The sequence below is a fragment of the Panicum virgatum genome, chromosome 5N (assembly GCF_016808335.1).
Source record: "Panicum virgatum strain AP13 chromosome 5N, P.virgatum_v5, whole genome shotgun sequence".
Classification (NCBI taxonomy): domain Eukaryota; kingdom Viridiplantae; phylum Streptophyta; class Magnoliopsida; order Poales; family Poaceae; genus Panicum; species Panicum virgatum.
The window spans coordinates 65,773,826-65,914,182 of NC_053149.1; the positions used below are offsets into that span (position 1 = coordinate 65,773,826).

Consider the following 140,357-nt stretch of genomic DNA (forward strand, 5'->3'; position numbering starts at 1 on the left):
ACGGGCTGGGGCTGCTGTTGCTGCCTGAGGCCAAGCAAGGCAAGGCAAAGCGCAACGAAAGCGAAGGAATGGAATGGCCGGCCGGCCGGCCGCGGCTGGCCGGGCGACGACGCAGAAAAGGCAAGGCAGCTCGTGGAAAGAAGGGACGACGTGCGGCCTTTGCGCGAGGGGCCAATCGGCCTCTGATGCGCATCATGGTGCACGTCAGGTTAACTTGACCGGCGGCGGCGTACAGGGGAATTATCCTTGGGACGACTGCATCGTCTTCACATGTCATTGCTAATGTTATGTAGGAGCATGCACGTGTCTGTGTTAGCGTTAGCTGCTACGATGATTCAGGTTGCTGGATTAGCAGCAGATGGTGAGCGAGCAGTGAGCTGGTGCGAGTCTGTGGCTGTCTTTGCTTCCAAGGGAGAATTCATGGAAGTGTGCTTCTGTTGCTGTGATGGGGACAGGATTGGCCGATTCAATTCTGTGAAGATGGTCCGCCGGATCGTTTACTTGAACTTTCTTCTATATCAATAGAAAATGGCGCAGCATGTGGCCATTCGACGTTTGTTCAAAAAGAAAAATTCAGTGATGCTCCGAGCCCTACCGCGCACCACCAGGTAATCTCCGCGGATCATCGCAGCCGCACGACATCAATCTGTAGCAGCACGGCTGCCTGCATATCTTAATTAAAAATATAGCAGGTTTTTACTGGTTCATTAGCTTTCAAAAGAAAGAGAGGCAGAACTTACAAGCTTCCCATTGTGCACTTATGCTTGTATATGATTCTGAGATAAGGAGCGGTACGGTTCATTATACGCTGTGTTTGCTTGGCTGTGGCCGATGACTGGTGCTGATTTGTTATGAGAAAACAATACTGCTGACTGATAGCTGGTGACTGGTGTTAATTTAGTATGAGAGAATAATACTGCTGGCTGGTTGGCTCACAAGCCAACGGATCCTCTGTGGAGGTATGAGGTACACAGAATTGGCAACATGATGTGACAAACGCTTTATTTGATGGAGGATATACAATGCGATGAAATCGGCTTGTCTGTGACCGGCAATGCTTTGGGGGTGGGCTGCTGTCACCACCGGCAGAAAAAGACGGAGAATCCAAACCCAGCGACATGCCAATAACAATGTCTGTGGATGCAGTGCAAGGCTATCCTATCCCCAGCCTACTGAAATTGTTTGTATGGCTGCTGTTCTGAAGGCGACCAGTCTTTAACTGCCGACGCGCCCCACTTTTAAGTTTTAATCCTTTGGTTATTACAGGTTCCACCGCCGGCAGTATGAGTAAGATTCTGATCCCCAGTGCACATTCCTATGCGATGATTTGCGCAGTAAAATCTTGCTTAGGTGCTGCTAGTATCCGCATAGGAAAGAGTAGTAGCTGAGAGATAACGTACTAACCATCCAAAAGCTGCTGTCAATGTCCTCAGTAGACTGAGTAATTTGAAGCTTCTTTCTTCTTTTCCGTTACTGCTTTAGAGTACGTCTGCATCAAGTAGCTAGCTAGTATAATATATTCAGTACGTAAAAGTGCGTATGCGATGACAGATTGACAGTATTCAAATGTACGGGCGTATATATATATATATATATATAGGGAACATATTTGGTGTAAACCAAAACTTTGTGAAAACTCGTGAAAACTATGGCAAAAAAGTCATCTAAATTCACCAAAAAAATCACACATATAGATGATATACAATCTTGTAAAATATCTTGTCCAAACTCGACTTCGTTTGTGAGATATAAAAATAATAAATTTCAAGCCAGACAAGGTTGTGTATCATCATAACATCTACATGTGTGATTTTTTTGGTGAATTTAGATGATTTTTTTATAGTGGTTTGTATGGATTTTCACAAAGACTGTAGTTTGCACTAGATACGTTCTCGTATATATATATATATATATATATATATATATATATATATATATATATATATATATATATATATATATATATATATATATATATATATATATATATATATATATGGCCCTTTTTAGCTGGGCACTGGCAGGGCACCGCTACTAGCCGTTACTTGATGATTACAACATGCAAATAATAAATCAGCTCCTCCATCAGGTGTGCAGTACGTCCTCTGACACTCGTGTGCTTATATATTTGCAAACTCCCTTCATCCCCAAATCATCTTGTCTCCTTTGCCTTGAACAGGCATCAATCTGAACTAAAAAGAGGAAGGCATTAAAAATCGCCAATGCTTGCTTCCAAAGTTAAGGCTGTGCACTTGTGAGTTGGGAGACAACTCATAAAGCGCAGCTGCACACGTTACTTGTAGCTTTGAGCATTTGGCACCAGTGGCTGACATGGAATGGCATGGAGGAGAGCATCAACGACGGCCATGTGTAGTATATATGTGTTACTCATTGCATTTGTGTTCGTACAGAGTTCATCCCCGGATGGAGATGGAACATGCCATTCTGTACGTTGGTTATATTACAATGAATGGTTTCGATAGAACCATTCAACTTGAGTGCTGGAGAGGCAAAGCCATTGGAGGCAAACGAGCTTAATTATGAAAGCATGTCTTAGTTTGGACTTCATGCTCCTCCTTTACAATGCAGCACTGCCCTCGCTGCCCCAGCTGAAGCCACATCCCAAGAAAAACAAAGGGACGCAAAGCATGAAGTGGTACGTACTCCAGAATAAAGCCTAACACGGATGAAGAAAACTAATCACCTACTAGACCGCATGATCGTCGACGAGGGAAAAAAAAGAAACAGATGGAAAAGGGATTCATGCATGCATGAGATCGATTTTGCAATGACCATGCCGTGCGCGAAAGACATGTACAGGTGCTGGGAAAAGCCTAGACCGGATGGAACCTTCAGCGAAACTGGAGCAACCATAAGAAAATTCAGAAGCGCACAGATCAAATAAACTACCCCAAGTCAGATGAAAGATTACTAGAAGATGATAGCTCGATAAGAAAATCTGAACATGTCATTGTAGTACTGCAGCAGCAGGCAGATAATTGGGGCCTGTATCTAGCGGGGTCTATGATTGTAAAGCGTAGATCGGAGCAGGTGATGATAGCTAGCGCGACCTAGAAAGGAGAAATGGGAAAGGCCTTTTTCCCCGAGCCGAAGACCACATGCATGTGGATGGGGCTCACATGTCTCCCTCCTCCTCGGCTCGTAGAAAAGGGGAAAGGGAACTGAGGGAGGACGAGAAAGAAAGGAATTGGTTCGGTTCCACGCCGGAAACTCTCTCTCTCTTTTTTGAAGCGAGCACGCGAGAAAACTCTGGTGCGCAGAACTGCAGATAAAGCGGCAGCGCGGCGCGGCTGAAGTCGAGCAGTAGGCTGGTGACGTACAGAACGAACTCGAGTTTCAAAAAGATAGAATGGGTATTAGGTGGGGATCTTCCCGGGGCCGTCTATTCAACGATTCATCCAATCGCAGAACCGAGGGCCACCACCGTCCTCCGCCTCCCTCGGCACTTCTACCACCACCAGCCTTAATCAGTCTCGCCGCCGGTGCACCGACCCACCGCCGCCGGCCTTTTCTCACCCCCCCCCCCTCCCCGGTCGGCAACTGCCTGCCGGGGTCCTGCCCGGCCCAGCCGACAGCGGTCTCGTGTCGCCTCACCCTCCACTGGCCGAATCATCATCGCCTAGATTAGGCCTTGCAAACGAGTTGGATGATTCGGCGACGTATTAGATGTTTTGCTTTGATCTTAATAGGGATTGATCCGGGAATCGGCTTTCGCTTATTTTTAGGCCTCTTTTCTGGTTAAGGTTTGGTTATCTATTACGCTCGTTAGGCCTAATTACGTGTAGGATGTTCCGATCTAGCAGTGAAGCTTTTACCGTCGTGGATTGGATTAACTAGATCTAATTGAAGTAGTTTTTGCAGTTATTTGCTTTATCTACTAATATCCAGATATGCAGATCTGATCTTGTCGTGGTGCTGCAACCACGGCCGGGTGGCGGAAGGCACCCGCCCTAGCCCAGAGGGTGTGTACTCGGGGGTTAGCTAGTCCCAGTTAGATTTCACTCAAGAACACGATGAACACAGCAAGATTTAGAGTGGTTCGGGCCGCCGGAGCGTAATACCCTACGTCCACTGTGTGTTGTATTGCCTCCCCACGAGAGTGTGAGAGTTGCGAGAGCTTGTGTCTGTCTGAAGATGTCTTGTGCACAGCGAGCGCCTCCCTTTTATATCTCAACGGGGCGCGTACACAGTTGTTGGGTCCCCGACAGGTGGGTCCAACGGTGTAGTATAAAATAACGTACTGTTCATACTTTATGGCGTCGCAGGCAAAGGAGATCTCTCTCTGGGTTCCCTTGCCTGCTCCCGGAGCCCTTCGTCCATCATGTCCTGGTGCTGTCTTGTCGGGACGGAACCTGACGTAGTTAGTGGTGTCGCCTGCCACGTAGCTTAAGCGGGCTGTGTAGCTTGCGGCGTAGGCGGCATGATGGAAGAGTGTTGTGCCGTCGTATCCATTTAATGCGGCAGGCGGGCTCTGCGCGGGCGCGGCACAGGCGGCTGCACTGTGCACCTTGGTAATACGCGGTGCACAGCGAGGCCTGACAAAAGCTGTCTCGCATACCGCGGCGGCAGAGCACGCCTTGTCCACTTGCATTAAATGCAGTGGGCGCGCGAGTCTTCCAGCGGAAGGCTCGCGCTCGAGCCCGTGCCTTCGGGCCACGTGACAGCCCCGGACCCCTATGCGGAAAAAGGGGGGGTCCGGGCGGGCGCAGGAGGTCCCGGACCCCTATGGGGGTCCGAGGTCCCGGCCGTCAGCTCGAGTCTTCCCTTGCTTAGAGGCATGTGGCGTCTCCGGACCCGTCCCCAGGAGGGGAGCGGGTCCGGGGCCGTTGGCCTAGTGAGGGAAGAGCCTGGCCCGTGGGGTCTGGCTATTCTGTCCCTTCCACGCAGTTACGGATAACTACGCAGGTCCTACCTTGCTGCAGTAAGAGTGGGTATCCCTGCTACAGAGTACCGACAGTGGCCCCCGGGCCCACCTTGGGGGAGGTACGAACCCACAGGTGGGGCCACTTTCGCAATTTGGCTCCATTCAGTTTCTGCAGGGGCCTTGACTGGTTTTGTCCACCTATCGGGTTGGTTGCTGCCTCATCACATCGCAACGGCTTACTGACCATGGGCCCCACGCACAGTGGTTCACCTAGTCGCGCGCGCGACGTTCGGCATTGTTGCGGCCGGAGTAAACGGATCATCTACCACCGGCGCAGTTCCCGAAAAGCCCGGCCACGCCAGCGCTTAATGCGCGCACGTCAGCTCAGCTTCCGCCTCGCTCCCCGCACGTGTGGGCGACGGTTCAGATCCTGTCTTTTCGCACTCTTGTTGGTTACCCGCTCACCCCGACAGGTGGGCCTGGGCCCCCATGTCATGGACTGGGCGGTTAAAACCAGGCGCGGGCGTCGCTTGGGTTCCGGCGACGGTTCCGGGGTGCGCCGGTTGAGTCGGGCTTTATAATGGGATGAACCGCATTCCGCGGTTACTTTCCCGCATTCGCCTTCTTCCTTCCAACCTTTGCGCCCCTTTGCCTTCGAGCTTTCCTCGCCCCTTTCTCCCCCGCACAGGCTGCTTCTCACTCCACCGAGAGATGGCGTCTCTTGTTCATCCCCGCCGCTACCAGACCGAGGGAGAGTTGAACACAGTGCGCCGTCTGCTGGGATGGAGTGCTCAGGAGACCGGCTGGGGGGTGCGAGCAGGCTCGGTTCCCCTTGGCAACCTCCGCGCCGGGGAGTTTGTGCTATTTATCTCGCACATCTCCACCGGCGTGGAACTGCCGATTTCTTCGTTCCTGCTGCTGCTGCTGGAAGACTTCGGCCTCCAACTTCAGCATCTGACACCGCACTCCCTCCTCCTGACGTCCATCTTCGTGCATTTATGTGAGATGTTCGTGGGAGTTCGGCCCTGCGTCATCCTCTTCCGCTACTTCTTCATTCTGGTGAGGTCCGGAAGGAGCAAGGACGAGGTGGGGGGTACTACTTCCAGGTGAGGAGTGACATGGCGACTCCTTACATTCCCGGCCTTGCTGGGGGGAAGTGGGAGGAGTGGCGCAGGGATTGGGTGATCGCCACCACCGAAGCCAACGAGCGCCTCACCCTGCCGACCGAGGGGCCCGCCTCCGACAAGGCATCCTGGAGGGCCAAGCCGTCGCTGCAGCCGGAGTTTGACTCCGTGCTGGACAAGATCAGGTCGCTGGCGGAGAGCGGCCTCACCTCGTGGCAAGTGCTCGGGGACTTCGTGAAGCGCTGGATCGCTCCCCTGAAGCAGCGGCCGCGTGCTGCGTGGAACTTCACCGGCCTCAACGACTGCAGCAGGACCCAACGCGGAGAGGGGATTGACCTGACCCAGGAGGCCTTGGAGGTTCTGGTGCGGAACGTGACGGGGGACGCCTTCATCCCGGAGAACCTGATCCTCCCGCAGAGCATAGTCCCCCTCTGCGAGGACTCCGCGAGGGTGGCGGTGCTGGCAACCCTGCCGACTCTGGACGACGGGGGACTGGCCCCACGCCAGACCGGAGGCGACGCGAACCGCGGGCTCCGGATCCCTGGTGCATCCGGGGATCAGGCTACGCTGAGCGCTGCGGGATCCGGCGCCACCACGAAGGGGAAGTAGGCCGCGGCTAGCAGCGCGGCCGCAGCCGGCTCCAGCCGTGCACAGGGCAGCTCTGGTACATCGTCGGGCGACGCAGGCCGGCGCAGGCTACTCTGGGGCGACGGGACCCTGGTCTCGGAGCCTGCCGCGAAGCGCCAGAGGTCTTCTGAGGGTCCAGGCCAGGGTAGCTCCCGGGCTGCCGGCCCCCACGGCCCTCTGGGGCTACTGGACCACCACCATCGCCGCCGAGGAATTCCTCCCGCCGGCAGCAAGAGCAGCAGCAGCAGCAGCCGCAAGAGCAGCGGCAGCAGGCACGCAGGCGGCAACAGCAGCAACAGGTGCGACCCCGGGTTGCGCCCATGCCGCAGCCACAGGGACAGCAGCAGCGGGAGCAAGCCCGGGTTACGCCTGCATCGTAGCTGCAAGGGCAGCAGCAGCAACAGCAGCAGCCGCAAGAGAAGAGGCCCGGGCTCCGGGGACGCTGGGTACCCGGTACTTCTGGGTTAGTGTCATCCTGCTCTCTTCCCTTGCGCCGGTGCTCTGTTTTGTTTTTTTTTAAGGCTTTTCTGCTTTGTTACCAGGGCTCCTCGCCCTAGCGGTTCTTCTACCCTCGCCGGCACATCGGCAGGTGCCCAGGCGGCGGCGGCCTCGGCTTCGACAGCGACGGCGACAGCGGATGCGGGACCCTCTCTGGATGCCGCGGCCCCCGGCGCTGCGGCGGCGGAGGCGCCAGTGCTGGGCGCAGCCGCACCCGACACGGTGGTGGAGATGCCAGTGCTGGGCATAGCCGCACCTGACGCATCGGCGGCGGGGGCGGCGGTACTTGGCACAGCCGGTGCCGACGCGGCGGCGGCGGAGGCGCCGGGGCAGGGCACGGCCGCGTCTGCCATGGCGGCAGCGGGGGCGCCGGAGCTGAGCTCGGCCGCGCCCGACACGGCGGCAGCGGGGGCGCCGGAGCTGAGCTCGGCCGCGCTCGACACGGCGGCAGCGGGGGCGCCGGAGCTGGGCACAGCCACACCCGACGCGGTAGCAGCGGAGGCGCCGGAGACAAGTGCCGAAGCGGAAGCCCCCACCTCCAGCTCCGGTCCGGTTGCAGAGGAGGAGTTGGAGGTGGTCTTTGGCAGGCGGCTCCTGCAGCTCCAACTCCCGGAGGAGGATGCGACTCCCCTTCCTCAGGTGCTGTTGCAGGTTCGGCGGTCGATCGAAGAGGCTACCTCCTCCGCCGAGACGGCCTTCCGGCGGGAGTGGTCTGCTCTGGAGAGCGAGCGCCAGCGCCTCTCCGACTGGCACACCCGCCTGGAAGCGCATACGAAGGCTGAAGCCTCCCGCGCTGCAGAAACTCGGTCAAAGCTCAAGACGGACCAAGAGGCCTACCGAGCCAACCTCAGGAAGGTGTTTGACCGGGAGTTCGCAGTGTCGAACCGAGAGAAATCCCTGGCGCAGCGGGAGCAGGATTTCACTCTGGAGGTTGTTGGCTTCGCTGCTCAGCGGTCCGACCTCGAGGCTCACCTCGCAGCTCAACAGTCCGAGCTGGAGACTCGCAGCGAGGACCTCGAGGTCCGGAGGCAGGAGCTTGACGTCTTCTCTGCGACTCTGCAGGGATGGCGTGAACAACTGCAGGAGAGAGCCCGCCAGCTGACTGCCGACGAGGCGGTTTTGGAGGAGGGCCGGAAATCCCTCGCCAAGCGGGAGGCCCACGCCACCGGCATAGAAAAGAAACTCGGGCGCCAGCGTGAGTCGCTCAAGAACTTGAAGGACCGGGCGGAGGAGAGGGAGGCCGAGCTCCAGGAGAGGTCCCATGGGCTCGAGGAAAGGTCCCGCGAGGTGGAGGTGGCCAAAGCGGCTCTGGACACCTGGGTGCGAGATGCGGTCTAGGAGGCGGTCCGGAAGCACCAGGAGGACCAGCGCGCGGCAGCCCAGCGGATCGCTGACTGGGCGGCCGAAGCGAGCCTCGCACTGGTGCCATTTGGAATGAGCCCAATCCAGGTGGCGGAGCCGCCAGCTTCGATAGCTAATGCCCTCCCAGTGCTGAGCTCTGCTTCGGATAGGCTCCAGCGCTTGGGGCCGGTCCTTGCTGGGCAGCTCGAAACCGAGGGCCGCGAGCTGATCCGGATGGTGGCGGAGCACATCCTGACCTGCCTCCGGAGCCACGACCCGACCATCTTGTTGGCGCCCGTGGTCGATGGCCCTATAGCGGAGACGGAGGCCGCCGCTCGAGACAGCGTGCGGGAGGTCGTTGACTTCGTCGCCGCCTACTTCAAGCGAGAGCCTGCGGACCCTTAGGCTAGGGATTGTATCTTTTTCCTTTTGCATTATGTAACAAACATTGTATTTAGCTGAAATTTTTGAAATAGAGGAAACTTCAACTTAGCTGTTTGTCAGTTATTGATTTGTGGTATGCAGCACCCCGGCGCCCTGGCCCCCTGGCGGATAGGTGCAGTTGCTTGGACCTGTCTGCCACTTGAGGCGTATAAGATACTCCGGACCTCGTTGGGCATGGGGCTGCATAGTTTGTAAGACGAGCAAGCGCCTTGTTCCCTGTGTAGCATACAGAACTACAGAGAAAAGAATCAAGCTCACTTATACAGTAGCAATGATACTGCAACTTAGCTGCTTGACGCATGCAGAATCCGTTCGTGATGTGTGGAACAAAGCGGATGCTCCGGGCCCCCTGGGAGATAGACTCAGTTGTTTTGAGTCTGTCTACCATTGAGACTGGACCTTGATCTGCATGAAGGCTTTGAAGCAGATGCTAGGACCCCCTGGTAGGTAGGCTCAATGGTTTGAGGCTGGCTACCACCAGTCAGGGCTTAACCTGTGTACCACTTCAAATTTACAGCTTAGTAACAGGCCCGTGGGACTCATCCGTGACCAGTGCCAGGCTGGTACAAGGTCCGGGGCTATAGATGCGCAGGTCCAGGTTGCTCAGCGCTTGTTACAGAGTGGTGGAGTGTGTAGGCTTAGGGTACAGGACCAGGCTAAGGCGCTACACAAGGATCCGGACCATTCCAGGAAATAGCACGATCTTCCCGGACCTGGCTTCATCATCCCAGGCCTCTCGCAGCAGTGGCAAGGTCACTTTGTTGTACTCGATCTTTTGAGATATAGGACTGGACATGCCGTGTTGGACTTAGGAAACCAACTCTTGAGCTGGAACGGGGTCCGGGCCCTTAATTACCCGACTCCAGGTACTAGAGTACTTGTTACAGGGTGGTGGAGTGTGTAGGCTTTTGGGTACGGAACCAGCTAAGCGGCTACACAGGACTTCGGACCACCCAGGAAACAAGCACCCGCTCTCCAGAGTAGGTCCCTAAGGGTCTGGACTCTTCTCCAGCAGCAAGAGGGTCTGGATCTGTACGGCAGTCCAGCAACTCAGCTCAGATCTTAGTTGTAGCAACAAGGGCAGAGGTCCCCGCGGGGGTTAGAGAGGTAAAAACTTGAGAATCGGCATGCGAATTTAAATTTTGACACAAAGACAGAACTGGGAGAAATTATTTCCTTTGCAATCTTGTTGTACATGGCTTGCGCGATGGATGCCAGAGACCGGGTTTACGAGGTCGGACCTCTACCGTTCTGGGCCGCGCGTTAGCCGACGGTGCGATGGATGCCAGAGGTCGGGTTTATGAGGGTGGCCCCCAACCGCTCTGGGCCGCATGGTAACTCTATCTTATTACAAAGGAAAGGATTATTTTTCGGCTCTGCCTAGGTGTAGAACTTACGCAGATGCTCTATGTTCCATGGGTTGGGCAGCGGCACTCCATCTTCTGTGGCGAGGCGAACGCATCCGAGCCGGCATACCTCTGTAACCCTGAAGGACCCTTCCCAGCTGGGGGAAAGTTTGTGGAGCCCTGCTCGGCTCAGGATCCGTCTGAGGACGAGGTCGCCAGCCCGGAGCTCCCTGCCATGCACGAGCCGTTGATGGTAGCGCCGGAGCGCCTAGTTGTAGCGTGCATTTCGGATTGTTGCTCGCCACCTTTGCTCATCAACGAAGTCCACGTTGTCGCGCCGCAGCTGTTCCTGCATGGATTCATCAAAGGCCTGGACCCGTGGTGAGCCCAGGTGAATTTCTGGGGGAAGGCATGCTTCAGCCCCGTAGACCAGGAAGAACGGAGTCTCCCCGGTGGCTCGGCTGGGTGTGGTCCGGTTGCCCCATAGTACGCATGGAAGCTCGTCAACCCATTTGGCACCATGCTTCTTCAAGCAGTTGTAGGTGCGGGTCTTGAGTCCCCTAAGGATCTCTGCGTTCGCTCTCTCAACTTGTCCATTGCTGCGAGGATGTGCTACGGACGCGAAGCATAGCTGGATGCCAATGTCCTCACAGTACTCTTGGAAGAGTCTGCTTTTGAATTGGGTCCCGTTATCCGCGATGATGCGGCTTGGGATGCCAAATCTGCATACAATGGACCTGAGGAAGGCGACTGCTGATTTCTTAGTGATATTCACCACAGGGGTAACTTCCAGCCACTTGGTGAACTTGTCGATGGCGACATAGAGGAACCGGTACCCGCCGACAGCCCGGGGGAATGGCCCCAGGATATCCACACCCCACACAGCGAATGGCCATGAGGGCGGAATCATCTGCAGAGCTTGAGCCGGGGTGTGTATTTGCTTTGCATGGAATTGGCATGCTTTGCAGGACCTTACCAGCTCAGCCGCATCCTGGAGTGCTGTTGGCCAGTAGAAGCCATGCCGAAAGGCCTTGTCAACAAGCGTGCGAGAGGAGGAATGACTTCCGCACTCGCCTCCATGGATCTCCGCGAGCAACTCGCGGCCCTCTCCCTGGGAAATGCACCGCATGAGGACACCGTTGGCGCCACGGCGGTAGAGATCCCCTTCTACCACCGCGTAGCGTTTAGCCAACCGGACTATGCGCTCAGCGGACACATCATCATCAGGGAGGATGTTATCTTTCAGGTAGTCCCGGATCTCGGAGATCCATGCATCGGGAGCTCCCTGAGTAGGTGGGTGTGGCTCTGCGAGGTCACCAGGATCCTCAACAGGGCACACGGCCCAGGTTGGGCACCACAGGTGGAGTGCTGCCGGGACCGCTGGCTTTGAGGAGCTAGCTTGATCCCCTTCACCCAGCTCGACAGGCTGGGCGGTAGGTCTCTGCAGCCGTCTTTCAAATACACCTTCAGGCACAGGTGCCCAGGTAGATGCTCTCGCAGAGAGATCATCTGCTGCTGAGTTGTGCTCGCGGGGAACGTGTTGTAGTTCTAAGGCGTCGAAGTCCTTCTCGAGCTTCCTCACGTGTATGAGGTATGCCGCGAGCTAGGGATTGTTGCAGTTGCAATCCCCTCGGACCTGCTTGATGATTAGCTGGGAGTCCCCCTTCACCAGGAGCTGCCGGACCCCCAATGAGAGGGCTTGCGTCAGGCCAAAGATCAACGCCTCGTATTCCGCCATGTTGTTGGTGGCCTTAAACTCAAGGTGCACCATGTACTTCAGCTGATCTCCGTTTGGGTCAATGAGGACCACTCCAGCTCCGGCCCACTTTTCGCGGGCGGACCCGTCGAAGAAGAGTGTCCAGTGGGGCTCGGTGAAGACTGGTGCCCTGATTTCCGGCCCCGGGGGTCCAGCGTTGACGACCGGACCCCCAGGATTGCTTGGGGAAGGAGTCCACTCCGCTATGAAATCAGCCAGGATCTGGCTCTTGATTGCATGGCGTGGCTGGAAGTCCAGTTGGAACTCTGCCAGCTCTGCCGCCCACTTGGCGATATTGCCTGTGGCGTTGGAGTTGTACAGGATCGCTCTTAACGGGTAAGAGGTCACTACGACAACTTGGTGTGCCTGAAAGTAGTGGCGCTGTTTCCTGGACGCAATAAGTATCGCATAGATAAGCTTATGCGTCTCAAGATACCTGGCCTTCGCCTCGTGGAGGACTTCACTGACGTAGTAAACTGGCTTTTGGACGGTCCGGACCCTGGTTACCGGGTCCGGCTCGCCCTTATCCACCACATCAGGTCCTTGGGCCCCCAGCGGCTCTGGGTTCCCACTGGCACAAGGCTCGTCCGGACCCCCTTGTGCGGGGTCCGGGGCTTCAGGCAGAGGTGAGGCTGACGGGCCCCCGTGTCCGGGGTCCGGCTCACCATCTTTGGCCGGGGACACCCTGGTGTCCCCCTGGCGAGCTTGCTCCGTCCTTTCGGCGACCAGCACCATGCTGACTGCCTCCGCAGACGCAGCAAGATACAGAAACAACGGCTCACCGGGCTCTGGAGCCACCAATACTGGCAGCGAGGTGAGCTGCTGCTTCAGCTCCTGGAAGGCCTGCTCAGCCTCTTCGGTCCAAGAAAATGGACCGGACCCCCTCAATAGTTTGAAGAAGGGGAAGGCCCTCTCAGCTAGCCTCGATATGAAGCGGCTAAGAGCAGCGAGAGATCCAGTGAGCTTCTGGACATCCTTGATGCGGCCAGGAGGCCTCATCGCTTCGATCGCCTTGATCTTGGCTGGGTTTGCCTCGATGCCTCAATGTGAGACCAGGAAACCCAGCAGCTTCCCTGCTGAGACGCCGAAGATGCACTTCTCGGGATTCAGCTTCGTGCGCGTGGCGCGGAGCCGGTCGAAGACGAGGGACAGGTCCTCCACTAGTGTTGACCCTACCTTAGTCTTGACCACAATGTCATCGACATAAACCTCAACAACATCTCTAATCAGATTACAGAAGGTTTTGTTCATAGCCCGTACAAACGTGGGTAAGGCATTCCTTAGACCATATGGCATGACAATGTAGTAATAAAGCCCATCTACTGTTACAAAGGCAGTATGCTTCCTATCCTCTCTAGACATCTGAATCTGGTGGAAACCAGAGTATGCATCTAGGAAAGACAAAAGGTCACACCCGGAGGTGGAGTCCACGATCTAATCGATACGCGGAAGAGGATAGGGGTCTCTAGGACATGCCTTGTTGAGGCTGGTGTAGTCGATGCACATCCGAAGCTTCCCGTTGGCCTTTGGGACGACGACCGGATTGGCCAACCACTCGGGGTGGTGGACCTCCTCGATGAAGCCGGCATGTAGGAGCTTGTGGACTTCTTCGCGGATGAAGTTTTGTCGCTCCACGGACTGCTTCCGAGGCTTCTGGCGCACCGGCGTGGCGTCGGGGTAGATCCTCAGATTGTGCTCGATCACTTCCCTGGGGATCCCGGGCATCTGTGACGGTTCCCAGGCGAACACGTCGACATTTGCCCGGAGGAAAGGAATGAGCGCGTCTTCCTATTTCTCCTCCAGGTTCCCCGCGATGCGGGTGGTCCTGGTGGAGTCCGCTCCAATCTGCACCGTCTTCACGTGAACATGGTCCGGATCGGACGGTTGGACCTTGGGAGCCTTTGCAGGCGCCTTGGGCTGCGAGGTGGACGGATCCTCCTCGGAACGCGCAGCCTCTGCCGCTAGAGCATGCAGCCTCTCAACTGTAATGACGGCAGCGGTGCGGTCGCCCTACACGGTGAGGACTCCGGCAGGGGAAGGCATCTTCAAGACCAAATACCCATAATGAGCAATGGCCATGAAGCGGTAGAGCGCCGGCCGGCCAATGATGGCGTTGAACGGGAGGTTTACTTCCGCAACATCGAACAGAACGCTCTCTGTGCGGAAGTTCTCCTCGGTCCCGAACGTGACCGGCAGTGTGATGCTCCCCAGAGGGAACACCGGGTGTGGGCCCACTCCAGAGAATGGGCGAGAGGGAGTCAGCTTGGACTGCGGGATCTGCAGCTGCTTGAACGCTGCATAGCTGATGACATTGAGGCCTGCCCCACCGTCAATCAGCACGTGATAGAGCCTTACGTTGGATATGACGGGAGCGGTGACTAGAGGTAGTACACCTGCTCCGGCCATATTCTCCGGGCAGTCGGATGGCCTGAAAGAGATGGTGGTGTTCATCCACCTCTGGTGCGGCGCCGCCTTCGGGACCCCCGGCTTCACCGGGAGGACCTCCCGGCGAAGGGTCTTCACATCCCGTCGGGAGACAAGCTCCCAGCTTCCGCCGTACAATACGTACAGCTTCTTGCGGCGGTCGCCATTGTCGGAATCGGAGTCGTCGTCGTGGTAGATGCCCTTCAGCTCTCGAGCGGGGGATTGGTACCCCAGCTCCTTCTCCCCAGCGGCGGCCCCGCTGTCGGAGGCCTTCTTCTTGCCGGCCCGCTGGCGAGGAGGAGGTGAGCCGTCTATGGAGGACTGCTCACGCCGCCCACTGACCCGCTTCGCGAGCTTCTGGATCTCGCGGCAGTCAGCGGCGCTGTGGCGTGCGGTGGGATGCACTGGGCATGAACCTCCGCTCCCACCTTGCGGGCGAGGGCGTTTGCCATGTGCATTTTGGCCCCCAGCCGCTGCTGCCGCAGCCGGCGCCGCCGCTGGCTCTGCCGCTGCAACGACTGGTCCACCAGATTGCAGTTCCCCGCGATTCCGGTTCTTGTTCTTCTTCTTCTTGCCACCGCCCTGAGCGGTAGCACTGGAGCCGCCAGCCTTGGCGTCTCCGCTTTGGGGGGCTGAGTGCCATGCACGACCCTCAGCGGCCCTGGCACACTTGTCTGCCAGGGAGAAAAGTGTAGTGACGCTTTCCACCTCGTGCGTCGCCAGCTTCTCGAGCATCTTCTCGTCACGTACCCCCTGGCGGAAAGCAGTGATAATAGATGCATCTGAGATACGAGGAATGGTACCCCGTACCTTGGTGAAGCGCGAGATGAAGGCCCGGAGCGTTTCTCCGGGTTTTTGCCTCACGGCGTGGAGGTGTGCCTCCACACCATGCTGCTGGTACGCACTGGCGAAGTTCGCAGTGAACCTCGCACAGAGCTCTTCCCAGGACTGGATCATCCCAGGTGTGAGGTTCATGAGCCAGGTCTGGGCTGGCCCAGACAAGGCTACATGAAAGTAGCTTGCCATGACGGCGCCGTTACCACCAGCCGCTGTGATGGCAGTAACGTACACCTGCAGGAACTCCGACGGGTTAGTGGTACCGTCGTACTTTTCCGGCAGGTGGGGGCGGAACTTGGATGGCCATGCCACTGCTCGGAGGTGGTCCGCCAGCGCAGCGCAGCCCACCCCAGCAACTGGTGTGCCTGGCTGTATCCGGGCGTTCACCGGGGGCTTGGGTGCCACCACATCCAAGTCGGCGTTGAGGTTACAGCCCTCAATGTTAAGACGGTGCTCTCGCGCCCTCTCAACGGAGACGCGGGCATCCTCTCCCGCGCACCGGCAGTTGAGCTCCGCCCGCAGGTCTTCTGTTCGTGCACCCCTCATGGTAGGGGAGCGCACGGACGCCGACGCACCGCCCTGACGCTGGTGGTAAGGTACCACCGCGTTGCCGGGCGGAGGTCATTGCCCAGTCCTTGCAGAACTGGGGGAGGCCTGAGCTAGGTGGAGGAGACGGTCAACGTTGTCCCGCCACTGCTTCAGGGCATCTGGCGAGGCTGCCTCAGCTGGGGGGTTGCGAAGCAACTCCCTAGCCGCTGCCAGCGCTCCGCCGCTCGCAGCTTGTGAGGGGGCCCTTGATGGGCGCCCTGACTCTTGCCGGCGAGCAGCGCGCGCTGCCGCCGACGGTGGCTGCTCCGCAGGCACAGTTGCCCCTGGAGCAGGGACACGAGGGGCGTGTGGCGTGGAGGACGCCACACCCTCCGTCATCTCTACGTCGTCCACACGAACCATGGGGACGAAGAGGAGATGAACTGCAACCAGCTAAGTCCCCCTACCTGGCGCGCCAAATGTCGTGGTGCTGAACCACGACCGGGTGGTGGAAGGCACCCGCCCTAGCCCAGAGGGTGTGTACTCGGGGGTTAGCTAGTCCCAGTTAGATTTCACACAAGAATACGATGAACACAGCAAGATTTAGAGTAGTTCGGGCCGCCGGAGCGTAATACCCTACGTCCACTGTGTGTTGTATTGCCTCCCCACGAGAGTGTGAGAGTTGCGAGAGCTTGTGTCTGTCTGAAGATGTCCTGTGCACAGCGAGCGCCTCCCTTTTATATCTCAATGGGGTGCGTACACAGTTGTTGGGTCCCCGACAGGTGGGTCCAACAGTGTAGTATAAAATAACGTACTGTTCATACTTTATGGCGTCGCAGGCAAAGGAGATCTCTCTCTGGGTTCCCTTGCCTGCTCCCGGAGCCCTTCGTCCATCATGTCCTGGTGCTGTCTTGTCGGGACGGAACCTGACGTAGCTAGTGGTGTCGCCTGCCACGTAGCTTAAGCGGGCTGTGTAGCTTGCGGCGTAGGCGGCATGATGGAAAAGTGCCGTGCCGTCGTATCCATTTAATGCGCCAGGCGGGCTCTGCGCGGGCGCGGCTGCACTGTGCACCTTGGTAATACGCGGTGCACAGCGAGGCCTGACAAAAGCTGTCTCGCATACCGCGGCGGCAGAGCACGCCTTGTCCACTTGCATTAAATGCAGTGGGCGCGCGAGTCTTCCAGCGGAAGGCTCGCGCTCGAGCCCGTGCCTTCGGGCCACGTGACAGCCCCGGACCCCTATGCGGAAAAAGGGGGGTCCGGGCGGGCGCAGGAGGTCCCGAACCCCTATGGGGGTCCGAGGTCCCGGCCGTCAGCTCGAGTCTTCCCTTGCTTAGAGGCATGTGGCGTCTCCGGACCCGTCCCCAGGCGGGGAGCGGGTCCGGGGCCGTTGGCCTTGTGAGGGAAGAGCCTGGCCCGTGGGGCCTGGCTATTCTGTCCCTTCCATGCAGTTACGGATAACTACACAGGTCCTACCTTGCTGCAGTAATAGTGGGTATCCCTGCTACAGGGTACCGACAGATCTGATACCGGGACTCGATCGGCTCTTTAAAGCCGATGCAAGAGTCGTCCAGGGGAGCCTACCATGGCTCGAACTAATGTTTACACGTGTTTGTGCATGTAGGCAAATCGTCGAAAGCACGTTTGCACCTTCCTGATCGGGTATAGGTCAAGTGGCACGCCTTGCATCTCCGTAAGCATCGGCGTGTGCCAGGATCTGGGCCGTTGACTGAGGGACCGGTGCTAGCCAGCGCCCCAGCAGCCTCCCGGCTCTTCGTGTTGCCTGTCGCTACTCGCCGGTGGGTTTTGACCGACAACACAATCTGGCACGCCCAGTGGGACCTTCATCAGAAACAACGTCCACCGCCGGGATGACTGGACCTCAGAACTAAGCGCCGGTTCCGCCGACCACCAACCCTGTCACGTATGAAGAGCTGACCCCCGAACACCAGCAGAAGTATGATGAGGTCAAAGCTCAGTTCGAAGCCAATCTCATCGGCTCTTTCGAGAGGACCCGCAACCACGACATCAGGTGGAAGGGGTTCTCACCCGAAGGCGCTCTTGACAACGTGACATGTCCGTACCATCAGAGGAGCGCACCAGAGCCCTGCGCCAGGAGATGAACTACATGGTGGCTCACTCGCTTCATCGGCACTCAGAAAGCCTGGTGAACGAGCTCGAGCGTTTGGCACAACGCGTCGTCCAGGAGGTGATCAAGAACCAGTACTCCCCATCGGGACCAATCCTGGGGAGTCACAGGGGAGAGGCCCCACTTCAGTCTAGGCCGCCATTGCCATACTCGCTCACAACTCCAGGGCCGCAGAGTTCGCCGATCTACGTCGTCTACAAGATCGGCGGTGATCCCGGGGAGGGCCAGTTCCTGAGCGAGCCGCCTAAGGAGATCCCACATGGCTACACGTGCGTGTACATACCTGACAACATCAACCCAACACGCGCTGGACAGCTGGTGAGTACAGGAGCTTCAGGGACAGATGCGGAGAAACAAGCATGGCTAGCGAAGTACGCTACCGGGCCGAGTTCTGAGCCCTCGGCCCCAGGAGTTCTTAGTGTGGAGCAGATCAGCGCAATACTAAGGGACCAGTTCGGCATTCTGCCCAAGATAAAAGCGATCGGCTATTCTAATCCGTACCCAAGCGACTACGACTTGATCCCGTTGCCACCCAAGTATCGGCTCCCGGAGTTCACCAAGTTCAGCGGGTCAGAAGGGGCCAGCTCCATCGAACATGTGAGCCGATACCTAACACAGCTCGGGATGATTTCAGTATCGGATCCTCTGAGGGTCTGGTTCTTCTGCCAGCCTCTCACGGGCTCAGCCTTTGGATGGTACACATCATTGTCCCCAGATTCTATCCGCACTTGGAGGCAGCTAGAAGATCAGTTCCACATCCAGTATCACCCAGAGGGTGCTGAAGCCGGGATTGCCGACCTCGCCCAAGTCAAGCAGAAGTGAGGGGAAAGTGTGTCGGAGTACGTGCAGCGCCTCAGAGAGGTTAAGAATCGATGCTACTCATCGCGCATCACAGAAAAGAAGGCAGTCGATTTGGCAGTTCTGGGGCTCACTAAGCCGATCAAGGATTTGGCTTTTCAGTTGGAATTCACCTCTCTGGCGCACATGGTACAGAAGCTCACGACGTATGAACATTATTACCCTGAGCTGTACCAGGAAAAATTCAAGCGCCGCCATGTGAATATGGCCCAAGCAGATGATTCTGATAATTCTAGCGGGGAACAAGAAGTGGCTGTGGCAGAATGGACCCGGGGGGCAAACCCCGTCCCATGCAAGTGGGTCAAACAGAAGGGGCTTGTGAAGGGCTTTGACTTTGACGTGGCCAAGGCAGAGCAGATATTCGATCTACTACACAAGGAAAAGCAGTTGAAGCTCCCAGAGAATCACAAGATGCCAACGACGCAAGAGCTGCAGGAGAGGCCGTACTGCAAGTGTCACCACTTGTTCACCCATGCCACGAATGACTGCAAGGAACTGCGTTGGCAGATCCAATCGGCTATTGAGCAAGGGCGATTAATTCTGGCCCAACACACGATGAAGGTTGACAGTCAACCGTTCCCATAGGTTAACATGGTGGAGCTGTCGGATCTTAGACCTGAGGGCCAGAATTTTGCGTTCCAGATTAACATTGCAGGACCCATACGCCGCCATGACGAGCAGAGGTTTAGAGAGGCCGATTCTGGCAAACGGCCCCAGGATGAAGACGAGTCGGAGTAGCAACATATTACTGAAGAACAAGTGAGTCATATCTGCAATCAACTCCCAGCTTCCAATCGGCTTCTTGAAAAATACGAGTATCAGTACAAGCTGCATCGGCGGTATGAATCGGAAGATGAGTACGAGCACCGCGCGGGGAGAACGCTGGGGAGGCTCCAGGCTGTGCGCGACCACTGGCATTGCCTGTTCTTCAGCTACTGTTGGAATTCCGGCATGAGCCGATTGCCTACTATCGATGATTGCCTGGAGTGCAGGCCTCGGGGGCGCCAGTCAGGCGAGATGTCGGTGTTCCGGCGCTTGGGGCCCAAAGCGCGTCACGACGACCATGTTGAGCGGCCATCCAGGGATTATCTTGAGCTCGAAGGAGAGGATAAGTATCATCGTCCACGATGGTGTACTGACGGACTCAATCGTTCGCAGAAGCGCAGAGTGTAGCGCTTACGCAATCTCGAAGAGGTGGAAGCAAGGTACCTCGACGTGCTGAGGAAGGCCCGTCCGGATCTCGCGGAGCAAATCAGGCACCCGCGAAGGGTGGAAAGGCGCCCTCCAAGGAGGGAGTGGTGCCCCAAGCAGCCAAAAGCCGATGAGAAGCCATCGGTTGATGTGAATATGGTGTTCGTGGTCCCATCAGAGTTTCGGGCGCCCCAACCGGAGGAGTTGGCCATCGCATAGCTCGATCTTGGCCCCCAGCCGATCATCTTCGAGAAGCCCAAGGAGAAAAGCTACAAACACTTGAAGGGGTTATATCTCAAGGGCCTCATCGATGGCAAGCCTGTGAACAGGATGTTGATCGATACTGGCACCACAGTTAATTTAATATTGTATTCAGTGCTGTGCCGATTGGGTCATTCTACTGCTGACCTTATCAAGACTAACATAATGCTCAATGATTTCAACGGGCAGCCATCGAAGGCAAAGGGCGTCCTCAATGTGGAGTTGACAGTTGGCCGCAAGACCGTACCAACTTCATTCTTCATCGTCAACAGTAAGAGTACGTACACAGTGCTGCTTGGGATGGATTGGATTCATGCCAATTGTTGTGTTCCTTCCACAATGCACCAGTGTTTGGTTCAATGGGATGGCGACGAAGTGGAGGTGGTCCGTACAGATGACTCCAGCGAGGTTTTGCTCGCAGACATGAACGCCTGGGAGGCGGATGGACAAGAGCCGATCTCAGGGATTGCACTAGAAGACTCTGATCGGATCGAAGCGATAAAAAATGGATTGAGGCTGGTCTTATCCACTGGCCTCACAGAATAAACACATCCTGGCACGCTACGGAATTCAGCAGGTTTAGAGAGGCCGGTCCCAGCGACCGGCCCCAAAAGGTAGATAATTCTTATTTGGAGTTGAAACTGTTACATTATGAACAAACAATAGCCTGCTCTGGCAGTTGGTTAGTTAATGAGCACTCAGTTTCGAATGGTAACACAGAAACGGCCAGCCCGTGAGGTCGGCCGAAAATTTTCTTTTGTTATCCCTCCATATTTGCTGTCGACGTGCCAGATGACGACGAGTTGCCTGCATCCACAGTTGATTTTACAGGCGATGGCAAGTTGGGGTATGGGTTTACATCAGCTGACGATTTGGAGGAAGTCGATATAGGTCCCGAGGATAAGCCGCGACCAACATTTATCAGCAAAAAGTCAGACCCGAGCCTGCGTGAGTCGATGATAGCACTATTGAGAGAATACCGAGACTGTTTCGCTTGGGATTATACTGAAATGCCCGGTCTGGATAGAAGCATCATCGAACATCGTCTCCCGCTTAAGAAAGGATTTCGGCCGTTTCAACAACGAGCACGACAGATGAAGGCCGAAATCCTAGAGGAGGTTAAGAAAGAGGTGCAAAAGATGTTGGATGCAGGGTTCCTCAGGCCATGTCGGTATGCAGAATGGATCTCCAGCGTGGTCCCTGTACAAAAGAAGGATGGCCGATGGCGAGTCTGTGTGGATTTCAGAGACCTCAACAGAGCAACGCCAAAGGACGAGTATCCGATGCCCATCGCGGAAACGATGATCAACGCAGCTGCCGGTCACAAAATGCTGAGCTTTATGGATGGTAATGCCGGCTACAACCAGATATTCATGGCCCTAGAGGATATAAGTAAGACCGCGTTCAGAGTAACAGGCGCGGTCGGCTTGTTCGAGTACTTGGTTATGACCTTTGGATTGAAAAATGCTGGTGCGACATATCAACGCGCCATGAATTATATTTTTCATGATCTCATCGGCAAACTGGTAGAAATCTATATTGATGATGTCGTGGTCAAGTCCACATTGGCTGGGGGACATCTGGAAGATTTGCATAAGGTATTGGAGCGGACTCGGAGGTTTGGGCTCAGAATGAACCCGAAGAAATGCACCTTTGGTGTATCGGCCGGTCAGTTCTTAGGATTCCTGGTACATGAGCGAGGGATCGAGATCGGCCTAAAAAGTCAAGAAGCTGTAAGGACGATGAGGCCGCCTACTACGAAGAAGGAGTTGCAGAAGCTCATCGGCAAAATCAACTTTGTCAGACGATTCATCTCCAATCTGTCTGGACGTATCGAGCCATTCATGGGTTTCGTGAAAATCAAGTCCGATGATGAATTTCACTCGAGGGCAGAGCAGCAGCAAGGTTTCGATGAAATCAAGGAATACTTGTCGAAGCCTCAGGTTTTGGTTCCTCCACAGCAAGACAGGCCCTTCTACGTATACTTATCCATAGGCGACACCTCCATCACCTCGGTGCTGGTTCAAAAGCATGACTGATAGGAAATAGTTGTGTTCTACCTTAGCAGGCGCATGTTGGACGCCGAGACTAGGTACCCATAGATTGAAAAACTTTTGTCTTTGTTTATTCTTTACATGTACAAAGCTTCGTCATATTTTGCTCTCGGTGGAAATAATCGTTATTTGCAAATCGGATGTCATAAAGCATATGCTGTCAGTTCCTGTTCTGAAAGGCCGACTCGGAAAGTGCATGTTCGCGTTGTCAGAGTTCGATATCCGATATCAACCGGCAAAGGCAGTCAAGGGACAAGCATTGGCGGATCTTATTGCAGACAGGATCAGCACTGATGTGGCTGCACTTTTCATACGTCCATGGGCCATGTTTTTCGACGGATTGGCATGTGATGATGGGTGCGGTGTAGGAATTCTTTTGGTATCGCCTCGAGGGGCGACTTATACCTTTTCCATCAGGATGACCACTCCATGCACCAATAATTTAGTAGAGTATGAGGCCGTTCGCAAGGGGATGGAATTACTCCTGGAAGCTGGTGCAGAAGCGGTGGAAATCTCTGGGGATTCGAAACTGGTGATTTCTCAGCTCACGGAAGAATACAGATGTGAGAGCGAGGCTCTTTTTCTGATATGGATCCAGTGCCGTGAGTTGATGTCACAATTCAGGTACATTAATTTCCACTGGATACGTAGGACTTTGAACAATGAAGCCAATGACTTGGCACAGATGGCTTCCGGATACAAGGAAACAGCCGATGGGGTAGATGTAGAGGTTTAGTTTCTAGAACCTGGAGATTGGAGAGCCGATATCTTCTATTATTTGAAGGATTCGGCTCGGGGGCACCCAGAAGGATAAGACTCAAAGCAATGATGTATGTTCTGATAGGGGACGATATGTTCTACAGGACTTTGGAAGGACTACTGCTTAAATGTCTGGGGCCTTCAGAGTTGAATCGGCTCTTGCATGAGGTTCATGAGGGAGCCTGCGGTACTCATCAATTGGCTCATAAGATGAAGTGGCTGATTAGGCGATCGGGATATTACTGGCCTACCATGCTTGAGGACTGCTTTAAATATTATAAGGGATGTCAGGCATGTCAGAGATTCGGCAAGATTCAGATGGTGCCGGCTCAGCAATGAATCCTATCATTAAGCCATGGCCGTTCAGGGGTTGGGCCATGGATATGATTGGCCAGATCAACCCGCCATCCAGCAAAGGTCACCAATGGGTGTTGGCTGTCACGGATTATTTCACGAAATGGGTGGAGGTGGTACCCATGAGGTCGGTGGCATCGAAAGATGTGATCAGTTTCGTTAAAGAGCACATCATTCATAGGTTCGTGATTCCCCAGACCATTACGATCGATGGAGGATCGGTCTTTACATCGGAGGAATTTAGGAAGTTCGCCGATGACACAGGGTTCAAGCTGATCAGATCATCCCCATATTATGCCTAGGCTAATGGATAGGCTGAAGCATCCAACCAGAGCCTTATCAAGCTGATCAAAAGGAAGATCGATGAATATCCTAGGCGCTGGCATGAGGTGTTGTCAGAGGCTTTGTGGGCATATCGTATTTCATGTCACGGATCCATCAAGACGTCACCATACCATCTGGTCTACGGTCAAGACACTGTGTTGCCATGGGAGATCACGGCCAGATCGAGGCGTGTTGAGTTCCAGAATGATCTATCGGCTGAGGAGTATGCAGCCTTGATGAGCGACAATGTGGAGGATCTCACGGAGCTAAGACTTTGGTCACTTGAGAAGATCAAGGAAAACAAGGCTAAAGTCGCTCGGGCACACAACAAAAAGGTCAAGCCAAAAGATTTCCAGGTCGGAGGCCTGGTTTGGGAGGCAGTGCTACCATTGGGAACTAAAGATAGGAAGTATGGTAAGTGGTCTCCAACTTGGCATGGGCCACACAAGGTTGATCAAGTCTTGCCTGGAAATGCGTACATGCTTGAAGAATTGGACGGTGTCAAGTTTCCTGTAGCCGTCAATGGCCAACACCTCAAGAAATATTTTCCGAGCATGTGGGAAGGCGAATAACAAGAGCCGATGGAATCCATCTGGCTGTATTATAAAAGGCCAACACGTTGAGTTAGCCAGTGAAAAAAAGATAATAAAAATAAAAATGAGAGAGGCCAACACGTTGAGTTGGCCAGTAAAAAAAAGGAGTGAGAGAGGCCAACACATTGAGTTGGCCAGTATATATATATATATATATATATATATATATATATATATATATATATATATATATATGAGAAGCAAGGCAGCCGATGTGTAACCATCGACTTAAGATGTTTTTAATAGGTACGAGTTTCAGATTTAACAGGCAACATTAAATGTTCTCTGAATTGTTCTACTAGTTCGGGAACCCTTCTATGGCATGGATGACTTCTGCGCGTATGGCGTCGGCTCTTGCTATGATCGCTTCGTCGTCCTTGCAATCGCCTGTTACTATCTATTGACTCAAGGTGCTTATCTCTGCGAACTCTGCCCGTATTTGCTCGGTTATTTCTTGGGCTTCTTGCTTGGAGTTTGCAATCGAGGCTTTCTCCTCATGGATTAGTCTCTTGGTGGTGCAGACCTTTTCTTCGAGTTCCACTAGTTCTTTCTCCAGGAGATTGAGTCGCCTTGTACTCGCAGAGATATCGGCTTTGGCGTCCAGAGTTGCTTTCTTCTAGTTGAGCATCTTGCACTTTTGAGCGATGTCGGCTTTCAGAGGAATTTGAGAATGACATAGTTATATTCTCTGTTGTGCTGCTTTCACCTCTGTTCGAAAGAATGGAAGATGGCCGGCTAGCCAGACCTTGACCTGAAGTGACTCTGGGAGTTGGAATTCTATCGGCTCGAGGATTTTCTTTATTTCACTGGAATCGTCAATAGGGTACTAATTGGAGCAGATAGCAGATTTTTGATGTGTTGAAGCTGATCCGCAAGGTCAATCGGATGCTGTGATGGTGGTACTTTCACTCAGGGGCGATCAGACCCATTGATGCTGGGTCAAAGGAGAGCAAATCTGAAATATTGAAGCCATGTGGAGATATTAGAGTTAGTTTTGGAACAAGGTGCATCAATGGAGTTATCGGCTGATTTAGAATCGGCTCATGTAGTGTTACCTGTTCTGAGGAAGAAGCAATAGTCGGTCCAGGTGTGATCGGCTCAGTTGGGTTTGAGGCGACAATAGGGGCATCGGCTATGTCAGCCTGTTCGTCACGCACCTCCATCGGGCATCGGGAGTTCCGAGTTGAGCTTCCATCAGCACATCAGCTGTTTCAATTCCTTCACTGTGAATTTCTGCTGGGACGATGGTTGATTCTTGCTGTTCCTGGACTTCAGTTGTTCCAGTGTCGGCTTCATGAACGGTGGTTCCCTGTTGTGCTGGGCTTCCAGTACTGAGGGTGTCTGCAGCTGCGTCCTGAAAATAAGTTTACAGTCAATCAGAATATATATGCGTAAGGAAGAAGTTTCGGAGGAATGAATTACCTGGTTGGTGTTGGATTCTGATTGATTCGGGGAAGGTTGTGCTGTTTTCTTGATGACTCGTCTTGCGATGAACTTTCTTTTCTTAGTTGGGACTCGGGGGGCAGCACTTTCAGAGGTCTGTCTCCGCTTAGAAGCCGACTGGGGTGAGTCTGGCTGAACAATCATTATTACTTTCTTTATTGGCGGTGACTCCTTGCAAAAAAGAACATCAGGGGCGGTTGGAAGGAAGTAGAATGGCTCCCCACTACTGGTCATGGGTTCTGGATCATCTTGTTGCTGTAGGCAAGGTGAGCAGGGTTAGCCAAGTAAAGTGGTGGAGGACTTAGAATAAGTGCACGGATTCAGTACCTCTTCCTCGGGGATTGCATATTCAAGATCAATTTGCTGCTGTAGAGGGCCTAAAGCTCTTCTGAATACAGGAGTTTTCCACATTCCCCGCCATGTGTTAAAACCGATTGACGAGGGAGTAAAGAACAGATCGGCTGGTATTGAAATGTGGAGGTTGTCGAACATGTTGTAGCATCTTGAACGGGTAAGACCATCAGGTAAATCGGCTCTACTCTCCACCAAGTGGTGAATATGGAAGTGGGGAGAGACTTGTCCTAAGCCAAATTGCCGAGCTGCTACGACTGGTTGATAGGTTTCATAATCTGGTTTGATGATTCAGTTGGAAGTACTTATGCCAACAGGGAGGAAGCCAGGTCGGATCATTAGGGAATACAGATGCAGAGTGCCGTCATCATCGGCAAAGCTATCCAGCCTGAAGGTAGTTGGGTTCTCAAAGGCTTCAGATTCAGTGAATGGAAAGTAGAAAGGATTGTCTAGACCTTTGTAGAAGACTCTAAACCAGCTTGCTGCATCTGTCGAGTTCAGTTTGCTACCAGGGAGGCTGAATAGGACTTGTCCATAGCTGGTGCATCTAATTTGCTTGCCATTCTCGTCCGGTAAGGAATTCTTGGCTAGGCTTTAAAGTTTGGAATCTGATGCTGGAAGTAGAGTTGTGCCCATAACTGAATGAACCACCAAGGGCCTCCAGTTCTGAGTTTCTTTTGGCTGAGCAAACTAGTTGTCATCAGATGGAGACATCTGTATGTTTCTCCGAGAAAAAGTTTGCCTAGGCTGGTGCGGTTGCCATGGGCCAGATGGTAAGCCAAAGGAAGGTAATTCTTAGTTGGAGCTAAGGAAGGACCACAGAAAATAAAATGTTCTAACCAGAGATTTAAAAAGGTTGTGTGTTTCTTTTTAGTTACTGGACCTTTTGTCTTCATGTACTGGTTCATGTAAGTACTCCAGTTTGTGCAGTCTGCCTTGGATGAAAGTTTGAAGGGGACTTTTACCATTCTGTGGGCTGCAGGATCAGAGGATCTAATGTCTAGGCCAGTAATCATGATAACATCTAGCAGAGTAGGGGTCATGGGTCCATGACCAAAGAGGAAGCAGTTCAGAGCGTCGGACCAGGAATAGCCGATGGTTTCCATCTTTAGCAAGGGAGGATAATGATAAACTGAGTGCATCAGCTATGTTCAATTCTTGCCACAAGGGCATATATGTTTTTGCTACTCTGCTATACCATGCAATCCAGTTCTCGGGTGGATTAGGCCAGGCTCTTAAGCAGTTGGACCAGGAATTTAAATTAATGTCTTGACTTACAAAGGGGATTCTATTCGCTTCACAGGAGATTAAATCTGTGGGATTTTCATAAGCTCGTGGGCCAAGACAAAAGGATTTGGGATTGGAAGGATGCGGCAAAAGGATGTCTGACATCTGGAGTTCAGAAATTCAGAAATTTATATATGGTGTGATATTTCAGAGTTTAATTCATTCGAAAGATTAATGAGCTGAGGAAAGTTGAAAGGACAAGTTGAATATTACCTTCAGGCCGAGGATTGCCGTATCTACGATTGGAGATCTCGCTGTTTGAGCTTCAGAGTCTGCCATGGTTCAGATCTGCTAACTTAGGGTTTGGTTGTTTTGCGCGCTCTGGTTCAAGTTTTGGATACTGTGAGTTTTCGCTCGAACTTATGGAGCGGGATTCTCGAATTGCGCTCGGATTTGGAATATCTATTTCGAGTCGGATTTAGAGTGGGGGTGATGTTTTGTTCTTGTGCGGGTTGCTTCCAGTTTTGAATTTCGTCGGCTCTTGAATATTGGTAAATCCTGATGCGGTGCCATCAGTTTTGATAAGGAACTTTATTCATTAAAGATAAAAATTTTACAAGAAGAGCCGATTTGACAAAGGGCGAATCCTTCGGCTCGATCTACGCTACAGTACTACTCCTACAGTACTACCTACATCTACCACCTGTAGGTACCTAGGTGCCTACGGTGCTTGGGGCTTCGCGCCGGCACGTTTTCGCCGTCGTCGTCGCTGCCGCCGCTCTTGTCGGCGCTGCTGCCTTCATTGGCCTCGTCGTCGCAGCTCCAGCCGCCGCCGCCGTTGCTTTCCTCCTTGCTGTCCTCCTCGGAGGAGCCGAGGAATCGGAAGGCGCTTCCGGCCATCGGGTCGTCTTCGTCAGAGGAGGAGTCGATTTCCTCTTCCGAGGAGGAATCGACTCTATCCCAGGAGAAGTGGTCGTCGCTACTCTCCTCCAGCTCTTCCTGGAACAGGAGTCGGAGGTCCTCGCCATTGGTCTTGTTGGAAATATGCCCTAGAGGCAATCATATTTCCTTGTATTCATGATTAACAAAGTGTTCCTTGAATATCCATGGATGACAACTTGTATTGATTAATTCTTATGTGAAGTATTTGTGAAACTCTTTACTTGTATGGATATTCTAAAATGTTCGTAGTCGGAGTTCATGTGAGGACACACATGAATATTAGACTAGCACATGTATTAGTTGATTGACTATGTTTCACAAGTCATGGACATGGGGATGTCAAACTAATAATGTGGGTTCATGTGAGACATGAGACAGAACTGACCCAACACGAGATGATGACTTCTCATTACATAATATGTAAGTTGTGTCCTGAGACCTGAGATCATCATATGTACTTAAGATGTGAACCGACTTACTTAGGAGCCATCAAATGCTACACCGTAACTGGGTAGTTATAAAGGTGGCTTTCGGGTCTGTCAAGAAGCATGCTGTGAGACATAGTCGGTTAAGATGGGATTTGTCCCTCTCTACAAGAGAGAGATATCTCTGGGCCCCTCGAGTGATTCAGATCAAGAAGTGCATGGCCATGCGAAGGTTAAGAGTTAACCAAGGATCTGAATCATGACATCGAGAAAGATAGGTCAGCCTTAAGCTAGAACAAATATCGTGAGGCAAATGAAACAACATGTATATGATATTGTGGCGGCTCGTCCGATATGATCCTTGTGTGCGTATATGAGTTGACATGTCTTGCTAGAGACCACTGTCTACTATTGGGCCGAGTAAGAGTACTCGGGCCATGTCTATCCGCATGTGAGCCCATAGGGTCACACACTTAAGGGAAAGAAGCCTGATAAGGATGAGATCCAAATTAGACTGGGCTTAGGTGCACTAATGGGCCTTTTAGGCCCAAAAGAGGACGCCCAAGGTGGGGCCCAAGGCAGCCCACCTAAGGGGCTATATAAACAGAGGAGGGGGTGCCTAAGAACCCTAGCTATTTTACTGTAGCCGCCCCTCCTGTGCTCCCAAGCTCTAGTTCGCCTTCGCGGACCTAGCAGTCCGTATCGTGACGCTTCTTCCCGTACGTGTGAATACATTGGAGGTGCCGCATCTGCTGCACAAGGACGAGCCGCACGTGAGGAGGTTCTTGCAACTGCACTGCCGGCTTCCATCTGTTCGACTACATCGACGCGCGACAGAAGTTCCGCATCCGCGCGTCTAGTGGTAATCCCGTGATCTTTAACTGCAGTAATCCTGGTTTATGCGGTAGAAAATTTTTGTTTTTTGCTACCCCATATTCTAACAGCGGTATCAGAGCTAGTGCTGTCTCGTTATAGATTCGGATATGTGCATATGGAGATATGCGTAGTTTCAGATCGATCTATGACCTAGTTTCGTAAACTAGCTACGAAGGTTGTGCAACGACATACTCCTACCGGTCGGTTTTCCGTCATCGGAGTTAAGTGGTGCACAAAAACCCGGTCGCTGCGGTTGGAGATCAATGTTATTGGTCGAATCGAAACTTAGGGCATAAGCCAGATGCATGAGATGCATAGGGCAGTAGATTGGTTCTACTGCGAATTCCGTTTTGTTGCAAAAGCGTGTTTTACTGTAAAACAGTCATAACTTTTGCATACGAACACGGATTGAGGCGAATTTTATATCGATTTGTATCTACAGAAAAAGTTAGAATTGGTTCAGAACAGAAGCTCTATTTTCGCGATATTTAGATTTGCTAAATTCGGCCCAGAAGATAGAGTTTTCGGCGTTTTAAGTTCGGACGTCGGAATCGCATAACTCTGTTTTGCAGGTTTGTGATCGGTATGGCCCCTATGTGTATGTGATGCATGTGTGTAATTATTTCATGACCTGCGTGTCGTGATTATGACAATTCGGCCGGAGCCATATGAATTGTTGCATTTGATGTAATGGCCTGCGTGCCAATCTGTGATGATCCAAGTCATGAATGTAATTTTATTTACTAGCAATTAGGTGTAATAGCAAGTTCTAGTTCTTGGAGTTTTCATCACATGAAGGCTGGTGCCCATGTACATGGAGATGGAGATCAACATGGTGAACAAGTTCGATGAAGATGGAGATCTACATGGCGAACAAGTTCTATGAAGATGGAGATCACCATGAGAACAAGGGTCATACTGATTCACAATTATGTGCTTGCCGTTCTTGACGTTTTACTACTACTTGCATCATAGTAGAAGTAGAACGATCCCTCACAAATTTCGAGCTACCATGCCCTACCAACTAAACCTTGCACTGTCCCATGTCTTGTACGATTGGTGGTGGGTCTATGAAATTAGGGCGCCACTGGTTTTCCTTGACCAGACAGGCTGTATCGGATACATGCACGCATAAAGGGTTGGTGAGCTTGACAAAGTCATCTTAACGGTTAAGGACCTTGGGGCATAAAGGTTGGGAGCGAGACATGGAGATGTCACCCAACAACAAGAGTCATATGTGATATGATTAGCAAAGAGTTGCTTACCGATCTATCTAGTCTTCTAGCGGTGATGCTAAAGCTCACTAGTCGACTTGATAGTTGTCGGTCTTGAATCGCTAAGAATCAATAGAGGGGTATTGATTTTAGTGGGAGTAAATTCTGTTTACTCCATCATGAATACGTTTGTCTTAGTATTTTGCATTATTATTTTGTTGTAGATCATGGTCCGCAATAACACCCAATCCTTTTCATTGCGTTCGATCCTTGAGAAGGACAAACTGAATGGGACTAACTATGCGGATTGGATTCGCAACCTGAGAATTGTTCTCAGGGCAGAGAAAAAGGAAGATGTTCTAGATACCCCATTACCAGAAGAGCCTGCTGATGATGCACCTGCTGAGGAAAAGATTGCTTACAGAAAGGCTTGTGACAACAACCTTGAAATAAGTTGCCTTATGCTCGCTTGCATGGAACCTGACATACAGTTGCAGTTAGAGACAAACCATGAGGCACACGATATGATCGTGGCACTTCAGGACATGTTTCAAACTCAGGCCGGGACTAAAAGGTTCAATGTGTCCAAGGCCTTTGTCGAGAGCAAGCTGGCAGGAGGCGCTGCAGTGGGTCCGCATGTAATCAAGATGGTTGGTTACACACAGAGGTTGAAGAAGCTGGGCTTCCCACTTGGCCAAGAGTTGGTCACTGATTTTATTCTCGCCTCTTTACCGCTAAGCTATGGGAACTTCATCTCGAACTACCATATGCATGGGGCTGAAAAGAGCCTGACTGAACTATGTGGCATGCTCAGGATAGCAGAGAGTACATCAAGAAGAGCACAAGCGGCGGCCATGTGATGGCTGTCCAGAACAAGCCTTCGTTCAAGAAGAAAGGTTCTTCTTAGAAGAAGAAGGGCAAGGCTAAGGTTGCGAACCCTAAGCCAAACCCTCCACCCAAGGCTAAACCTGGACCAGTTGCAGATAATGAGTGCTTTCATTGTCATGAGAAGGGACACTGGAAGAGGAATTGCAAGTTGTACCTCACCTCGTTGAAGAACCGTTCTTCCACCTCGGGTACGCTTGTTGTTCATATTTGTAACACCCGGTTTATAAAAGAACATAAACCGAGCAATCATATACGTGCCAGGATCAAGTCACACGTATATACAACAGAATGAACAGTATATCATAGCACATATCACGTAAAAAGACATAATAAAGCGAATACGAAGGTTATTTATTACAATAATGACAAAATGTCTGATACAGCGGAAGCGAAGTACAAAATACGATAAAGCTCTCTGAAGCTGAAGCAGGGCGCCACAGGGACGTCGACTGGGAGACGAAGCACCTAGAAGTCCTCGTAGTCCTGGTAGCGCTGGACGAACTCCCTCGTGTCGGCAGGAACTGAGCAGCAGTAGCGTAGCCAAGAGGAAAAAGTAGAGAAGAGGCAAGAGTGAGTACACAACTTGTACTCAACAAGTATAACACAAACTATGAGGCTCTAGGCTGGCTGACTCAACTGCATTAGCTTTTAAGTGTTGGCAAGATTTTATTTAAGCTATTTACTACTAGTTGATGAATTACCATTAACCCAGTTACATAGTAATTAATCAAGTTTAAACATGATACTACTGAGAACCAAACCAAGACCAAGCCACCAAGGTAAACCCCGAGAAGCACCTCCCTCGTCGGAAGGAGATAACTTCACTAATCAAAAGGAGGATCTGGGCCGCTCATAACCGTGAGCACGGCTAGTATACCAGTTTTACACTCTGCAGAGGTTGCACATCTTTACCCACAAGTCGTGAGCTATGCCAGTTGTTCATCACACTTCCTTAGGTGAGATGGCCAGCGACTCACTACGAGGCCTTTAAAAAGAATCTCGTTGGTAAGGCGTAACCGCGAGAGATAGGTCGGCGACGATGGGGCCCACCTCCGGGGGTACAAGCACAGGAGCGCAATCCAAGCACAGACCAAGCCGGAGGAGCAGGGACCATTGAAGCTTACTACTCTTGCCCCGCAGGTAAGTTACTCCAAACCAAAAAGATCTAGTTATTACGCCAAGTCTATCCCATTCTAGCCTTGTGGTAGCGCTGTTGTCCCAGGTTGTCGCTCTATGAACCGGTCCTTATGGAGAGTGGCCAACCAGGCAGTAAGCACCGTGCTGGCCCCCTAAACCATGTTTCTAAAAAAAAAGCCAATTTTAACGAGAAGTGAGCCACTCAAGCCACACAGAGTGCCACTCTCAGAATTAAGTTCAAGTATACCATTAATCAAATTAATTAAAAAGGACCAGAGTGTGTTATAGCGCAGCAACCTAGCACAACTAACCAAAATGCAACCCAAAGGTATATATAAAGGATATAAACTGGCTAGGAAATCCTTAAAGGCATACAGTATTAAAATGCAGTATGAAATTGTATTTAAAGTGATAGGTTGTTCATGTTATACTCGCCTTCCTCGTACTGCTCCTGCTGCTGCTCAAACTGATCCGAAGACGGCTGCTCCGGGTACTGGTACTGGGGCTCCTCAGATGGATCAACGTCTACTCACGAACACATGGCCAAAACAAGGCACAGGAATAAGCATACAAGCAAACACTAACAAAAACTAAGAAACAATACATCAATACATAAAAACAGCGCACAAAGCTACTCTAGAACTATTCTACGCGTTACAACGATCGCGTGGATAAAAAGAACGCTAAAATCGGAGCTAAAACGCGTAATCTAGGCTAAAAACAAGGTTCAGGGGCTTATTTGTAAGAAAACTGGAGTTTCAGGGGCTTTTCTGCTAAAACCGAGGGCCTAAACATAAATACTGAAAAGATCCAGGGGCTAACGCGCAAAACAACCTTAACTGGACTGCGGGTGCTAAAACTAAAAAGGTCAGGGGGGTCCGAGTAAAAACATGGGTCAAACTGCAATTATTTTTGAATAACTCAGGACTGCGGGTTGATTGCAGAAAACTTCAGGGGTTCTTTAGCAAAAGAGCGAGCCGAACCGTTATCTACAGATCTGGGCGCTTGGATCTGGATCCGGCGGCCGAGATCTACTGCGGCTCCGATCTAATCTGGGCCGTGCTTCTGGGATCGGGCGGCTGGGAGGATTTGGGCGCGTGGGGGCGGCGGCGGGTCAACGCCGGCGAGGAATCCCGCGGCGGCGCGCAGGGGAACTCGCCGGAGAAGGTCTAGGCGGCGCTCCAGGGGTCACTTCGGGCCGGCTTTGGTCGTGGGGCAAGCCCGTGGCACGCGCAATGCACATATGCGCTCAGAGCAGTGGATTGGGGTTCGAAACGGCGTGTGTGGCGGCGGTGGCGGGTGTGCACGGCGGAGCATCGCCGGCGAACGGGGTTCTGGGGGTGCTGGGGCTTCGGATCCACAAAAACTAGTGCCAAAAGATAGAACGGACCGAGGCGTGGCTCACCGAGGGCGCGGGGAGGCTGATTGCGCGGCGCAGGGCGGCCGGCGTCGAGGTCCGGGCGGCGCTCGGACGAAGCTCGGCGGCGTGGTCGAAGCGGGGGTCGTGGTGGGGTGTAGCGGGCCCGGAGACGCCCCAGAGGTCGAGGCGGAGCCGGAGCGCTCCTCGGCCGGGGCTCCGGTGTGGCGGAGCGGCGTAGCCGCGGTGGCGCAGAGCCGCGGCACGGCGGAGTGGGGCGGTGCGGCGGCAGCTAGGTTTAGGGGCGGCGATTGCGAGGCGAGGTGTGGGCGCAGACGATTGGGGGCGGTTTAAAGGAGGCAGGCCGGGGATCCTGGGCGTGCGTGCCCAGCGTGATCCCGGCGGAGATTTCGGGCGGGGCGAGCTGCGCGAGCGGCGGTTGCGGGGGGGGAAGGGGAAGGACCGACAGGCGGGCCCGGGCTGCAGCGAGGGAGAGGCGAGGCGCGGGTGGGCGCTGGCTGGGGCCAGGCGCGGGGATGGGCCGGGGAGAGGGGGGGCGAAGCGGGCTGAGAACTGGCGCGCGCGTTGGGCCCGCGGGGAGGCCGGCTGGGCCAGCGGAGCGAACTGGGCCGAGCGGGGTGTTTGGGCCACAGGGGAGAGACTGGGTTTTGGGCTGGGTTTGGGTTTGGGTTTTCTTTCTATTTTCCTTTCTATTTCTCTTCTATTTCTAATTCAAACAAGGTTTGAATTCAAATACAAATTTGAATTCAACCACGCTCAATCAATTAAAAGCTATGCACCAGCATGAATGCAACACAAAATTTAAACCTATGGTAAAATTTTAATTAATTAGGAACAAAAATTAGATTAAATGCCATCTAAACACAATAAACCTTAGAAAATTAAATAAAGCCAATTAAATTTATTGATAAATATTGAAATTTAAAAAATTAGGGTGTTACAGACCCTACCCCCTTAAAGAAATCTCGTCCCGAGATTTAGCTGGGCTGGCTAGCAAAGAGATCTGGATATGTCTTCTTCAACTCATCTTCTCGCTCCCATGTAGCCTCAGCTTCACTGTGGTGACTCCACTGAACTCTGCACATCTTGATGCGCTTGTTCCGAGTAACCCTCTCTGATGTCTCCAGAATCTTCACCGGATGCTCAGTATAAGTCAGATCCTCCTGGACATCTACTCCATCCAGGGGTGCCTGCTCCTCGGGTACTCGCAAACATCTCTTCAGCTGAGATATATGGAAGACATCATGAACTCCTGAGAGGCTGAGAGGTAACTCCAGGCGATAAGCAACTTCGCCTTTCCGCTCTAGCACCTTGAATGGCCCCACATACCGAGGTGCTAACTTCCCTTTGACATTGAATCTACGGATTCCTCTCATCGGAGACACCTTCAGGTATACATAGTCACCAACACTGAAAGTCAGGTCTCTCCGTTTGCCATCAGCATAGCTCTTCTGCCTGCTCTGTGCAATCCTCAGATTTTCTCGCACAGCCTGAACCATCTGCTCGGCATCATCTATGATCTCAGGGCCAAAGAGCTGCTTTTCACCAATCTGATCCCAATAGAGAGGAGTCCTGCATTTTCTGCCATACAATGCCTCGAAGGGTGACTTCTTCAGACTGGCCTGATAGCTGTTGTTATATGAGAATTCAGCAAATGACAGGCACTTATCCCAACTAGTACCATACTGGATAGCACAAGCTCTCAGCATATCCTCCAACACTTGGTTGGTTCTCTCTGTCTGCCCATCTGTCTGAGGGTGATAAGCCGTACTGAAACGCAGCTTCGTATCCAACGAATCATGAAGCTGCTCCCAGAACCGAGAAGTGAATTGAGACCCTCTGTCAGATATGATCTTCTTCGGCACACCATGCAAGCAGACAATCCGAGAGATGTACAACTCTGCAAGTCTAGCACCGGAGTAAGTAGTGTTCACTGGAATGAAGTGAGCAACTTTCGTCAGTCGATCCACTACTACCCAAATGGAGTTGTACCCTTTCTGAGTACGAGGCAATCCAACAATGAAGTCCATAGTGATTTCCTCCCATTTCCACTCTGGAATCTTCAAAGGCTGTAATAAACCTGCTGGCCTCTGATGCTCAGCCTTGACACGCTGACAGGTGTCACAAATAGCCACGTACTCTGCCACTGAACGCTTCATCCCATACCACCAGAAACGTTCCTTCAGATCATAGTACATCTTCGTGCTGCCCGGATGAATAGAGTACGCTGTATCATGGGCCTCACTCAGAATCAACTTCCGGAGATCATGCACATCTGGCACACAGATCCGGTTCTTGTACCACAAGGTACCCTGATCGTCCTCTCTGAAATGAGGAGCCTTGCCCTTTCTGAGCAACTCACGAATCTCCTGCAGCTTCTCATCATCTTTCTGATGCTGCCTGATCTCTGCCTCTAGAGTCGGTACTGCCTCGAATGCTGCACTGGAAGTATGATGCAAGAAACCCAGACTCAACTGCTCGAACTCCTCGCATAACTCTGGAGGCATCTGGAAAGCAACGGCCATGTTGACATAACTTCTTCTGCTCAGAGCATCTGCTACAACATTGGCCTTGCCCGGATGATAGTGAATCTCCAGATCATAGTCCTTGACCAACTCTAGCCATCTTCTCTGCCGCATGTTCAGCTCATTCTGCGTGAAAATATACTTGAGGCTCTTGTGATCAGTGTAGATATCACACCGCTGCCCATACAAGTAATGCCTCCAAATCTTCAGAGCATGCACAACTGCGGCTAACTCGAGATCATGAGTAGGATAATTCAGCTCATGCCGGCGTAGCTGCCGTGAAGCATAAGCTATCACTCTGCCCTCCTGCATCAGAACACACCCAAGACCATCCTTCGAAGCATCACAATATACCGTGAACCTCTTCGTCTGGTCTGGCAGAGTCAGGACTGGCGCCGTAGTCAACCTTTTCTTCAACTCATCAAAGGCCATCTGACGCTCATCAGTCCATATGAAAGCCACATTCTTCTCTAGCAAGGAAGTCAAAGGCTTCGCGATCTTGGAGAAATTCTCAATGAACCTCCGATAATATCCAGCTAAGCCCAAGAAAGATCTGACTTCCTTCACTGTCTGCGGTGTCTCCCACTCGAGCACATCCTTCACCTTGCTTGGATCAACAGCAATGCCTCCCTGAGAGATAACATGACCGAGGAATGGAACCTCGTCAATCCAGAACTCGCACTTGCTGAACTTGGCATACAGCTGATGCTCTCTCAATCTCTGCAACACGAGCCTCAAATGCTCCTCATGCTCTTCTTCTGTCTTGGAGAAGATCAGAATATCATCAATGAAAATCACCACGAAGACATCCAGATAATCCATGAAGACCATGTTCATCAGATGCATGAAGAAAGCCGGGGCATTAGTCAAGCCGAAGGACATAACCGTATACTCATATAGCCCGTACTTGCAGGTGAATGCCGTCTTCGGAATATCCCCAGGACGGATCCTCAACTGAAAATAACCCGAACGAAGATCAATCTTCGAGAATATACGAGCACCTCGAAGCAAATCGAAGAGATCCTCAATACGGGGCAGTGGATGCTTGTTCTTGATAGTGACTGCATTCAGCTCACGATAATCCACACACATCCTCTTCGAGCCATCCTTCTTATCTACCAGCAATAATGGAAAAGCCCAAGGAGAGAAGCTGCGACGGATATAGCCCTTGGCTAGCAACTCATCAATAGTCTTCTTGACTTCCTCATGCTCTATAGGTGCCATACGGTAGGGCCGCTTTGCAATAGGGGCTGTGCCAGGCAAGAGATCAATACAAAACTCAATGGCGCGTTCAGGCGGCATACCTGGCAGATCATCCGGAAAGACATCCGGGAATTCAGACACCACGCGAATACCGTCCGTGGGTCTAGCCTCCATCTGATGAAGAAATCCAGAAGGCTCTACTGCACTGATAACAACCTCTTGGCCACTGGAAGCTGATAACAAGACTGTCCTCTGAGCACAATCTATACGAACTCCCCATTTGGCCAGAGTCTCCATTCCCAGAATGACATCAATGCCCTTGGTGTCTAGCACCATCAGATCAGTACAGAACTCTACTCCCCTCAAAGAAACACTGACTCTCGGGCAGTAAGTATGAGACCTCAACTGTCCTCCCGGTGAAGATACTAACAAGCACCTCTTTAATGTGCTAGTATGAATACCATGATGCTCGACAAAAGACTGAGTAATGAAGGAATGCGTAGCACCAGTATCAAAAAGCACTGTAGCTGGATATGAATTAACCATGAACGTACCAATAACCACGTTGGGAGCTTCGGCCGCTGACTCGGCCGTCACGTGGTTCACCCTGCCCTGTGCTGGCGCCCTGGGCTGAGCTGGGCGCCCCTGCTGTCCCGCCTGCGCCTTCCGGGGGCAAGCGTTGGCGTAGTGCCCCGGCTGGCCGCAGTGAAAGCAGGTGCGAGGAGGTCCCTGAGCCTGCTGTCCGGTAGGAGCTGCCGGACGTGGAGCCTGCGGTGCTGGTGGAGCTGGTGGAGCACGAGCCGGAGGTGCCGGTAACCTCGGGCCCTGACCTGCCTGCTGCTGTCGAGGCGGGTACTGCTGCGGTGGCCTCTGCTGGTACTGCTGAGGAGGCCGGTACTGCTGCTGGTACTGCTGGGGCTGCTGGAGTCGAGGACGAGTGTTGCTGCCGGAAGCAACGGGGACAACCTTCCTCTTCTTGTCCTCCATCTCCAGGTGCTTACGCTCAGTGTTGAGCGCACTGTCAACCAGATGGTTGAAGTCGTCGAAGCGGAGGTTGAGCAGCGCGTACTGGAGGTAGTCCTCAAGACCCTCCATGAAGTGCTCCTGCTTCTTGCGGTCATCCGCAACCTCGGCAGGGGCGTAGCGTGCCAGCTGAAGAAAACGATCACGATACTCCGTGACCGACATAGTCCCCTGAATTCACAAAGACAGATAGATATCGGAAGATTAACTCAAGATTCATAAGGATAGAACAAGGGGCATTAGCTCAAAAGAAACCGCTGAATGATTATATTTAAGATTACCTGCTTCAGTGCAAGGAACTCCTTCTGCTTCATCTTCATAACGCCCGCGGGGACGTTGTGGCTGCGGAAGCGCTCCCTGAACTGGAGCCAGGTGAGAGACTCGCGGTCATGGACCGGGTGGGACTCCCACCAGTCCAGAGCTGCCCCTCGCAGCTGTCCTGCTGCGTACAAGACGCGCTCACGATCATCGCACTGTGCGATGTCCAGCTGACGCTCCACTGCACGGAGCCAGTCGTCAGCCTGAAGAGGGTCGGACGTGTGAGAGAACGTCGGCGGGTGACCCCTCAGGAACTCAGCACGCCTGTCGCGAGGCTGCGGCGGTGGAGGAGGCGGAGGCTGAGTGTGAGCGTGCTGAAGAGCCTGAACGGTGTTGTTCAGGGTAGCCATCATCTGCATCTGGAGCTGGAAGTACTGCTCCGGAGTCAAGGGTGGAGGCATCGGGATCCCAGTACCCTGGTTGTTCTGACCCTGCTGCTGGCCAGAACCGGAACCGGTGCTCCTGGTGTTCACCATCTGATTTGAACAAAAGATTTCACGAGTAAGGATATTGCAGGAATAAACTCAGATGGATATGATAACTCTTTGCGGAAAAAGACTCGGCCATGATAAAGTAGACAGGATAGAGTTGACGGTTTTACCCCCAACGATCTAAGTCATTTTATTAATTAGTTAACTTTAACATCTGAGTGATTTTCTTTAAACAAATTTAAACTACTAAGCTATGCAATCAGTCAAAAATCCAAATCAACCATGTAGCATAATAACAAGCAGACAATTTTTCACGATTTAGCCGAGTTTAGCAAAAGACTCGACTAACACAACACGTCGCAGAACGTGCTATCGTATTATTATAAAAAGGTCACCTAGCTAACTCATGGTGGTCAGATGACTGATTCAGGCCAAAATCTACGAAAACTATTCTTCAGAGAGAGAAATCAAGGCAAGAAGGGTAAAAAGTCATAGAAGTCAAGGGGTATAATAGTAAAATAGTTTCAGCAGACAAGGATTGGTGAGAAGAAGTCGTAAAACTCGACCAGTTCTATCTAGGCTTCGTCCTACAGTCGATATGGCTCTGATACCACTCTGTAACACCCGGTTTATAAAAGAACATAAACCGAGCAATCATATACGTGCCAGGATCAAGTCACACGTATATACAACAGAATGAACAGTATATCATAGCACATATCACGTAAAAAGACATAATAAAGCGAATACGAAGGTTATTTATTACAATAATGACAAAATGTCTGATACAGCGGAAGCGAAGTACAAAATACGATAAAGCTCTCTGAAGCTGAAGCAGGGCGCCACAGGGACGTCGACTGGGAGACGAAGCACCTAGAAGTCCTCGTAGTCCTGGTAGCGCTGGACGAACTCCCTCGTGTCGGCAGGAACTGAGCAGCAGTAGCGTAGCCAAGAGGAAAAAGTAGAGAAGAGGCAAGAGTGAGTACACAACTTGTACTCAACAAGTATAACACAAACTATGAGGCTCTAGGCTGGCTGACTCAACTGCATTAGCTTTTAAGTGTTGGCAAGATTTTATTTAAGCTATTTACTACTAGTTGATGAATTACCATTAACCCAGTTACATAGTAATTAATCAAGTTTAAACATGATACTACTGAGAACCAAACCAAGACCAAGCCACCAAGGTAAACCCCGAGAAGCACCTCCCTCGTCGGAAGGAGATAACTTCACTAATCAAAAGGAGGATCTGGGCCGCTCATAACCGTGAGCACGGCTAGTATACCAGTTTTACACTCTGCAGAGGTTGCACATCTTTACCCACAAGTCGTGAGCTATGCCAGTTGTTCATCACACTTCCTTAGGTGAGATGGCCAGCGACTCACTACGAGGCCTTTAAAAAGAATCTCGTTGGTAAGGCGTAACCGCGAGAGATAGGTCGGCGACGATGGGGCCCACCTCCGGGGGTACAAGCACAGGAGCGCAATCCAAGCACAGACCAAGCCGGAGGAGCAGGGACCATTGAAGCTTACTACTCTTGCCCCGCAGGTAAGTTACTCCAAACCAAAAAGATCTAGTTATTACGCCAAGTCTATCCCATTCTAGCCTTGTGGTAGCGCTGTTGTCCCAGGTTGTCGCTCTATGAACCGGTCCTTATGGAGAGTGGCCAACCAGGCAGTAAGCACCGTGCTGGCCCCCTAAACCATGTTTCTAAAAAAAAAGCCAATTTTAACGAGAAGTGAGCCACTCAAGCCACACAGAGTGCCACTCTCAGAATTAAGTTCAAGTATACCATTAATCAAATTAATTAAAAAGGACCAGAGTGTGTTATAGCGCAGCAACCTAGCACAACTAACCAAAATGCAACCCAAAGGTATATATAAAGGATATAAACTGGCTAGGAAATCCTTAAAGGCATACAGTATTAAAATGCAGTATGAAATTGTATTTAAAGTGATAGGTTGTTCATGTTATACTCGCCTTCCTCGTACTGCTCCTGCTGCTGCTCAAACTGATCCGAAGACGGCTGCTCCGGGTACTGGTACTGGGGCTCCTCAGATGGATCAACGTCTACTCACGAACACATGGCCAAAACAAGGCACAGGAATAAGCATACAAGCAAACACTAACAAAAACTAAGAAACAATACATCAATACATAAAAACAGCGCACAAAGCTACTCTAGAACTATTCTACGCGTTACAACGATCGCGTGGATAAAAAGAACGCTAAAATCGGAGCTAAAACGCGTAATCTAGGCTAAAAACAAGGTTCAGGGGCTTATTTGTAAGAAAACTGGAGTTTCAGGGGCTTTTCTGCTAAAACCGAGGGCCTAAACATAAATACTGAAAAGATCCAGGGGCTAACGCGCAAAACAACCTTAACTGGACTGCGGGTGCTAAAACTAAAAAGGTCAGGGGGGTCCGAGTAAAAACATGGGTCAAACTGCAATTATTTTTGAATAACTCAGGACTGCGGGTTGATTGCAGAAAACTTCAGGGGTTCTTTAGCAAAAGAGCGAGCCGAACCGTTATCTACAGATCTGGGCGCTTGGATCTGGATCCGGCGGCCGAGATCTACTGCGGCTCCGATCTAATCTGGGCCGTGCTTCTGGGATCGGGCGGCTGGGAGGATTTGGGCGCGTGGGGGCGGCGGCGGGTCAACGCCGGCGAGGAATCCCGCGGCGGCGCGCAGGGGAACTCGCCGGAGAAGGTCTAGGCGGCGCTCCAGGGGTCACTTCGGGCCGGCTTTGGTCGTGGGGCAAGCCCGTGGCACGCGCAATGCACATATGCGCTCAGAGCAGTGGATTGGGGTTCGAAACGGCGTGTGTGGCGGCGGTGGCGGGTGTGCACGGCGGAGCATCGCCGGCGAACGGGGTTCTGGGGGTGCTGGGGCTTCGGATCCACAAAAACTAGTGCCAAAAGATAGAACGGACCGAGGCGTGGCTCACCGAGGGCGCGGGGAGGCTGATTGCGCGGCGCAGGGCGGCCGGCGTCGAGGTCCGGGCGGCGCTCGGACGAAGCTCGGCGGCGTGGTCGAAGCGGGGGTCGTGGTGGGGTGTAGCGGGCCCGGAGACGCCCCAGAGGTCGAGGCGGAGCCGGAGCGCTCCTCGGCCGGGGCTCCGGTGTGGCGGAGCGGCGTAGCCGCGGTGGCGCAGAGCCGCGGCACGGCGGAGTGGGGCGGTGCGGCGGCAGCTAGGTTTAGGGGCGGCGATTGCGAGGCGAGGTGTGGGCGCAGACGATTGGGGGCGGTTTAAAGGAGGCAGGCCGGGGATCCTGGGCGTGCGTGCCCAGCGTGATCCCGGCGGAGATTTCGGGCGGGGCGAGCTGCGCGAGCGGCGGTTGCGGGGGGGGAAGGGGAAGGACCGACAGGCGGGCCCGGGCTGCAGCGAGGGAGAGGCGAGGCGCGGGTGGGCGCTGGCTGGGGCCAGGCGCGGGGATGGGCCGGGGAGAGGGGGGGCGAAGCGGGCTGAGAACTGGCGCGCGCGTTGGGCCCGCGGGGAGGCCGGCTGGGCCAGCGGAGCGAACTGGGCCGAGCGGGGTGTTTGGGCCACAGGGGAGAGACTGGGTTTTGGGCTGGGTTTGGGTTTGGGTTTTCTTTCTATTTTCCTTTCTATTTCTCTTCTATTTCTAATTCAAACAAGGTTTGAATTCAAATACAAATTTGAATTCAACCACGCTCAATCAATTAAAAGCTATGCACCAGCATGAATGCAACACAAAATTTAAACCTATGGTAAAATTTTAATTAATTAGGAACAAAAATTAGATTAAATGCCATCTAAACACAATAAACCTTAGAAAATTAAATAAAGCCAATTAAATTTATTGATAAATATTGAAATTTAAAAAATTAGGGTGTTACAATATTACAGAAATATTTCTTGCTGACTCTTATGTTAATTCTTGGGTATTTGATACCGAATCGGTTGCTCATATATGCAATTCGATGCAGGAAATGACAAAGAGTAGATGCGTTGAAAGAGGAGAAGTTGACTTCCACGTCGGCAATAATGCAAGAGTTACTGTTGTGGCCGTCGGGACGATGCAACTTCACCTACCGTCAGGATTTGTCTTGGAACTTAGTAATTGTTATTTTGTTCCTAGTTTGAGTCGAAACATTCTGTCTCCTTCATGTTTGATGAAGGATGGTTATTCTTTTGCGAGTGAAAACAATGGTTGTGCTATCTCTAAGAATAATATGTTTGTGGCTTTTGCGTCTATTGTGAATGGGCTATTTGTTTTAAATCTTGATGATTCACCTATCTGTAATATTAATGCTAAAAGGCCTCGGCTTGCTGATTTGAATCCTACCTATATGTGGCATTGTCGTCTCGGTCATATAAGCGAGAAACGCATGAAGAAGCTCCATTCGGATGGACTTCTAACTTCGTTTGATTTTGAGTCATACGAGACATGCGAAGCTTGTTTGCTAGGCAAGATGACTAAGATGTCATTCACAAGTTTTCCAGAGAGAGCATCGGACTTACTGGAACTCATACATACTGATGTATGTGGACCAATGAGCTCGATTGCTAGAGGTGGATACCAATACTTCATAACTTTCACTGATGACTTGAGTAGATATGGCTATGTCTACTTGATGAAGCATAAGTCTGAAACTTTTGAAAAGTTCAAAGAATTTCAGAGTGAAGTTGAAAATCAGTGTGGCAAGAAAATTAAAACTTTACGATCTGATCGTGGAGGCGAATATCTGAGCCACGAGTTTAGCAATCATCTAAAGAGTTGCGGAATTATTCCACAACTTACGCCGCCTGGAACACCTCAGAGAAACAGTGTATCTGAGCGACATAATCGAACTCTGTTGGACATGGTTCGATCAATGATGAGCCAGACAGACCTACCGTTATCATTTTGGGGTTACACTCTAGAAACAACAGCTTTCACACTGAACAGGGTGCCGTCAAAATCCGTAGACAAGACACCATATGAAATATGGACTGGCAAGTCTCCCATTTTGTCTTTTCTAAAATTTGGGGGTTGTGAAGCATTTGTCAAACGACTCCAGTCTGACAAGCTTGCACCCAAATCGGATAAGTGCATATTTGTGGGATACCCAAAGGAGACCTTAGGGTATTACTTCTACAATCGATCTGAGGGCAAAGTATTTGTCGCTCGGAACGGAGTTTTCCTAGAGAAAGAATTTCTCAAAGGAGAGAAAAGTGGAAGAACGGTGCAACTCGAAAAAGTTCGAGATGAGCCAATAGGACAAGACTCTATAAGTGACGCTAATGTAGCTGAACAAGTTGAGATGCCTATGGCAATAGAAGCACCTCCGCAACCACGAAGGTCAGCAAGGCTCCGCGCAACGCGGGAATTATTATTGTTAGACAATGATGAGCCTACGACATATGCATAGGCGATGGCAGACCCTGACTCCGAGAGATGGCAAGATGCCATGAAATCCGAAATAGAATCCATGAAGGAAAATCAAGTTTGGAACTTGATAGACCCGCCTGATGGTGTGAGAACCATAGAGTGCAAATGGATCTATAAGAAGAAGAAAGATATGGATGGAAATATTCACATCTATAAAGCTCGACTTGTCGCAAAATGTTTTCGACAAGTTCAAGGAGTTGACTACGATGAGACTTTCTCGCCCGTAGCGATGCTTAAATCTGTTCGGATTATTCTAGCTATTGCTGCATATTTCGATTATGAAATATGGCAGATGGATGTCAAAACAGCTTTCCTCAATGGAAATCTGACCGAGGACCTGTATATGATGCAGCCCGAGGGTTTTGTCGATCTGACCAGTGCTGGAAAGATATGCAAGCTTCAAAAATCCATTTATGGATTAAAGCAAGCATCTCGGAGTTGGAATATTCGTTTTGATGAAGTAGTCAAAGAGTTTGGCTTCATTAAAAACGAAGAAGAAGCTTGTGTTTACAAGAAGGAAATTGGGAGCTCTGTTGTATTTCTAATCCTGTATGTAGATGACATACTGCTAATTGGAAATAATATTCCTATGCTTGAGTCCGTAAAGACCTCACTGAAAAATAATTTTTTGATGAAGGATTTAGGAGAAGCAACAGCCGGGTGGCGGAATGCACCCGCCTATTCCCAGAGAGGGAGTGCTCGGGGAGGTACTAGGCGATTGGGCTGATCTAGCCTTGAGATAAGTACACAAGAACAAACGATCTAGAGTGGTTCGGGCCACCGGAGCGTAATACCCTACGTCCACTGGGAGAAGTTTTGATCTCTGTTGTGTATGAGTCTATCCTCTGCCGGGCCTTGGCTCTTACCCCACCTGAGTTTCCTTCTAGCGGTCGCCCCCTTTTATAGTCCAAGGGGGCGGATACATAGGACGTTGGGGCCCCGACAAGTGGGCCCAACGTGACTGCGCAGCATACTACGCAGAGTATTTAGATGGGTACAGTGGTTACGAATCTTTCCTCCGATACGCTCCCACGCCCTGCTAGCGCTACAGTGGTCTTCTCTTGTCCTGTCACCAAGGTGTCCGTTGGGGGAGCGTAGCTTGCGGCGTAGCCTGTGGAGGCTATTATGTAGGCGTCATAATGGGTGAAGCCGAGCCGTCGTATCCATCTGTTATGGCAGACTTGGCAGGCGCGGCGTGGGCGGCGCCAGCAGCTCCACTATCTTGGTAATACGCGATCAACAGTGTCCTCTGGTCAAAGTATCGCCTCGGCTTCTGCTACATCAATGCGGACGTTCCCCTATCGTAATGAATGCAGTGGTGGGTGAGGCTTAGTATGGAGACCAAGCGGCCTTGTACATGTGTCCGTGCTTGTAGACATGTGTCGGCTCCGGACCACCCCGAGGCATGGCGTCGACTTCTTCCCTTAGTGAGGGGTCCGGTTATCATACTGGGGGTCCGGGACCCCATGAGGGGTCCGGGACTTCCGCGGGGGTCCGGACCCCTCGGGAGGTCTGGAGCCCCGGCTGTTCGGGCTGCCCGCCTCTTCCGGGACACGCGTCGTTCCCGGATCTTTCCCAGTCATGAGGCAGGTCCGGAACCGTTGCTGAGAGATCAGGACTCCGGACCACAGGGGTCCGGCTGTTTGGTCGTAGTCATGGATAACTACAAGGCCCTTGCCTAGATACAGCAAGAAGGGGTACCCCAGTCCTGGGGTACCGACAAGCATACATACTGGGCATCAAGATCTATAGAGATAGATCAAAGAGGCTTATAGGATTAAGCCAAGATACTTACATTGACAAAGTGTTGAAGCGGTTCAACATGGAAGAGGCAAAGAAAGAGTTCTTGCCTATGTCACATGGCATACATCTTAGCAAGACTCAGTGTCCTACGACGACTGATGAGCGAGAGCGCATGAGCAAAGTTCCATATGCCTCAGCAATTGGACCTATCATGTATGCAATGATAAGTACACGCTCAGATGTTTCTTATGCTCTAAGTGTTACGAGCAGGTACCAGTCAGATCCAGGTGAGAGACACTGGACAGCTGTGAAAAATATCCTCAAGTACTTGAGAAGAACTAAGGATGTGTTCCTGGTCTATGGAGGTGCAGAAGAGCTCGTTGTAACGGGTTACACCGACGCTAGCTTCCAAACTGACAAAGATGATTCAAAGTCCCAATCAGATTACGTGTTCACAATAAATGGTGTGAAATCAAGATATGCAAAATACACACGGACTTGAACATTTCAGATCCATTGACAAAACCCCTTCCACAGCCCAAGCATGAGAGGCACACAAGAGCAATGGGTATTAGATACATTCTAGATTGACTCTAGTGCAAGTGGGAGACTGTTGGAAATATGCCCTAGAGGCAATCATATTTCCTTATATTCATGATTAACAAAGTGTTCCTTGAATATCCATGGATGACAACTTGTATTGATTAATTCTTATGTGAAGTATTTGTGAAACTCTTTACTTGTATGGATATTCTAAAATGTTCCTAGTCGGAGTTCATGTGAGGACACACATGAATATTAGACTAGCACATGTATTAGTTGATTGACTACGTTTCACAAGTCATGGACATGGGGATGTCAAACTAATAATGTGGGTTCATGTGAGACATGAGACAGAACTGACCCAACACGAGATGATGACTTCTCATTACACAATATGTACATTATGTCCTGAGACCTGAGATCGTCGTATGTACTTAAGATGTGAACCGACTTACTTAGAAGCCATCAAATGCTACACCGTAACTGGGTAGTTATAAAGGTGGCTTTCGGGTCTGTCAAGAAGCATGCTGTGAGACATAGTCGGTTAAGATGGGATTTGCTCCTCTCTGCAAGAGAGTGATATCTCTGGGCCCCTCGAGTGATTCAGATCAAGAAGTGCATGGCCATGCGAAGGTTAAGAGTTAACTAAGGATCTGAATCACGACATCGAGAAAGAGAGGTCAGCTTACCAAATATCGTGAGGCAAAGGGAACAGCATGTATATGATATTGTGGCGGCTCGTCTGATATGATCCTTGTGTGCGTATAGGAGTTGACATGTCTTTCTAGAGGTCACTGTCTATTATTGGGAAGAGTAAGAGTACTCGGGCCATGTCTATCCGCATGTGAGCCCATAGGGTCACACACTTAAGGGAAAGAAGCCTGATAAGAATGAAATCCAAATTAGACTGGGCTTAGGTGCACTAATGGGCCTTTTAGGCCCAAAAAGGGGCGCCCAAGGTGGGGCCCAAGGCAGCCCACATAAGGGGCTATATGAACAGAGGAGGGGGCGCCTAAGAACCCTAGATGTTTACGGTTCGTGTGAATAGTAGCCACCGATACAGTAGCCGAGCATGAACATTAACCGCACATGAATAGTACCTCGTGTGAACAGTACCATGCATGAACAGTAGCCGCCCCTCCTGTGCGCCCAAGCCCTAGTTCGCCTTCGCGGACCTAGCAATCCGGATCGCGACGCTTCTTCCCATACGTGTGAATATATTGGACGTGCCACATCTGCTGCACAAGGACGAGCCGCACGTGAGGAGGTTCTCGCAACTGCACTGCCGGCTTCCATCTGTTCGACTACATCGACGCGCGACAGAAGTTCCGCATCCGCGCGTCTAGTGGTAATCCCGTGATGTTTAACTGCAGTAATCCTGGTTTATGCGGTAGAAAATTTTTGTTTTTGCTACCCCATATTCTAACAGGTCTTGGGTTCGTCGTCTTCATAGACGATCCCGAAGTCGAACTCCTCTGCATCCCAATGCAGAGGAGCAAGCGCCTCGTGCGCCGCCGTCGGGTTGTATTCCGGCGTCGGCTCTCGGCTCTCGGAGATGGGGTCGAGGGAGGAGACGAAGGAACTCGAGGAAGAGGGAGAAAGAGGGGAGCCGATGGAATTGAGCCAAAGGAGGAGGAGATCGCCATGGCTACAGGAGGTTTGGGTGCTCTGCGCTGTTTGGCTGAGGGAGGAAGGCGAGTTTGTGGTGAAAGGAGTCGATTCAGGGTGAGATTAAATAGAAAAAAAATGGAAGATGAATCGGCACTTTCACATTCTGCGAGGAGCCGGCTGCAGAGACGTTGCGTCTTCCGTGGTGGTTGTAGTGCGTTTTAATGAGCATCAACAGGAAGATGAAGCAACGAGATGGTTTTGGGAAGTATCATTGCCAAAACCAAGGGGTATGTGTTATCGTCATAAATTAACATGGTTAATTAATGGGCCGCAAGTGAGTTGGGCTTAATGCAGAAATTAAAGGAGGCTTACGAATCGGCTCCTGCGTGGGTGTTCGGGCCATTTGTGCCATGTACCTTTAGGTTTAAGTTCAGTTTGAGTTAGAGATAGAGTCCAATATGGACACGTTAGTTTAGATTATTTTTCAAGTCTCCGGACTATAAATATGTACCCTATGATATTCGTAAAAGAAGAACAACATCACGTCTGGCAACAACAATTCTCGGTGCACCGCCACCCCTAATCCTAGGGTTTCATCCAAGAAAGCGTCATGCTGCCCTGATCACAAGAAGTGATCAGGGCAGCATTGTTCTTGTTTTTACCTTGGTATTACTCGTACTGAAGCTTTTTTTATGGCGAGTAGTGCTAGTTATCCTGATGTTCGTAGCATGACCTTTAGTAGATCTATCATGCTCTTGTTGTTTATCATCTACGAATATCATGTTATCTCTGTGTGGCCACGTATTAATCTTACGCTAATTCTCGTTGCATAGAGTTAGTCGCGTAGAGATAACACCCTGCTTCTTTTCTATCTAGTAGATCTAATCTGTTATGGTTTGTTCTTATACTTAAGAATCGGCTTAATATCTGCTAGGTTAGGCCTTGCAAACGGGTTGGATGATCCGGCGACATATTAGATGCTTTGCTTTGATCTTAATATGGATTGATCCGGGAATCGACTTTCGCTTATTCTTAGGCCTCTTTTCTGGTTAAGGTTTGGTTATCTATTACGCTCGTTAGGTCTAATTACGTGTAGAGTGTTCCGATCTAGCAGTGAAGTTTTTACCGTTGTGGATGGGATTAACTAGATCTAATTGAAGTAGTTTTTGTAATTATTTACTTTATCTATTAATATCCAGATATACAGATCTGATCCGACATCGGAACTCGATCGGCTCTTTAAAGCCGATGCAAGAGTCGTCCCGAGGAGCCGACCACGGCTCGAACTAATGTTTACACATGTTTGTGCATGTAGGCAAATTGTCGAAAGTATGTTTGAACCTTCCTGATCGGGTATAGATCAGGTGGCACGCCCTGCATCTCCGGAAGCATCGGCGTGTGCCAGGATCTGGGCCGTTGACCAAGGGACCGGTGCTAGCCAACGCTCTGGCAATCTCCCGGCTCTTTGTGTTGCCTGTCGCTACTCGTCGGTGAATTTTGACCGACAACACAGCTCCACTCCCACCCGCGCGTGCGATAAATAGACTCCAGCACACGGATATTCCCCCTATACCACTCTTACCTCTGTCATGTATTGTCTCTGCCTCGGAATGCCGAGGCTAACAGAGCCCACAAGTTTGAACGAAGAGTAGGTCTTCCCCCGATACCATTCAAAAAAAAAAAAAGATCGTGTGGTGGAAAAAACAGAGAGAAAAAAAAAACAAAACGAAAGCTATCGATGCCTGTTGGTTGGGCCAGGTTGAAAATTAACGTAGGCCTAATTAAGAAAACGAAGGCAGGCCGTGTTTCCTCAGGCGCCCAGGCCCAGCCAAGCAACTGAATAAGAAACCGTGCCGACCCGACCGCCGTAGTGGGTGGGCCGCGGGACGCACATCTGTTACGAGCGGCCCAGGCGTCACCGTGTGTGCCGGGCCAGGCTGACATCTCCAAGCCCGTGGCAGTTTCATACTTTCATTGGCGAAGAGTGGTGTGGCGACCCAAAGGAGGAGTGGGCTGGGCTCGAGGCGGGGCGGAGCCCGGCGGTCCCCGGCGGAAGCGCGCGCCGGGCATCGTCGACGATCAACACGTGTCTCGGCAGCCATCGCCGTGTATGCTGCTCCCGGCGCAGCGCCGCCGCACCCAAACCCCGGTCCTTTGGGGCCCCGGGCGCCAACAGCGGCACCGCACGCAGGAGCTTGCCGGACCGGCGTGCTGCACGTGTCCTGGACTGTGCCGGGCCCGGTTGCGCACGGCAGCTCGCCATCCATCCATCCATCCTATCGAAGTGTCAGCGTTTGACCCCAAAGTCGTTTTTGTGTTCCAAATTCTAACGAGTTCCGAATGGTACACGTGTTACAGAGGCTTTAAACGTGGGAACTGGCACGACGATGTCCTCGATCGACTGTAAAAGAAAAAAAAATCTGCAGTAACAGCTTTGCACATCGGCGACACTGACTCGAGGGGATTTCCTGCCGAAAGATGGACGCCTGCCTTGTTCGTCGAGGAGGGCCGGAGGGGCACCCACAATTCCACAGCGTCGGACTGGATCACAGTCACCCCGTGAGGGCAAACGGGCAGTTGCCTCATCGGACCGGAACGACGGCGAACGGCGACAGGGCGGAGGGGGTCCTCTTCGGCCACTTCCTTGTCCGCGCGCGACGTCGTCGCCGGCCGGCCGGCCAACACACCTTTTTCTTTTCAGGCCTCCGACTATCCTACACGGCAGGAAGTGCCTCGCCAGGTCACCGATCGGGGCGGCACCTCGCACTGCGGGGAGATCAAATCATCATCATCATTGGAATCTGAAATGGAGTTATCGATGGTCCGCGCATCCATGGACCATGGGCAATAATTCAGGCCGTGGCCGCGATGGATAATGGAGACCAGACGCTCGCTACTTGTTCCGGTCACGGATTCTGCATCCGATTTTAAAAAGAGTTGAGCGTGCCTTAGCTTGCCGCCCAAAGACACTGCGGTTTGTCCCTTCTCTTTGCACGCAGACAAGTGCCTGTCTCGGACTTAATACTCTGATGACTCCTCATACAGTCGCATATACTGTCAGACAAATGCAGGCGGTCACAATCAAGTTAGCTGTGATCGAAAGAAACTTTAGCTAGCTCACACCTCTGGTTGGAGCACAACAATAGCCCCCCGATTCGGAGCTTTCATCCTTTTCTGGAAGAAAAGACTGATCCTTCGTAACGCTAAAGTGCTCACTGAATCATCGTGAGCTGGACCACTGAAGATCACCGCACAGCGAATGATCCGATATTCCGTTAGGCAGTGTAGCTGTTGAGACGACACTGACTAGACGGTAAATGATACTACAAGGTGATGAGGTGCGTTTCTACGGGCCTGAAGAGCTGGGGCGCACCCTGTATGCTCGCTATCTGACCACGCTCGCACTCCGTGTCCACACACACCTCACCTTGCACAGGTTGCCAGTTCTGAAGGAACAAGGCACCAAGGAGATTTCTCTGCACCCAACAGACAGCATCGTTGTCCTAGGCTCCTAGACCTTCGTCGTCACACGATTCTAGTGGCCGCAGCGCGGTAGTGCCACCAAAAGCAGGTGTCTCCTCAGCCCCCCTTGTGCTGGTCAAAACTCAAAAGAAGCTGCACATACTATCGTATCCTGTCCGTGACAAGAACATCAGACCAGATTCCCCCCCGGTCAATTCAGGTCGAGCACGAGCCAAGGTTGCCACGACACTCGTGCAATCATGGAGCAGGGCTGTAACACACAGGCTCGCAGAATTTGAAAGGCATTTTTGTGGTCAGAGTTACTGTTGCAATGAAAATATAGCTTCAGATTGTGTGTGCTTGGACGTGGACAGATTCTCTTTAAACTGTTCACCAACAGCTGAAACAAACATCAATCATTTTTCCTAGTCCTTGGATGCGTAGGTTGATAGATAGGCTTGAGGTAATTCCATTGCTGTCCACCTCACTTAAAGAGTAGTAAGGTCAAAGGTCACATGCAAAACGAAGCATATGCTCCAGCAGGAACGTCCACTGTGGCAATAATTTAGGCCTGTCTGAAGAACAGATCAGCACTTGTGATCCTTACACTGTTCGCGACGCAAGCTGATGTAATGGGCGTTCAGTGATGCTTGTTGTTTATTGGCACTGCAGTGCAATTCCAAAGCCGACCACTGTTTTTCAATCCGACAAGGGGGCGACTGCTTCCTGCTCATAGACTGCTACTGTGAATGGAACCCTCGCGACTTCACGGGGGCGGGCTAACGATCATGATCAGTTCAGAGAAGAAAAGGCAGCGCATCACAATCCAATCAGACATGTAGATACAAGTCAGTATTCTCTGGTCGTGTACAAAAGTACTACATAGATTATAGAGTATTCGAGCAAGTTCAAATCACTTCGCCGCTAGTCGGAATTCTTTAAGCGCCATGTGTGCATCGAGAGGAAGAACTTGTTTTTTTTGAAAACTAGAGGAAGAACTTATCTGACAGACAGTTTGGCAGCGGAGAGTTGATGTGGCCGGGAGGAGGTTTTGCCTTGCCCCACAGGGGTCCCGCCCAGCAGCTTTCGGTTTGTTCTTTTCCTACGGCCATTTTTAGTTCCCAAAAATTTTCAAGATTCTCTGTCACATCGAAATTTTGGACACATGCATGGAGTATTAAATGTAGTTTAAAAAAATCTAATTGCACAGTTTAGTTGTAAATGATGAGATAAATTTTTTAAACCTAATTAGTCTATAATTGAACAATAATTACCAAATATAAACGAAAGTGCTATATCAGCCGAACTCAAAAAATTTCACCAACTAAACACAAGGCTGCTCACGGGCTGAATCAGCAGATCTTTGACCTGAATATCAGCTTGAGAACTTTGGATCCGCCATTCTTGTCTCGGAGCTTCCTTATCTGTCCAGATCCGCTGATTGATCAGTTGTTCTTGTAAGCTCAGGATGCAGGTTCTGGCATGTCAATGCAGCAACTACATACAAGGCTAACATTCGACATGTCAACTTGATGTTCGAAGCTGAAATCCGCAGAAAAGAAAAGTGAGGTTCTCAGTAAATTTTCTACACAAGCATGACTCTTACCATTTCGACAATGTTTGGATGTTTTAGATTTTGATACGAACACTGTAAGAAGCCGGGCACCAATAATGCTGGGCTGGAAAAAAAGCTCGTTAAGCTGGCTCGGTGGCTCGTTTCAAAATTGCTCCGATTGCGTTCGTTCTTTTTTTAAAATAAAGATTAGTTGATTTGGAACAAAAGTCAATTTTGGCAGGCTCGGCTCGGCTCGTTATGCTCGATTTGAAGTTGCATATTAAATAACACGGGAGACTATAATAAATACGAATATATTGATTTCGAAGAAAGCTCGAAAAAAATCGAGGCTCGGCTCGATTCCACCCCATCCATGCATCGTCATCCAAGTTGGGCGTAGCACAGGTGGTCTGAAACAACGGTCGCTACATGATGGCAAAATCCAATTTCGCTGCGCGCGAGAACATTTATGTATGGCTCGTAAAAACCTGCTCCTGCAAACCAAGAGCCGAAGATGCCTGCCCGTTTTCTCCAAGAAAGAAGAAAGAAGAAAGAAGAAAGAAGAAGAAGCGTTCCCGGTCGCATGGCCGTAGAGGTCTCCGGTGCATGTACGGCTTCGGCTCCGGAAGATTGGATGAGGAGGCAGACGACACGGCCTACGAGACAAGCTCCCTCCAGGCCACAGCGTATCGCGGCGTCGGCGTCGGCTTCGGCTATCACCCTTCCTCCAGGATTAGTGAACGCGTGAAAAATATCGTCCAGCTCGGCACCCGGCAGATTTGAAAAGTATCTCGGCTCGGCTCGCCGCTCGGCACGCCCACGCCGACGTCGTCCCGGCGTGCACCCCGCCGTACGTCGGCGGAAAATGAGGGAGGAAAAACCGAGAGAGAACCAGCGGGATCTCCAAATGCACGCCCCCGCGTGACCAGGGCCGTGCGGCCACTGGCGCACCGCCGAGGCCGAGCGCGGATCCCAGCGGCGCGCGTCGCTTTCCGGCGAGGGGGGCAAGTGGCGCGCGCCGTCCACAGGATGGGAAGATTCCGGCGCGCTCGGCGCGTGCGTACATTTTCTCCCTTCGTCCCGTTCGATCCGCCGCCTTGTTGCCTTGCGCGCGTGCGTCCGCCTCCTCCGCATGCGATGCGAATCGGGCGCGGGACGCAACGAGATGCGCGCGCCGGACGCCCAGTGCCGGAGCGAGTCCGCGCGGCCTGCCGCGGCGCAGGCGCGACGAGGAGCGCCGCTGCCCGCGTGCGTGGCCCGCCGCCCCCGCTCCGCTGCGCACCACTACTTACTCCACTGGTCGCGCCCGCTCGCCCCCTCCCCCGACTCTATATCTACCCGTTCTCTCCCTCCCTCCCACACCCATGGCTTTGTCTCCAGCAGAGGCTAGGGAGTTCTAGAACCTAGGCTGGCCTCGCACTAGCTACTTTGCCTTGGTCCAGTCTCTGGTCTCTGGTGGCATCCGGTCCTACCTACCTGGCCATGCACTTCCATTTCCCAGTTCTTCTTGTATCCCTGATCAACTTAGATTTCTTCGACGCTTGAGTTTCCGGCTCTGCCATCTCATACCTGTAAGTCCGATCTGAACTTGGATGTCTTCCAATTCTTCCATATCCATTGTACAGTTGCTTTGCGCATTTCTCTTGGTTCACTCAGAGTAGCATTTGTTAAACTGTAAGTTTAGAGGCAGTTTAGAGGGTGCCCTGTGGGAACATTAGGCTACTAAGTCTTGTCAGAAAATAGAGAGCGAGTAATCAGAAAGAAGTGTTCTACAGTTAGTCTCCATTGCTAATATTTCATTGTGGAACTGGATTCATAAGCAGTGACCCAAAACATGGTGTGGTAGTCGGTAGCAGTCAGTCATATGATGCATAGACTACGATTTTGAGTTGGTATGGCGAGTAGGAAATGGAGTTCGATGTTCCATTCTATGGTTCATGACATTGATATGTTGGTGTTCCTCAGTACTCGACAGAGCTTGGACTAGCCATGTTAACAGGATGAACGACCAAAGTTAGTAATACAACATAACCACCTGCAGATCATATAACGAAGTGTAATTTATTTTCTGAGCAAATATGGCAGGTGATCTGCTTTTCATTTATTATATTAGTAGAAAGCAAGTAAAATATGTACTAGATTTTCCTACCACTATGTTACATACAAATCAGATATTCGTATTCCTATAATGTCACCACACTATGCTATCTGCCTCTTCAGGTCAGCGCATCATGTTGACTGTTGTCTATGCGCTTCTCTGAATGCCTCAATATCACAACTGGTGAGTGTTGTCAGTTGCTCATGTGTTGCTGAAGTGTAATTTCACAATTTTCACCAGTTCATTGTATGTGGACGTGTGGCCCACTAGGATTAACTGTATTAAAAGTGCTAGAACTTTCACATCATCCTCATGAGCTACAAAAAGTACCACTAGACAACGGCCTTGCATGCTAGAGACTGCTCTGATAAGTACCTTTGCTTTGATCTGGAATATAATCATTCAGTCATCTGCTTGCTGGATGAGTTAATTGCTGATATACGAAGTATGAAGATACCCGAGACCTTAAACCTTATGTTCTAACTGACTAGTTGGCGTAATTCTGCTAAAACATCTGACTAGTTGGCGTAATTCTGTAGTTAGCAAGGAATTTGATCATTGTCAAACATCTCTTTCTGAAAAAGAAGAATCACCGTACAACTTAGTTCTATTCAGAAGTAGAGTATCAGAAACCATACTCACAAATCAGTGACGAGGGACGCACAGTAGATTAGATAAAAAAATAATTGATTATGTTTTTGTCACATGGTCCCCATGATCATTGAGTAGCTCGCTTTCAATAGAATGGTACATCCTTTTAACCCTTTCACACTTCAATTTCCTTCAATTCCTTTCAATTATCACTGTGATGCAAGCGAACTGCACATCCTTTCATTTGTTTTTTCAACGTTAAATAATGTATACTTTTCTAAAATATCAAGGCATTATTACTGTCATCAAATCCAGTCACCAGTGCACTTACGTCTGGTTTTCTTATTTTCAGGTAAACAGTGCTAAGAGTGCAATGTCAACCTCAGATTTTCATATATATTTTCTGTTATTTCTCGTGCTATGCAATTTGGGAATATCAAAATCCCTACCTCTGGATAGAGACGCCCTTTTGGAGATAAAAGGTTTTCTGGAAGATCCACATAATTACCTATACAACTGGGATAAATTTCATTCACCGTGCCAATTTTATGGTGTTACATGTGACAATGATTCTGGTGATGTCATTGGGATATCACTCTCAAATATATCACTATCAGGGACTATATCATCTTCATTTTCTCTTCTTCAACAATTACGCACCCTGGAGCTTGGGGCAAACTCCATCTCAGGAACTGTTCCCGCCGCAATGGCCAACTGCACAAATCTTCAGGTTCTAAATCTGTCAATGAACAGTTTAACAGGCCAGTTGCCCGATCTTTCAGCATTGCTCGACCTACAAGTTCTTGACTTGTCCACAAATAGTTTTAATGGGGCATTTCCTGCATGGGTCAGCAAATTATCAGGTCTAACTCAATTAGGCCTAGGAGAGAACAACTTCGATGAAGGTGATGTTCCAGAAAGCATCGGAGACCTGAAGAATTTAACATGGCTATTCCTGGGACAATGCAATCTTAGGGGAGAGATACCAGCTTCAGTCTTTGATTTGGTATCACTTGGGACACTGGACTTCTCACGCAATCAGATTACTGGTGTATTTCCAAAGGCAATATCCAAAATGAGGAACCTGTGGAAGATTGAGCTCTACCAAAACAACCTGACCGGTGAAATTCCTCAAGAGCTTGAAAATCTAACCTTGTTATCTGAGTTTGATGTGTCTCGCAATCAGCTGACTGGCATGCTGCCTAAGGAAATTGGTAGCCTCAAAAAGCTGAGGATATTTCATATATACCACAATAACTTCTATGGTGAACTTCCTGAAGGGCTGGGGGAACTGCTGTTTCTTGAATCATTCTCAACCTATGAAAATCAGTTCTCAGGAAAGTTTCCTGCTAACCTTGGCCGATTCTCACCACTCAACACAATTGACATATCAGAGAATTATTTTTCTGGCGAATTTCCAAGATTCTTGTGCCAAAACAACAAGCTTCAGTTCTTACTGGCTTTGACCAACAACTTCTCAGGTGAATTCCCTGGCTCCTATTCTTCCTGCAAGACACTTCAGAGGTTCAGAATAAGTCAAAATCAATTCAGTGGGAGTATTCCTCCAGGATTATGGGGATTGCCTAATGCTGTGATAATTGATGTTGCTGATAATGGATTTACTGGGGACATATCTTCTGATATAGGTTTTTCAGTTACTCTGAACCAGCTGTATGTTCAGAACAACAACTTCATTGGGGTGCTTCCAGTAGAACTTGGAAGGCTCTCCCAGCTGCAGAAGTTGGTTGCTTCCAACAACAGATTCTCTGGTCAAATTCCTATACAGATTGGAAGTCTCAAGCAGCTAACTTACCTTCATTTGGAATATAATGCACTGGAAGGGCCAATACCTCCAGACATTGGTATGTGCAGTAGCATGGTTGACCTGAACCTTGCAGAGAATTCTTTGATTGGAGAAATTCCAGACACATTGATCTCCCTCTTCAATCTCAATTCACTCAATATATCCCATAACATGATCTCTGGTGACATTCCTGATGGTCTGCAGTCATTGAAGCTGAGTGATATTGATTTCTCCCATAACAAGTTATCCGGCCCAGTCCCTCGTCAATTCCTGATGATAGCTGGAGATGATGCATTCTCTGAAAATGCCGGCCTTTGTGTTGCAGACACTTCAGAAGAGTGGAAGAAAAGTGTCTCTAATTTAAGACCATGTCAGTGGTCCGACAACCGTCACAAATTCTCAATGAGATGTCTTTTTCTTGTGCTGATCACAGTGACATCTTTGCTTGTTCTCCTATCTGGGTTGGCATGTCTTAGCTATGAAAATTACAAACTTGAAGAGTTGAATAGAAAAGGGGACATTGAGAGTGGTGGTGGCACTGACTTGAAGTGGGTTCTTGAGACCTTCCATCCTCCAGAGCTTGACCCTGAGGAAATATGCAACTTGGATGCAGAGAATTTGATTGGCTGTGGAGGCACTGGCAAAGTTTACAGACTAGAATTGAGCAAGGGAAGGGGAACTGTGGCTGTGAAGGAGTTGTGGAAGCGTGATGATGCAAAGGTCTTGAAGACTGAGATAAATACCCTTGGGAAGATACGCCATCGGAACATTCTGAAACTCAATGCATTTTTTACTGGTGGAATATCAAACTTTCTTGTCTATGAGTATGTGGTGAATGGCAACCTGTATGATGCTATTCGCCGTGAGTTCAAAGCTGGACTGCCCGAACTTGATTGGGACAAGCGGTGCCGGATTGCTGTTGGGGTTGCTAAGGGCATCATGTACCTTCACCATGATTGCTCCCCAGCCATAATTCATCGGGACATAAAGTCGACCAACATACTTCTGGATGAGGACTATGAAGCTAAGCTTGCAGATTTCGGCATTGCTAGATTGGTGGAAGGTTTACCACTTAGCTGCTTTGCTGGTACCCATGGCTACATGGCTCCTGGTAAGTTTTTTGAAGACTAGTCTCCGTTTTTGCATAGCTGTAGTTACTGAACATCGCTCTCTACTATTACTGAAGAAAATATTTTGTCGGTGGAACTCAAGTGCTCTACAATCCATTTTGACTTGTCTTGGTAAATAACCTAGTCAAATGAAATGGTTCACAAATTGTTAGACACTCTAATGCTGGTTGTCACTTAAAGATGGGTGCAAAGTTTTTAGTTGCTCTTCTGCAATTTCTTAATGATTTGGTATCAGTTATTAATAGTATAGCATTTCATAAGTAGTGTGTTCCATACTGAATAATTATCATTTATTCCTAAGACCTATATTAATGTCAGATGCATGTAATTTAAAGATATTAGTCTGAAAATGTCAGCCTCATGTCATCTTAAATCAATATGCAGAGCTTGCGTATTCTCTAAAGGCCACAGAGAAGAGTGATGTTTACAGCTTTGGTGTTGTACTACTAGAGTTGCTTACCGGGCGTAGCCCAACTGATCAACAGTTTGACAGCGAAATGAGCATTGTCTCATGGGTTTCATTTCATCTGGCTGAGCAAAGCCCAACAGCTGTTCTTGATCCAAAAGTAAGCAATGACTCATCAGAGTACATGATAAAGGCCCTGAATATTGCTATTCTTTGTACTGCTCAGCTTCCTTCTGAACGGCCGACAATGAGAGAAGTTGTGAAAATGCTCATCGACAATGATCCGAGCTCCACAACTGGGAGGGCAAAGAACAAGAATGATAAGTAACAACATGCTTTTTCTTAGTAAGATATACTAGTAACAATCAGAACATCAGGGCCTCTAAGCACCCTGTAGCACTCATGGGGGAAGCTTATTAGGTCCTCAGACTGCCTGACTAGTGAATACAGTAGCAACTAGCAGGCTGGTAAAATAACGTGGAGGTATAGCCTCTGCAAAGCTTGTCCATATGTAAAAGCTTTAGATAATATCCTGTAAAAATTAGTATTTTGTACTGAAAAATTCTGTAAATACATCGTGCATCGACATGATTTGTGCATCCCTTGCAAAAGTTTGTGAATGACGATAAGATTAGTGCTTATTTTGACCATCCGTTTCAATTTATTAGAGTACGAACGATCTAAAGGGTTATTACAGCCGATTTGTACCGATATGTCAAAATCAGAGGAAAACAGAGCACACACAATCAGCTCAGAGCATGACTACAGTCTTCTCTTACTTGGAGCAGATTTTTGCTATTGTACATGACTACAATGACTTAGCCTCTAGGGCTCTAGCTGACAGTTTTAAAAGGGTTGGAAGAGACCTTCAAGCTATCCACAATGTCAGTCACAGAGCCTATACCCACTGCCACTGAAATCATCAAACAAACCATGCTCAAACCCTGCAGAAGATACCACTTCTTCCTCCCCTTGGTGATCTTGCATTGGGCAATGTGCATGCTTACGGGGAAGTAAACCGTCAGCGGCCAGAAGCTGAATGCTCCAAGGAGCCCCAGCACAGCGTTGAAGAATGGTATCATCATTGCCACCACAGTCGTCGCCACAACTATGACTGTCCTTAAGACGAGCTTGTATGGCGCTACGGTCACAGATCCTCGCTGCATCAAGGGGATGCTGACGGTGTATGCACTGTTGATGAACTTGGCTTCCGGCCACCGGGAGGCAGCCCACCTCTCAACTGAGGCGAATATAGGCTGCGCATAAACCTGCATCGAGAAAGGGCTTCAGCTAGTTCACCCAATTCAGTTCTTTTTTTTTTTGGGTACCTAGTTCAGTTCTGAATCTGATAACTGAAATTCTACTATTCAGATGTGAAGTAAGTTAGCAAGTCATGATCTGAGATTTGCTGACCTGGTATGCTCCAATGAGGTGGAGGATGAGGCACATGTTGGCAATGTCGACGAGCCAGAAGGGCCCTAGCCCAGCCGCCGTCAAGATATTGCCGGGAGCATTTGAACCAAATGCCGCATACCCAGCACAGCCAACGGAGATGTAGAAGATGGTGGTGGCTCCAATCCCATACATTGATGCCTTCTTCATGGTCTTGTTCTCCGCTGGTGGTGACTTCAGCGTATCCTAGAATCAGAAGTTCAGAACAGTTCAGAAAGGCACTATGCTGACAAGAACAACGCTACTCGGTCTAATGTTCTGAACCAATTTTCCTTTCGAAGTCGCTGCAAATTCATTCAGAGCAAGAGCGGCTGCACGCTTGCACTATGTGTAATTTGCATCATGCACACGGCGTACCTGTATCTCGATCAGCACTTCCGCAAAAGTGTAAGCAAAGGCAATGTTCCCCAGGGCCAGAAGCACGTTCCAGAGCTTCTTGGTCGAGGACGCCGCGGTGGCACCCGCAATCCTGCCCCCGAGACCGCCGCCGTGCGACACCAACTGCCCCACCGAGAGTCCGAGGCCGATGAAGGAGTAGGCGAACGACATGACCGCCGCGACGACGGACAGCCAGGTGATGTGCTCCAGGCCGGGGAACTGGGACAGCACCACCTGGACCACGCTGAAGGCCAGCATCAGCACGGTCCCCGACGCGTCGCAGCGCGCGCCGGCGCCGTTCCGGCGGGAGCAGTCCGACTGCCTAATCGCCCTGTGTGACGTACAAACAGACCATCACGGTGATTCTTCTCTCTGTTTTTCTCTCTCAAGCTTGTGTAGAGATACAGAGGAAACTGCCTGAGGTTTGGTTACTCACACCATGCTTATGGTCGCGGTGATGGTGTAGCCGACCATGGTGCCCCACAGGTTGACGTACTGGGCGATGCCGCACATGAACACCTCTCTGGGACCTGTGATTTCCAGGCATTGCGGCGTTCATCAGTGAAACCGGCGCGAGGAACAGAGGGCGGACTCGCCACTGTCCGTGCAGGTGCGGAGAGGCGGCGCGCGTACTGAGGTATGATCTGACGGCGTCCATGTAGGTGCGGTTCCTGTCTCCGGTGACGGGGTGCGGCGCGCGGTAGGCGTTGGCGAGCAGCGTGGAGGTGTAGTAGGTGACGCACGCGAAGCCGGCGAGCGCGAGGGGCCCCGCGACCCAGCCCAGCTGCGCCACGCTCCACGCCAGCGCCAGCACGCCGGAGCCGATCACCGCCGTCACAATGTGCGCCGTCGCCGTCCATACCGTCCCTGGAACCAACAAGAGAGGGGGGAAAAAACCACGAAGGAGCTCAACGACCCGAAAGAATCGCCGAAGCCTTGACCGATCCCCGGTAGACCGAAGCACACCAAAAATCTCCCGAAACATGGGGAGGGGAAGAAGGGGGAAGGCGCGCGCGCACCTGTCCGCTCGTGCTCCTGCTCGTAGTCGCCCCTCTCGACGTCGTCTGCCGCCGCCGCGCTCTTGTCCATGTCGCGCCCGCCCCGTGCGCGCGCCCGGGTGTCCCGTGACCGCGGGAAGCGCAAGGGAAAGAGAGAGCGAGAGGGGGGATCCGGGCAAGGGGCCAGCCACGCGACGAACCGGGACGGGGTTTGGGTGGTTTATATAGGGCTCGGAAGGCGAAGCCAACACGGGGCGCGCTCTGGCAGGACCGGCGCCTGGGCCTGTAGAACCCCGGCGCGCCAGTTCAGCAGCGGCAAGGGACTCCTCACTCTGTTCGTGTTGGGTGGAGTGCTTTTTTTTTTTGACGGAACCGCCAAGTTAAAATGTTTAATTAAGCGTAACTGTCATTATTTGAACTTGAACGCATCAGGCGCATCAGGCGCATTAACTTAATTAAGTGTAACCTGACAGTCTGTTTCCAACCCACAGGCCGATCGAAACACACCAGTAGTCTCGCACGACGGCGAGCGCAGATGGTACCGGCATGATAGAATCTTACAAAAATAGTAACTAACATTAAGACAATTACCTAACCACTTTCAATATAAAAATTTACAAAAACAGTTTCCAATTTAGAATTTACGTAAGAAGGGATAGCAGCGGAAAATAATCTAACCTGAGGAACACTTTTAATAAAGGACTCATAAAAGAGCAAAATTAGATTGAGAACTACGGAGACGGGAGGACATCACATCGAGCCCACTGACGTGAATCCCAGTTAACTTCTACACATGAAACAGGGTAAACAACAAACCCTGAGTATACTAATACTCAGCAAGACTTACCCGACCATTGAGTATACTTAGCCCATATATCTAGACATGCAAAGTTTTCTGGCTGGTGGTTTATTTTGCAGAAAAACATCTAAAAGTGTATCCTTATTTTCAATATTTTAGCTCCAAGTTCTATATAGACTAACCATGATCTAATATTTGCATAAACCAACTAAAACAAACATGGTAGAATATTAATCACAATTTAAAGTAGACATCAATATATATAATATAATCCATGTTCCATATCATATTACTATGATGTGACGTAGTTGATCAAGGTGCTCATATCCGAGAGCAACTGACGGCGAATCGATTTGATTTAACCTTGCAAGGTGGACCTAACCAACACGACATGCATCAGTCCCGTCGGACCACACGCACTAACCATTCCCCTCCCTGTCTCGAACTACAGGAACCAGCCCAATGACATATAGTCAGCCGAGCCCTACGAGAGACCGCCAAAAGTAAAACGTGCAACCCATTTCTCCGCGGCCACTCGACTACCCTAGGAGTTGGGTGCGGGTTCCTGTACTTTCAATGCAAGGCAGTACTAGTGTCGGCGTCCTGACCTGGGGGCCCGGCACCAACTAGTAACGTGATGCGCGATCCCTCACCCTGGATGGTTGATGCAAGAGGTAACACAGGAACACACGGGGTTTATCCTGGTTCCGGCCGCGGGGCCGTACGTCCAGCAAAGGTGTGCGAGTGCACTGTACTATCTTGCACCGGGGGTGCCTGTAGTAGGGGGTACAAGCGAGGCGAGAGAGGGAGGAAAGCTCCCAAGTCTCTGCTAGAGGAGGTGATTGAGGCGAGTGCCAATATCGGGGCTCAAGAGCGTGTGTGCTCTGTGAGCTGTGCTGAGTGTTGGAGATGAACCTCGATCGAGAAGACAGAGCAAGCCTCCCCCTTTTATAGACACAAAGAGGGGCGGTGTACATGTACGGGAGGGGGAAGAAGTCGTCCTTCTTCCCCGAATCGGGGGCGTACAGTGGTCGACTACTGTAGAAAGTACACAGCGAGTACTGGAGATCATAGCACCGGGCGTGGCAGTTGTCCTGGGTGTCGTCCTTGGCCTTGCAGAGATCGCGCCAGTGTCCTGGCAGCCCCAGCGGGTGGCGTGGTGGTTGTTGTAGAGTGTACCGTCCTCTACGCTTGGCGTGGCGGCATCCCGAGGGTCCGGCAGGCGGAGGTCTTGATCAGGTCAAGGTTCGGGCTGCGCTCGAGGGTCATGCCCATGCCGTTCGAGGATTCTGCAGAGGGGTAAGTACAAAGGAAGTACGGGGAGTTGGCAGCACAGTGGCTGGAGCAGTGCCGAGCACGTCCCGCACAGCGTTGTAGGTTCCCACAGTGCGTCCGGAATGGCAGAGCAGTGACCGGAGTTGGTGGACGGGACTCCGGTCACTGCCACTGTGCGGAATGGCGGCCTGACGCCGTTTGACCTGGGCGCTGTGGAGGAGTGGTTGGCCTTTAATGCCTCTGTACGGCGGAGGGCGAGCGGATGGTGGTTTGTCCTTTCTGTTGAGGGGTGGCCTCGAGCGAAGCGGAGTCGATCCGCTTGCTCGAGGGTAGGCTCGCTACCCTCGAATGAGGCGGAGACGTGGGGCGCTGACGAGGGTCTCGGCGGGTAGCCCTCGAGCGAGGCGGAGACTACCCCGCGGGTTCGAGGGGGGTGCGAATGGGCCGCACTGTGTACTTGGGCCGTGGATTGGGCTTCTTTGAGTCATTTCCTTTCCTTTGGATTGGAAGGAGGCTGTAGGCCTTCGTGGGCCCGTTTGCCTAACATGTGTTTTGCATTTTAAGGGCGATTGGGTCCCCTAATTAGGGTGCCCCTAATTATGGTACCCGACAGTAGCCCCCGAGCCTTTGTAGGGATGAGCATCAGCCCTGCAGAGGCTTGATCCCTCGAGGGTGTGACTCGGGTGCTGACCGCGGAGATCTTGGTTTGCTTGGCGGGGGCGCGACGGTGCTCTGGAGAGCATTGTCAGAGAAGATCATTCCGAGATCGGGTTTCGTTGTTGGAGAAGCAGTGAGGAGGCCACTCCAAGTTGTCTATGCAGATCATAGTCGCCTCGAGTACCATGGCGTTCGAGTTAGTCTGCGGAGGGTTTTTTGATCCTCGAATGTGTGAAGTTTCCTCCATGGGGGCGCATCAGCGCACCCGCAGGTGTAGCCCCCGAGGCCTTGGAGGAGTGCTTGCACTCGTCCAAGGGCTATAAATGCCGCCCTGCATGGTTGATTAACTAGGGTGGCCGTCCAGCGTCTCTTTCAGCCAGCCTCGACGTTCCTTTCAGCCGGCATCGGCATTTTTCGTGCTGGGGCAGCGACCCGTGATTCTGTTGAACCATCTGGCCTGCGTGCGTTGAGTGCGGGAGGTTTGGTTAAACACGTGGAACTTCACAATCGACGGTAGCCGATTTATTCGAGGGTGCGGCCTATGCCGCGATGCGCGTGGAGCCCCCGAGCCCTGGCCTGTGTGAAGGCGTTCAGGGAACCCTCGACTTTTCGTTATGACCCTCGTCGCCCTTCCGCAGGGAGGAGGGGTGAAGTGCGCCATGCTACCCATGCCCGGGCCGCGAGCTATGGCTGCTTCAGTGAGCTGTTATCAGATGGTTCAAGTGGACGTCTGTGCCCCGTTCGATAAGGGTCAGCTTGTGGTCCATGGACACATCACATAAAGTGCTGTCAAAGGTTCGCTAGGCGGGGTTCGAACCCATTCGATAGGGTCCGATGGCTCGGTGCTCTCCCTCGATGGGATCCCCCTGCTAGGCACCCTCGGCTGGCCTCGAACACTGCGTAGGGCGTCTTGAACTCCGCGTTCGAGGGTCGCTTGTATGGCACGCCCATGCAGTCCCTGACTCTGGTGATCTGGGGTGCTTGTCGAACCCTCGACGGGCCAGGCTTCGAACCCCTTATCCGTAAGGCCTCGGAATAGATTTCCTTCGACGGTAAGGAATCCCCGGAGAAAATATTTCATAACGGTTCGCTTAGATGGCGCAGAGTTGACGGTCGTGCGCGCGTGTCTTCCACTAGTCGTGGGCGACGTGGCCCGGTACGTGCGGTGCAGTGCGGGCGCGCCTTTTCAGGCGGTTGCCTTGGGTAGGCGGAGAGGCGTGGGCGGTGGCTGGCGGACGGGACGGTGCTACAGTCCCACCGCGCCCGTTGGTTACTGCACCGCAATTACAACCAAGCGCGCGCGTGGGAGCGTCTGCAACCGTGGGGCCCTGCTGTCAGCGGCAGCAAATCTACCGCATTCAATGTGGTAGATTCGGGGCTGCGGCTGCGAATCCGCTCGTCTTGGTGGATAAAAGCGGGGAAGGGGGATACGATTGCGCTTACCTGGCCATTTGCTCTCGCCTCCCCCGCATTCTCCGCCTCCCCTGCATCCAGAGCCCAGAGCCAAGAGCGAGAGGAGGGAGGAGAAGAGGAGGGAGCGCACCTTAGCCGTCGTTGGAGCTTGCTTTCCGTGCTCCCCACCGATTCGGAGCGATGTCTGGGGTTGATGAGCCGTTGCCGTGGAGGAAGTTCACCGCCACCGCGACGGTCTTGGAGCAGTTGGTCAACGACAGGCTCTTGCTGTTGAACACCAACTCGGAGCGGCCGGTGTGGATCCCCCCGCGGCCGGAGGAGACCGAGCCGAATCCCCCCGACGGCTACATCATGAGCCTTGTGCGGCTCCATGAGCGGGGATTCGGCGTCCCCGTCGGCAGATTCATGCGGGCGCTGTGCAACTACTACGGAGTGGAGTTGCACAACTTCGGCCCCAACTCCATCTCGCAGGCGGCGGTCTTCGTCGCCCTCTGCGAGGGTTACCTGGGGATCGAAGCGCACTGGGATATGTGGATCCATCTGTTCCACGGCGAGCTCTACATCGAGAACGCACGGGGCCAGCCGAAGAGGTACGCTTGCGCTGGTGGCCTTATGCTCCATTTGCGCACGAACAGGTCGGATCTGTACATCCCCTGCAGGATGACCACGAACAACGCCGGGTGGACCCGAGGGTGGTTTTACCTGCGCAACGACGGTGGGCGGCTTCCGGCGTTCACCAACAAGGTGCTCCGGGAGAGGCCGGAGAAGTGGGGCTGGGGGTGTCGCCCTAGAGCAAGCAGGCCAAGCTCGAAGTGCTAACCAACGCACTGCAGCGCCTGGCGAGGAAGGGACTGACGGCGGCTGCCGTCATCGCAAATTTTCATCGGCAGAGGGTGATTCCACTCACGGAGAGGAACATGCCAATCTTCGACCTCACCCACGAGGCCCCGTACGCGGGCTCGAGGACGTCGAACGTGCTGCTCCCCCACATCGTCGCTGCCCGTAGAGCGAAGAGTGCGATGGCGGAGTTTCCCGACAACTCAGATGATCTCTGGGAGATCAAGATGTGCCCCGAGGCGGGGTACATTTCTGTGGTGAGTTTAAGTTTCAATTCGTTGTTGATTTCGTGCTGTTTCTTCCCCACTCCTTGTTCCTGACTTGGTTGCATTCACAGGGGGTGAACCACAAGGGCTACATCTCAAAGCCCCCAGTCCCGGAGGAACGCGAAGCCAACCGCCTGCGAGATGAGGCGGCGAAGAAGAAGAAGGATGCAGCGAAGAAGACCGCCGTCAGGAAGAGGGAGAGGAAAGAGAAGCACGCCAGGGAGTGCAAGATTGCAGAAGTGGAGGGTGCTCCGCGGCCGGCCACGCCCGAGTCCATGGAGGAGGAGGACTCCTCGGACATGGAGCTCAATTTTTTGGATGACGATGAGGCGGCGACGGGCGCGGGTTCCCCGCCGGTCTATCGAGGGGCTGACGGCGAGGGCTCAACGGTGACGCTGGGCGAGGCGAGGCTCACACCGGGATCACTGGTGGAGCCGCACCCCGCGAGGACGAGGGTCGCCCACACCGGCAGCGGGCAGGAGATCGTCCACGCCCGTGAAGGGGCAGAGATCGCCCCCGCCGGCGATGGGTAGGTAGGAGGACACCTGCGCCCGCGGTGTCGATGGGCGGCGGAGGGTCCACGGCGAGCGCGTGGACGCCCGCGCAGACAGCCTCGAGGCGCCAGGCTGACCCGAGGGTGACACCCCGGGTCAGTCATCGGGGAGTGTCAATGTGCCGCAGGCCCGGAGGAGCGGCACGGGCAAGCGTAGCATGAGCGCCCGGTTCGAGTAATTGTTTTCGTTTTTACCTTTTGCATTCATTCGCTCAACCCTCTAACCCTGTTGACTTCAACATTTCTTCCCCAATTGCCCGGCTGCAGGGCCTCTGCCAAGAATGCAGCCCGCCTCGCGCGGACCAAGGCCCTTAAGACCGGGGTGCACGCAACTTCGCACATGGCGTCGCAGCCCCTGCCCATAGTGGACATAGAGGCGGAGGCCGTAGAGCTCCGAGAAGCGGTGGCTCGGGGGACCCTGGAGTCCCAGCTGGCCCGAGCGCGGGAGGGCGGAGGCGACGCCGGCCGGAGTGGGGCCGCGGAGATCGCCCGGGTCGATGCCGAGGTTGAAGCCGGCCGGGGCGGCGCGGAGAGAGCCGCCCAGCCGGAGGTTGAAGCCGGCAGGGGCATAGCGGATGTCGCCACCCAGGCGGAAGTCGGAACCGGTGAGGGCGAAGCGGGCTATGCCGCCCAGCCGGAGACAGGAGGAGCAGGAGCTGGTGGGGGCGCACAAGAGTGCCCCGCCAGCCAAAGAGAGGGGGAGACCCTCGTCCTCGAGCCCCAAGGGCCGGGGTCGAGGGTGTCACGGAGGAGGAGTCAGCGCTAAGGGCACCGGTAGTGGAGGAGACCCGCGTCCCGGAGCCTGTGAGGGCCGGGGATGAGGGTGCCACTGCGGCGGCGATGGAGCAAGCGGCGCCGGAGAACGTGGTGCCACTGGTGGAGCTGCCGCAGAGCAGCGAGGAGTACAGCGACTAGGGGGACATCAACCCCGCTGCTGCGGCCGGTGCCGCCGACAAGATTGCCGAGTTCACGTCGGCCTCCGAGGAGGTACTCAGCATGGGGACGTCCGAGGGGCCCGGTCACGGAGCGATCATCCAATCCGGGGTCCCCTTGGACTTTCTCCGCAACAAGCAGGAGGAGGAAGTGGTCTGGAAGGCGCAGTTTGAGGTTGGCTCTCAGATTCAGGGCCACCTCGACCGCGCCTTGCAGCTTTATAGGACGATGGACCTTCAGATCAGCAAGGTAGGTGCCTTTCCCCTGGTTATTGCTCGTGTTTGGTCTTGTTTTTGTGTGCTCTACTCACGCTCTTCCATTTGCAACGGCTGAGGGACATCTCGCGGAACAAGAGTGCCGAGCTGGCCCGATTGTACTCCCAAGTGCGCTGGTTTGGGCAGTACAACGCCGACTTGGTGCTCCGGACGATCGATGCCACCACCCTGGTGACCAACCTGGGAGCGCGCCAGCGTGCGCTAGAGGAGGAGCTAGCGCAGACCGCCGGCGAGCGCGATGCCCAAAGGGCCGTGGCGGAGCAGAGAGCCCAGGAGGCCGAGGCGCAAATTGCCAAGCTGCAGCGAGCTAGGACGGCGCTCGAGCAGAAGGAGGCCGAGCTCCAGCGCAAGGAGGCCGAGCTCCAGCGCGAGAAAGCGACCATCGCCACGCTCACCGGGACCCTTGAGGAGAAGGGCAAAGCCCTCGAGGAGAACGAAGCGGCCGTCCGGAACGCGGAGGCCGCCCTCAAGGAGAAGGAAGACTCCTTGTCCGTGCACTAGGAAGCCGCACGGGTCCAGCAAGAAGAGGCGCAAGGGTTAATCGCGGGTAAGTGTTTGAAATTTCGCTGTCATTCGATTCTAGTTTATCGCAACTTATCTTGGTTCCCTTGTTCAGAGCTGAGGGAGAAGGTGGCGGACGAGACCACAACGAAGGAAGCTGCCAACACCGTGTTCACGGCGGCGCATGACGAATACACCGAGCTGGAGCGAACCGCCGTGGCCGTGTGTCAGGAGCTCGAGGGGGACGGTGCTCAGTCTAGTAGCTTGGTGGCCAGCCGCCTGCGAGCGCTGGGCGATCGGGTCACCGAGCACACCAAGAGCACCTTCCGCCTTGGCGTCCAACGAGCCCTCGCTGTGGCCTCGACGCACTACGAGATGGACCTCCAGTTGGTGTCATCGGGGTATGTCGTCCCGACCGGCACTGATGCGGACACTGCATCGGCCATCATGAACAACGCCGACGCCGCCGTCGAGGAGTTCGCCGCTGTCTTGACCAAGAAGCTCGAGGCTGACATCCCCCCGATAGCTGATTTCGATGCTGTTGAAGACCCGCAGAGGGGGGAGGACAACCTGTAGAGAGTCTGGGCCTCGGAGCCCATGTAAATAAGTTAGTACTTTGTTGTAATCGTACTTCTGGATTAAGTAATTTGTTAACGTATATCGACAGTGTGGCCCATTGAGGCCTTGTGTGTTCGAGCCCTTGTTTTTTCCAACTTAACTTCCGTGTTCTCGTATGCGTCTTAGATAGTTTTCAGCGAGGAAATTCGCGTTCACAAACGACTTAGGCATAGGGAGGTGAGTGGGGATGCCATATCCTGGAGGCGTAGGCGGTCCCGCGGCTCGGCCGATCCTGTTCCTTAGTCATTCATGCCTTGCGTCTACCTTTCCAAGTATACGAGGAAACTTAGATACGAAATTTTTTTGAAAAAACATTGGCATTTTTGGGGACGTTCGGGGGTTCCCCCAGTAGAAACCCCCGAGGGAGGCTTGGCTTTACCGAGGTAAAGCCGAGCGTACCTCAGTGTCCGTGCGCATCCGAGCCCCCGAGGGTTCGGAAAGTTCCCAAAGATAAATAAGTAAAGCATACTCTTTATTGCTTCGGGAAAATTTCTAAGTACAAGTACGAGCGATGTACAAGTAGCTTGGAATTCTAAGGGTAGAAGTGATGTAGCTGCTGGATGTTCCAAGCATTGGTGACGACTTCGCCCTTTCCGTTAGCTTAGCTTGTACACGGGTGTAGCCCCCCGGGGATGGCCTTCGAGGGTGTAACCCCCGAGGGTGGCCCCCGAGGGTACAAGCGACGGAGAGGGAGACCTGTAGAAAGTCGGTGGCTCGTAGAGCCCATGTAGTTGGATTAGCATTTACCTTAAACATGTTTCTATGCGAGAAAACAGATTAATGTAAATTGACAGAGTGTGGCCAATCAAGGCCTTGTGAATTCGTGCACACCATTTTTGTTGCTAAGTTTTCGTGTTCTCGTATGCGTCTTCGATAAACTTCTGCAAGGAATTTCGTGTTCATAAGCGTCTTAGGCGTAGGGTGGTGAGGGGGATGCCGTATCCCGGAGGCATAGGCGGTCCCGCGGCTCGGCCGGCCCGTTCCATAGAGGCTTACGCCTTGCATCCATTTTTCTAAGAATGCGAGAATCTTATATACGAAATTTTTTCGAAAAACGGTGGCGTTTTTTGGGGACGTTCGGTGGTTGCCCCCGTAGTAGCCCCCGAGGGAGGCTTGGCTTTGCCGAGGGTAAAGCCAAGCATACCTCAGTGTACGTGTGCGTCCGAACTCCCGAGGGTTCGGATGGTTCCAAAAAAATAAATAAGTAAAGCATACATCTTTATTATTTCAGGAAATACGAGTACAAACGGTGTACAAAAGGGTTTGGAATTTCAGGGATAGAAGCGACGTAGCTTAGCCTGAATGTTCCAAACGTTAGTTTTGGGCATCATTCGTCGGAGTAGCTGCTCTGGGCGCAGCGGAGCTCGTCGGTGGCTCAGCTGGTGCTGTTCGTCGGTGGGTCTGCCGTGTCGTTTGCCGCGTCGTTACCCCGCTCCGCCAGCTCGACCATGGAGAACTCCCGGGCGAAATCGTAGTCCTCCTCGCTGGAGTCGTCGGAGCAGGCGAAGCAGTAGTCTGCCGCAGCTTGAAACGCCAGAAATGCTTCGCAATCGCGGACTCCGGAGAAGTCCGGGGTGACGCGTTCGCGCACGAAGACGTACCCCTCATCCGCGGAGTCGGGGTACGAGCTGTTAGGTGGCGGTGCGACGAGGTTGCGGATCGAGATCTGATGATGACCCGGCGAGTCCTCGTACACGCCTACGTGGGGGCTGACGGATGAAGCGTGGGTCGCAGTGGGAGTGGGCATCCCAGGGGGAAGGGGCGACGTCACGGTCGCGCCCTCCTCGGGAGGCATCGTCGCTGCAATGGGTGGCGGTGAAGCGGTGACGTCCTCCGCCATGGTGACGGGCTGCAGCCCGCCAGCCTCGACCCATGTGGGGGAGGCAAGGCGAGCCGTTCTCGCAGTCGGTGATGGTGAGGTGACGACGTCCTCCGTCGCGGCGCCGAACTGCGACCCGCTTGCCTCGACCCGTGTGGGGGAGGCAAGACGAGCCGCTCCGCGCCGCGCCATGCGCACTCGCCGTGCGTGTCGGGGTTGGCTCCAGATGGGAGGATGTCCGTACTGTAGCCGTCGCCGGTCGCGACGAAGTCAAGACTCCCAAATCGGAGTGTCGTGCCTGCCAGGAATGGGCGCGGCTCGTCTGCCATCCAGGAAACAAGAGAGAACAAAGACAAGATGTCACGCAGCGTTCCCCCTACCTGGCGCGCCAACTGTCGGCGTCCTGACCTGGGGGCCCGGCACCAACTAGTAACGTGCTGCGCTATCCCTCACCCTGGATGGTTGATGCAAGAGGTAACACAGGAACGCACGGGGGTTTATCCTGGTTCCGGCCGCAGGGTCGTACGTCCAGCAAAGGTGTGCGAGTGCACTGTACTATCTTGTACTGGGGGTGCCTATAGTAGGGGGTACAAGCGAGACGAGAGAGGGAGGGAAGCTCCCAAGTCTCTGCTAGAGGAGATGATTGAGGCGAGTGCCAATATCGGGGCTCAAGAGCGTGTGTGCTCTATGAGCTATGCTGAGTGTTGGAGATGAACCTTGATCGAGAAGACAGAGCCCACGTCCCCCATTTATAGACACAAGGAGGGGCGGTGTACATGTATGGGAGGGGGGAGAAGTCGTCGTTCTTCCCCGAATCGGGGGCGTACAGTGGTCGACTACTGTAGAAAGTACACTGCGGGTACTGGAGATCATGGCACTGGGTGTGATAGTTGTCCTGGGCGTCATCCTTGGCCTTGCGGAGATCGCGGCGGTGTCCTGGCAGCCCCAGCGGGCAGCGTGGTGGTTGCTGTAGAGGGTACCGTCCTCTGCGCTTGGCGTGGCGATGTCCCGAGGTTCCGGCAGGCGGAGGTCTTGATCAGGTCAAGGTTCGGGCTGTGCTCGAGGGTCGTCCCCATGCCGTTCGAGGGTTCTGCAGAGGGGTAAGTAAAAGGGAAGTACGGGGAGTTGGCAGCACAGTGGTTGGAGCAGTGCCGAGCACGTCCCGCACAGCATCACAGGTTCCCACAGTGGCGCCACAGCGTCCGGAATGGCAGAGCAATGACCGGAGTTGGCGGACGGGACTCCGGTCACTGCCACTATGCGGAATGGCGGCCTGACGCCGTTTGACCTGGGCGCTGCGGAGGAGTGATTTGCCTTTAATGCCTCCGGACGGCGGGAGGGCGAGTGGATGGTGGTTTGTCCTTTCTGTCGAGGGGTGGCCTCGAGCGAAGCGAAGTCGATCTGCTTGCTCAAGGGTAGGCTCGCTACCCTCGAATGAGGCGGAGACGTGGGGCGCTGATGAGGGTCTCGGCGGGGAGCCCTCGAGCGAGGCGGAGACTGCCCCGCGGGTTCGAGGGGGGTGTGAATGGGCCGCACTGTGTACTTGGGCCGTGGATTGGGCTTCTTTGAGTCCTTTCCTTTCCTTTGGATCGGAAGGAGGCTGTAGGCCTTCGTGGGCCCGTTTGCCTAACATGTGTTTTGTGTTTTAAGGACGATTGGGTCCCCTAATTTGGGTGCCCCTAATTATGGTACCCGACAACTAGGCTTACCGGTTTCGACTACCTCCTACTCCCGGTATGCGGTTAGTACAATTCAAACATGATCAGTAGGGCCAACAACGGTACGGTCCTTATTTGACATGGACGGGGCTAAGATACCCAGGAACTCTGTCCTGCTGCCATACCTACATCTCATTAACCTTCCCCGTCCGGTCTCCATTTCCATTCTTTTTCATATCTCACATATTGAAGTATAAAGATAGTTGTACATCTCGCGAGTAACCGGCAATTACTCGGCTTCTATAAAATCCTATATCTCGCGAGTGACAAGAACTCACCCGACTTCTACCGAGACCTATTAAGCATGGCATCACTATCGTCCTATACATACTAGTATAACTCAAGGGAACCTAAGGATCATGCAACTAGGGTTCCAAATAATTCCTAAAACTTAATGCACAAGTAATAAATAAATATATATATAGTGAATCATAATTTAAAATCGTAGGACATGCACCGAGGCTTGCCTGGGGGTAACACTAAGTCAGTGTTAATGCTACTAAGGTCTTGGGCCCTTTCGACCTTGGGCCGGGTCTTCGGTCGCCTTAGTGAGTCCTTCCATCTTCTTGAGATGTCCACCGAACTCCGTCTTGTAGTTCGGCTCCAACACCGCGTGCCTCACGCCCACGCATGTACATCTAGCGTACCTAAATGAGATGTAACAATGCATATGTATAAATACACGGATGATACAATAAAAGCGCAGCAATACATGCACCAAAAATCATCATTGCCTACACATGAGCAACTACAAACGTAGAGGTTAATTAAACTCTGCACGAATCTAAACAAAATTAGCTATAAAAATATTTTAGCTAGCATAATTAGAACTATATAGTAAAAGTTGTTAAATAATATATTTTAAAGATCTAACCTACAGAACATGAAAATACAAGTCTAACAAATCTAGTTTTACATTTTTCCCATTTTTCTACAATTTTCTATGAAATTTACAAGTTTCAGCCGGAATTATAAACCCAGCACCACCGGTCAGACCGGTCCTACACAACCACTCACTAAAATCCAGGAAGCTCACATGGTCGGATGATCCGGCCAAACAGTACTTTTTGTCACTGGACGGTTCCGGATGATCTGACCCATAGGCCGGATGATCCGGACCCGCACCGGTCAGACTGGTATGCCAAACTGGTCAGACCGGTTATGACCGGTCAGACCGGCTGACCGAGCAAGATAGCAACGACTTATCTTATATGTAACATTTTCTACATTGACTCCATAAAATGATACAACTCAACACACTATATGATCTATCATGAACCCTAACAATATATTTTTACTATAACTAGCTAACTTCACCTTGAGCAAAATAAATTCACTAATGTAGATCATGAACACATTCTAGTGATGAGCAAAATCTAGTATGGTGTGACTACTGATACAGTGCTCTAATTTAATTTACAAGATTCTTCTCAAATATAAACTAATACTTAACTCATAGATATACTAACATATAAAGAAAACAACTAACATATCAACTACTTTTTCTGGACAGGAAACTCTTATAGCCGACTACATATGCCTAAACTAAACTACTACCTAGATTTCATAACTTCTAGACTATCATATTGGCATAAACTAATCAAACAAGCTTAAGCACAATTTAAATTCTAACAGAGGTTAAAAAGGATATTTCGCAAGAATAAATAGTTTTCCTTGTACATATAAATGTAACCAATCTAACAAAACTGATTGTGTATTTTTAGCATTTTTCTTTATTTTGTTAGGTAACCTAGAAGTTTTCGTCAAATGAATGAAAGGGCTCCCATCGGTCAGACCGGTATATACAACCGGTTAGACCGGTCGGAGACGACAGCCATGGCACCGGGCCTTGGCCGGCGGCGCGGCGAGGGGTTCTCGCAGGCGGCGAGGCTAGCCAGCAGTAGGGTAGGGCGGCGCGACGGCCGGGGCAGCGGGGCGGAGCCAGCGCGCACAGCAACACGGTGCAGGGACGCATGCGTGCAGCTCGCAATGAGCAACAGCATGGCGACGGCGGCGACACCATGAATCGAGCGCGGAAACTCGTGGAACACACAAGAACGAGGAGAGCACGAGCATTAGTGCCTCACCTAGCTTCGATTTGAGCCGCTGGACGAAGAAAATGGTGGCCGGAGCTAAGAGTTCGACGTCGAGGTGGAGCTCGATGGCCATGAATGGCCGGCGGCCGGAGAATCCTCGTTTCCCGGCTGTGCGGCGGTCGGGGCTCGTGTCGGAGGGGCTGAGGAGGGAGCTAGGGAGGCGAGGGAGCTTCAGTTGGCGGCGATTTGAAGATGGTGGGGCGGAGGCCGGGGATTTTGGCCGGCGGGAGCGAGCTGCTCGAGCTCGTTCGAGCTCTGCTCGAGGAAGAAGGAGGCCGGGGAGCTGTGCGTGAGAGAGAGGAAAAAATATCAGGCGGCCAACTCGGAATAGGGACAAAGATGTTCGACACCGGGGATGGCCGACGCGTGGCGTCGTACGCCGGCAGTGATGCTCGACGCGCGGCAACTGGCCGGTCATACCGGTCGGATCGGTCAGAATCTGGGGTGTTACACTTTTGATCCCCTGGACCCTGGTACCGTGCAGATTCCGAATCCCCATGCTCTATTATCAAATTATTAAGGGTACGTTTATTATTTTTATTATTTATGCCGTTAATTAATTACAATGTACCATGTTTTCACGCATGAACGAGACCACTTCAAATCCTGCCGTGCACTATATACGGTAGAAAGTTGAGCTTTTCTGGCCCAGGCCGACCACCCAGCTTAACGTGTGGCGCATGCGTCTACCGTACCCCGGGCATTGCATCGTGTGCTCGAGCTCCACGAGAAAGTAGGTGGGCGACGAGCTCGACCCCGCTTGGCAATAAGGCGGTTGTGTAGGCGCGCATCATTTGCCAGCGCGCTTACGTGTTCCATGTCTTGTTGTCGGGTCGCTCAGGGCAGGGCGCGGTGGGAGAGCCGGCGAAAACGGGGATTGCCTCGTCCTCGTACCAAAAGCACACGGCTCAGATCGGACTAGTACTCGTAATTAAGTCCAATGCACTAAGAGTAGTGTATTTCTGCATGCCAAGCCAAGCCACCAGCAGTCCCAACCTTTATTTAGATGCATAAAGTTTTGACTGTAAAACACTGTAGCATTTTCGTTTATATTTGATAATTATTGTCTCGTCATGGGTTAACTAGTTTTAAAAGATTCGTCTCTTATCTTAAACTATAAATAAATTATGTAATTAGTTATTTTGTTTAGCTATATTTAATATTTCATGCATGCGTTCAAAGATTCGATATGATGGGAAATTTTTAAAATTTTGAAATTTTGAAGGCATCTAAGGTCAGTCCAGCACCCCGAATCGGACCTGACGGTTTTGCAGGTGCCTCGCAAGCTCATCATCGGTCAGGGGATTAAAGCAGCAGGCGGCAAACAGCGGCGGCGCGTCATCGTCATCGGATGAGTCGTGGAGGTCCATGCGGACCGCAACTTCCTTTCCCGTCCGGCGAAGCGCATGGATGGACACGCTCGAATCGGCAAAGCCGAAAGGGACCCCGGATCAGCGTGCATGGGCGCCAGGTGCCCCGCTGCCACCGCGCACTCCGGCACCATGATTCGGCAACGGAAATCGCTGGCCGGCCCGGGCCCGGCCAGCGGCGCGACTACACAAGCTAGCTGATCGAGGAGAGCAGTGAGGACTGCAGGCTGACGGCGAGCACCGGCGCCGCCGGCCGATGCGGTGGGGAGCAGAGTGCCGACACCGGCCGGTTGTTGCGTCGCGCGCGGATCGACGCCTTTTCACGGTCGCCTTCTGATCGATCGCCACATTGCGTTGCCGTCACTCACTCACTCGTCAGCTATCAGAAGCGCAGGACGGCCGGGGCCCCGGATGATCGGCAGATGGACACGGCCGGCGAGCGGGTGAGGACGTGTACTTCACCATGGTGGACGCCGAGTGAGTGAGGACTGAGGACAGATGATGAAGAGGGTAATTTATGGCAACATGATACAACTTCAGCTGCGCCACCTTAAACTTGCAGATGATGAGCTTCTGTTGATAAGATCACTGGAATCATCCCTTTTGGCAGCAGACCACTGGGCACCAGGCTAAATTCTACTCTCTCTTAAAATAACAACACACAATAAAGTTCCTAGACCAATCTGGTAGTTCTCCTAGCGTGAGGAGCAAGCAAAAACTAATTGGCACAGCAATAGCAGCTTCGGGATGCCAGATATTCGAAGAAAAATACACAACAATATTGCACTATTTTTTTTAAAAAAAAGGATCTTGCTTTGCTTGGAAGTGGACGAAGTAGAGACGTGGCAGAGTGCCATGTAAGCTGTGCCGCTTATTAAATTAAAGAGTTGAACCGTGCAGATTACATGTCGAGTATATGTGTTGTGATAGGATGGAAATATGTCAAAATTATAGTATAATTTCCTTTTTAATAGACAAATGGAGCATGTTTTTTTAACCTTTTGTGTAAAAAATAGAATATAATCTTACAACGATTTTAATATTATGTTAGCTCACCACCTACCACCTGCATTGCTGCTGTACCGGATAGGATCTTTGGTCACAGGATGCATGGTCTTCACACAATGATGGTAAAGCATAGAAATATGCATGGGCATAGCTGGGCGCCACCCTTGTCGACTTTTTTTTTTTGAAGTAAACACCCTTGTCGACTTAATGTCCTTTTGTCTGAATTTTCTTTGTAATTTCCCATTATAAAGCCGGCTTTGCGTACCCACCCACCCACTCAGGATAGATGCTCGTGTTTCTCTAAATTTATTTCAGAGAAAATTGATATATTTGTTAAAGTGACCTATACTGACTTGGTCTAGTTTTTCTGATGTTTTTCCTAATATGCTCTCATTGGGTATGATGTGTGTACCTGCATTTACATATACTAGCCTATCAACTCGTACTCACACACGGGCTCATTAGAATTAAGATGAAATAGTTTATAGCTAATAATTATAATTATCTATTTCACGTTCTCCTTCATCTATTAAATATTCTAACACATACTTCAAAATACATATTTATCATTATCTAGTTGCAATAGACGATTTCATTTTGCATCACACCTCCATATGTGTTTTATACTTTTAATTTAACCATTTTCTTTAAATTGGTATTCTTATCTCTTCCATCATACACAATGTTGCAAATGGCGACCTATAAAATTTAGTAGAGTGCTCCCAGAAAAGCTATAGAAGCTATAGCGTCAGCTATGTCCTTTAGCGGTATGCAAAAAACCATAAAAAATATCATAAATTTCAGCATATATTTCATAGCAGGCATGAGTGCGGATACAGCTAACCATAAAAAATAAGTAACAAACATGAGATAAGGTCTAATTTGTAGTTTATAAATCACACGTGTGTATGCGATTTATAATATATAGTGGATTTAGCAATGTTGCGCGATTTAGCACTTCTATTTCAACCTATAGTGGAGTTAGCGGCATTAGTGGTAATATTTGCAATATCGTTGCAGCCCTCATCTGTAGAAGATGTGCAGGACATTTGCAATATTGATTCTACCTGAATACATAGTGACACATATCATGAGTAATAATTTTATATAAATAATAACCTAAGTAATATATTTATTAATAATAAAAATAATAATTTAAATTTTATATTGGTTCACTTTATTATTTTATTATAATTATATAATTTAGATTCGGATTTAGGGGTTACTTCAACTTTAAATAATGACATAATTTGTAATTTATGTGCAAATTTAGGGGGTTATTTGCATTATTTTTATAATAGTATAGGTAGGTAATTTATAAGAAGATTAGAGGGTTACTTTAGTTTTTAATAATAACATATGTATGTAATTTAGTGCTAGTTTAGAGGGTTACTTTATTCTATTTTCATAATGGTAGGGTGGGTAATTTAATAGGAAAGGCAACAGGTCCAATGACTATTATGATTAGAGTTGTCGGTTGATAGTCGAATGTTTCTGATTTTTATGAAAATTTCTAAAATTTTTCTATTTTTTTAGAGTGTGCATCTAGAATCCTAAGTGGCTTCACATGTAGGCTTCAAAGGAGCCTCAAATTAGTAATAATAAGATGGGTGAGTGTGTGCGAATATACATAAGTTGTAAAATCTTGATAGGAAGAACACAACTCGTGTAAATATGTAGCGGATTCATAACTAAAGTACATAGAGCATTTGTTTAGTGGTATATAACCGGCATCTTCTATGTGGTGTGGTATAATTTTTTTGGCATATATTCTTTCTGATGGTATTTTATATGGGAGAAAGCTAAATCTCACTCGAGTGATTTGGAGGCTCTCCTCACTCAAATTTTTTTCTTCCCCATCTACACCTTCTTCTCCAACTGCGGCGAGCAACTCTGGCGAGGTTAGAGTTCGGGTTAGGGTTCCGGGTTGCTGGGGGGCGCTGCTAGTGGTGAGCCGGCCCGGCGGTGGTGGTGGGCACGGGGGCGGTGAGGCTGGCAGCGGTGAGGCTGACAAATTAAAGCTAGAGGTAGAAGATGAAGGAGAGCCCTTGGATTTTAATCCAGTGGTCCAAAAAATTGAGTGAGAAGAGGTGATATTTCATTCAAGTGAGGGATAGACACTTTAATTTGTCATCATCTATATGCATATAGGGCCTACCTGAGAGGATTGGATAGAAGTAATCATGCACATCTCCATCGACAGGTGATAATAATATATGGTAAAAGTCATTGCTTGCCATATCCTCATCGAAAGCAAAATATCCTTATTAAAAGGTGAAGAAAATGTATGGACAAATCGAAGATAGCATAGGGTTAAAGTTCTCCAATGCAGCTGCGATCTTCTAGTTTCACCCTGAAGGAAGCAAACATGGCACGGCACACAAGGATTCTAATGTATCTAGACGCAATCCTGCGACACCATAGATTTGCATCCCGCTCTTGCAAAGTGCCTGAATCGTGTATGCGCATTAGGCAGGGCAAAGTGATGCGACTGGGAATGCTGTGGCAAGAAAGAGAAAGCCGATGATCATTTTATCTTTGCTGCTTTTGTTGTGTACTGGCAGTACTGCGTCTGGGATGCACGGGTCTTCCTAGTCCACGATACTCCACTGGTGTCAAGTCAGCACGCCCCTTTATCCTTCTTTAAAAAAAAATAGTGCCAGTTTTTCACTAAAGAGCTTTTGAATTTTGATACCCAATGTTTCCGACCAAATTCCATGCTGATAGAGAATATAAGGGAATCGTCAAAAAAGGAGGGAACAAAGGAAGCAGAGTTTGCTAGGGCACTTGCACCAACCATCTTTTAGTAGTTTAAATGAGTTACTGGATGCAAAAGAAACATTTTTCGATTAACTTTGACCGTAAACCATCTAAAATACCATTTTTTTCATGTCGAATCTAACAAGTAATGAAAAAAAGAATCTAACAAGTAATGACATCGTTCTTGACAGAGAAGGCTACAGAAGTCTTATAATAATGACTCTTCTAAATGGACTTGCATTTAAGGTTCCATGAGTATCCCTCATCATCATTTAACCTTAGCCAATTTACCGCCCAAAAGGTTAGACAGCCCAGCTGTGCTGTTGATAGATAGAGCAGCTTGCTGGGCTTCGTTCGGTCAAGCAGATGAGCGTTGGGCGATTTTGTTGGGTACGGCAAACACGGGCCTAGTGTTGTGAGTCTTCGGAATGGTTCCTTATCTTGGGCGGGCTTACACAGTTCTTATCTTCTTGAGAGCCCATTTGAAACGGTTGGGGCGAGATCCATGAGAAAAGGAAGAAACAAAAAATATTATGGCTTCGCCCGGACTCGAACCGGAGACCTTCAGTGTGTTAGACTGACGTGATAACCAACTACACCACGAAACCAACTTGTCAGGTTTCAACTTCCTACTTATATTAATCAATAATTTATTAGCTGGGCTTAAGTTCCAGTTTCCAATCGAGTGTACACGATAAAGCACTCGTGCAATACACATAAATCTAGCCAGATAACTTACAGACATATTTAGTTGTTCCAAATCAAATGCTAAATATCAAGCAGTACAGTACTACAGGCAGCGGCGCATACACACAAAAGTATGATCGGTCAGTTGCATGCGTCACGTATCACGTATGTACGTCTGCCATGGCGCGCCCATCAGATCTGAATGCTTCCATTCAGAGCTGCGTCTGGAAGATGGTGACGTGGCCCAGGCGCTGCACCATGTCGGCCACGGACCCCACGGCGGCGAGCAGCGACACCACGAGCGCGCCCACGTTGAGCGCCTGCAGCGCCACCCACTTGCGGCTCCCCGGCGCCACCTTCGCCTGCGCGATGTACATGGTCACCGGGAGGTACACCGTCAGCGGCCAGAAGGCGATGGCGCCGAGCAGCCCCAGCACGGCGTTGAAGAAGGGCAGCATCAGCGACACCACCGTCGTGGCCGCCACGAACGCCGTGCGCACCACCAGCTTGCACATCGTGAACCGCGCCGCGCGGCCGCCGCCGGCCAGGGGCAGGCGCACCGCGTACTCGTGGTGAAAGAAGCCCGACCCCGGCCACCGGGTCGCCAGCCACTTCTCGTAGCACGCGAAGATCGGCTGCGCGTACACCTGCATGCAGAATTGAAGAAATTAGAACAGCACGCTCATCATCAGTCATCACACACATACGTACTGTACTGTGCGAAACAGCCAATAAAAATATGGTCACCTGATAAGCTCCGACCAAGTGGATGACCACGGCGACGTTGGCGACATCGACGAGCCAGAACGGCTCGTCGAAGCCGGTAAGCACGTTCCCCGGCACGGCATTGCCGAAGGCCGCGTACCCGATGCAGCCGAGCGACACGTAGAAGATGGTCGTCACGCCAATGCCGTAGAAGCTCGCCTTCTTCATCGTCACGTTCTCTGACGGCGGCGATTTCACGGTGTCCTGCGGATCAACGGAGGAGCAATGGCGCCAGTGTTACTCTATATCCAATCTCCACCATGGACATTAGTGACGTGCAAGAATGAATGTACCTGGATTTCTATGAGGAGCATGGAGTAGGTGTACGCGAAGGCGATGTTCCCGAGGGCCTGCAGCGAGTGCCACGTCTTGGTCGACGCGGACACGCTGGCGGCGGCGCCGATCTTGACGCCGAGGAGGGTGCCGTGCGCCGCGTGGTTGGACGCGACCTTGGCGGCGCTCAGGAACAGCCCCACCAAGGAGTAGGTGCACGACATGACGGCGGCGACCACCGAGATGAGCGTGAGCTTCTCCAGGCTCGGGAACTGGGACAGCACGACCTCGACGAGGCCGAACACCACCATGTACATCGTCCCCGACGAGGCGCACGCCGCGTCGTGGCCCCTGTGGTGGTGGCAGTCCGTGCGCGCGACGGCCCTGCCGTTGACATGCGCCCAACAAACTTTGTTCAGCCCAGATCAATGCGCCCCCACTGGACTGAACAATCGTTTTCAGAGACAGTTACATGATGCTTGTGGCAGTGGTGATGGTGTAGCCCACCATCGTCCCCGAGAGGATCGCGTATTGTGCGAGTCCGCACACCACCACATCTCTAGGCCCTACACATGATTGATCATCAGATTCAGAGCAATTCTTGTCAGTTGTTACAATCAGGAACATGCTTCCAGTGTCCAAGAAATTCAGAAGAAGTCCTACGATTTGGACACTCTTGGTTACCGAGGCATGATCGGACGACGTCCATGTAAGTGTGGTTCCGTTTGCCGTGGACGGGGTCCGGCGTGCGGTAGCAGTCGGACAGGAGGACGGCGGTGTAGTAGGTGATGTAGGCGCACCCGATGAGGGCGAGGGGGCCGAGGACCCAGCCCATCTGCGCCACGCTCCACGGCAGGGCGAGCACGCCGGAGCCGATCACGGCGGTGATGGCGTGAGTCGTCGCCGTCCATACCGTTCCTGTAAAATATCCAGGTCACTAGGTCAGTTACCATCGTTCACATTCTGAAAGAATGCAGAACAGAGCATTTCCATGCGTGTTGTACGCTGTAGCAAGAAGCTTGTTATTAGTATTTGCGATCTCTGAACATTTTCAGTAGAAAGATTTGGATACAGCACTGACGCCATCATGACACTTTCAAGTGCGTTTGCTAGTCAACTCAGGACTTCCTTTTCCCACCAGGTAGGCCGTCATCATTTTCGATCAGTTTTCGTAAACAAGTTGAGGAAAGCGAGCCCATTGATCTACTGCCCATGCGCTGGATACCATTACATAAAGCAAAACCAACTGAACAACCAGTGTATAGTGTATGTGTATATACGCCCTCTCCATTATTGGCTTCCAAGTTCCAAGCACTACCAAAGTAGCAGCAATTATACAACTAAAGCATGCTTATAAGAAAGTTAAATAGCTAAACCAAGATTTGGCCGTGTTGCTCGTGCTATATTAGCTCAACTGGAGCTGCGCAAACTCACTCTTTTGAGCAACGTAAGCATGCACCTGAGAAGAAAAACCTTTTTCTGGAAACTGCATCAGGTCGCCTATGTGTGGAGTATGATGTGGCACTCAACAACCTTGCAACAGTTGAGAATTCAGGTATTTACTTCCAGGCATAAACTAGTCAAACTAACAAGCCAATAAGACCCCGTAAGGCAAACTAACAACAGTCGCATCCATACAGATTCTGCACTTCACCAGCCAGTGTTCAGGACGGCTCAACTGTCCAGTCATACTCACAAGCTCTGTCCAGGCCTCCAGGGCCACAAATCCACAATGGAGGGCTCCAAATGCACTTAGCTATGTGCTATTTTGATGCCCTGAAAGCTATTTGAAGAATTAGGATTCCTGATGAAAGTGGAGAGAGCACAACTTGCAGGTTTCCAGCCATCCATTCATCCACATCCCAATGATGGCCCACGCTATACACTTTCTGATAGACTATTACCGATTCCAGATGAATAATTTTCTCCATTCTTTTCGGGATTCCAATAAAACAGTAGGATAATGATTTGCAACAACCATCTAATGACATGATCTCACACGCCACTATGCCTGAATATAATCCTGAAGGACTAGTATTGGCAGCTGGAACTGTGTAAGAGTAGAATGACACTAAATACTTCATTACTACTTGTTCCAGGGTATGTTAAAGGTAGTGGCTGCCAAGTCACTGGCATTTTGGATCTTGCAAGGAGCCCGGTGGCTGGAACCAACTGGCAGCAGACACAAGACCCAGCTCCTGCATCAATACTATGCCACTAACGCTCTTCCAATCTTCTTAAAGGTGTGGTAACAGAAGCTTCACTCAATGCATGTCACATTTTCAGGTGCTGAGTAGCTTTATTCAGTCAGTGGCGGACCTAAAAATTTTCTAGAGCCCGGGCCAACATATACATGTGTTGAGAAGGTTCTACGTATTGAGAGTCCTATAGAAAGGCTCTGCTGGCTGCATTGTGAGTTGAGCCTTATCGTTGCTGTTTGCTGCTGGCTCACCCGTCCAACGACCGCTCACCACTACTGTAGTTTGTTTTTCTCTGGCTGTGCAGCACTGCAGCTCCACTTGCACTCGCAAAAGTGAGCCCGGGCACGTGCCCAGGGTCGCCGGGCCCTGGGCCCGCCCTTGTATTCAGTTATACAATAGGCAACATTTTCTGGTGCTAGCTTTATTCGGTTATACTATGCAAAGGTGCCTGTTTTTTTAGATAATGAGGCAAAATAGAATATATCCTTTGCAGTCATCTTCAGTATCACGGTGCTATTTTAGAGAAATTGATACGCTCAAGGAAAGTAAATCTCGTTGAGTCACGCATGCATAAAGCATGGCAAGTCAAGGAAACTGAGGTCAGGATGGAAGTTCATAATTTTGGCGAGGTGCCAAATGTGATCATCATAAGCAAAATTGGTTTTGTTTCCCTGAACATGTTCAACTAGATCTCTTGATCGTATACTAACATATCGTTTTACTCAAATTTTAAATTTTGCCTTTTTTATATTAATTGATATAAAAATGAGTCTCAAATTTCTGCATTTAGGAAGATGTTGGCGTCAGATCTAAGTTGGGCCCTTCACTCTAAATATGCCATGTATATATTACTACTACATATTTAAACCAAAGAAACTAAATACTGCATTGCCACTGTTTATTTGTTCTGATTTTGTAAATAAATAGCCTTTCTAGTTTAATTAGTGACATGGGCCCCACTGCAAGATGATTAGCATTCCTAATTTGTAAGTTTTGCAGGTAACAAACATCAAAAGGATTAGCTTAAATTTTGAATGGAGATCTATGTGTGTCCGTCTTCGTATGATGAGGTCCTCACATTTTTCCGGATAAAATGGGAATTGAATTCATTCAAGTTTTATGTATGCCCATGCTCTGTCAACCTTGCCTTGCTAGTATTTTTTTTTAAAGAAAGACGAAGATCCAAAGAGGTAACGAGAAGGGTCCGATGTCTGAATGACATGCAAGAGAACTGAATGTCTGAATGCTTCCTAAGTAGTGCTGACAACTGAAAGCTCCACGGCTCCTCGGTCAAAACTCGAAAGGGACAAAGACGGCTCACGCTCCTATCCAGAGTAAGCAACGACGACATGGACGTGTAGATCTACTGGCTACTGCCATGTATGATCCCGGGCTGGAAGCACACATGGTGAGTGTCTGGTAATGGCAGGAGATCGCTTTAGATGGTGACGGTCTTTCTAGAAACCTTCTAACATGAAACATGAACTGTTCTGCACTTCTAGCGTCTCTCGTATGTTTCTACCACTTCCTATGGATCTATTGTTCCAAGAAAATAAAATCTACGGATCAGAGGCATGGAGAAATTCACGTCTCGCCAGTACGAGGACACGGGCGGAACGCCATACGAAAGCATGGCGGTGTTAACGAAGGCAGACAAATGATGAACAGAGACCAAAATTCAGGGGCTACAGAGCTCGATGGGATGTGTACAGGTGCTACACTCTCGGAGGGAGCAAGTGCAGAGCCCAGACTGTAGTACCTGTTCTGACGCGGCCATCGTCGTCCACCTCCACCTCCTTCCTCTCGACCTTCTCCACGTCCATCTTTCTCTCTGCTACTTTGCTTGATACTCTTCTGTCGCTCTCTTCTCTCTCTAGAGCTGAAGGCTGTCTCTGGCAGGGATGAATGATGGGCTCGGTGCGCGGCCGCTATATATAGAGGTGGCAAGCGTTGCACCTGACAAGCCTTTCACTGTACATTCATTCTTTTATTGTCCTCAAACCCTACGAGTTCTAGGTAGGGCTCAATAAGATCAGGTATACGGCCGTACGGGTACGTAATTTATGGAAATATTTGTTCACATTTTTCCTTTCCATTTATGTTCCCCGAGCATAAATGGAACGAGAAATTTTGTTTGCCAGCCATTTACGTATTGATTCAAGAAACTAGCTAGTATGCCGTAGCACATCTCTAAGAGTTCCACAAAAGACAACCTCTGTCCACTGTCCTCCGACCTTTGCTTGCTTGCTACAGAAAATGAATATTTTTTCTGTGAAATGTCTCTAAAATTTCTGTAAAATTCATGTGTTTCAAACGTATCGTACAAACAACTACAATCAATACGTGTATAAATTTACATTCTCCAATATGTTGTGCACCCAAATTTTTATTTTTGAAAAAACAAACAAACAAAAGAGATATCCATGCAGTAAAGGCTTTACTTGGAGTGGAAAACAAAGCTGCCTTGCGACTCAGACTTTTTTTTTTCTTTTTGAGTCTTGTACTAACCTATAGAGAAAGAAAAGAAAGGGAGCACTTTGAAAGCATATGCCATACATGCATGAGCTTCCAAAAAAAGGGAAATATACTTCGTTTTGTAAAAGCCGGTGGCGCCACGAGAGCACCCACCCTGCAAAAACTGCACTGGAGACCGTTTGATGTGCCATAGTGAGATCAATCTCTTGACACCACTGAAAGTGTTTTATGTACAGTTAGCACTTGGCACTTGGAACATATATACCCCTTTGTAGTACGCCATGAATCATGTCGTGGCTCGTATTAACAGTGGTGTCTCTTTTACCCAAGTGGTGGCAAGTCTTAATTTTGCCCGGTGCTCCTTTTGGTTGGTGGATCACCCCATCATTCAGTCAAAAACTAAGTGTAAGAAAAAGGTAAAGCCGATATCTTTTGTAGAACATCACTTCGAGACCTAACTAGTATAAAGCGGCCATACACTGCACCCGACAGAGGTCAACCTCTGTCCATGATTTTAACCCGCACCTCACCTCTGCCCTACTTTGCCAAGCTGATCGTCTCAAGGATAGATTTTGTCTGCGTGTTCCACTCACATCAGCTGATCAGCGTGTGGAAATTGCTTTGTGCAGGCGTCTGGCTGCCGGTATTCCGAATTGGTTGTGCACGCCGTATCCGAGCATGGGGGAGAACACGACAGCACAAAACAGCTAAGGCTATGCTAGTGTATACCCTTGTACTGTACGTGTCGACGTGGACGGTGGACGAGGTGGTGCTCAGTGGTCCGTGCTCACGCAACTGAACCGATCGCGAGTCTGGAGGTGACCACTCGAAACGGCGCAGCCGCACATCATCAATGCACGGATGACATGCCGCCGTTGCTTCGTCGGCAGAGGTCTAGGATCACGAAAGCAAAGCTAGGGCTTTGTGAGATCGCTGGAGGTCTGGAGCAAGGCAAAGCCAAAGCGACCTTTTGCTCGGAACAAACGATTGTCAGGTCAGATTCCGCGTTTCGTAGCCCGAATGCGCAACAACTTTGCCTGTACAGATATACAGCAGCCTGTAGGCAGGCAGGCCACTGGGAAAGTTCCTCTCTTTCTTTTTTTTTTACTGGAGAGAAAGTTCCTTTCCTGTGCGCGTGTGCCAGCCACATGACAACATACTGCCGTGTGCCCGGGGGGCTCCTATATATCTTGTAGAAGGTAGATAAGCTATCTATCTTTAAAGCCCATTTGGCCCAATTAGTTACTGCAAATATGTTCAACTTTTTTCTTAAATATGTTCAATATTTTTATTAAACATGTTCAACATTTGACATTGGAAATGTTGAAACTATATAGATGAAATGTTGAAATCGTAAATGTTAAATGTTGAAATGACAGATCCAAAATGTTAAACCACTAGTCCTTCTCCGGCGACCTGGCGGCGAAACGGGCGGCGCGCAACGGCAGCGCCGGGCACGGCGGCGGCGGAGACCAGGGCGGCGGTGCGCGGAGGCCAGGGCCGGCGCGCATGACGGCCATGGCACGGAGGCGGTCCAGCGGCGGCGGGCGTGGGGACGGATACAATCAAACATTATGTCTGGTGCACACAATGTTACAATTACAAGCGTTGGGTATACTATACATGAGCACGGATGATATGGTTCACACTTCACAATCATTCAGCAATTACCCGGCCGTCACTTGTTTGTGGAGAACCTGTAACAAGCGTAGGAGACCGTGGCGTTGGTCCAGCTCTGGTGGATCTGCTCTGCCTTCACGCTGTCCCCGGCGGCGCCCAGCGCGACGTGCAGCGGGTAGAAGTGGTCCGGCCACGGGTGCGCCACCTTCGCGTGCGGCGCCTTCTCCTCGTACCGGTTCACGTCATCGTACCTGCCCCAAGGCCACCGGGAATCATCAGCACCGGTAGTAGAGTAGGAGAGCAGGAGCACATCACCGGCTCGGCTCCAAGCGCCGGTCAGTTTCGCCTTTTCTTACCTTCCGCTGAGGAGCGCGTCCTTGAGCCAGGTGTCGAACTCGGCCGCCCACTGCGGCACGGGCGCGTCCATGGGCCCCATCTTGCGCAGGTTGTGCGTGGCGCTGCCGGAGCCGAGGACGAGGACGCCCTCCTCCCGCAGCGGCGCCAGCGCCCGCCCGAGGTTGTAGTGGTACGCGCCGTCGCGGTCGGTCTGCACCGAGAGCTGGCACACGGGGATGTCGGCGTCCGGGTACATGAGCATCAGCGGCACCCACGCGCCGTGGTCCAGCCCGCGGCTGTGGTCCTCCTTCACGGGGCCGAACCCGGCTTGCTCCAGGAGCTCCTTGGTCCGCAGGGCTAAGTCCGGGGCGCCGGGGGCGGGGTACTTGAGCTGGACGAGGACAGTGGCAAACAGTTTAGGCTTCAGGATCAGAGGGGAAAGTTCAGGCTTCAGAGCAATTCAAGCTTTCAAAGCATGCTCATGATTGAATGAAAAAAGATGTGATGGGTTTTATTTTAGAAGATAAAGTTGCCATCCATCATCGACGACTCAATAAAAATGAATGCGCTAAACTAAGTTTACACGCTAAAAAAATACCGAGGCCCCAAATTTCAATTGACATCAAACCTAACCAGTCTGACATCTCAACCGCTATCTAAATTATAGCATAGTAACAGTAGCTAAAGTAAAACAAACATGTATTGACTTTGCAACAGAATAGTAGCGGGCTGGCCGGCTAATGACTAAATCTAATCAATTCAGCAAATGGTAGTGCCACCTTACCTACTTCAAAGTGCATATGCATCATAGCAATGAAAAATAATGTCCTGATTTCTGCTGCTAACACCCTTCCCCAGACCCCGCACAGTGCGGGAAGCCTACGGCACTGGGTACGCCATTTCTGCTGCTAACAAGCGAGCCTATGTGCTCACATAGCCAGCGAGATGTCTGCATCTTCTAGATAAACTACTATGTACTATCAACCGATGAGAGAGCTCAGCGGGGCATGCCAACAACTTGCACAATGGGTATTCCAACTACTATCAATCTGAGTATCTGACACTGCACATCTGAATTTCATGTCGAGTTGACCAGACCATTGGCTCTAGTAACATTGGTTTAAAATAAAACATGATCTAAGCACGGCGAGGAGTATCTTTTATCTGGAGATATGCAATTTCCCCATTTCTACGGCAGCAGAGCTGATGATCTGCTAGCAACTCAAAGCATAGGCCATCTTTGTCTAGACGAACCATTTCAACTACGAGATGCAACAATCAACTGCTAAAATCGTATAATCCAGTGTCGCCGGCCGTTCTACGCGAATGAGGGAGCTTCCAATTTTGACTTCTCCCCGTGCACACATAGCGCATCCCTACCCCAGAGGAAGACAAGGGCGGCGCTGGTAAATCCAAAGAAGTCGCCGCAATTTTGCCTATGCGAAATCGCGAGAAAATCAGAAGCCCAATTTCGACACGCCCCGTCATCTGAAACCAGAGCCCCAACAGAATCGGGATTCGGGAGGAAGAGACGGCAGGGAGGGCCGCCGGGAGAGGAAAAGAGGCGAGCTAGGGGATCGGACCTGGTACATGTGCTTGGGGAAGCCGTAGAAGTCGTGGATGGTGTCGTTGGTGCCGCGGATGACGTTGACCGCCGGCGTGGCCGTCTCCCAGTGGCCCGAGACGACGAGGATGGCGCGCGGCGGCCGGTCCCCCGCGACCCGCGCCGGCAGCCACGACTTGAAGAAGTGCCGCGCCGGGATCGCCTCGTCGATGGAGAGCGTCGGCGAGCCGTGCGACAGGAAGAAGGTGTCCATGGCCGGGCCGTGCGCTGGTCTCCGCAACTCCTCCTCCTCGGCGCCTGCGTCTGGCCTCGCGATGTCGCCGCGCCGCTGCTGCCTCTCCTCCTCCCGCGTCGCTTGCCGCGCGTCTGGTTTGGGTCTGCCTCTGCCAGCTCGGGCCTGGCTCTGCCCCATTAATCTCGCTAGAATATCGCGCGCGTGCGTCGCGTTTGGTGTGAAACTTGTTTTGGTCAGCTGCTGCTGGTGGCGGTGGACGGAGACGGAGGAGGTCACAGCCGGGTAAGCAATGACGCACGGCCGCGTGTTTTAGTCAACCCCGCTAACGAGGGAGCAAAGCGGATTTTGTTAGACGGGCCTTTTCACCGGGCCGGTCTTCCATGGGCTTGCTGTGCCTTACCAACACCCAGCCCAAAATGGCAACTGGGCTGGAGCTAGGGCACCTCCTTTTCTCAGCCCACTAAGAACGAGAGGGAAAAGGAAAACGGAATACTAACTGCCAACTGTCTACCACTACCAGAATTGAAGGAAGAGCTTGAACGCCCTGGCATATACGCCACGGCGGTCCACATACCACATGCAACCAAGTCCACATACGTCGCAGTTGAGGTCAGGTCACGGGTCTTCAGAGTTAAGACAGAGAAGGGTGTCTTCCACCATTAGTCAAGCATCTAGACGATCAAGTTCTACTTGGACGGCGACCGAATGTCCACTGTCACGAACGTGCTCGATCCGTCAATTTTCTTCAAGAGCTTAGCCTCCAATTCGTCAAGAATCCAAGATCAGCTGCTTGAGAATTGCTCGCTTGCTAGTCCATCCTGGCTGCAGGTCTGCAGTGTATAAAAGCTCCTGCTGCTACCTCGTCAAGAAGCTAGGCCAGTTCAGGAAGAACACAATCAGGTAGCAGCAACCGATCAGTGGCCATGGCGGCTACGAGTGCTGCCAAGAGCCTGCTGCTCTGCTTGACAGCATTCGCCTTTCTTCACCACCTCCAGTTTCAGTACCCTGCTGTAGCTGCAACATCGCTCAGCAAAAATGGGAGCAGGGACGGCGGCCACGGGAGGACCTTCAGCCTCACGCTGTACCAGCAGGAGACCATCAACAAGACCGCGTACATCATCGTCGACGGCGTGGCCGGCGCGGGCGTCAGCGAGACCACCACGCCGTTCGGCACCATCTACGTCTTCCGCGACGACCTCACGGTGCGCGCCGACAGGGCCTCCCCGGTGGCCGGCGTCGCGGAGGGGAGCTCCATCACCACCACCCTCGACGGGCTGCAGGCCCTGTCGCTGGCCAAGATCACCGTCGACCACCGCGGCCACCGGGGTTCCGTGTCCGTCCTCGGGGGCACCTACAACACCAAGCCGTCCGACTACCCCGTGGTGGGTGGCACCGGCGACTTCGCCTACGCGCTGGGCTACGTCCGGTCGACGCCGGTGGACCTGCGGGGACGAACGGTGACGTACAAGATGGAGCTTCACTTGTATTGGCCGCCGTACGCCCACTACGCTCCTGTTCCACACAAGGCCGTATAGGTATCAGTCTATGGAGTGTATGGACTAGTATACGTGATATACGCATCATCTACACCGTTCTCAATAATCTCTGGTCCTGGTGTATTTTTCTAAGTATATTTGTAGGAGTATACAGTTTTATATTAAGGGTCGTTTTGGCATGTTCATGTTTTTGGTTGCCCACCAAACGGATCCTAGCATTACACGGTGGTGTATTTTCTTTTCAATTTTTTTGGATAAAATAAAGGAGCGGAATGCCAGTGTAAGCGTGTGCATTTTTTAGTTCCCAAAAAATTTCCTACAGTATCTGTCACATCAAATCTTCAGACATATGCATGGAGCATTAAATGCAGTTGAAGAAAATAGCTAATTACACATTTTAACTGTTTCATACGAATCTTTTAAATTTAATTGATCTATAATTGAATAATTAACAAATTACAACGAAATGCGCTATATTTTCAAAACCCAAACTTTTTCGCTAACAAAACACAGACTCAATGTAGTTGTTTACTATTTCAATTGCTGCAGCGTCCGACGTATAAGACACTAGAAGCTCGATTTTCTATATTTTTCTAGAGGATGTTTTTTAATATATATATATATGCATATATGCATATATTTTATATAAAACAAGATATCTTTGGAGAACTTGCCATAACACTCCTATATCGAGATTAGCCGTAGCCCCAAAGGTTACAGCCGCCGAGGCGCCAAGGACATACCTCGACGTCTGCCGTGTCTGTTCCAACTTCCAAAGACGGCCGCGCCGCGGGTATCCCGACATCTGCGTCCGGGTCAACCTCTATCCCTTCTTCCTCACGACTTCACCTGCTTCTCCACTCCGCGCCCCCGCCCGCTCCACCGTTCGACGCTCGTCTTGCTCAGATCCGGCGCAGCGGCGCTCCCCCACCTCTGCACCAAGGTAAGGCAAAATCTCCAACTCTACTCCAGTACTCCCTCCCTATGTGCGTGCAGGGAGTGGGGAAGCGGGCCAATTAACCCAAGATTCTGCCGCCGCACCGGCACCCCCTCTGCGCAGTCATGGTCGATTGCATCGGCTGTTTGGCTCGGGCGCTCGGCTGTCGAGCAGACGGGCGATTACTCGTATACGCTGCAGCTGCTGCCCTTCTCGAATCTCGGTACTGATGCTTGCAGTTTGGTTTGCTTCTATGTTTGAAGGTGGCGACTGGGCGGGCGGCGGCGCGTGCGCAGTTCATGCACCGGTAGGTCTAACTTCCAAGATCCGCAACCGGGATGGTTCGCCGGTTAGGTGTGTTCTGGTACCTTTTTTGTGCTTCGCTTTCTCTTTGTATGTTGTGTGCAACTGCAATGGACAAGAGTGTGCCCATAAATACATAATCTAGTTAGTTCTGACATGTAACCATGTGAGTGTGCCAAATTAACTTCAATTTTGACTCAACAGCAAACTAGTTCCGAGTCAATTAAACTGCTGTTTAGCACTATGATTGATAGGCTGAAGTTACTCTGTTTCGCATTGCTGTTCCAAGCAGTATGTTGAAGCAGCTTTGTGGAACTGGTTGATACGTTGTTTGAATGTTTTCCCTGAATACTTAATTGTGAAAGCGAAAGAATGTTTGACAACAACAGATTGCTTATTTAGTTTGTGCTATCCTAAGTTTGTAGTTTAGGCACACTTGTTTTCAAGATCATCCCCCCCCCCCCCACCCCCCGGCTGTCATTATCAGTGTTAAATAACATGTGCATGTATTTTGAGATAAAGTTGTTTTCGTTGCAAGTTTATGTCTACTTCCTTTCTATCAATATTTTGGGGGCACTATTTTTGTGCAAGCTAACTTGTATTGTCACGATCATTTGGCAACCTAGCTAATCACTATATATCTTTCAGAAATCACCTCACTCTCATATTCCAAATTTTTTCCATGATTATTTTCTCCCAATATTTGTGGTGCTCCTATTATAGTTGTTTATTTATTTTGAATCACTTTGTATGGCAGTCCAACATTTTCATATGGATAAAAACCATAGTGGATTTGTTACAGCAGTTCTCTTATGAAGATTAGTAAGGGGAGAAAGAAGATGAGGAACAAACAGAGAAAATCATCTTCCCTCGGTTTTGATGCAGGACGTGGATATTCTTTATCTTGTATTGTATGGAGCTTGGTGGGTTTAGGACTTGTTGTCTGCTTCCTTTCCTTTAAACATCAAGCAGACAGTGGGCAGGCCCATATTTATTTGAGCGATCTACCTGCAACCAGAGAATTAGAGGACATTGAGGAGGATCATTTCCGCTTGCCACCTCCTCACAAGGTAAATCCTCGTGCAGTGAAAAGGCGGGGGCCTCGTAAGCAACGAAAGGTTATAGATGATTATCTGGAGGAGTCTTCAGCAGTACATGCATTGTTCTTCCCTGATCAAAGAACTGCTTTGGACCCAACAAAAGGGGGAAATGATACCATGTACTTTTATCCTGGTAGAGTGTGGCTAGACACCAATGGAAATGCCATTCAAGCCCATGGTGGCGGGGTTATGTATGATGATAAGACTGCCAAATTCTACTGGTATGGAGAAAACAAAGATGGACCAACATACCAAGCTCACCCCAAAGGGGCACAGCGGGTCAGTAGAAACTCTAACGTACCCACCTTTGGTTTATTTTTGTACTCTTTGCAATTTTGTTCAGGTACAAAGGGTCACTGGAGCTGTAATTTATGTTACTTTGTAGCTCGGTGCTAATCAATAGTTCTCGATCCAGTTGCAAATAGAAGTTGTTTCAGGCTAAGGAAGTAGATAAAATGTCTTAGTTGCCCTTCAATTTTTCTGTGGAAAAAAATGCTGAATCATGATCATAGAATAGGCAATATTTTAGAGTAGTTGAGAAGTCTAAAGTTAAAGAGACATAGCATTATAAGCTTAGTACAAAGACATACAGTGATGATTGGTTGTTTCCCATTTGCCAGGTCGACATCATTGGAGTAAGCTGCTACTCATCGAAGGACCTATGGTCATGGACTCATGAAGGAATTGTGCTTCCTGTAGAGCCTACTAATGTCACCCATGACCTTCATAAATCGAAGGTGCTTGAGAGACCTAAGGTGATATATAATGATCACACAGGGAAATATATCATGTGGATGCACATAGATGATGCCAACTACACCAAAGCTTCTGTTGGTGTGGCTGTCAGCAACTCTCCAACTGGACCTTTTACTTACCTTTACAGTTTTCGCCCGCATGGTTTTGAGAGTAGAGACATGACGGTCTTCAAAGATGATGATGGAGCAGCTTACCTCTTCTACTCTTCTCGTGACAATACTGAGCTCCACATTAGTCCATTGACGGAGGACTATCTTCACATCACAGCATCAATGAAGAGAATACTAATAAGGCGACATCGGGAAGCTCCAGCTGTTTTCAAGCACCAAGGAACCTACTACATGATCACCTCTGGTTGCTCAGGCTGGGCTCCCAACAGGGCACTGGCACATGCTGCAGACTCGATCATGGGCCCGTGGGAGACACTGGGAAACCCTTGCGTCGGAGGCAACAGGTTCTACCGGCTGACAACATTCTTATCTCAAAGCACATTTGTGCTTCCCCTCCCTGGTTTGCCTGGTACATTTATCTTCATGGCGGATAGATGGAGTCCATCAAACTTGAGAGACTCCCGTTATGTTTGGCTTCCTCTGTTCATTGGAGGGCTGGCAGATGAACCTTTAGACTACAGTTTTGGTTTCCCTTCGTGGTCAAGGGTGTCAATTTATTGGCATAAGAAATGGCGCCTCCCAGAGGCTTGGAGGGTGGGGTATACCTAACTACTGATCGCTGCTGCAGTGAATACATAGGATAGCTATACTTCGACAGCTAGATTGTTCAGAAACTTGCTTAAGGTTCCTAATCAGTTCTTCCTCGAGCTTTTGTACACTTAGGCCAACTAAACATACTTTAAAGATGTGTGTGTGTGTGGTGTGTCACTAACTTCAGCTGGAAAGAAAAAAAAAAGAGATGTATTCTTGATAACCATATGGGTATGGCCATCTTATTTCATGCTACTCTTGATACCAATGCCATGAGAGCAAGTTGCACGACTCCTTTTATTTGCCGTTAAACAAGTATCATTAGATGTTTCCCTTTGGTCCAGCGGGCATATGGTCTCAACTCTCGATCACATTTCTTCATCTGCAAGATCACATTTGTTTGAAAACTTAAATGAACTACTAGGATGCAGTGATTTTATAACCTCTCCAGAAAGTTCACATTACCAGCAGATGAAGTTCACAACCAAATCATCACAGAATGCCTCGCACGTCACAAGCCACAAACATTTAATCTTCCAAAGAAGACAATGCATACACAAGCCACAAGCATCTAATCTTCCAAAGAACACAGTGCATACCTTATGTTTACTCCACTACAAGGAAAGATTAGTAGAACGAGATAAAGGGTTACATGCTACAACAGTAGAAGCCTGAAATGGCTTATTCGAATGTTTCTGCAATTCGAAGTTTCTAACAACCTCACAAACTATTTTGTCAATCTTAACTGAACAAAATTTTCATCTGCTTGGTAATCACAAAATGCAAATATTACAAACAGCTGGATTGTCCCAGATCCAAACTTCACTAGGGATGCTTCCTCTTCTTGGTCTTTGACCTGCTAGAGGCATATTTTCGCAATCTATAAAGTATTCTTCTCTCACTAACCCGCAGCACCAGAGAATGATACAGCTTCCTTTCGCTCACAATGCAGCATGCTCGCAGCTTTTCCTCGTCGTCTTTCAAAGTGTTTGAGCCATAGAGACTCTCCCTCATGTCAGCAAGTGATAAAAGTGCAGAACAAATGCTCTCACTATGCAGTAATCTCTTCACGTCAGGCAGGTCCTCAAGCCCATTAAGTTCAGAACTTTGGGTGGAGTTTGTTACTTTGACAAACTTAGCCACGTTACGAATAGTATCATGTTCTTCATCGCCAACTAAACCATGAGCCACACTGATCAACTTGTCATAAACATCAGGTTTCAAAGTAATGATATAAAGGAGGATTAAAAGTTCAGGCTGGGGCTCTCCATCATATGAAATCTCAAAGTACTCAGCATCCTGGCTAGTACAACCAGAATAGCCCAGATTATGCCATAGTGATACCCTTGCTCTTGCATGCCGACCGGAGAATATGGATGTGCACCACTTAGTGACCATTGCTAAGTCAATGTTGACAATGTCATATTGATTGTCAAGTTCTGTGAAACCATATCTATGAAGCAAAGCAGCATTTCCCATTGTACCATATGTATTGTACACCTAAAATGGATGATGACAGAAAACAGACATTACTAGTCGGTAGAAAAATGTAGATTCAGAAGTATAGCTAGTAGTCCTTAGAATCTGTAAATCAATACCAAAGGTGGAAACTGAGTATTACCTCCTCGCCTTCACCAGCATCTCTTACAACAATCATTTCCAAATCTTCATCGCCAACTCTTGAGCCTTTAATGCAAAAGTATAAAATTAACGAGTGAAGCTGTCATCAATCAATAACAAATCTAGATGAGGTCTAATGACAAACATGCATATGTTCTTGAATATAACCTGAAGGACTGCTTGTAGGATTTTCTATAGTCGACCGGTCATCAGCAGAAGCATCACTTTGTTCATCATAATCTTCACCATCTGAGTCTGAGTCATCTGATGCAGACGTGAAGTGTACATGTTCACCATCAGTCTTGTGATTGAAACTGGGGAGAGGATGGACCAAAATTTCCATAAATAGCATAATCATATAGGATGAAGAACATTTTACATGTTAACACTCGACTTGAGCCACCATACATTAACAGTGTAAAGAAATAGTTGCCAACTTGCCAAAATACTTAGTACATGTTGAAATGATGTAGTGTTTCCAATATAACAAGGTAAATAAAATGAATTAATTACAGAATTACCACTAAACTTACAGGTCAGCCAATGGAACCATTCCAAATCCATGATAGCTATCTATCTGGAAGGACCTTGAAGAAACAAGAGTCTTTGCAGAGAAATATTTGTCCAAGCTAAAATCATCTGGGCGAATGTCCAGCCCTCCAGATGATATCAGGGGCTCAATGCATTCTTTCCAGTCCCCGCAAAGGAATTCCCTGTCCTGCTTCACTATCTGCCTAGAAATTTACTGTTATTAGAAATTCACTATCTGCTTCCCTATCTCTCCAGATGTTTATAGTCAATAAAGGAAATCAAATATCAACACGAAAGTAAATGCATTGCGTCTGGAGGTACTACAATTTTGGAGCTAACAATATTGGAAACAATTGACAAGCTTGTATATCAGAAAACAATCAATGGAAAAGATATGTTCCCTTTCAATGGAAACTTAGCTGGCAAGTGCAAAATAAATTCATTCACTCAAAAGTATGCTACTGCATTGCAGCATCGATTATATTCATACATGTATCAACGGTACATGAATATGTTTCACCTTGTCTAGCTCGGTGGCCGCGAGCAGGCGTTCTGCCTCGTCAGCGGGCCACACGAGCGGCACGGACTCACGGTCGGGGAGCAGTTGGAGATAGGCGTCCCACGGCGAGTCGGCGCCGCGCGCGCGCTCGTACATGACGGCGACGGCGAGCGCGAGGCACCCGCCGAGCTCGGCGGCCTCGATTGCCCCCGCGGCGCCGGTGGTGCGCGGGGTGAGGCACGCTCCGCGCGGGATGGTCGCGACCAGGTCGCCCTCGCGGAGCGGCGCGACGGCGCGCACGTGGACGCCGAGGGGATCGGTGGCGTCGAGGCGGAGCGCGTCGCTGCAGACGACGCCGTGCGCGCGCATCCACCGCTTGAAGGCGCGGAGGCGGCTGCGGTCGGCGAGCGGATGGCAAACGGCGTTAGATGGGGTAGGTCGAGGAGTACTAGGGAGGAGAAGGAGACGGAGAGAGAAGGATCTCACCGTGCTGCGGCGGCAGCGTCCATGGCGGCGGCGGCGGCGGCGGCGCGGGGGGGCCGTCCTGGGGTGTGGTTTGCCCGTTTTTGTCTCGGAGATGCGTGGAAGTGGCTCGGCCGGCGGCGCAAGTGCACACTGACGACGGAGATGGCGTGGGCTGCAGATGGGCTGTGCTCAGCCCATTAAATTTTGGTCCGCATCTTTGAACAGCCTCGCGCGCACATGGGCCGCGGAACGTGCGAGCCCCGAGCACTGCACTAAACTGACCCTCTCCTCCAAAAAAAAAAAAAAAGACTGCTCCTGCCTTCTGCTCTGGAGAGGGCAGGCAACCATGACTGCAATTCAAGTTCGCCGGGATCAATTGCCAGGCCATGTTAATGTGCACATGCATAAAATTAGTCAGGGTTCCGCACAGGTCAACGGTCGCATTTCGTCGTCTTGCAGACTTGCACTACTGGTTTGCTATTTTGTTTTCTTATAAAATATATAGAAAAAATGAACAGTACAGATACGGAGCTGCCAATGAAAAAACACGGCAAATAACGTAGCCTTAACCATCGTTTTTTTTTTTGGAAAAGCCTTAACCATCGTTTACGATACGAGATGAAGCTATGGCATTGGATTAGCCACCATCCACAGCAGTAAGCACTTCTTCCCTATTGGACTGAAAGGATCTGGTGCACTGACCTGACCCATTTAGGCCGGGCCATAGCCATTTGCTGATGAGCGCTCCTACCGAGGAACTAGCTAGTGAGGAACACTATTGCCGCTACTGTTGACATTGCCGCTGATAGCTGAGCTGCAAGGTTAGCCATGGTAGTACAGATCCTGTGGAGAAATAAGTAGCAGCGAGAATAAAGGGGGAGCGAATCGAATCGATCGCCAACCTAACCTTTTTCCCGGCCCGCTTTCGCGCAGCGGGCGCAGGGGAAATTTATACGCCCTGTGCAGGTAGCTGTGGATGCATTTACCCCCCGCGGAGGAGACAAGCGCTAGAGCGAAACAGGAAGCGCCTCCTCGATCGATCAGCTCTCGAGCTCGAGGTCGTAGGGTAACAGCTGCCTCAACTAGTGGTGGGCGCCTGACCTGAAAGACGGAGGACAAGGGGTTTTACTGCCTGAATTATGGGCTGCAGCTGTTGAATTCAGATAGCATTACACCAGGATTAATCAGCTGTGTGTTTGTGTTTTTTTTCACATTTCGTATCATCATACGCTGATGGAATCGAATCATGCATGAATGAGCTTTCTTGGGTTGTTCCTGATGAAAAGGTAAGGAGAGCTATAGCTGCTATCACTGCTGATTTGCTGATGCTCAGACAAGTAGAGCGTGGAAGTGAATCTCGCATTGAAGCGAGATCCGATTCCTCCGTCCTATCGCTGCGTTTGCATGCTTGCATGCTGCTGCGATCCACGATGCCGTCGCCGCGGGCGTACATCTGGACACCTAGAGAACCCTAGGCCACACGTAACCGTCTAGCGCCTAGGGCATCCACGCGTGATTACGGCCTATTACAGCTTTGCTGCCGTGCAGCTATCTTCTGACGCCAGCAAAGCTGAGTAGCAGTGGCGTCAGGGATCAGATCATCAGAATGGCATGGTTGGCCTAAACGCTCGAGTCCATGAAGATCTTACTCGCTCGATGCTTTGGCCGAGGCATCAGACTGCTCGCTGTTCTCGTTGGCCACAAGAACTTATCGGCTTGGTTTCTCAGCTCCAAAAATTTACCAAGAAAAGATTTAAAAGGGATTGTTGAAATGCTAGCCATCCATGCTTGGCATGTGCAGGGTTTTAAAATCCGACCGGACCGGCCTAACCGCCGCCCTCCGGTACCGGTTTACCAGACCGGTTAGGCCGGTAACCGGTGGAAACCGGTTGAATTCAAATTCAAATTCAAATAAATTCAAAAACTCCCATGCAACCGGTTCCGACCGGTTTACCGGCCGGTTTTACTGGTCGGTTTGACCGGTTTGAAATTCAAAAGCTCCCGTGCAATCGGTTTACCGGCCGGTTTGACCGGTTTACCGGCCGGTTTGATCGGTGGGCCTTCATGGGCCGGCCCATTTTTTCTTTTTCTTTTTTGATTTAACTTTAAATTCCCACAAACTATACTAAATGAATGAATTTTTGAGAAAATTTGACACCATTAGATTCATCACACCTTGAAGTATTTTTAGAATTTTTTTAGAAATTTTTCATTTTTTGAATTCAAATTTAGAATTTGAATTTTGGCCGGTTGGTTACCGGCCGAAACCGGAACCGGACCGGACCGGTTTGATTGGTAACCGGTCAAATCGGACAGGTTCCCAACTGTTAGGTTAACCTTGGGCATGTGCCGCGACAGACACGTCTTCCACTCTTCGTTATCAATTCCAGAAGCTCGCAGTTCAAACGGGACGCAGGATTTCGCGCTGAATATTCCCAGTGATGAATCTATTCCCCCGTGCTTACACAAACAACAGCTAGGCAGCTCCTACCCGCTGTTCTGCATCACTACTGCACTGCACCGACTGACCACACAACTCATCGATCACTGTGGTCTAGTTCTACTCACAAGTCTGTCTCCATCACCGTGTCACGTCCCATAAAATTTTCTCCCTCTAGTCCTCTACCCCGGCCGGTCGACCGCCCTCCTCTCTGCCTTTAAATTTCCACAGAAATGAGGTGAGGTCATCCAGCAGCTCCCAACTCTCATCACATTCATAGATAGATAATTGGATTTAGCAGGAGTAGTACAAGTACCCTCCATTGCCTCTAGATAAATGCAAGAGCCTCTTCCCGTCTATGCACCATTGCTGAGCTCAAGAAGTCTCCTTTGCGCTGGCTTGCTTCCTGAAGCTAGATCATGAGCAGTTCAGACGAGTGGATGTTCGAGATGGATTCTGAACCACCATCATCGCCAGAAGCCATCTCCATGCATCACCAAACTCCAAGTCACATCCTGGAGGTTTGATTTGTTTATCTTTTCTTAGATTCTCTTATGATCAATGTACCAGCTTCTTTTTTTTTTTGGGATATCTCTTTTAGCATTGCTGATGATTCAAATCTTTGCTGCATTTTTCTGTTTGCATGTTCATACATACCAGGATATGGTTGAGCCTAGCACACAGGAGGAGATGGAGATACATGAGAGGGCTATGAAGCACGTGAGGGAGATGGGGGAGGAAAGGAAGAGGAGCAGCTTGAAGAGGAGGCTGATGATGAGGCTCAGGAAGGACGGCTACGATGCATCCCTCTGCAGGTCGTCTTGGGTCGCCACTACTGAGCACCCCGGAGGTAATGTGACCATCAGAGTGCATGAGTTCTAGACTATGGTGAAATTGGTGATAGCACCCACAGTATATCCTTTTCTCCTCTTCCTTTTACCATTTACAGTATGTCCTTGTTTGCTGCTCTGTTAAGATTCTAAATCTGGGTAGGCTGCCGGCAGAAAATGCTGTCATGTAAAGCATGTTTCTTCTTTTGGTATGAAAATATTCCCCAAATTTTCCATTCTCTGCATGAAGTCCCATGCGATTCACCTGGCTGAATTATTACTTTTTTATTGCCCTTTCTTTGTGTTTTCGCTTTTCATTTTAGGAAACAGTAAAGCTTCCAAGCTCTAGTGATGGGTGTTCTAGTTTCTACTACACTACATGGCACTGCAAATGATCAATGCCACCATTACGCATTGGTCCTTTCATGGCAGCATGCAGGAGTGCCGCAATCGATTACTACTAGTTAATCGTCGTGATTATTCGCCAGGAAGTTCCCTGCGAAATGATCAATGCTTGCTGCAGGCGATTACGAGTACATCGACGTCGTGGTGGCGGGGGAGGACGACGGCGCGGCCACCTCCTCCAGGCTAGTCGTCGACATCGACTTCCGGTCCCAGTTCCAGCTCGCCCGGCCGGCGCCGTGGTACGCGCACCTCTGGGCCCGGCTGCCGGCGGTGTTCGTGGGCCCGCGCGCGAAGCTCCGGAAGGCGGTGTCCCTGCTGTGCGCGGCGGCGCAGCGGTCGCTGCGCGAGAGCGGCCTGCACGTCCCGCCGTGGCGGAGGTCCGGGTACATGCAGGCCAAGTGGCTCCCCCGCGACGTGACGCTGCCCGGTGGGGCCCCGGAGTTGGCGGTGGCCCAGTGGTCGGTCGCGATGGGGAAGGAGTCCGGCGACGGGCCCCGGAGGTCTGGCACGGGCGGCGGCCTCTCCATGGAGTTGTCCGGCTCCGGCGCTGAGGCGGACGGGTGCCAAGGCCAAGCTGGATCCATGTGGGCGTAGTGCTCCTCTCTTCTTCCAGCGTGAGAGGTCAGATCATGGTTTTAAATCGCCGGCTAAGGCATTTAGCGGCAAGACTGCCGTTACGACGTTTAGCGGGCTATAGCCGGCATTTAGCGAGCTATAGCCGGTTTTAGCGGGATAAATGTCATAGCAGTTGTTCTTTCTAAAGGCTATAGCCGTCTATAGCGGAAGCTATAGCCGGCTATTTAGAACATTGGGTCAGATAGGATCATAGGAGTAGACTAGAGTGGAAGGTAGATGAACTAGCAACTACTAGTGCTTGCGGCAACATTCACAACGAGTTGTTGCGTTTTTTGCGTTGTGGCACACGAGCTTTGTTGGGTTTCTGGGCTGCCGCACGAGAGATTAGCAATGCAATTTAATGTTTCCTGATAGCTTAATCTGATCACGACGTGTACATATGCAGCGGAAAGATCGCCTGAAGTTTGTCGATTTCTGATGCGAGAGTCGCAGAGATAAGAGGAGCCTCTTGAGATTGAGCCTCATGAATTGCCTACTCTCCACAAGTCCACGAGAAAGGACTCCTGAGCGGCGGCACAGTCGCCGTATCCGGCGATTCGTACGAGTCACAAGAGGTCAGGGCAGGCAATGACTCCCTGACGTGACCCGTTGAGCAGTGCGTGTGTGCAAGCTGCACTGCAGCTCTGACCTACTCCACCACACGGGAGGCTGCGTTGCAATGATAGCTTAGCGACGCTAACACGTTCTGTCATTAGGCTACCCGCACTGGGCCCTGTAAAACGTCCGCGATTTTACAGTATCGCTTTACCTTAAATTTCCCCGCAGCGGGGACGGTAAAACCGTCCGGTATCATCCCGTAGAGCCGCCATCCGGAATTCCCAGGGGACGAGCGAGCGTCGCTACGCCAGCGCCGGGCCCACCTTGCCTCCGTCCGCGCGCCATCCCAACCGCCCCGGCCCCGGCGCGGAGCGGGCGAACGGAGATGGCCGGCGAGCACCCGGCCGGAGGGAGGGGCTGAGCTCGAGTTCGAGGCGGCGGAGGTCGAGCTCGAGAGCCGCACGGCGGCGAGGAAGGAGGACGGCCTCGCCGTGCGCCGCGAGCTCCCTTGCCCCACCCTCACCTCCGCGCCGCCACCCGCGTGAGGTCTGGCGCCGCCTGCGCGAGGCCCCGCGCTGCCCGCCCCGCGCAGTCGCGAGACCCGCTGCTGGGGGCGGGGCCCCTGCTCCGTCGGCCTCCGCGCCACGCCATGGCCGAAGAACGCTGCGCACCGCCAGCCGAGCTCGAGCTCGCGCAGATCGAGGGGGAGGGAGGAGGGAGGAGGAGGGGGCGGTGGAGCTTGGCCGCCGGCGCGGTGAGGAGGCCGAGGAGGAGGGGCTCGCACGCAGGCCTGCGCCGTGTGCGCACGCCGCCGCTCGCTCGCGCCACGCGCGCCGTCTCGCGCGCCGCCGCCGCGCGCGTGGGCTGCGCCGAGCCGTCACCGCCACCGCGGACGCACTGCGCGCACTCGCCGCCGCCGCGCGGCCTCGCATCGAGCCTGCCACGCCGGCCGGGCTTGCGCGCCGCGGCTCGGCCCCTCCGCCGCCACGCCGCCGCCGGATCTTGGGAGGCCGGAGCTCGGGCCGCCAGAGCTCCCAGTCGGCCTCCATCGCTCCCCTACCTCGTGCCGGGCAGGGAGATGGCGTGGGCGGCGGCGCAGGGGGGCAGGGAGGGCGCCTTGCGCCTTGGCCGCCGGCGGAGATGAGGGAGGGAGGACGGGCGGCGGATCCGGTGCTGGACGCCGACAAGTTGTAACACCCCGGATCGTGAATCCGGATCTTCCGAGTGAGAGCCGGATCATCCGCATCTCCCCAGCCTTATCTACTCCCTGGGCTCTTCTCTCTCTCTCACTCTCTCATTTTCTTTCTCCTCCAGACCGAGCCGAGCGGAGCTCGCTCACGGCGGCACCCCGGCCATCGCCGGCCGCCGTACGTCGATTCCTTCCGTAAGGACCTCCACAACCTCGTCCCGCACCTCCTCCACACCTCCCCATGCCTCGCTCGAGCTCTTCCCCGCCGGAATCGGCCCTCCATCGCCGACCGCGATAGTAGTATCGCCCGAGCTCCGCCCCTTCGCGGCGATCCGCTCCTTCGGCCCTCCTCCGCTCAAATCGACCGCACAAAGGGATTCGTGGTGAGCTCCTCCATCTTTCCCAACCCCCGGCCAACCTTCTCCCCAACCAAATCGACAGGAATCGACACTCCTCCGGCCGGCCACCATTGGAGCCGCTCGAAGGTCGGAGTTGTTGTCGATCCGCTTCTTCCTGCTCTTTTCCTCGCCCCCGACCGCACAAATCGATTCCCCGGTGAGCCCTCAAACTTCCTCGCCCTTTTTCCCCGTAGTTCCCTCGCCGGAGCGCCGCCAAACGCCGCGCGCGCGCCGCCGCCTACCCTGGTTTGGATTATCCGGCCTAGGGTTGGATCATCCGGCACCTTTCAGTGGCAAAAAGTACTGTTTGGCCGGATCATCCGACCTATGGGCGGATCATCCGACCATAGGGACTTAACGGCAATCCGAAACCAAAACTTTCTGGTGGTGGTCAGATCATCCGATGTTGGGTCGGATCATCCGATCAGCACAGATCTTCAGTGCTTATAAAATACGTAGAAAATTGCAGAAAAATGGGAAAAATGCAAAATCGGTTTTGTTAACTTCGTAATTTTATGCTCTATAGGATAGAGCCATGGATGGTATGGTTTGACAACTTCTTCTATGCAATTTTGTTTATACTAAATGTCGGGTACCATGATGAGGGGCACCCTAACCAGGGGGACTAAATCGCCCACAAAACGCAAAAGCATGTGTTAGGCAAACGGGCCCATGAAGGCCAACAGCCTCCTTCCAATCCAAAGGAAAGGAAAAGACTCAAAGAAGCCCAATCCACGGCCCAAGGACACAGTACGGCCCATCCGAGCCCCCTCGGACTCGCAGGGCAGCCTCTGTCTCGCTCAAGGGTCCCCGCCAAGACCCTCGACAGCGCCCCGCACCTCCGTTTCGCTCGAGGGTAGCGAACCCACCCTCGGGGAAGCGACCAGCTCCGCCTCGCTCGAAGCTTCCCCTCGACGGATAGGACAAAACAGCTAATCGCTCGCCCGTCCACCGTATGGGGGCATTAAAAGCCAACCACTCTACTGCAGCACCCGAATCAGACGGCGTCAGGCTACCACTCCGCACAGTGGCTGTGACCAGGGTCTTATCCGCCAACTCCGGTCACTGCTCAGGCCATCCCCGGCGCTGTGGCGACACTGTGGGAACCTGCGACGTTGTGCGGGACGGACTCGGCGCTGCTCCCGCCACTGTGCTGCCAACTCCCCATCCTTCCCTCGTACCTTCCCCTATGCAGAACCCTCGAACGGCATGGGCACAACCCTCGAGCGCGGCCCGAACCTTGATCTGATCAAGACCTCCGCCTGCCGGACCCTCGGAACACCGCCACGTCAAGAGCAGAGGACGGTACCCTCCACAGCAACCACCACGCCGCCCGCTGGGGCTGTCAGGACACCAGCGTGATCTCCGCAAGGCCACGGACGCCGCCCAGGACAGCCGCACGCCCGGCGCCATGATCTCCAGTACCCCACAGTGTACTTCCTACAGAAGACGGTCACTGTGCGCCCCCGATTCGGGGAAGAACAATGACTTCTCCCCCCTCCCGTACATGTACACCGCCCCTCCTTGCGCCTATAAAAGGAGGAGGTGGGCTTCTTCCCAAACGATCTGATCCAAACACTAAAGGCAACTCACAGCACACACACGCGCATGCTCTCCTGAGCCCCGATATTGGCGCTTGTCTCAATCATCTAGCAGAGACTTGGGAGCTTCCCTCCCTCTCTCGCCTCGCTTGTACCCCCTACTACAGTCACCCTCGGTGCAAGATAGTACAGTGCACTCGCACATCCTTGCTGGACGTACGGCCCCGTGGCCGGAACCAGGATAAACCCGTGCGTTCCTGTGTTACCTCTTGCATCAACCATCCAGGGTGAGGGATCACGCAGCATTTTACTAGTTGGTGTCGGACCGCCGGGTCAGGACACCGACAGTTGGCGCGCCAGGTAGGGGGTGCGCTGCGTGACTTTTTGTCTTCGTTCTCTCTTTTTACCTGGATGGCAGACGAGCCACGCCCTCTCCCGGCGAGCACGGTGCTTCGGTTCGGGAACCTCGACTTCGTCGCGACTGGTAACGGTTACGACATGGAGTTTCTCCCGGCCATGGCCAACCCCGACACTCCAACTCTGCCGACCCGGCGCAACAGGCGCTCGGGCCAGCGCGCGCGTCAAGCGCGCATGGAGCGGCGCAGGGCGACACACCTCAGCTCCCCCATGTGGGTCGAGTCTAGCGCCTCTCCCCGCGGCCCAGCCTTCGCACCCCGGCCCGACTCCCGCACCGGCCCAGTCTTCTCGCGCGTCGCCTGGCCCAGCTAACCCCGTGCGCTCGCGCGAAGCCCGCGCCCCGCTGACCAGTGGGACCCACTGGTCATTCCCTCCTCCCCTTTCCTTCCGGTTCCGCGCAACTGTCGCCCGGTATCACCGGCGAGTTCGCCGGGATCCTTATCCCGCTGCGCCCCACCGCAGCCTCCGCCTTGGTCCCTTTAAACCAAACCGAGATGCCCCTGCACCCTATCCACCTCCGCCGCCACTCCAGAACCCTAGCAAGCCGCGCGCCTAGCTCCGCCGTGCCGCCGCTCTTCTGCGCCGCCAAGCTCACGCCACCCCGCTGCGCCTCCACCCCGGCAGAGCCTCGCAAGAGCACCGCCATGCACCCGGGAGCCCCCCAAGTCCTTTGACCCGGAGCCCCAGCCCCACCTCATCGGAATCGCGCCCGAATCGCTCGACGGTGAGTTGCGCCGCCCGCTCATTTTCTCACTGCCGTCGACTCTAGTGCCTATTTGACCTCTGGACCACCTTCACAGAACCCGTGCGGACCGGATCACGAGTTCCAGGAGCCGGAGCACGCCCTGCAGCGCCACCTCCCCAAGCTCCGCACCATCCTTGCCGCCGGACGCCGCCGTCGCGCCCTCTACGCGGACCCCCGCTTGATTCAAACTCTCGGTGAGAACCTACACGTCATCCCGTTCCGTTTGGCACTAGAACTGGTAGGCCGCAGCCCCTGGGGCCTCTAGAACTTTGCTCACCGGCGACTTTTTCGTCACGCCGAGCCGCCTCCGCCGTCAAACCCGCCGCTCCGGCCCTCCCCGAGCCCAGCAGAAGCCTTGGGTGGATCACGCATGTCGCGGTGATCATTCCAGGACAAAACCCTAGACAAAGCAACCCCTGAAACCCCGGAAACACCGAACTCCGGCGAGCTCAGTGCTGCGCCGCCACGAGATTCGTCGCCAGCGGCCGCCCACCGCCGCCTCACACGCCCCTTTTCACCCCAGCCGCCCGATCTATACCTGACGCTCCAGATTAGATCTAGGTTCCTTTAAATCTAAGTCATCGGATCTTGAACCAACGGCTCAGATCCAATCTAACCAGTTCGCCTTGCACGTTTTGCTAAAGAGCCCCTCGGCTTTCTTGAAATTAACCCGCGATCCATCTGTATACAAAACAGCGTACAAAACTAGGCTAGAACTATTCTACGCGTTACAACGATCGCGGGGACATAAAGAACGCCTAAAACGGAGCTAAAACGCAAAATCTAGGCCTAAAAGAAATTCTAGGGGCTTATTTGTAAGAAAACTGGAGTTCCAGGGGGTTTCTGGGCTAAACTGAGGACTAAAACGTAATTAACGGCTAGATGTAGGGGCTAACGTGCAAAACCAAAGGCTCTGGACTGCGGGCGCTAAATCTAGGAAGGTCAGGAAGTTTTGGGTAAAAACCGGGACCTAACTGTAATTAGTTTTGTATACAGATGGATCGCGGGTTAATTTCAAGAAAGCCGAGGGGCTCTTTAGCAAAACGTGCAAGGCGAACCGGTAAGATTGGATCTGAGCCGTTGGTTCAAGATCCGATGACTTAGATTTAAAGGGACCTAGATCTAATCTGGAGCGTCGGGTATAGATCGGGCGGCTGGGGTGAAAAGGGGCGTGTGAGACGGCGGTAGGCGGCCGCCGGCGACGAATCTCGTGGCGGCGCAGCACTGAGCTCGCCGGAGTTCGGTGTTTCCGGGGTTTCAGGGGTCACTTTGTCTAGGGTTTTGTCCTGGAATGATCACCGCGACATGCGTGATCCACCCAAGGCTTCTGCTGGGCTCGGGGAGGGCCGGAGCGGCAGGTTCGACGGCGGAGGCGGCTCGGCGTGACGGAAAAGTCGCCGGTGAGCAGAGTTCTAGAGGCCCCAGGGGCTGTGGCCTACCAGTTCTAGCGCCAAACGGAATGGGATGACGTGTAGGTTCTCATTGAGAGTTTGAATCGAGCGGGGGTCCGCGTAGAGGGCGCGACGGCGGCGTCCGGCGGCAAGGATGGTGCGGAGCTTGGGGAGGTGGCGCTGCAAGGCGTGCTCCGGCTCCTGGAACTCGTGATCTGGTCCGCACGGGTTCTGTGAAGGTGGTCCAGAGGTCAAATAGGCACTAGAGTCGACGGCGGTGAGAAAATGAGCGGGCGGCGCAACGCACCGTCGAACGATTCGGGCGCGATTCCGGCGAGGTGGGGCCGGGGCTCCGGGTCAAAGGACTTGGGGAGCTCCCGGGTGCACGGCGGTGCTCTTACGAGGCTCTGCCGGGGTGGCGCAGGGTGGCGTGAGCTTGGCGGCGCAGAGGAGCGGCGGCACGGCGGAGCTAGGCGCGCGGCTTGCTAGGGTTCTGGAGTGGCGGCGGAGGTGGATAGGGTGCAGGGGCGTCTCGGTTTGGTTTAAAGGGACCAAGGCGGAGGTTGCGGTGGGGCGCAGCGGGATAAGGATCCCGACGAACTCGCCGGTGATACCGGGCGACAGTTGCGCGGAACCGGAAGGAAAGGGTTGGAAGGGGATGACCAGTGGGTCCCACTGGTCAGCGGGGCGCGGGCGACGCGCGAGCGCACGGGGTTAGCTGGGCCAGGCGACGCGCGAGAAGTCTGGGCCGGTGCGGGAGTCGGGCCGGGGTGCGAAGGCTGGGCCGCGGGGAGAGGGGTAACTGGGCCGGGGTTGCTGGGCTGGGTTCCTTCCTATTTTCTTCCTCCTTTATATTTCTATTTTCCTATTCCTTATTCAAACTAACTCAAACTAAAACCAAATGAATTCAAATTTGAATTTGAATTCACTCTAGCACTCAAACAAATAAAACAATGCTCCAGCATGAATGCAACACCAAAAAATTAAACCTATGACAAAATTTTTAATTACTTGAGGATCAAAAATTGGATCAAATGCCATTCTAAACACAATAAGCCTTAGAAATTTAAATAAAGCCAATTAAATTTATTATTAAAATGCTGAAATTTAAATTAGGGTGTTACATTGCCACGGCGTCCGGGATGGCGGAGCAGTGACCGGAGGTGATGGATGGGACTCCTGTTATAGCTACTGTGGGAATGGCGGCCTGACGCCACCTGTTCTGAGCGCTGTGGAAGAGTGATGGGCATTCAATGCCTCCGTACGGCGAGCGATTGGGCGGCGGGGCCATTCGTCCCTTGTGCCGAGGGGTGGCCTCGAGCAAGGCGGAGATGAGTGACCCGCTCGAGGGTAGGTCTGCTACCCTCGAGCGAGGCGGAAATGTGTGACCCGCTCGAGGGTAGGTCCACTACCCTCGAGCGAGGCGGAGATGCGTTGCGCGATCGAGGGTCCCGAGGGGAGCCCTCAAGCGAGGCGGAGATGAGTGACCCGCTCGAGGGTAGATTCGCTACCCTCGAGCGAGGCGGAGATTGTCCGGCGGGCCTGAGAGGGGTGCGAATGGTCCACATGCTGGGCTTCTTTGAGTCCTTTCCTTTCTTCCAGATTGGAAGGAGGCCGTGGGCCTTTGTGGGCCCAGTCGCTTAACATGTGTTTGCGTTTTTTAGAGTGATCTTAGTACCCCAATTAGGGTGTCCCTAATCGTGGTACCCGACAAAAGTTGAATGAATTCTTGGCTTTGAATCAAGGGACCCGCACTATTCTTCAGTATGCACAGGCCTTCAATCACCTGTGCCAGTACGCGGGCCATCATGCGGATACTGACGCCAAGAAGCGCGACCGTTTTCGTCGTGGCCTCAACACCAAGCTCAAGGAACGCCTGAACCTTGTTCAGGCAGATACCTATAATGAGCTGGTCAACATGGCCATTACTCAAGAAGATTGCATCGCCACGCACCGCGCCGAGAAGAAGCGAAAGGCACCAACGGGACCCTCGAGTGCTCAGCCACCGAGGTATCGTCTGGTGCAGAATACTCCACCAAGAGCTCCACAGAGAAATGCCCCAACGGGCAAGTTTGTTTTTAGACCACCTCAGTAATAGGGAGGATTCAGATCTCCAGTCTTTCAGCAGCAGTAGCAGTTTGGTCCAAGGCCAAATGCCCCACAGTTCAATCGCGGGAACGGCGACAATCGATGTTTCAATTGTGGCAGTACTTCCCATTTCGCCAAGAATTGCCCGCAAGCCAAGAAATCTTATCCAAGGCAGAACTCCAACCAGAACAACCAGGGCAAGGGCAAGAAACAAATGGTGCAAGTCCGACAGGGGCGAGTTAATTTTACTACTCTTACAGAGCTTCCCGAAGAAGCACCAGTCATATCGGGTACTTTCTCTATCCACAATAAACCCGCAGTCATATTATTTGATTCTGGTGCAACTCATAGTTTTATAAATGCCAAATTTGGAGCAAGGGTAGGATTGGATTTTTGTCATACCAAGAGATCTTACATGATAGCAATCCCTGGTGGGAAGATTGCTTCCAATCAAATCATTAGACATGTGCCAATTAAGTTGGGTAGCAAATTGATAAAGACAGATTTGATCTTGTTGAACTTAGAAGGCATGGATGTTATTTTGGGCATGGATTGGATGACTAGACATAAAGTACTGTTAGATATCTCTTCCCGAGCTATTGAGATAGATTCACCTTATCAAGGAGCTACCATACTCTATCTGCCACAACGAGAGTGCTTCAACTCTTGTGCCTATGCCATAAAAGAAATTAAAATTGAAGATATTCCTATTGTGTGTGAGTATGCGGATGTATTTCCAGATGACTTGCCTGGAATGCCCCCTGATAGAGATATCGAATTCGTTATCGAGCTTCAACCCGGTACCACCTCTATTTCTAAGAGGTCGTACCGTATGCCTCCAAATAAATTAGCAGAATTGAAAATCCAACTTCAAGACCTTCTTGACAAGGGTTTTATTCACCCAAGTGCTTCACCATGGGGATGTCCAGCCCTGTTTGTGAAGAAAAATGACAACAGTTTGAGGCTATGTGTTGACTATCGATCACTCAATGCGGTCACTATTAAAAACAAGTATCCTCTTCCCCTCAATGATATCCTGTTTGATCAGTTAGCTGGAGCCAAGGTTTTCTCTAAGATCGATCTTCGTTCTGGCTACCATCAAATAAAGATCAAGCCCTGTGATATTCCAAAAATAGCTTTCTCAAACAGATATGGACTTTATGAGTATCTGGTTATGTCTTTTGGTCTTAACAATGCCCCGGCATACTTTATGTACCTGATGAATTCAGTCTTCATGCCGGAGCTTGATAAATTCATCGTGGTGTTCATCGACGACATTTTGATCTACTCCAAGAATGAAGAAGATCATGCTCAGCATTTACGCATCGTTCTTCAGCGATTACGAGATCATCACCTTTATGCCAAATTCTCCAAGTGTGAATTTTGGCTGGATAGTGTGAAATTTTTAGGCCATACTATCTCCAGTGAAGGTATATCTGTTGATCTAGCTAAAGTGCAAGAAGTGATGGATTGGAAACCTCCTACTTCAGTCCATCAGATTCACAGTTTTCTCGGTTTAGCTGGATACTATCGTCGATTCATTCCTGATTTCTCTAGAATAGCCAAGTCTATGACAGAGTTATTAAAAAAAGGAGTGAAATTTGTTTGGGATGATAAATATGAAGAAGCCTTTCAAACTCTTAAAGCGCGACTAACTACTACTCTAGTGCTGGCTACACCGGACAGTACCAAACCTTTTGATGTCTATTGTGATGCTTCTGGTATGAGACTTGGTTGTGTACTTATGCAAGACAACCGTGTGACACCTCAGGTGTCAGTACACTTAAATACATATCACTGTACCTTATTTAACCATAAAAGAAAAATGGGGGAATTTAATTCAAAAAGAATGGGTCAAATAAAAGTCAAAGTATACAAAAGAAATTAAAGGAGAAAGAAAAAGGAGTGAAAAACTACTCAAATTTCAATTCAAAAATGTGCACAAAATTTTTGTTGGCTCATCGGAGGTACTTCAAATGACATGTGCTCAATTGAATTTCAGTCAAAAATCAGTCAAAAACAGAATAAAACCAAAGCCCTTTTGTGCAAGATTGCAAATTTACGAATAGTTCAAAATGTGAGTTTCAAATGAAAATTTGCATAACACGAAAGTTGTAGATCTTGAAAAGTTATGCAAAATTGGTATTCAACACTTTTTCATTTGAGCCCTCAAAATAGGAGATATTTTTAGTTTACCGATAGGTCCCTGGATTTTCAGAAATCACAGATAGGTCCTCACCTTCATCTCTCTCTCCTCCCGGTGCGCCCGCCCCAGGCGCGCCCGCGGCCAAATGGACCCGGGGAAACCCCTCAGCGCCACCTGGCCCGCCCCTTGGCACCTCCTCACGCGCACACGCGTCCCAGGCGCGCTCCCGAGCCGCCACGCCACCCTCGCCATGCGCAGCGCCGCTGGCCGCTCCGCCCGCTCGCCGTCGTGCGCCCCGGACCCAAACCTGCCTCCCCCAGATGCTACTTCCCTCGTCCAGGAGCTCCTTGGCCTATAACTACCCCAGAACTCCACCATCGCGCGGTTTCTCCTCCTTCTTCCTCCTCCCGCCGCTCCACCATGGCCGGCGAGATCTAGCTCGCGCGGACCAGCCACCTCGGCCCTGCATTGCTCCATCCGACCACTCAACGAGCTTCTCCACCCTCCAGTTGAGCTCCACGCGCGCGGAATAGAACCCATTTCTTTTCCCGACGCCGTTCCCCTTTTGCGCCGCTGCCGGCGAGCTCGAGCTCACCGCTTACCGGCCAGTTCCGTGGGAGACCGAGCACGACAGCTACCCCAGGCGCATCCCCAAGCTCTCGCGGTGCTCGTGCGCGCCCTGTTCCCCTACCCCGAGCTCTCCTTCACCTACAACGCTGGCGACCCGAACATCCGCTCCGCCATTGACGCCGACGAGCTCGATTCCGTGCACCGAAGCCTCGAACGCCGACCAGGGTAGGTGTTCCTCGATCTCTACTCTCCCACGCGCCTCCCCCGTGGCAGCCCCAGTAAGCCCTGCCTAGCAGAACACCACCGGCAAGATGCCACGGCGGAGAAGGCCGGCGAAGGACCCGGTTGTAATTTCTTTTTTTTCGTTCAAGGGTGTGTTTGTAAGAATTCCAGTGTATACCAGTGAACTTCTAAAATACAGAATAAATCACAAAAAAATCGTAAAATTGTAAACTCAACTGATCTGGAATCCTTGTAACAAGATCTACAAATTTTGTAACAGTCGCATCTGCAGAAACTCAACCAAATTTAATCTGGGAAAAAGAATAAGAAAATCACCCTATGCATGTTCAGGAAGTTCTACTCAACAACTGACCTTGATTTTTGAATATGTTATCACTACTGGAATTTTAAGCTCACAGTAAAAAGATGGCACACAACCAAAACATTTATCATGTTGGAACAATCAAGATTCTCTAATCTGTTGTTGGCTTACTCGATTTAATACTGGAAATCATATGCCTGATCTTGCTCTGAAATTTTTACTGCGTACATGTTTAACTGAAACCTTGTTAATACAAAAATTTCAGGTTTATTAGAGTTCATTTTCTATATACCATGTTTTAATATTGTTTAATCAACTTAATTCTTCATATATAGTTTGTATGCTCATAAAAATATATATTTCTTTATGAAGTCTGTTTTTGGCTGCAGTTACTGAGTTTTGCTTTGGTGAATAATCATGCTTAGCATCTTATGGTTAGTTTTACCATTTTTGTTCTGAGTAAAATACACCATATCTGATCTTGATCTTTTGACATGTTCTTGTGTAGAGTATGATCTGTCTGTAATAAAAAGTTCACATGCTTTACTGGTCATTTGAACTGTGAGAAATTTATGCTAACTCATGTTAAATTAATTGCATAACTAATTTATCTGGTGGATATAAAGCTTGATAATTTTTATGGAGTATGTTTAGCTTATGAATAGTCACTGGTAAAAATTCGAGAACCATATTCCTAGTATAACTCTCTGTAGAATTAATCTTGGTTAATGGCTTGCTGTTTTTGGTTCTTTTTGTCACCTCTACTGTATAAGGGAATAAAATCTGGAAAAATTTCAGTACTGAGTAGATGCTTTGCAGATGCTCTCATAAAATTTGTAGCACCAGAACCCATGTTAAACAATCTGTACAAAAAGGTGAAGTAACTAGAGTAATCTACTTACATGAATAGTTGTGGTTTTGCTCTATGGTTAGAATCTGAAATTTATACCATACATGCTTAAGTTTGGATCTGTGTTACTTAGTTGTTCATCACTAGCTCATTAGTCTCGCGAACGGGGACTACGAATTGGTGCCCGCGGACTCTCGTGTGGATCAGGAGGTCTCTTTGAACTATGCTAACTTGTCTCAAGACCTGGGCCAAGCCCTAGAGGCTTTTCTGCCTGACAGTGCCCAAGAAGGCAAGCCCCGGAGCATAATCCCACTATTTTCTGAATTATTATTCATTTATCTACTTATAATGTGTTGTAATAGTTTCCTGCTGCAATTAAGTTTTCTAGGCGTTGATCAAAAACTTTAGATGCATGATCCCTAGGTACCTATGTTGTTATCCGGATCTTTTTCTCGACTAGTTGCCCCGCTAACTAGGTACGGTAAAAGTCGAGAGGTTCCCTGCCTCTCGCGAGCAAATAGGTTTTGTACTGACTTTAATTCCTGCTGAAATATAAGGACAACGGGCGGGGTTGTGTAGTTGTGATACCCCGCTGGTGTAGTCAAAAATGGCAAAGGTCGCGGTGTGTGGCTCATTTAGTTAAGCGTTTGAAAGTACTAGCCACATGCCGAGAAATATGGTAATCGGTAAGCTGAAGTACCTGATTGGACCGGCGAGTGGAACGATCTCGCACCCTCCTGGTAGAAGTAGGGTTTATATTTTTGTCGCGATGTACGGGTGCAGAGACGTCGGGCTCTGTAGTCGGGGAGGGTGTTCCGGATCCATGGACTGGAAAGAAAGGGGAAATGTTGTATGGGTAACTGGGTTCCCATACGTGTGGTCTAGGTTCCCCTGGCCAGGTTGAAATTCAATTCGGAATCGTCCGCCTCTCACGGAATGAGATTGCTTAATGGTTTCGATCACACAGAGTAACAAGTGGAACATGATGATGATAATACTGCTGGTTGATTAAATGGTTGCTCTACTATATTTGTGTAGAGTTAGCTGCAAATTTAGAATGGTTAATCCAACTAGAATATGGCTAAGTAAAAACCTGAAAGTAAGGATCAACATTTAGCGGCATTTTGGCAAAACAAACCCCACCAACCAAAAAGCCTTGCATGTCTAGTTATCGGACTATGTTATATCCGGTGACGGGTCAGTCTTGTCGAGTATTAGTATACTCAGCCTTGCTTGTGGCACTGTTTTTCAGGAACTAACTTTGAAGATCTGTTTGCGAGTCTTACTTGGCCGTGTACCTTGCCTCCGGGTTGGTCTGTTGAGTGGGATGGCCCTTCAGCTGGTGCTGATCGCCCTCCTGCTGAGTGACGCTTTCATACGGGCTTTATCGATGCGTCACGTATTCCGCTAGTTATCTTTTAATGCTTTCGCTTAACAATGAAACTTGAATAATTTGAGTAGATGGAACTCTGTAGTACTTTACTATTCTAAACATGGTTTGTAATAAATTTCTTTTCCGCTGCAATCACTCTGAGTTGTATGAAGTGTTCTGTGTTGTAATCTCTGGGCTCACCTTCTGTCGGGTACCACGATTAGGGGCACCCTAATCAGGGTACTAAGATCGCTTTAAAAACACAAACACCTGTTAAGGCAACTGGGCCCACGAAGGCCCACGGCCTGCTTCCCATCCGGAAGAAAGGAAAGGACTCAAAGAAGCCCACCATGCGGCCCATTTACATCCCCCTCGAACCCACGAAAACAATCTCCGCCTCGCTCGAGGGTAGCGGACCTACCTTCGAGCGGGTGACTCATTTTCCGCCTCGCTCGAGGGCCCCCCTCGGGACCCTCGACCGCGCAACACACCTCCGCCTCGCTCGAGGGTAGCGGATCTACCCTCGAGCGGGTGACTCATCTCCGCCTCGCTCGAGGCCGTCTCTCGGCACAAGGGATAAACGGCCCCGCCACCCAACCGACCGCCGTACGAAGGCATTCAAGGCCAGCCACTCCGCCACGGCTCAAAGGACGGGCGGCGTCAGACTGCCACTCCCACAGTGGATGTGACCGGGGTCCCATCCGCTGACTTCGGTCACCGCTCCGCCGCCCCAGTTGCTATAGCAACACTGTGGGACCAGTGATACGGGACAAGACAGGCCCGGCACTGCTCCCGTACCATTCTGCCGACACCGACCATCCGGACTCACCTCCCTGCTGGGGAAGGGGTCTGGCGATGTCACGTGTCCTTCCGAGAGGGGCACTCAGCACGCACGGGTGGGACCCCGGACCTCCCCCCTAGTGGAGTCTGGGACCTCCGCCCGTCCCCCGGACCTCCTAGTGTGCACGCCCGCACTCCGACCATGGGGTCCAGGGCCGCCGCGCGCCCCGCTACCACTGCCGCTGGTGCATGCAGGACCCTAATCCGTAGGGCCCACCGAATGCCACCGCGCCGCCTACAGGGACACTGCAGGACGACCGGCGCGATCCTCGCAGAACCAAGGACGAAATCTAGGACGACAGCGACGCGCGCCGCCTTCCCACAGTGTACTTCCTACAGTATCCAACCACTGTGCCCCGCGATTCAGGGGAAAACGACGACTTCTATGCCCCCACTCATGTACCCCGCCACTCCTTGTGACTATAAAAGGAGGGGGCGGGCTTCCTTTAGCCGGGGCTGCTGCTGGCTGGTTAGTCTCTCTCTCTCTGGCTTCTCTTTTCCAAGAGGACGTTCAGGGACTACTGAGCACTCATCTGAGCCGACTCCACTTCTAGTAGAGACTTGGGGGCTTCCCTCCCTCTCTCGCCTTGCTTGTATCCCCTGCTACAAGCACTCCGGGTGCAAGATAATACAGTGCCCTCGCGCACCCCCTTTGCTGGACGTACGGCCCCGCGGCCGGAACCAAGATAAACCGCACGTTACTGTGTTGCCTCTTGCATCATCATCTAGGACGAGGAAGCACGCCGTATTTACTAGTTGGGATCCGGGGCCCCCGGGTCGGGACACCGACACCTTCGTGTGAGTGTTGTCTGCTGATCCTGGAATAGTGTGGCTTTAATCGAGGCTTCACTCGAGGAACTACCGGTGAGTGCCAATTTGGGTCAGAGTTGCTTAGCAACAAAGATCAGTGCACCCGGGCCCAGTAGTTTTGGGTGGTTCCGCCACAAACCGGGTGATCGCTTATGCATCAAGAGCTCTCCGGAATCATGAGAAGAACTATCCAACACATGATCTGGAGTTAGCAGCTGTCATACATACTCTTATGCTCTGGAGACATCATCTTATGGGAACTCATTGTAACATTTACACTGACCATAAGAGCCTCAAGTATATCTTCACCCAAGCTGATCTCAACATGAGACAGAGACGCTGGCTAGAATTGATAAAGGACTATGATCTAGAAGTGCACTATCATCTAGGAAAGGCTAATGTGGTTGCGGATGCACTCAGCCGCAAGTCACAATGCCATTGTCTATCTGTAGAGCCATTCAACGAAACTCTATGCCAGGAAATGATGAAACTAAACCTAGAAATAGTACCTCAAGGAAGTCTGAACCACATAGCTGTCGAGCCTCCACTTCATGATAGCATCATCATGGCACAATTACATGATGAAGGTATCAAAATCATCAAGGAAAAGCTATCCCAGGGAGAAGCAAAGTACAAGTGTTTCCGTGTGGATCATAAAGGAGTTTTGTGGTTGGAATTTCGTCTTGTTGTACCCAAGAACCACCAGCTTAGAAAACAAATCCTTGATGAGGCACATCTATCAAGGTTTTCTATTCATCCTGGTAGTACCAAGATGTACCAGGATCTTAAACAGAATTTCTGGTGGACTTGAATAAAGAGAGAGATCGCCAAATATGTTTCTGAGTGTGATGTCTGTCAAAGAGTTAAGGCTAGTCACTTGAAAGTAGCTGGTACTCTCCAACCTTTACCCAATCCATCCTGGAAATGGGAGGACATCAGTATGGATTTTATTGTTGGCTTACCCAACACTTCTCAGAAGCATGATTCTGTTTGGGTAATCGTTGATAGACTTACCAAGACCGCTCATTTTATTCCTGTGCATACAACTTATTCTGCCAAGAAATATGCAGAGATCTATCTCGACCAGATTGTCCGTTTGTATGGTGTTCCAAAGACGATCATTTCTGGTCGTGGGGTGTAGTTCATTGCATGTTTCTGGGAACAATTGCAAGAATCCCTTGGAACCAAATTGATTCGTAGTTCAGCCTATCATCCACAAACAGATGGGCAAACTGAACGAATCAATCAAATCCTTGAAGATATGTTCAGGGCATGTGCTATTCAATATGGCAATAACTGGGATAAGTGCCTAGCACTGGCAGAGTTCTCATATAATAACAGTTATCAATCCAGCTTGCAAATGGCACCATTTGAAGTGTTATACGGTCGAAGGTGTCGAACTCCTTTGAGTTGGTCACAAGCCGGAGAAGCAAAGTCTTTGCGCCAGATCTAGTCACTGAGGCAGAAGAGAAAGTCAAATTTATTCAGACTAATCTTAAAACAGCCCAATTAAGAGAGAAAAGTTAAGCAGACAAAAGAAGAGAACCTTTATAGTTCAAGGTAGGGGATTTCATATATCTGCGAGTATCTCCTACTAGATGTGTTCAACGTTTCGGCATAAAAGGGAAATTGGCATCCCGATATGTTGGACCATTTGAAATCATCGAAGCTTGTGGTCCAGTTGCCTACCGAATCCGTCTTCCTTCTCAGTTGGCCGCCATTCATGATGTCTTCCATATCTCTCAACTCAAGAGATGCATCAAAGTGCCCACTGAGATAATTAAACCACAACATATCGAAATTGAACCCGATCTATCTTATGCTGAGTATCCAATCAGAGTTCTTGACACCAAAGAAAGAAGTACCAGAAGGGAGAAGGTTAGAATGTACAAAATCAAGTGGAATCACCATACTGAGGAAGAAGCCACTTGGGAGACTGAAACTTATTTCCAAAGAAATTTTCCCGATTTTCTTAGAACCAATCCAGGTACCAAATCTTTTTGTCCTTATTCTTCCTGTAATCTCGGGGCGAGATTCCTTTTAGGGGGGAAGTCTGTGACACCCTAGGTGTCTGTACAGTAGAACTGCATTTATTTTATGCATCATGTGCTTAAATTGCTTGAACAAGGGTCTTATTTTAAAAATATAAGGTTAATTGTGTAAATATGGTTTGATGCAAGGTCTTTCCTATGATTTAATTTGAATAGGATGGGCGAATGTTGCTTTTGTGGAGGGTTTCTTTGTAAAATTCAGTGTAATCATTACATGGCAGGAAATTTTACTTTTCAGTCTAAAATTAAGGTGAATTCGTTTTGGAAAAGATGAAAGTCCATGAAATTCAAAATCCTTTCTATGTTTTCAAAATAACTTTTTCAACCTTTGGTCAAATCAATTTTTGTATAACATCAAAGTTGTAGATCTTGAAAAGTTGGACAACTTTTACGTTGGGTACTCTTTCATTTGAACCCTAGTTTAGGAGTTATTTTTGTTTTACAGTAGTACCCCTTAACTTTTCTGAATTTTCAAACAGGTCCAGCCTGTCGTCTTCCTCCTCTCTCTCTCTCTGTTTCCTCTGCCGTCGGTGCAGAGCGGCGCCGCCGCCGCTCCGGAAGGCCGGGAGGGCACCTCCTGCTGTTCCACCACCACACGCGGCACCCCCGTAACCCCCAGGCCCCACTCCCACCCGCGCTGGAGTCCTTCTCCCCTCGCCACGCTACCCCGGTCGTGCTGCGCGGCCGTCACATCGCCGCCGCCGTGGCGAGCTCGGGGAAGAGCCCCGGCTCCCTTCCTCTCGTGCACTTCAGCACCAGGGGAACCCCCGCATCCCAATCCCCTCGTTCCCTCACCAGTCCCCCGCCCCGAACCTCCAGAATGCCACCACTGCCCGCCCGAACGCCGGCGAGCTTGAGCTCCCCGTCGCCCCACTCCACAGCCGCTCCACCCGCGCAGACCCCACCCCCAGCTCCACCTCGCTCTCGCACAGCTCCCCGGTCACTCCTCTCCCACCCTCGACCGCCGGAGCATCCTCGCTGACGTTCCCCTCCGCCGCCGCGAACTGCCCCATCGCCGACAGCACAGTTCCGACCATCCCCTCGGCCTCCCAAGCCCACCCACAGGTGCGCCCCGACCTGGTGAACCTCTCTGGACCCTTCACCCTCACCGCCGGTGACGAGCCTCGCCGGAATTGGCAGTCAAAACCCCTCCCTCTGCTCCGACTCCGGCCAGGGGCCACATTGCAAGGTTTTTTTTCTTCTAGGGACCTATCTGCAAGTTTTTAGTTCTTTTCTTTTTGTTTCTAGGCTGAACTTTAGAAATTCCTAGTAAATGCTAGAAAAATCCAAAAATTATGAAACCAGTGGCCATGGAATCTATGTTTAGAACTCTATCACTTTGTAAAAGGACTTTGCCTTGTCACTGCATATTTTTATGTGTATGTTAAATACTTTGTAAAAGCTCTTTTATTTATAACTTGAATTTCATAGCTATGCTAGGTGTGTCTTTTGGTAGAGATACTCTACTTGTCATGTGTGGTCTTGTGTCAAAATATGAACTCTAGTGCATGCCTATATTAAAAGCTATGACTTAGGTTTGGTTATATGCTACTTATATTCATGATAACTGTTTGAGCATGATTCTGTTGCTTTGTGAAGCTCTAATTTTTATGCTAGATCTCACTGTTTGCATGTTAGCTATAGTAAAAAGTTGAGAGCTTAAAGCTCTGTTCATCTTAAGTTATAAATTTATGAGTTCCTACAAAGATTAAATCATATAAATAATTTCTGTTCATGATAAATCATGCAAATATTTCTGAGTGTTTATTTTGAGTAGCTCAGCGTGTCCATGAAGTTTGAGCACAAGTTCGTGTCTATAACGAAAAAAAATGAATCTTGATATGTTGCTGTCTGTGTTAGCTCAGTATCGATATCCTGTTAAATTTATAGCCTCTGATTTGCTCTAGTTTAGTCTGTAGAATTTAATCTTGTTCTAGGTGCTGTCTGAGTAAATGTTTTATTCTGAATAATTGGCTGCATGAAATGATATGAAATTTAAAGGATAGATTGCTCTCTGTACTTCCTATTTGAAGTAATTTTTCTGAATTTAAATCCTAGTTGTGTACTGAGTAGCTTAATTCTTAGCAAACTATGATTACATGCTATGTGAACTAACTAAAACGTCTTGTGAGGTTAATCATGTTGTTTTGTGTGGTAAAAAATGTTAAATAACTACTCTATAAACAATAGCCCATATGCTAAGTTATGTTTGCTAGTTGTTAGACTGCAACTTTATCGCGAAGTGTGTATGATTATAATACCATTTCTTGCATCACATATAGATACGACTGTTCTAGCTGACGGGACATACGAGCTGATTCTAGAGTCCGATGGAGGTGATCAAGAAGCCCAGGTGAACGCCGCTGCACTGACTGAAGACCCGGACCAAAGTCCGGAAGAGCCCAAGGCTGAATTAGCTAGTGACTACCGCGAAGGCAAGCCCCTGACATAAACCCAGTATTTCAAATTATGCAACTTATCATTATTATTTACTTGTGCATTTAAGTTATTGGAATTGATTGAAAACCCTAGTTGCATAATTCTAGGTTCCTACTAATTGAATACTAGATTTGAGTTCGAGTTAGATGCTATGCTAATAGGACCGGTAAAAGTCGAGTGATTGCCTGTCACTCGCGAGCTTATAGGAGTTGATTATTTACTTCCTGCAATCACTATAAGGATCATGGGCGGATTTGTTGAAGTCCGTCTGTGTTGATGAACTTGATAAGGCCGCAGTGTGTGGTAGCGGTGGTTAAGTGTTTGAACGTACTAGCCACATGCCGTAAATATGGTACGCGGTAAGCCTAGTAACTGATCGGCCCGGTGAGTGGATATACCTTTCACTCTCTCTTAGAAATAGGTTTTTATTTATGTTTATGTTGCGCAACACCACGGGTGCAGGGAGGAAGTTGGTGCCCTGTAGTCGGGGAGAGTGACCCTATCCACAAGCCGGAATGAATGGTCAACGGTTGTTTGGGAACGACCCGACAGTGTTCCAAAGATGTGTGTTAGGTTTACTTTGCATGGTTGGAAATCCGATTCGAGTCGTCCGTTTCTCGCGGATATTGAGACTACTTGATCCCTTTGCCACACAGAGTAATAAGAGTAATGTTATTATGATCAATCTTGATGTTTGACTAAAGTTCTACCATGGTTAATTAGAATTAGTTGCTTACATAGAATTGTTAATCAACTAGAATATTGATAGCTAAAATGTGAAATTAAGGACCCACTCTTTGTTGCTTTTCAGCAAAAATGAAAACTAGAGCCTTACAGAACCCTGCATAGTCTAGCTAAGTGGACTAAGTATATCCGTTGATGGTTAAGTCTTGCTGAGTATTAGTATACTCAGCCTTGCTGTTGAATCATATTTCAGGTATGAGTTTTGAGGACCAGACCGCTAGTCTGACTTGGCCCTGCTCTTTGCCCCCTGGCTGGTCCATGGAATGGGATCCGTCCCCGGCCGGCAATGACCCCGACGAGTGATACCTTGCTTGGGCTAGCCTGGTATCCTTTCGCGACGTGTTGTAGCCATCGTGTTATCTTTCTGCTGCTTTAACTCTGAACTTAAACTTATGTCTTGTATAACGTTTTACTGAGTTTGGACCTGTAATAATACTTTGAACATGATGTAATAACTACTATGCTTGTGTTGTAAAATATATGGTTGTAATATCTCTGGACTCGCCTTCGTGCGGGGTATGCTTGTTCGATCCGAGATCCGGTGGTTGTATCGGGACGTTACCCGACAGACCAAGAATTGTTCCGTTTGAAGTGCGTTTGAGTCGGTGTTGCCTTTATGGTGATGGCCAGCGCACTTGAGCTGGAATAATTCAGGTGGTTCTGCCACAGGTGGCGGTGGACTTCCCCCATGGCAACGGCTCCTCGATCCGTGCCATCGCTTCGAGTCAGGCGGAGGGCGCGGGAAGCAAGCTCCAATGATGGCAAAGGTGCACTCTCTCCTCTTCTTCTTCCTCCTCTTGCTCTTGGCTCTGGGCTCTGGATGCAGGGGAGGCGGAGAAGGCAGGGGAGGCGAGAGCAAGATGGCAAGGTAAGCCCAATTGATTCCCTCTCCCATGCTTTTATCCATCAAGACGAGCGGATTCGCAGCCGCAGCCCCGAATGCGGCAGATTTTGCTGCCGCATTGAATGCAGTAGATTTTGCTGCCGCTGACAGCAGGGGCCCATGATTGCAGATGCTCCCACATACGCGCTCGGCAGTAATTGCGGCGCAGTAACCGACGGGCGCGGCGGGACTGTAGCACCGTCCCATCCGCCAGCTGCCGCCCACGCCTCTCTGCCTATCCGAGGAAGCCACCTGAAAAGGCGCGCCCGCACAGCCCGCGCATACTGGGCCACGTCGGCCACGATCAGCGGGAGACCCGCGCACGACCGGCGACTCCGCGCCGTTTGAGGCAAACCGTTACGGAATATTCCCTCCGGGAATTCCTTACCGTCGAAGGAAATCAATTTCGAGGCCTTACTGATCAGGGGTTCGAAGCCTGGCCCATCGAGGGCTCGACAGGCACCCCAGATCGCCAGAGTCAGAGACTGCACAGATGTGTCGTACAAGCTATCCTCGAATGCGGAGTTCGAGACATCCTACGCAGTGCACAAGGCCAGTCGAGGGCGCCTATCGAACGGGTCCGAGCCCCGCCTAGCGAACCTTTGCGAGTGCTTTATGCGACGTGTCCCCGGACCGCAAGCCGACTCTTATCGAATGGGGCACGGACGTTCACTTGAACTACCCGACAACAGCTCACCAAAGCAGCCATAGCTCGCGGCCCGGGCATGGGTAGCATGGCGCGCTTCACCCCTCCTCCCTGCAGAAGGGCGACGAGGGTCGTAACGAAAAGACGAGGGTTCCCCTAAACGCCTTCACACGGGCCAGGGCTCGGGGGCTCCTCGTACCCTGCGGCTCAGGCCGCACCCTCGAATGAGTCGGCCACCGCCGGCTGTGAAGTTCCACGTGTCGAACGAACCCCCCTCGTATGATAATCAAATCCCATCGCGCTCCCAACCGACCGTCGGAACGGGACCAAATGAGGCTGCGAGCCGCCGCACCAGCACGAGAAAGCCGAAGCCGGCTGAAAGGAATGCCGAGGCCGGCTGAAAAAGAAGCTGGGCGATCGCCCCACCAAATCAACCATGCATAGCGGCGTTTATAGCCCTTGGACGAGAGCAAGCACTCCTCCAAGGCCTCGGGGGCTACACCCGCAGGTGTGCTGACGTGCCCCCACGGAGAAAACTTCACACATTCAAGGATTGAGATCCCCTGCATGCTATCTCGAACTCTCCCATCAGCACGGTGGCGACGCCCCCAGCGGCAACGCCATGGTGCTCGAGACGACTATGATCTGCATAGACAACTCGGAGTGACCTCTCCAATGCTCCTCCAGCATCGAACCTCGATCCTGGACTAATCTCCACCGACAACACTCGCTGGGGCACCGTCACACCACGGGCAAACCAAGATCCCCACGGTCAGTACCCGAGTCACGCCCTCGAGGGATCAAGCCTCTACAGGGCTGATACTCATCCCAACAAAGGCTCAGGGGCTACTGTCGGGTACCATGATTAGGGGCACACTAACCAGGGGGACTAAATCGCCCTCAAAACGCAAAAGCATGTGTTAGGAAAATGGGCCCACGAAGGCCAACAGCCTCCTTCCAATCCAAAGGAAAGGAAAGGACTCAAAAAAGCCCAATCCACGGCCCAAGAACACAGTGCGGCCCATCCGAGCCCCCTCAGACTCACAGGGCAGCCTCCGCCTTGCTCAAGGGTCCCCGCCAAGACCCTCGACAGTGCTCCGCACCTCCGCTTCGCTCGAGGGTAGCGAACCCACCCTCGGGGAAATGGACCAGCTCCGCCACGCTCGAAGCCACCCCTCGACGCATAGGACAAAACGGCCAACCGCTCGCCCGTCCGCCATACGGGGGCATTAAATGCCAACCACTCTGCCGCAGCACCCGGATCAGAAGGCGTCAGGCTACCACTCCGCACAGTGGTTGTGACCAGGATCTTATCCGCCAACTCCGGTCACTGCTCAGGCCATCCCCAGTGCTGTGGCGACACTGTGGGAACCTGCGACGCTGTGCGGGACGTGCTCGGCGCTGCTCCCGCCACTGTGCTGCCAACTCCCCATCCTTCCCTCGTACCTTCCCCTCTGCAGAACCCTCGAACGGCATGGGCACGACCCTCGGGCGCGGCCTGAACCTTGACCTGATCAAGACCTCCGCCTGCCGGACCCTCAGAACGCCGCCACATCGAGAGCAGAGGACGGTACCCTCCACAACAACCACCACGCCGCCCGCTGGGGCAGTCTGGATACCGGCGCGATCTCCGCAAGGCCAAGTACGCCGCCCAGGAAAGCTGCACACCCAGCGCCATGATCTCCAGTACCCCATAGTGTACTTCCTACAGTAGACGGTCACTGTGCGCCCCCAATTCAGGGAAGAACGACGACTTCTCCCCCCTCCCGTACATGTACACCGCCCCTCCTTGCGCCTATAAAAGGAGGAGGCGGGCTCCTTCCCAAACGATCTGATCCGAACACTAAAGGAAACTCGCAGCACACACGCTCACGCTCTCCTGAGCCCCGATATTGGCACTTGTCTCAATCATCTAGCAAAGACTTGGGATCTTTCCTCCCTCTCTCGCCTCGCTTGTATCCCCTACTACAGGCACCCCTGGTACAAGATAGTACAGTGCACTCGCACACCCTTGCTGGACGTACGGCCCCGCGGCCGGAACCAGGATAAACTCATGTGTTCCTGTGTTACCTCTTGCATCAACCATCCAGGGTGAGGGATCATGTAGCATTTTACTAGTTGGTGCCGGACCGCCGGGTCAGGACACCGACACTAAATAAAGGCCTTTATAGCTTGTTATATGCATAAATAGAGAGTTAGATTCATGCATGCATTTCTCATATCATATGCATACGTGAAGCAGCCGCAGCGGAGGAGATTATCTACGAGGTGGTTGCGGAGCCACAGGAGCCGCTAGGGCATGCCCAGCAGGAGGAGAGGCGTGAGAACCTAGCCCAAGGCCCAGTTCCCCCTAGGTCAGAGTAGTAGCCCGAAGGCAAGCCCCAATGCATGACCCAGTATTTTTAAATTATGAAACATTATATATATATAGTACTTGTGCATTACGTTTCAGGAATTGTTTGAAAACTTAGATGCATAATCATTTGGTTCCTTGAGTCCTATACTAGTAGATGTAGGACGATAGTCATGCCATGCTTAATAGGACTCGGTAGAAGCCGAGTGATTTCTTGTCACTCACGAGATATAGGATTTTATAGAAGTCGAGTAATTGCCGGTTACTCGCGAGATGTATAATTATCTTTATACTTCAGAAATTGAGATATGGAATGAAATGTGGAAATGAATGGAAATTTGAGACCGGACAGGGAATGTTGATGATATATAGGTATGGCAGCAGGACAGGGTTCCTGGGTGTCTTAGCCCCGTCTGTGTCGATTAAGGACCGATCGTTGTCGGCAGTGCTGATCGGGGATTGAACTGTACTAACCGCATACCGGGAGTAGGAGGTAGTCGAAACCGGTAAGCCTAGTACTGCCTCACTTCGAAAGTACAGGACTTCAACTCACCTCCTGGGGTAGTCGAGTAGTCGCGGAGAAATGGGAATGCATATTTTACTTTTGGTGGTCTCATGTTGAGCTCGGCTCACCATATGATGGTGGGGCGGTCCTGTAGTTCGAGGCTGGGAGTGGAATGGTTGGTACGTGTGGTCTGACGGGGCTTATGCGTGCCGTGTTGGTTAGGTCCACCTTGCAAGGTTAAATCGGATCGATTCGCCGTGTTTCGCGGATATGAGGGCCTTGATCTCTTTGTCGCCTCGTAGTAATGAGATGGAATAATAATGCTCTATTCTGAAGATGACTCTATATTGATTAATAGAACTCTACCCTATTTGTTATAGATGTTTAGGCAAATATTAGGTTATGGTTAATTTATATAGAACTTTGAGCTAAAACCATTGAAAGTAAGGACCCACTTTAGAGGCTTTTTCTGCAAAACAAAACCACCAGTCAGAAAACTTTGCATGTCTAGATATGTGGGCTAAGTATACCCAATAGTAGGGTAAGTCTTGCTGAGTATTAGTTGCTCAGGGTTTGTTGTTTACCCTGTTTCAGGTGTAGAAGCTATCTGGGATTCACATCGGTGGGCTCGATGTGATGTCCTCCCGTCTCCGTAGTTCTCAATCTATTTTGTTGTTTTATGAGTCCCTTATTAAAAGTGTTCCCCAGGTTAGATTCTTTTCCGCTGCTATCCCTTCTTACGTAATTTCTAAATTGGAAACTGTTTTTGTACATTTTTATATTGAAAGCGGTTTTGTAATTGTCTTATTGTTAGTTACTATTTTTGTAAGATTCTATCATGCTGGTACCGTCTGCGCTCGTCATCGTGCGAGACTACTGGTGTGTTTCGATCGGCCTATGGGTTGGACACAGACTGTCAAGTTACACTTAATTAAGCTAATGCGCCTGATGCGTTCAAATGATGGCGGTTACGATTAATTAAGCCATTTAACTTGGCGGTTCTGTCACAGCTGGTATCAGAGCTGAAACGCACTAGGGAGGGTACTAAAGTGATTATTTTGGTGATTTCAAAACAAAAAATGAGCTTTAGAGAACTATGTTTCTTTGCGCTTAAGGGACTAGGAAAGATTAACTCGTAAGCCCTATATAGTGTAGGTTATGACATGTGGCTATAAATATGATATCAACTAACTCCTAGCCATTTATTTGTAGTGAAGATATATATTGTGAATTTTTCTGCTGATACACTAACCTCGTTTACGCAGGAACAATTCGTAGCAAATGGCTAGTATATCTGTAGAGAGAGTGCGTATTGTGCCACCGAATGATCTTTGTATATTGCCATAGTTTGATTGGAAAAATCTACCTTTGTCAGGACGTATAGGTGATGCGTGCATGCATCATGTCATCCATCGCATTGTGAAATTTTGATTAATAGAATTTTGTATGTATTGCTTCATTTATATAAGAGCACATCTCCCTTATTTTGAGATTTCGCATTGGTAATTTGTGATGCGGTTTTGGGTCATTTAGACTGCTTTTCTTTAAAACTCTCAACACTAGAAAGAGCCGGCTCGTAGTTTAGTATGCTAGTTAAGTTTAGGAGTAAAAATTTGAAGTATGGTTAATACTTTTGAGCCTAGTTTTCAAAAGAATTCCGAAGGCACCACAGTATTAAGGGTAAAAATTTGACATGTGTAGGTTCAGAATCAATTCGAATAGTGAGTAACCGGAGATTCCGGATATATGTCCGGATAATCCGGATATTGTGTCCGGACATTCCGGACTACAACTCGGAGTCTCCGGAACTCTGTAGAGACACTATCAAAATATCGTTTTGGAATAGTATTTGAGGATCTCATGGATTTGTATAGGTTCTTTTGAGCACTGGTTCCAAATCAAACTGTACAATTTATCCTTGTCTCTAGGCCCTTCGTTTTCATGCTCAAAGATAATTCATTCCGGCCATCCTTGATGACTAAAGGTATCTTGTTATTTCTTCCACAATTGGTATTCGTTGATTCCTAATCATCCTGATTCATATGCCTAAGATGGATTCTCTTACATTCTTGCTCAAATAAATATAAATAAATTAAGAACTTGAGCACATACATTCTAGTCATCCTGCATGAATAGGTTTGCAATAATGTCGCATTGTATTGTTGGGTCGTGCCAGGTTATTTCATGATCATGGGAAATATTGGTGGTAGTTCCGCTGACCATATGTATTTGTGCTTTTGAGATACGTTCTCTGGCTGCTTTCGACTTGTAATCTCTTTCGATCCATTTGTGTTATTCAGAGTGCTATTATTGATTCTTAGGTGGTGGAGATTTGTCCCATGACCTCTAGTGCCGCGACGGAACCTGGGGCCTCGCATGTGTGGCCACCATGCGATTGTGCTACTGGGTGCGCGCTGGTGCTTGAGTGTGTGTGGATGAAACTACATCGCCAACTCTATTTGTGCAAGTTTTGGAATTACTTTTCTCTGGTTTTGTTCTTTTAAGGGGGTAGGCCCTAGATGAATAACGAAGTGAACGGGTTGGTTTAGGTTTGAGTTTCTTGGTGTTTGTACACTAACATGCATTCTAACAAGTGCATCTTGCATCGTGTAATTTAAATAACAGACAACTTGAGCAAGAATGTCCTTGAGCGGAAAACTCACCTTGATGTCTTTTCTATCTAGATTCATCACCAAATTGAGAATTTGATTCTTCCAGGACTTAGAATATCTCTTGCTTGCAAAGTCCTATTATCTGCTAGCACTAGAATTATCAAACTAGAATAGCCAACTGGTCCCTTTTCAGCCCACTTTGATGGTGATTGTGTCCTCATATGTTATCCACAGTCACTCGCTGCAAAAGCTGAAGCCCTGGAGCTATTTAGTGTGGAAAAATATTTGATTAGTTCCCACAGTGGCACGATTAATCTCCAGTTAGATAATGATAGTCTGGTTGCTATGAAACTTATGTCTTCCAGAACCATGTCGAACAATGAATTAGCAAATCAGCTGGCAATGTTTATACCATTACAAACAGCTATGTTGATTAAACTAGAAACTAGCACCCTCTGGAATTAGGCCTTTGATTTCACGAAGTGCGGAGAAGGTAATCAAGAGTTCGAAGAAATGTCTTGATTGCAAATACCATCTTTTAAAATCTACCTATGGAACCTTAAAGCAATCTGAACCGCCCTATTCCTTTCTCCGCTTAAATCTCGGGACGAGATTTTTTTAAGGGGGTAGGATTGTAACACCCCGGATCGTGAATCCGGATCTTCCGAGTGAGAGCCGGATCTTCCGGACCTCCCCGGCCTTATCTACTCCCTAGGCTCTTCTCTCTCTCTCTCTCTCATTTTCTTTCTCCTCCAGACCGAGCCGAGCGGAGCTCGCTCATGCCGGCGCCCCGACCATCTCCGGCCGTCGTTCATCGATTCCTTCCGCAAGGACCTCCACAACCTCGTCCCGCACCTCCTCCACACCTCCCCATGCCTCGCTCGAGCTCTTCCCCACCGGAATCGGCCCGCCATCGCCAGCCACCATGGGAGTATCGCCCGAGCTCCGCCCCTTCGCGTCGATCCGCTCCTTCAGCCCTCCTCCGCTCAAATCGACCGCACAAAGGGATTCGTGGTGAGCTCCTCCATCTTTCCCAACCCCCGGCCAAGCTTCTCCCCGGTCAAATCGACAGGAATCGACACTCCTCCGGCCGGCCACCATTGGAGCCGCTCGAAGCTTGGAGTTGCCATCGATCCGCTTCTTCCGTCTCTTTTCTTCGCCCCCGACCGCACAAATCGATTCTCTGGTGAGCCCTCAAACTTCCTCGCCCTTTTTCCTCGTAGTTCCCTCGCTGGAGCACCGCCACACGCCGCGCGCGCCGCCGCCGCCCACCCAGGTTCGGATTATCCGGCCTAGGGTCGGATCATCCGGCACCTTCCAGTGGCAAAAAGTACTGTTTGGCCGGATCATCCGACCATGGGGACTTAATGGCAATCCAAAGCCAAAACTTTCTGGTAGTGGTCAGATCATCCGGCGTTGGGTCGGATTATCCAATCAGCACAGACCTTCAGTGCTTATAAAATACGTAGAAAATTGCAGAAAAATGGAAAAAATACAAAATCAGTTTTGTTAACTTCGTTTTTTTATGCTCTATACGATAGAGCCATGGATGGTATGGTTTGATAACTTCTTCTATGCAATTTTGTTTATGCTAAATAAAGGCCTTTATAGCTTGTTAGATGGAATAATAATGCTCTATTCTGAAGATGACTCTGAATTGATTAATTGATCTCTACCATGTTTGTTATAAATGTTTAGGCACATATTAGGTTATGGTTACTTTATATAGAATTTTAAGCTAAAACCATTGAAAGTAAGGACCACTTTAGAGGCTTTTTTTGCAAAACAAAACCACCAGCCATACAACTTTGCATGTCTAGATATGTGGGCTAAGTATACCTAATAGTCGGGTAAGTCTTGCTGAGAATTAGTTGCTCAGGGTTTGTTGTTTACCCTACTTCAGGTGTAGAAGCTAACTGAGATTCACATCGGTGGGCTCGATGTGATGTCCTCCCGTCTCCGTAGTTCTCAATCTATTTTGTTGTTTTATGAGTCCCTTATTAAAAGTGTTCCCTAGGTTAGATTCTTCTCCGCTGCTATCCCTTCTTACGTAATTTCTAAATTGGAAACTGTTTTTGTAAATTTTTATGTTGAAAGCGGTTTTGTAATTGTCTTAATGTTAGTTACTGTTTTTGTAAGATTCTATCATGCTGGTACTGTCTGCGCTCGCCGTCGTGCGAGACTACTGGTGTGTTTCGATCGGCCTGTGGGTTGGACACAGGCTGTCAGGTTACACTTAATTAAGCCAATGCGCCTGATGCGTTCAAATGATGGTAGTTACGCTTAATTAAGTCGTTTAACTTGGCGGTTCTGTCACACGAGTTCTGCGCGCCCTCCGCCGGGGAGGAGCCGAGCCGGAGAGGAGAGGGAGGGCCGGCGGCGCCGGCCAGATTCACACGAGCTCAGTGCGACGAGCTCGAGGCCGGCGAATCTTGCGGTGAGGGAGGGCCGGAGGAGGAGGCGTTGCAGAGTGAGGGGGAAGGGGCGGCGGGGAGGTGGTGGAGAGAGCGAACGGGAGGGAGGTGGCGGGGGGAATAAAAAATCCTGACGCGTGGGGTCCCTAAGCTTGTAGTTGATATATAGGGTAGATATAGAGTACGAACGAGTGCAGAGAAACTGGATATAGATGAGGGAATCTCGATGATCAGGATAGAATATTCATTTTAGAGGATGAATTTAGAGTATGACGAGTGCAGACTGCTGTCTGCACCGGGTACGCAACGCGCCCTGCTATCCCGTTCTGCAGTACTGTTTTACAGTAAAAACGTCTACAGCGGGTACGCAAAAGCGGCACGGGATCTTCGCGGACGGCTACCCAAGGGATATCTAGCATAGTATGGGAGAGACGGTATCATGTCATGCGCGGGCCCCAGTCGTCCTTCCCACGTCCGTCCGCGCCTGTCCCCAACCGCTGCTAGACCGGAGGAGCGTCGGGGCTAGTTGCGGCTGCGAGGAACGTCAAGGCCAACTGCTGTGGAAGAAGCTTTGCCGCCGGCCACCGCGGACAGCACGAGTGCTGCCGACCAGTGCGGGTAGGCGAGGGACGTCGCCGCAGTTGCTGCCCGCTCTCTCCCTTCTCCCCAATCGGCGCAGCTCAGCTGTGGCCGACGCGGGCCAGCACCGCCGCGAGCTGGAGCTCCACTGCAGCCGGCGCGCTGCCCCTCCTCAAGCGAGGCGCTGCGTGGAGGAGCCACGGAGGAGCTGGATTCTGGAGGCGCCAGATCCGCCCACGCGCTCGTCGGATCCGGCATGGCCATGTGCCGCCGCTGTGGACCCGCGCCATGGACCCGAGCATTGAGGGACGAGGATCACCGGGATCTGGCCGCTGCCATGGACCCGCGCGCGTCCCGCGGCAGGCGCTGCGAGCGTGACCATGGACGTTCCATGTGCTCGAGCCGCAGCGGCCGGTGCGAGCGCGGCCATAGCCGCCAGCCAGGGAGGGGAGGGAGGAGGGGATGCGCCCGCCGCGCCGCCATTCCCGCCGCAACTCGTCGCCCCCGCCGCCACCGCTCCTCCGCCGCGCCATGGCCTCCACCGCCGCCGCGCGCACCGCGTGCTCCGCCCGGCCGCCCGCCGCGCTCTGACCGGCTGCGTCAACGATGCAGCAGCAGCCGCCGCAGCTGGAAGCGAGGTGGGAGCAGATCGGAGCTTGCCGCCGGAAGCTCGACCCGCAGCACTGCCCGCGGCCGCCGACACGCCGCCGCTGCGCGGCCCACGGCGGCGCAGCTCCCTCGCCGCGCGGCCCGCAACTCCCTCCGCCACACGCCTCCACCACACGCTAGCTCGCAGCTCGCGGCTCGCCGGCTGCTCCCGCGCTCCTTGCCCCGACCGCCGCACCCGCCATGGATTTGCACCATGAGGGACGAGGAGGGCCGCGCGTGAGGAGGACCGCAGCGGAGGGGAGAGGGAGGCCCGCCGCTGCTAGATTTGGGGGGAGGTCGCCGTGGTCCGGCGTGGGTGGGCAGGACCCGGCGTGGGTAGGAAGAAGGAAGGGAGGCCAGAGCTCGAGCTCCGCCGCCGCGGCCCGCCGCCGGGGAGGGAGTCCGCTGGCGAGGGAGCTCCGCCGCGCGCAGGGGAGAGGGAGAGAGCAGGGGAGGGGGCGCACGTGGGTGGGAGATGGGATGGAGAGAGGACAGAGAAGAGAGGGAGGGAAAATAGAATATGATGTGTGGACCTTGTTGGATGGTAGTTGATATAGTGTAGGATATAAAGGATGATTGGATGCAGACAAACTGAAAATAGAGTAGAGAATCTTGATGACTAGGATAGAATATTTTATTTAGAGGATGAATTTAGAGTATGATGAGTGCGGATAGCCTTACTCCCTTCCCTACGTTCCAAAACAAATGTAATTTTAAAATTAAACATGCAAATTTTTTAATTTTTGTGATTAGTAGATGAAGTATTAGATGTCTTTTGTGAGTATGTTTTAAAAATTATTTGATCTTTTTTGTGGTAAGTTGATCAAATTTAGTATTATTTTAGGATGGAGGGAGTAGACATACCGGAGACCGCGATGCCGCGGACTTTTATAGTATTAAATAAAATCTGTTTATAAATAAAATGTTTATAAACCAAACTTTTTTTAGAAGTTCCTATCACATCAAAAGGAATCTTACTATTTTATAGTATTAAATAAAATATGTTTATAAATGTTTTTTGACAGCTGAGTGCTAATTCGAGAGACGAATCTAATGAGCCTAATTAATTCATAATTTGCTACAGTGATGTTACAGTAACCATCCGCTAATCATAAATTATCATGCCTCATTAGATTCGTCTCGCAATTTAGCCCCAGGGTTCTACAGTTAGTTTTATAATTAACTTTTATTTAATACTTCTAAATACTAAAAAGTTCCAGAGACTTAAAAAAATCCCTGGAACCAAACCACCCCCTAAACCGAGCGGCCTGCACCCCGCAGGCCTGTCAGGTTGCTGCTTCACGTCCTCCTTTTCTTCAACCCCCGCTGTGTGCTGCTGCAACAACGAGTATTGTAGAGGCTGATGGATGACGAGTTTTAGTCACGTCTACGCGTAGTACTCCTATTTGAAAGGATACAAGTTGTTGGTGTTGATTTAGTCGGTACAGGGTTTAGCCTATCCATGCTACTTTATTTTAATCTTTTAAAATAAATATTTTATTCTGGTCATTATATATTTAATTCTTCCATAACTATTCATTCTCTATATATCTTCTCTATACCAACTACTAGCCACGTGATCCACACGTCAGATTTTTCTATTCTTTTACCCCGTTCCCTCTCTCATTCTCCCTCTCCCCACCTCGAGTGCGTCGGTCGCCATCGTCGCCAGCGCAGCGCCTCCATCCCTCTCGATGCCTCCCTCCATTGCCGGCGCCCCACCTCCCTCGTCAGCGCCCCTTCTCCCTCATCCCGCCGCTCCCACCCCTCCCTTTATCCCCCGCCACCCTTTGCTCCTCCTTCCTCATCCGCTCGTGCGTGCGCCGGCCACGCCGGCAGAGCTCCAACTCACGTGCACGCATGGGCCATGGTGCCGGAGCAGGGGCCGACTCCCTTCTTCCTCCGCAGGTGCGTCGGCCTCCCCTGGATCCGACGACTGCGCATCGAGCTAGGGCCGCCCACGCTCATCAGCCTCGCCCCATAGCATTGTGTGCACCGACGCGAGTGCAACCACCTCCTCACGCTCTCTCTCTCTCCACGCGAGTGCGGGCGAATCTCGGCGGCAGAGCTCCTCTCCTCCCTACTCGCCGGTCCCCTCCCTGCTCACCAGTGGATCTGCGGCGGAGCTTCTCTCCTCCTTGCTCGCTGCTGCCGGGTTCCCTCGCACGGCCTTGCCACCGTCGTGCCACGGAGGCGTGTAGTGGGCGTCCGCTACTCCGCTGAATTTGGCTGAGCACAGGACGTAGCGTACCAGCAGAGTACTCGGTGCAGGACATTTTTACGCTAAAGCCTACTGCAGAACCGATACTGGATGGCTCCTAGTACCCGGTGCGGACAGCCTTAGAGCATCTCCAGCTCTCATCAATAACAAAATCTATTCTTTTGTAATTGAAGTGTTAATGGAAGTTTCTCGTGCAGATTACCATTTCCATTAGCAATACCAAAAAATTTGATGATTGCGAAACACAACTCCCTCTTGTTCAAATGTAGGGGATTCCTCACTTTACCTTATCCTTTGAGTGATCTGCTACAACACTAGCTACCAAGACACATAAAAACTATTATTGGCGATGGAGACATTAAATATAAAGTATGAGAGATGTAATCTGCTCGAGATGCTCTTATTGCCTTAGTGGTGGAGGTCTGATTGTTTTTTGTTGTTGTTGTTTTTCACGTTATGATTATGATGTTTTCGGCATTTTCGACTAAAAGAATGTCATTTTTGTTTTTTATTTTAATGGTCCATATCCTGAGTAGAACTGATAATGAAAATATTTTATTTTAAGAAAGACATCTGAAAGGTGTTTTTTTTAAAAAGGAATGAAACATGATACAAGACGACATAATGAAAATAAAATTACATCGAAAATTTTTTGGTCAGCTTCTTTATTCAGTTGTTAGCCGTCCATCAAAACTTGAAAAATAAACTGAAAAGGCAGGTAAATGCTCCTAATAAAAGAAATGGGATGGGCTGATTAGAAACGCGGCGTGATAAATTTCGTAGTCGTGTGTTGGGTACGGCTATATAAGCTGTTACCCTTGCGGCCCAAACTAGAATTGATAATGGTCCAACATGCACGCCGGTGCCGAGAGCCCACACCCAACAAGAGGACAGTCCACCAAGCTGTGCCTCGTGCCGAGAGCCCACCCAACACGAGTTACAGTGCACCAAGTCCAAGTCGGCCGATAAAGAAACCTGAAGTTTCTTATTGGGCCTGATCCATCGGCCAGGCTCCAGTTCCCTTCTTTTTTTTTTTGCCCTCGCTTCATTCTTCGCCAGCTACGTTCTGCGTGGTCACGCACTCACGCTGTTCCAGTAGAAGACACCAGCAGCAGCAGCAGCATGCATGCCAGCATTGCAGCAACACTTGAGCAAAGAACAGCGGTAGCGCTGGTGCCTTCGTGCTCCTCAGGCTCAGCTCCTCCATGGCCATGATGCGCAGCAGCGCTGGCCGCCGCTGTGCAAGGCAATGTTGCGCCCCGCCGGCCGCCGCGTCAAAAGCAAAACCCATCAAATCATCGTCGGCGCGCCACACGGAGTGAATTCAGCCCACCGACGGACTGGTCTTTCACACCCTTTCAAATCCCCGTCCTTGTGTAGGCCCTCAGATCGGTACTTCCGACCATGATTGGGAATCTCCAGAGGCCGGCACGCGGCACCACTGTTCCCATCGCTAACACACAGTCACACCTTGCCTCTTCCTGCGCGTTTCATTTCAGGCTTTCAGCAAATGAGTACTACGCCAGTGATGCTCTCTATCGCCAACGAGGTCGGGCATGCCATTGTGCCAACGTTACCTGCAGGCTGCCGATCGATCGGCCTAAGAAAACCAAGCGCCCTGCTACCGGTTCTCGTTCAAACCTCCACGCAGACACGCAGAGACGCTGCACTCTTTTTTGAAAATTAGAGACGCTGCACTCGAGACGAGGACACGAGGACAGAAGCCAAACATCCTCGTCACGCCCAGCGACGGACAAAAGCGTGGCGCCGCCTGCGCGAGGCCAGGTCGATCGGCAGCTCCTCAACCCAACCCCTTTCTTCTCCTTTTGGCGCCGCGCCCTTTTCGAGCTTTCCGGAGTGGGATCGCATCGAGTGAGCTGTTTGGCTAGACGCGCGTACGACACCCGGTTAAACAAATCTCTTTGGCGCGACGATGAGTTGGGGAGCTCGGTTCACCGGAGCGTCGGTGTCGCGGCGCGCATGTGCCCCCCGTGTCGAGCCGTGTCGAAAAGATGCTCGCGGTTCGCCGTGCCCATGCAGGTGCCCTCCCCCTTTGCGGCAGGGCGGCCCCGGCGACGGGAACGAAAGAAAGCGACCTCTGCTGGCTTGTCAGGCGTCGAACCGTACCACGGCCGGAAAGCAGGGTC

General features: G+C 51.0%; 9 protein-coding genes, 1 long non-coding RNA gene and 1 other non-coding gene across 15 annotated transcripts in view; 4 read left to right on the top strand and 7 right to left on the bottom strand.

Moving 5' to 3' along the window:
• The window catches only part of LOC120676915, a 1,782-nt gene extending 1,753 nt beyond the window's left edge, over positions 1–29 (bottom strand). Inside the window, exon 1 of one of the 2 annotated variants that reach the window (XM_039958256.1) lies at positions 1–29. This exon is cut by the window's left edge and continues 559 nt beyond it. The gene's annotated coding sequence lies outside the window, so the exon portion shown is untranslated. The other variant, XM_039958257.1, reaches the window with a different exon arrangement.
• Positions 30–55,146: 55,117 nt separating this feature from the next.
• On the top strand, positions 55,147–60,699 carry LOC120676134 (receptor protein-tyrosine kinase CEPR2-like). Its single transcript, XM_039957357.1, has 3 exons — positions 55,147–55,618; positions 57,089–59,651; positions 60,055–60,699. Exons 2-3 carry the CDS (start codon positions 57,110–57,112, stop codon positions 60,402–60,404), a joined length of 2,892 nt encoding a protein of 963 aa, XP_039813291.1. The 5' UTR covers positions 55,147–55,618; positions 57,089–57,109; the 3' UTR covers positions 60,405–60,699.
• LOC120676135 (amino acid permease 8-like) lies at positions 60,697–63,101 on the bottom strand. The gene is made up of 6 exons (XM_039957358.1): positions 62,926–63,101; positions 62,540–62,773; positions 62,343–62,436; positions 61,886–62,237; positions 61,490–61,714; positions 60,697–61,344 (listed from the first exon to the last, which is right to left on the bottom strand). Exons 1-6 carry the CDS (start codon positions 62,993–62,995, stop codon positions 60,910–60,912), a joined length of 1,410 nt encoding a protein of 469 aa, XP_039813292.1. The 5' UTR covers positions 62,996–63,101; the 3' UTR covers positions 60,697–60,909.
• Positions 63,102–74,959: 11,858 nt separating this feature from the next.
• On the bottom strand, positions 74,960–76,954 carry LOC120672265. The gene is made up of 2 exons (XR_005674035.1): positions 76,656–76,954; positions 74,960–75,215 (listed from the first exon to the last, which is right to left on the bottom strand). It is a non-coding gene; the product is annotated as an uncharacterized LOC120672265 (long non-coding RNA).
• Positions 76,955–82,336: 5,382 nt separating this feature from the next.
• TRNAV-AAC lies at positions 82,337–82,410 on the bottom strand. The gene has a single exon. It is a non-coding gene; the product is annotated as a tRNA-Val (tRNA).
• A 3-nt stretch (positions 82,411–82,413) lies between these two features.
• On the bottom strand, positions 82,414–87,625 carry LOC120676060 (amino acid permease 2-like). The gene is made up of 6 exons (XM_039957278.1): positions 87,488–87,625; positions 84,212–84,445; positions 84,000–84,093; positions 83,548–83,911; positions 83,237–83,458; positions 82,414–83,136 (listed from the first exon to the last, which is right to left on the bottom strand). The coding sequence occupies exons 1-6, from the start codon at positions 87,549–87,551 to the stop codon at positions 82,702–82,704; spliced, it is 1,413 nt and encodes a 470-aa protein (XP_039813212.1). The 5' UTR covers positions 87,552–87,625; the 3' UTR covers positions 82,414–82,701.
• Positions 87,626–89,753: 2,128 nt separating this feature from the next.
• LOC120676658 (extradiol ring-cleavage dioxygenase-like) lies at positions 89,754–92,249 on the bottom strand. Its single transcript, XM_039957980.1, has 3 exons — positions 91,743–92,249; positions 90,180–90,550; positions 89,754–90,074 (listed from the first exon to the last, which is right to left on the bottom strand). The coding sequence occupies exons 1-3, from the start codon at positions 92,133–92,135 to the stop codon at positions 89,882–89,884; spliced, it is 957 nt and encodes a 318-aa protein (XP_039813914.1). The 5' UTR covers positions 92,136–92,249; the 3' UTR covers positions 89,754–89,881.
• A 315-nt stretch (positions 92,250–92,564) lies between these two features.
• On the top strand, positions 92,565–93,753 carry LOC120676659. The gene has a single exon (XM_039957981.1). It carries the CDS (start codon positions 92,882–92,884, stop codon positions 93,491–93,493), a length of 612 nt encoding a protein of 203 aa, XP_039813915.1. The 5' UTR covers positions 92,565–92,881; the 3' UTR covers positions 93,494–93,753.
• A 409-nt stretch (positions 93,754–94,162) lies between these two features.
• LOC120676657 lies at positions 94,163–97,545 on the top strand. 4 transcript variants are annotated; one of them, XM_039957977.1, is made up of 4 exons: positions 94,163–94,397; positions 94,655–94,745; positions 95,497–96,073; positions 96,415–97,545. In XM_039957977.1, exons 3-4 carry the CDS (start codon positions 95,507–95,509, stop codon positions 97,267–97,269), a joined length of 1,422 nt encoding a protein of 473 aa, XP_039813911.1. In that variant the 5' UTR covers positions 94,163–94,397; positions 94,655–94,745; positions 95,497–95,506; the 3' UTR covers positions 97,270–97,545. The 4 variants fall into 4 exon arrangements, with proteins under 4 accessions (XP_039813911.1, XP_039813913.1, XP_039813910.1 ...); XM_039957979.1 differs by having other exon boundaries at positions 94,228–94,397; positions 95,452–96,073; XM_039957976.1 differs by having other exon boundaries at positions 94,233–94,397; positions 95,580–96,073.
• A 259-nt stretch (positions 97,546–97,804) lies between these two features.
• LOC120676656 (ribosomal lysine N-methyltransferase 3-like) lies at positions 97,805–100,524 on the bottom strand. The gene is made up of 6 exons (XM_039957974.1): positions 100,388–100,524; positions 99,923–100,295; positions 99,405–99,601; positions 99,040–99,185; positions 98,873–98,937; positions 97,805–98,751 (listed from the first exon to the last, which is right to left on the bottom strand). The coding sequence occupies exons 1-6, from the start codon at positions 100,408–100,410 to the stop codon at positions 98,077–98,079; spliced, it is 1,479 nt and encodes a 492-aa protein (XP_039813908.1). The 5' UTR covers positions 100,411–100,524; the 3' UTR covers positions 97,805–98,076.
• A 2,492-nt stretch (positions 100,525–103,016) lies between these two features.
• On the top strand, positions 103,017–105,030 carry LOC120675760. The gene is made up of 3 exons (XM_039956971.1): positions 103,017–103,327; positions 103,467–103,656; positions 104,160–105,030. The coding sequence occupies exons 1-3, from the start codon at positions 103,226–103,228 to the stop codon at positions 104,633–104,635; spliced, it is 768 nt and encodes a 255-aa protein (XP_039812905.1). The 5' UTR covers positions 103,017–103,225; the 3' UTR covers positions 104,636–105,030.
• Positions 105,031–140,357: the final 35,327 nt, after the last annotated feature.

Coding starts and splice junctions, on each gene's coding strand:
- LOC120676134 (XM_039957357.1), top strand. CDS start 57,110: ATGTCAACCTCAGATTTTCATATATATTTTCTGTTATTTCTCGTGCTA. Junction 59,652..60,054: donor CCATGGCTACATGGCTCCTG/GTAAGTTTTTTG, acceptor ATCAATATGCAG/AGCTTGCGTATTCTCTAAAG.
- LOC120676135 (XM_039957358.1), bottom strand. CDS start 62,995: ATGGACAAGAGCGCGGCGGCGGCAGACGACGTCGAGAGGGGCGACTAC. Junction 62,437..62,539: donor CGCCGTCAGATCATACCTCA/GTACGCGCGCCG, acceptor TGGAAATCACAG/GTCCCAGAGAGGTGTTCATG. Junction 61,715..61,885: donor AAGTGCTGATCGAGATACAG/GTACGCCGTGTG, acceptor TTCTGATTCTAG/GATACGCTGAAGTCACCACC.
- LOC120676060 (XM_039957278.1), bottom strand. CDS start 87,551: ATGGACGTGGAGAAGGTCGAGAGGAAGGAGGTGGAGGTGGACGACGAT. Junction 84,094..84,211: donor CGTCGTCCGATCATGCCTCG/GTAACCAAGAGT, acceptor AATCATGTGTAG/GGCCTAGAGATGTGGTGGTG. Junction 83,459..83,547: donor TGCTCCTCATAGAAATCCAG/GTACATTCATTC, acceptor GTTGATCCGCAG/GACACCGTGAAATCGCCGCC.
- LOC120676658 (XM_039957980.1), bottom strand. CDS start 92,135: ATGGGGCAGAGCCAGGCCCGAGCTGGCAGAGGCAGACCCAAACCAGAC. Junction 90,551..91,742: donor TCCCCAAGCACATGTACCAG/GTCCGATCCCCT, acceptor GTCCTCGTCCAG/CTCAAGTACCCCGCCCCCGG. Junction 90,075..90,179: donor GACGCGCTCCTCAGCGGAAG/GTAAGAAAAGGC, acceptor GCCTTGGGGCAG/GTACGATGACGTGAACCGGT.
- LOC120676659 (XM_039957981.1), top strand. CDS start 92,882: ATGGCGGCTACGAGTGCTGCCAAGAGCCTGCTGCTCTGCTTGACAGCA.
- LOC120676657 (XM_039957977.1), top strand. CDS start 95,507: ATGAAGATTAGTAAGGGGAGAAAGAAGATGAGGAACAAACAGAGAAAA. Junction 96,074..96,414: donor ACCCCAAAGGGGCACAGCGG/GTCAGTAGAAAC, acceptor CCCATTTGCCAG/GTCGACATCATTGGAGTAAG.
- LOC120676656 (XM_039957974.1), bottom strand. CDS start 100,410: ATGGACGCTGCCGCCGCAGCACG. Junction 99,186..99,404: donor ATGGTTCCATTGGCTGACCT/GTAAGTTTAGTG, acceptor TCCTCTCCCCAG/TTTCAATCACAAGACTGATG. Junction 98,938..99,039: donor TCCTACAAGCAGTCCTTCAG/GTTATATTCAAG, acceptor TTTGCATTAAAG/GCTCAAGAGTTGGCGATGAA.
- LOC120675760 (XM_039956971.1), top strand. CDS start 103,226: ATGAGCAGTTCAGACGAGTGGATGTTCGAGATGGATTCTGAACCACCA. Junction 103,328..103,466: donor CTCCAAGTCACATCCTGGAG/GTTTGATTTGTT, acceptor CATACATACCAG/GATATGGTTGAGCCTAGCAC. Junction 103,657..104,159: donor CACTACTGAGCACCCCGGAG/GTAATGTGACCA, acceptor TGCTTGCTGCAG/GCGATTACGAGTACATCGAC.